This window comes from Salmo trutta, chromosome 30, assembly GCF_901001165.1.
Source record: "Salmo trutta chromosome 30, fSalTru1.1, whole genome shotgun sequence".
NCBI classification, from domain to species: Eukaryota; Metazoa; Chordata; class Actinopteri; order Salmoniformes; family Salmonidae; genus Salmo; species Salmo trutta.
Window position 1 is genome coordinate 40,791,271 of NC_042986.1, and position 144,179 is coordinate 40,935,449.

Below are 144,179 nucleotides of genomic sequence, written 5' to 3' on the forward strand. Positions count from 1 at the left end.
CAAATTTTATTGGTCACATACACATGGTTAGCAGCAGTTATTGTGAGTGTAGTGAAATGCTTCTAGATCTGACAGTGCAGCACTATCTAACAGGTAATATCTAACAGTTCCACAAAAAAACCTAATACTAACAAATTCCACAACAAAACCTAATACACACAATCTAGTAAAGGAATGGGATGAGAATATATAAGTATAAAATATATGGATGAGCAGTGACAGAGCGGCTAAGATACAATAGATAGTATAGAATAGATAGTGAAGGATACAGTATACAGTATATACATATGAGATGAGTAATGCGAGATATGTAAACATTATTAAAGTGACATTATTAAAGTGACTAGTGTTCCATTTATTAAAGTGGCCAATGATATCAAGTCTGTAGGTAGGCAGCCACCTCTCTGTGATAGTGATGGCTATTTAACAATCTGATGGCCTTGAGATAGAAGCTGTTTTTCAGTCTCTCGGTCCCAGCTTTGATGCACCTGTACTGACCTCGCCTTCTGGATGTTAGCGGGGTGAACAGGCAGTGGCTCGGGTGGTTGTTGTCCTTGATGATCTGTTTGGCCTTCCTGTGTCATCGGGTGGTGTAGGTGTCCTGGAGGGCAGGTAGTTTGTCCCCGGTGATGCGTTGTGCAGACCTTACCACCCTCTGGAGAGCCTTAAGGTTATGGGCGGAGCAGTTGCCGTACCAGGCAGTGATACAGCCCGACAGGATGCTCTCAATTGTGCATCTGTAAAAGTTAGTGAGGGTTTTCGGTGACAAGCCACATTTTTCCAGCCTCCTGAGGTTGAAGAGGCGCTGCTGCGCCTTCTTCACCACGCTGTCTGTGTGGGTGGACCGTTTCAGTTTGTCCGTGATGTGTACGCCGAGGAACTTTAAAACTCTCCACCCTCTCCACTACTGTCCCGTCAATGTAGATAGGGGGCTGCTCCCTCTGCTGTTTCCTGAAGTCCACGATCATCTCCTTTGTTTTGTTGACATTGAGTGTGAGGTTATTTTCCTGACACCATACTCCGAGGGCCCTCACCTCCTCTCTGTAGGCCGTCTCCTCGCTGTTGGTAATCAAGCCTACCACTGTAGTGTCGTCTGCAAACTTGATGATTGAGGTAAGGAATGAGGCCATTATAGCTTATACCTGCTTGTCAGGTAAAGAATGATGTCATTGTGGCTTATACCAGGTTGTCAACAATGTCAATCAATGCAAATGTTGTCCCCTTGATGTGGTTGCTTGTGAGACCCAAGATCCAAACCGGGTAATCATCGGCAAGGTTCAATTTGAAGTTATAGGCTGGATGAGGCACATATAACTGACCTCTGATATGGTTCTTCTCTGCATGTGCATACTAGTAAGACAATGTTTTACCTTGTACTGGAGTGTAGGCTGATAGTTTAGTTCACTGAATCCAGTCCTCGCTGGCTGGGGTGAATCCAGTCCTCGCTGGCTGGGGGTGAATCCAGTCCTCGCTGGCTGGGGTGAATCCAGTCCTCGCTGGCTGGGGTGAATCCAGTCCTCGCTGGCTGGGGTGAATCCAGTCCTCGCTGGCTGGGGTGAATCCAGTCCTCGCTGGCTGGGGTGAATCCAGTCCTCGCTGGCTGGGGGTGAATCCAGTCCTCGCTGGCTGGGGTGAATCCAGTCCTCGCTGGCTGGGGTGAATCCAGTCCTCGCTGGCTGGGGTGAATCCAGTCCTCGCTGGCTGGGGTGAATCCAGTCCTCCCTGGCTGGGGTGAATCCAGTCCTCGCTGGCTGGGGGTGAATCCAGTCCTCGCTGGCTGGGGTGAATCCAGTCCTCGCTGACTGGGGTGAATCCAGTCCTCGCTGACTGGGGTGAATCCAGTCCTCGCTGGCTGGGGTGAATCCAGTCCTCGCTGGCTGGGGGTGAATCCAGTCCTCGCTGGCTGGGGTGAATCCAGTCCTCGCTGGCTGGGGTGAATCCAGTCCTCGCTGGCTGGGGGTGAATCCAGTCCTCGCTGGCTGGGGTTAATCCAGTCCTCGCTGGCTGGGGTGAATCCAGTCCTCGCTGGCTGGGGTGAATCCAATCCTCGCTGGCTGGGGGTGAATCCAGTCCTCGCTGGCTGGGGTGAATCCAGTCCTCGCTGGCTGGGGTGAATCCAGTCCTCGCTGGCTGGGGTGAATCCAGTCCTCGCTGGCTGGGGGTGAATCCAGTCCTCGCTGGCTGGGGTGAATCCAGTCCTCGCTGGCTGGGGTGAATCCAGTCCTCGCTGGCTGGGGGGAAACCAGGCCTCGCTGGCTGGGGGTGAATCCAGTCCTCGCTGGCTGGGGTGAATCCAGTCCTCGCTGGCTGGGGTGAATCCAGTCCTCGCTGGCTGGGGTGAATCCAGTCCTCGCTGGCTGGGGTGAATCCAGTCCTCGCTGGCTGGGGTGAATCCAGGCCTCCCTGGCTGGGGTGAATCCAGTCCTCCCTGGCTGGGGTGAATCCAGTCCTCGCTGGCTGGGGGTGAATCCAGTCCTCGCTGGCTGGGGGTGAATCCAGTCCTCGCTGGCTGGGGTGAATCCAGTCCTCGCTGACTGGGGTGAATCCAGTCCTCGCTGACTGGGGTGAATCCAGTCCTCGCTGACTGGGGTGAATCCAGTCCTCGCTGACTGGGGTGAATCCAGTCCTCGCTGGCTGGGGGTGAATCCAATCCTCGCTGGCTGGGGTGAATCCAGTCCTCGCTGGCTGGGGGTGAATCCAGTCCTCGCTGGCTGGGGTTAATCCAGTCCTCGCTGGCTGGGGTGAATCCAGTCCTCGCTGGCTGGGGTGAATCCTCGCTGGCTCGTGTGAATCCAGTCCTCGCTGGCTGGGGTGAATCCAGTCCTCGCTGACTGGGGTGAATCCAGTCCTCGCTGGCTGGGGGTGAATCCAGTTCTCGCTGGCTGGGGGTGAATCCAGTCCTCGCTGGCTGGGGTGAATCCAGTCCTCGCTGGCTGGGGTGAATCCAGTTAACGTGTGCTTTTTTCACTTCATTCCTGACTTCTCTGATGAAATCCAGAGTCATCTACAGTGCCTTGCATAAGTATTCAGACCCCACATTCAGACCCCACACCTCACATGTTATTGTGTTACAAAGTGGGATTAAAATGGATTTAATTGTCTTTTTTTGTCAACAATCTACACAAAATACTCTAATGTCAAAATGGAAGACAAATTATATCTTTTTTAAAGATAAATACAAAATGCATAACTAAAATATAGTGGTTATATTTTATATTTTTGGTCAAGTTAATAATTATGCTGTGGATTATACAGTGAGTGTACAAAACATTAGGAACATGTGCTCTTTCCATGACATAGACTGACCAGGTGAATTCAGGTGAAAGCTATAATCCCTTATTGATGTAATTTGTTAAATCCACTTCAATCAGTGTAGATGAAGGGGAAGAGACAGGTTAGAAAATGATTTTTAAGCCTTGAGACAATTGAGACATGGATTGTGTATGTGTGCCGTTCAGAGGATGAATGGGCAAGACAAAAGATTGAACGGGGTGTGGTAGTAGGTGTCAGGCGCACCGGTTTGAGTGTGTCAAGAACTGCAACGCTGCTGGGTTTTTCCACACTCATCAGTTTCCTGTGTACCAAGAATAGTCCACCACCCAAAGGACATCCAGCCAACTTGACACAACTGTGAAAAGCATTGGAGTCAACATGGGCCATTATCCCTATAGAACGCTTTCGACACCTTGTAGAGAGTCCATTCCCCTGATGAAATCCATCCACTGTTTCCATGGCAACCTGTCACCAATGACATTTTGGAGGAAGCGGGGTAGGAGGAGCAAGAGGACGAGAGGAGAAAACGATTCTGATATGCTCTCTCCTTCTCCTCATCTCATCCCTCTCTCATCCCACCATCCCCCTCTACAGAGGATCTATTGAGTCAGTCACTCTCATGCTCAATAGACATATACCACTGAGGTATATATATATATATATACCTCATATATATATATATATATATATATATATATATATATGACAATACATTGGGATTTATTTCAACATCCTTCTTTTTTAGGAGAGAGGACATTTTGCTCATATCAAATTACATAGCCATCTTCTAAAATCCTGTGGCTGCCTTTTATAATCAATAGGCTATGTTGATCTAATTTGCCAATTAAATTAGGCAATTGTCAATAAAACTTACATGTGATGATGTCTGTCTCATCATGTCTTGACTGGATGCAGATGTGCCCTCATAAAATCTGAGCTGCCTGTAATGACGATAGAATTCCACTGGGGGAGCTCATACCAAAGAAAAAAGTTCCTCTGACCGACCCCCCGCCTCCCCAAAAAATAATGATGTATTGTATTCCCTCAAATAGAGGCTTTTGGATTGCTGCAACAATCATAGTCAAAGGGTGAGCATTAACATCTACTGAGCATCTACTACTGAGACCAGAGTAATGTGTAGGCCGATATTATTTTAGTGTCGGAGAGGCACATCCTTTTCCATCCATCCCCCCCAAAAATATAGATAGTCTTTTTAACCTGTTGTGACGTAGGTGAGCGCAGCTGGCAGATGCGTACACGCTCGCCATATGCGACAACATTGGCAAAAATCAAGGAGACTTGACATATGTAGGTAGATATGTTTTATGAATCAATTACGCAGTAGCTTTGAGTGGTATTACGAGCTAGAGAGCCAGTAGTTTTGAAAGAATTAGGGAGACTAGTCACCAGTTAATGTTTTACTACGTTAACATTTGTAATAGGAAAGCCATTTGTTGTTGTTGTTGGTGTAGCTACTTTCTTCCTAAGCTAGCCTATAGGTCGCAGGGATCGACTTTTACGTTACAAAACGCAGTTTCTACTAGTTCGGCAGCATCCGTAGTTCTTTCAACGCTAAACCACACTTGTTTGGTGGCGTGAGTTTGTCAGCGTCTCCGTTTCTTTCCCATGTGGGATAGATAGCAGCAATAGTGGTCGACTGGTGGAGTGCCAACGCCTTTTTCTGGCTGTTTCTGGCTCTGTTTCTGGCTCTGGCTCTGTTTCTGCCTCTGTCTCTGCCTCTGTTTCTGCCTCTGGCTCTGTCTCTGCCTCTGTTTCTGCCTCTGGCTCTGGCTCTGTTTCTGTCTCTGGCTCTGTTTCTGCCTCTGTCTCTGGCTCTGTTTCTGGCTCTGGCTCTGTTTCTGCCTCTGTCTCTGCCTCTGGCTCTGTTTCTGGCTCTGTTTCTGCCTCTGTCTCTGTTTCTGCCTCTGTCTCTGGCTCTGTTTCTGGCTCTGGCTCTGTTTCTGCCTCTGTCTCTGCCTCTGGCTCTGGCTCTGTTTCTGGCTCTGTTTCTGCCTCTGTTTCTGCCTCTGTCTCTGCCTCTGGCTCTGGCTCTGTCTCTGGCTCTGTTTCTGGCTCTGGCTCTGTTTCTGCCTCTGTCTCTGCCTCTGGCTCTGGCTCTGGCTCTGTTTCTGCCTCTGTTTCTGCCTCTGTTTCTGCCTCTGTCTCTGGCTGTTTCTGCCTCTGGCTCTGTTTCTGCCTCTGTTTCTGCCTCTGTTTCTGCCTCTGTTTCTGGCTCTGACTGGGCGAAACTAATCGCCAAATCACCCGAACGTTTTCTATTTCCCACCAACTATTTCTGAGCGGTAGCTGCCATTCAAACCAGATCTTGAAGAAGCAGCAAGTAGCAAACTAAAGAGATTGAAAATGGGTTGTACAATCAGCCAAGAGGATAAAGCAGCGATGGAAAGGAGTAAAATGATTGATAGGAACCTACGAGAAGACCGAGACAAAGCGTCCAGGGAAGTGAAACTACTACTACTAGGTAAGTCATTTTACAGTAGAAAGCTATTTCCCCACTAACCAAACAAAAAGCACCAACATCTAGAGGAAGAAAATGCTTTTGTTTGCTGTTTCGTAACAGTGGTACAATTTGTAGTTAGACATCGCTTCAAATTGAATCACATTTTATTTGTCACATGCGCCGATTAAAACAGGTGTAGAACTGACCGTAAAATGCTTACTTGATGCCCTTAACCAACAATGCAGTTTTAAGAAAATAATTACTAAATAAAGTTCTAAAAAGTAACGCAATATAATAACGAGGCCATACAAGGGTACCGGTACAGAGTCAAAGTGCGGGGGTACAGGTTAGTCGAAGTAATTGAGGTAATATGTACATGTAGGTAGGGTAAAGTGACAAAACAATGTGTGGGGGGGATTCACTGCAAATAGTCCAGGTAGCTATTTGATTAGCTGTTCAGCAGTCTTATGGTTGGGTGTGAAAGCTGTTAAGCCTTTTGGACCTAGACATGGTGCTCCGGTACCGCTTGCTGTGTGGTAGCAGAGAGAACAGTCTATGACTAGGGTGGCTGGAGTCTGACAATTCTTTGGGTCTTCCTCTGACACAGCCTGGTATAGAGGTCCTGGATGGCAGGAAGCTTGGCCCCAGGGATGTACATGGCCCTATGCACTACCCTCTGTAGCCGAGCAGTTGCCATACCAGGCGGTGATGCAACCGGGCAAGATGCTCTCGATGGTGCAGCTGTAGAACTTTTTGAGGATCTAGGGATCCATGCCAAATCTTTTCAGTTTCCTGAGGGGGAATAGGCATTGTCGTGCCCTCTTCACAACTGTCTTGGTGTGTTTGGACCATGATAGTTTGTTAGTAATGTGGACACCAATGAACTTAAAGCTCTCGACCCGCTCCACTACAGCCCCACCGATGTGAATGGGAGTGTATTTGGCCCCCCTTTTCCTGTAGTCCACTATCAGCTCCTTTGTCTTGCTCACGTTGAGGGAGAGGTTGTTGTCCTGGCATCACTTGTAGCTACATATGGTTAATTTGCCCTTCCATTGCTTGCTTTAGTGTGATCGGATCTCAATTGATTACTTTATGCAACATTGTGTATGTATGTAGGTGACATCTAAATGTAGTTTAGGGTCTTTCTCCACTTGTTGAATTAACTCTTAAGCTCCAGACACTCTCTCTCTCTCAATTCAAATTGCTTTATTAACCAAACAATGTACATTTTGCCAGAGTATACTTTGGAATTACAGTGCATTCGGAAAGTAATCAGACCCCTGAGTGTGTGCGGTATAGTTATTTTTATCCTTCATTATTGTTGTTACTGATTGTCCCGTTTTAACAATATTATTGTAATTATGTTAATATTGTAAATTAATCACTTACAGTGCATTCAGAAAGTATTCAGACCCCTTGACTTTTTAGACATTTTGTTATGTTACAGCCTTATTCTAAAATGGATGAATTGGTTTTTCCTCATCAATCTACACACAATACCCCATAATGACATCACAATACCCCATAATGACATCACAATACCCCATAATGACATCACAATACCCCATAATGACAAAGCAAAAACAGGTTTTTTGAACTTTTTGCAAATGTATAAAAAAAATTATCACAAGTTATCACAAATCACATTTACATAAGTATTCAGACGCTTTCCTCAGTACTTTGTTGAAGCACCTTTTGGCTTCTTGGGTATGACGCTATAAGCTTGGCACCTGTATTTGGGGAGTTTCTCCCATTCTTCTCTGCATATCCTCTCAAGCTCTGTCAGGTTGGATGGGGAGCGTCGCTGCACAGCTATTTTCAGGTCTCCAGAGATGTTCGATTGGGGTCAAATCCGTGCCACTCAAGGACATTGAGACTTGTCCCAAAGCCACTCCTGCGTTGTTTTGGCTGTGTGCTTAGGGTTGTTTTCCCGTTTCCCTTCACCCCAGTCTGAGGTCCTGAGCGCTCGGGAGCAGGTTTTCATCAAGGATCTCTCTGTACTTTGCTCCGTTCATCTTTGCCTCAATCCTGACTAGTCTCCCAGGCCCTGCCGCTGAAAAACATTCCCACAGCATGATGCTGCCACCACCATGCTTCACTGTAGGGATGGCGCCAGGTTTCCTCCAGATGTGACACTTGGCATTCAGGCCAAATAGTTCAATCTTGGTTTCATCAGACCAGAGAGCCTTGTTCCTCATGTTCTGAGAGTCCTTTAGGTGCCTTTTGGTAAACTCCAAGCAGGCTGTCATGTGCCTTTTACTGAGGAGTGGATTTCGTCTGGCCACTCTACCATAAAGGCAAGATTGGTGGAGTGCTACAGAAATGGTTGTCCTTCTGGAAGGTTCTCCCACAAGATGTGTAAGCCTATTTAACACCAATCTGCATAGTGCTGTTTCTCTCTCTCTCACTCACACACACACACACACACACACACACACACACACACACACACACACACACACACACACATACATGGAACATAGTGTGTCCATATCCTGGCTGTAGTTGTACTCTATGGCTCCATTGGCAACCACATGCTTTATGGGGGAGGGGTTAAGGTAACACGTTTCAGATGTTTTAAAGAGGATAGTAAAACTTGTCAGGCGTTATCGGTTTACCTGATCCAGAGCAGAACGTAAAGTAACTGTTCCCTCCCATCTTTTCCTCTCTAACAATCCATCCCTGACTAAAGCTTGTTCTTGCTTTACAACCGCTGTCTGTTCTAGTCGCGTCAGAGTTGTCCTGACTCCCATCCATGATGTCGTCAGTCAGAACACGTAGAAATGGAGTCTAGAACACTTTAGATGATATGCTTTATCTTTACGCTGTTTGGATCATTCAGATGTAGGTTCCTTAGCTGAAAAACAAGTGTTTATTATTATATGGATTCCTAGTCCAACCTCTAAATAGTCTAGTAACCAGTCGAACCTCTAAATAGTGACTACTGTACCATTGTTCCTGCAGTGCCTCACTGTCTAAGCTAGACTAATTAGTGTGGTGCTACAGTACAAATGCTGATTCAACCATCCATGCATGTTTTATTGAACTTAATGACTCTGTGGTGATTTGTGCTCCTTTTAGGAGACACGTGTGTGTGTGTGTGTGTGTGTGTGTGTGTGTGTGTGTGTGTGTGTGTGTGTGTGTGTGTACACACACACACATACAGACCTATAGACCTACATGCATACACACACAGGAGTGCTCACTCGCACCACACTCGCATGTTTTGTTAATATGCAGTGTTCACACCCTGTAGGCCTATTGTAAATTAGTTATACTGTAGCAGTCGGCTCACTCATAGTTTCAAGTTTTATTAGTCGTATGTACAGGATACACATGGTATACACCATCCAGTGAAATGCTTACTTGCAGATTCCTTCTGGACAATGAAACAACAATAAGAAACAGTACTGGGCCGTCTTCACCACCCGCTGCAGGGCCTTGCAGTCGTGGACGGAGCAATTCCGTACTTGGTTGTGAAGCAAAGTGGGAAGCAGTATTGTTCTTCTTTAGGTCAAATGCAGACAACAGATTGTTCTATCAGAACAGCGTGTTCACTAGGGGTGGGCCGATCTTGTCATCCTCGTAATCGTATCCGTTTTATCACACTTCAAATTACATTTTATTTGTCACATACGCCGAATATAAAAGGTGTAGAAATTACAGTGAAATGCTTACTTACAAACCTTAATCAACAATGCTTTAAGAAGTTAACTTCTTATGGCTCAAATCCCGTTAACAGGATCGATTTGACAACATCCGGTGAAATGGCAGAGCGCCAAATATATATTTTTTAAATAAAAAATATTTAACTTTCATACATTCACAAGTGCAATACATCAAATTAAAGCTGAACTTCTTGTTAATCTAGCCACCGTGTCAGATTTCAAAAAGGCTTTACGGCAAGGCTCTACGGCGAAGCAAACCATGCGATAATCTGAGGACAGCGCCCAGCATACCAACACATAAAAATCAGATTTCAACCCGCCAGGCGTGACACAAAAGTCAGAAATAACGATTTAATTCATCCCTTACCTTTTGAAGAACTTCTTTTGTTGGCACTCCAATATGTCCCATAAACATCACAAGTGGTCGTTTTGTTCAATTAATTCCGTCGTTATATCGCCAAAATGTCAATTTATTTGGCTCGTTTGATTAAAAAAAACGGTTCCAACTCACGCAACATGACTACAAAATATCTTATAAGTTACCTGTAATCTTGATCCAAACATTTCAAACAACTTTCCTAATACAACTTTAGGTATTTTTTTTATAATTTGTGAGATGGAGAGAACTACATACATATTTCTGCTGTATTGGTTAGTATTGGATTACGCTATTGACTGCAAGTACCAGAATGCCTTGCGACAGGAAGTAGAAAAAAGGAGAACATGCCAGTTATGTACAAGTGATTATCCTGACTTTCACTAGCAACTTTCTATTATTGTTTGTAGAATCTAAAGTTGTTTAAATGTAACGTGAACTAGTATTATTACTAAAATAAGCTTTTCATTTCACAACCTGACGTCCCGAGTCATTACTTTGAAGATGGTTATTCTATATTTTTGGTGCCGAAACCCGGGAGAAGTATGAGCTGCTACGAAGATCATAGGGATGAAGCGACTGAAACGGTTGAGGAGGAACGTCGGCATGAAGCAGAAAGAATGAGACCAAAGCGGGGAACCATTCGAGGTTCCACAACACGGATTTTGAATCAGATTGATGTGGAGATAACCCGGTCAAATCCGGATACCGATCACTTGAGTACATTGTTGGAATTGCTATCCGCTAAGGAGGGAGGACAGCTTGTTTGAACTTGATCATGGAATTGAACAGTTATGCACGGAGGATTACAAAGAGCGTGTTATCATGCTGAAGAGCCGTGCACAACGAGCGATAAAGATAAAACAGGACCTCAATCCACTACCAGCACGGGTGAGTGACGCTAACTCAAACAGATCACAGAGAGAATCAGTAAGGCTACCAAAGTTGATTGAAAAATTCTATGGAGATGTCAGTATGTGGCAGGAGTTTTGGAGCCAGTATGAGACTGCTTTTCACATCAATGATTCACTGTGTAATAAAGAGACGTTTATCTATCTGAAAACACATCTCACTGGATCAGCTGCAAAGGTAGTAGCAATACTGATGTTAACAGACAGTAACTATGATGATGCAATCGCTCTGCTCAAGAGCAGATTTGGAAGGTAAGATCTTGTGATTAGTTCTCACATGTCAAAGCTGCTGAATCTCACTCCTGTGAAGAAATCCTCTGACCTAAATGATGAATGTGAAATTCAGATTAGGAGCTTGGAATCACTGGGTGTAGTGTCAGAAACCTATGGAAGCCTACTATGCCCAATCTTACTGCATATGATTCCAGAGGACATAGCTCTTGACTATAGTCGTCAGAGGGGAGTAGATGATGAATGGAAAGTGTCTGAGATCGTCAGTTTCCTACAGAAGGGAGGTTCAGAGCAGGGAGAGAGCGCTACAAATGACAAGATCATGCAACCAACAGAAAGGCAGCAAACCATGGAATAAGTCACGCTCCTCCAATGAAATGAAAACCAAAAGACCCAACATGCCATCTGCTACGGCACTGCACACAGCCAGCCAGAAGGAACAAAACTGTCTATTCTGTGACCGTGTAGACCACAAATCAGAGAACTGCCCTGACCACGATATTGCTACACGCAAAGAGAAACTAAAGAAAATGGGAAGATGCTTTTTATGTTCAGGACAGAAACAGACAGCAAAATTCTGTAAAGTCAAAGATGTGTCATGTGGAAGCAGACATCACATTGCTGTGTGTACTGGTAAGAGGAGTGAGGTGCAACCCCTCTACTGTTTCTGCAGATGATTGTTTCCTCAGTTATTCCCCATTCAGTGAAGATGAAACCAGACGGACGAAACACTGTGTTTCTAGCAACGTCCCAACACAACACAGTGAAAGTCATCTTGGAGAATGTCTGGGACAAACAGCAGAGAATAGCGTGAGAGGCAATTGAAACCCCACAAGTGGTGCACAGCTGTGATGAAGGTTCCTGGTGAACAGATTCAACATGAGCTCAATAGAAAAGGGACTGCAGCTCGCAGACTTTCCAGGAGACGACAATGATCCTGAACTCTCTGTCCTGATAGGAGCAGACTACTACTGGCAGATAGTATCAGGCCGAGTGGAGCGACTGACGGAGACGCTGGTTGCTTCAGAGAGCACTTTTGGATGGTCGGTGCAGGGACCAGTGTCCATATCGTGTCGCCGAGGCAACATGCATGTTCATCCCACTTGATGAAGACACACTAGTCTCCAAACAACTGCATGCATTTTGGGAGCTTGAGTCTCTGGGTATTATAAGTGAGAAAACACAGAACCCAGAGGAAAACGAGGCTCTACAGAGGTTCGAGAAAACAACCACCTTCAAAGATGGACGATACCATGTGGAGTTGCCATGGAAACGAGAAATTCCAGAACTCCGAGACGGCTATAGAATCGCCAAGAAACGGTTTGAAGGTCTGAAGAAAAGACTGAAGAAGGATGTGACGTTGTACAGCAGATACAATGAAGTTGTAGAAGACTACTTAGAACAGGATATGGCAGAGGACGTGCCCAAGGACAACGCATCAAGCGCAGACAATGTAAAATACTACTTACCGTACTCTGAGAAGATAAGGTGACGACAAAACTGAGAGTGGTGTTTTAATTCCTCGTCCCATGAAGATGGCTGTCCATCCCTCAATGACTGTCTTCTCACAGGACCGAACCTGAATCCGGATCTGCTCAGCGTTCTGATAATGGTCAGACTACATGAGATCGCATTCATGGCAGACATCAAGAAGGCTTTCTTGCAGATATCCCTAGCAGAGAGACAGAGACGCCGTGAGATTCCTATGGCTCACAGGCCTACCAAGGGGTGAAAATGCAGAGGAGCTGCTCATGCTGAGGATGAAAAGAGTGGTATTTGGAGCTTCCTCAAGTCCATTCATGCTGGCAGCTACAATCAGGAAGCACCTGAAACAATATGAAACAGAACAACTAGAAGTTGTAGAGATATTGAGAAAGTCACTCTTATGTAGATGACTTCATTGCAAGTTCACGCAATGTTGAAGAGGCTTACTTTGTGACAACTGCAAAGCGAATGCTGTCGATTTGCAGGCATGGACCTCTGCAAGTAGATGATCAACTCTCCTGAACTGAAAACAAAATGGGAGGAAAGTACGACAACTGATCACCCATTGACGCTAGAAACACATGGAGTAGTGCTGAAGGTTTTCGGTTTAGTATGGAGACCGGGAACAGATGACTTTGTGTTCGACCTCAAGCTGCTACTGAGTATTCTAAAGGAAAACACAAAGAGAAGTGTTCTGCAGTCGTCTGCACGTATCTTCGACCCTCTCGGCTTCCTGACCACCTTCACCATCAGGATCAAGTGCATGTTCCAGGAATTGTGGGAGAGGGGACGAAGAATTACCACCTGATCTGACACGAGAATGGCAAGAGGTGTTAACCTCTCTAGGGCAGGCGGGACGAATTCGTCCCACCTACGTAACAGCCAGTTGAATCCTGTGGCGCGATTTTCAAATACCTTTGAAATGCTATTACTTCAATTTCTCAAACATATGACTATTTTACAGCTATTTAAAGACAAGACTCTCGTTAATCTAACCACACTGTCCGATTTCAAAAAGGCTTTACAACGAAAGCAAAACATTAGATTATGTCAGAAGAGTACCCAGCCAGAAATAATCAGACACCCATTTTTCAAGTTGGCATATAATGTCACAAAAACCCAGAAGACAGCTAAATGCAGCACTAACCTTTGATGATCTTCATCAGATGACACACCTAGGACATTATGTTATACAATACATGCATGTTTTGTTCAATCAAGTTCATATTTATATCAAAAACCAGCTTTTTACATTAGCATGTGATGTTCAGAACTAGCATACCCCCCCGCAAACTTCCGGGGAATTTACTAACAATTTACTAAATTACTCATGATAAACGTTCACAAAAAGCATAACAATTATTTTAAGAATTATAGATACATTACTCCTCTATGCACTCGATATGTCCGATTTTAAAATAGCTTTTCGGTGAAAGCACATTTTGCAATATTCTAAGTAGATAGCCCGGCACCACAGGGCTAGCTATTTAGACACCCACCAAGTTTAGCCTTCACCAAAGTCAGATTTACTATTAGAAAAGTTTGATTACCTTTCCTGTTCTTCGTCAGAATGCACTCCCAGGACTTCTACTTCAATAACAAATGTAGGTTTGGTCCAAAATAATCCATAGTTATATTCCAACAGCGACGTTTTGTTCTTGCGTTCTAGACACTATCCCAATGGTAAATAAGGGTCACGCGCACGGCGCATTTCGTGACAAAAGATTTCTAAATATTTCATTACCGTACTTCGAAGCATGTCAACCGCTGTTTAAAATCAATTTTTATGCCATTTGTCTCGGAAAAAAGCGCTAATATTCCGACCGGGAATCTGCAATTAGGTAAACAGCCGAAATAAAATATATCACTGGGTCGACTCGGGCACGCGCCTAATTCCTTGGTCCTCTGATCGGCCACTTGGCAAAGGCGATTATGTGTTTCAGCCAGAGGCTGCCTCGATATCGTTCAGGTTTTTCCCGGGCTCTGAGAGCCTATTGGAGCCGTAGGAAGTGTCACGTTACAGCTAAGATCCTGACTCTTCAATAAACAGAAGCAAGAACAACAACACCTTGTCAGACAGGCCACTTCCTGCATGAAATCTTCAGGTTTTTGCCTGCCATATGAATTCTGTTATACTCACAGACACCATTCAAACAGTTTTAGAAACTTTAGGGTGTTTTCTATCCAAAGCCAATAATTATATGCATATTCTAGTTACTGGGCAGGAGTAGTATCCAGATTAAATCGGGTACGTTTTTTATCCGGCCGTGTAAATACTACCCCCAACAGGTTAACATCTCTGGGCTAGAGATGTTAACCTGTAGTCAACAGCCAGTGGAATCCCGTGGCGCGATATTCAAATACCTTAGAAATGCTATTACTTCAATTTCTCAAACATATGACTATTTTACACCATTTTAAAGACAAGACTCTCGTTAATCTAACCACACTGTCCGATTTCAAAAAGGCTTTACAACGAAAGCAAAACATTAGATTATGTCAGCAGAGTACCCAGCCAGAAATAATCAGACACCCATTTTTCAAGCTAGCATATAATGTCACAAAAACCAAAACCACAGCTAAATGCAGCACTAACTTTTGATCTTCATCAGATGACACTCCTAGGACATTATGTTATACAATACATGCATGTTTTGTTCAATCAAGTTCATATTTATATCAAAAACCAGCTTTTTACATTAGCATGTGACGTTCAGAACTAGCATTCCCACCGAACACTTCCGGTGAATTTACTAAATTACTCACGATAAACATTCACAAAAAACATAATTATTTTAAGAATTATAGATACAGAACCCCTTTATGCAATCGCGGTGTCCGATTTTTAAAATAGCTTTTCGGTGAAAGCACATTTTGCAATATTCTGAGTAGATAGCCCGGCCATCACAGGCTAGCTATTTTGACACCCACCAAGTTTGGTACTCACCAAACTCAGATTTACTATAAGAAAAATTGGATTACCTTTGCTGTTCTTCGTCAGAATGCACTCCCAGGACTTCTACTCCAATAACAAATATTGGTTTGGTTCCAAATAATCCATAGTTATATCCAAATAGTGGTGTTTTGTTCATGCGTTCAAGACACTATCCGAAGGGTAACGAAGGGTGCCCGGCGCGTATCGTGACAAAAAAATTCAAAATATTCCATTACCGTACTTCGAAGCATGTCAAACGCTCTTTAAAATCAATTTTTATGCCATTTTTCTCGTAACATAGCGATAATATTCCGACCGGGAGTCGTTGTTTTCGTTCAAAGACTGAGAAAGTAAAATGGACTCTTCACGTGCATGCGCGCGGCCGTCTCATTGTTCTCAGATCGACCACTTACCAAATGCGCTACTGTTTTTCAGACAGTTACTGCAGAGTCATCATTCAACGTTCTGGCGCCTTCTGAGAGCCTATGGGAGCCTTAGAAAATGTGACGTTACAGCAGAGATCCTTTGTTTTGGATAGAGATGACAAAGAAGGCCAAGAAATGGTCAGAGAGGGCGCTTCCTGTTTGGAATCTCAGGTTTTGGCCTGCCATTCAAACAGTTTTAGAAACTTTAGGGTGTTTTCTATCCAAATCAAACAATTATATGCATATTCTAGTTACTGGGCAGGAGTAGTAACCAGATTAAATCGGGTACGTTTTTTATCCGGCCGTGCAAATACTGCCCCCTATCCCCAACAGGTTAAGAACTACCCCAGTTACACCAGCTCACCATACCAAGGTGGTACAGCGTAGACATGCGGCCACAGAACTACACATGTTCTGTGACGCAAATGAAAGGCGATGCAGTAGCTTACTTGCAAAGTGAATCACAAGACAGGGAAACGACAACAAGTCTAGTTGCATCCAAGTCCAGGGTAGCCCCACTCAAGAAAATGACGCTGCCACGCCTGGAGCTCATGGGAGCTGTGATTGGAGCGAGACTAGCAAACAACCTGATGACCACACTGAAAATGGAACAAAAACAGATCAAAATGTGGACAGACTCGATGATCGTGTTGCATTGGATTTGCAGCTCAGCTCAGAAATGGAAACAATTTGTCGCGAACAGAGTGACAGAGATCCAGTCCTTGACCAATCCAGAGTCATGGTCACATATTGAAGGGAAAACGAATCCAGCCGACCTCCCTTCAAGAGGACAAACTGTTCGAAACTTAACATAGAGCTAGCTATGGTGGAATGGACCCAGCATTCTGACATCACCCAATCAGTCCGAGGAGATGGATGATAACATGGTTCCAGAAGAGGTGAATACAGAACTCAAGTCCAGTTGCCAGGTTACTGTACAGCTCACAGCAAACACAGACGTCACTGAACCCGTGTTGGAGCTTGAAAGGTACAGCAAACTGAAAAGAGTGTTCAGAGTGACCGCCTGGATGATGAGATCCATAGGCAATGCTCGTACAAACATAAAGATGCAAGGTGAACCAACTGCTGACGAACTGAAACACAAAAGTACTGGATCAAGGTAACACAAGAGTTTCAGTCAGGATATCAAACTACTGAAGGCAGGAAAAGGCCTAAACAATAACTGTAAAATCAGAGAACTGAAACCGTTCCTGGACGAACACAGTCTCAGTGTAGGAGGAAGACTGCAGAAGTCCAACTTCACAGTCAGAGAGCAGCACCCATGGGTTCTGCCCAACATGCACAGATACTCAAATGATACAGTACCATCATGAGAAGCTGATGCATTCTGGAGCAAGAGACACTCTAGTACAAATCAGAGAGCGATACTGGATCTTGCGTGCTAGGCAGCTAGTCAAGAGCACAGTGACAAGATGTATAGTGAGCAAGAGATTCAAGGCAAGGGCCGGACAGCAGGTCACTGCGCCTTTACCAAATGACAGAATAACTGAATCTCCACCATTCAAAGTCACAGGTGTGGATTTTGCAGGACCGCTCTACATGAAAGAAAATGGTTCTGTGAAGAAGTCATATGTTGCACTGTTCACAACCAGAGCAGTGCATTTGGAACTGGTCTCAGATCAGTCAAGAGACATCCCTGTTAGCTCTGAAAATATTCATCTCAAGGAGAGGATTATGCAAGGTAATCTACTCAGACAATGCAAAAATGTTCAAGAGAGCTGATCAGGACTTGAAAGAGCTGTGGAAGGCAATCGAAGAGCCCCAGCTCTTGGTGCTCTTCTCAGAAAGGGGCATCACCTGGAGGTTCATCACCGAGCGAGCAGCCTGGTGGGGCGGATTCTGGCAAAGACTCGTCAGGTCAGTGAAAACATGCCTGAGAAAGGTTCTTGGGAGAGCTTCACTCAACTTTGAAGAGATGTGCACAGTCCTGACAGAGATTGAAGCTATCCTAAATTCTAGGCCTCTTCATGCACGATGAGGTGGATGAACTACAACCCCTGACCCCAGCACACTTCCTGGTGGGTAAAAGATGAACATCTTTGCCACCCAATCCATTTCCGGCTGACACTCAGCACCCAACGCTAAACAAGGAGGAAATGACACACAGATGGAAGTACAGGCAGAAACTTGTGACCAGATTTTGGAACAGCCGGCGAAGAGACTACTTGCTGGATCTAAAGTCAACACACCGCTGTGACACGCCACAGCCCAACCCACTGAAAGCGGGTGACGTTGCACTCATCGGCGAAGATAACACACCCAGACAAACCTGGAAGCTAGGAAAGATTGAGGAACTGTTTCCAGGTCGAGATGGCCTAGTTAGGTCATGTTCAGTTCATACTGTTTCAGGGACTTTGTTGAGAAGACCTAATTCAGTTCAGCGATTTAGATGAACACAGTTGTTCATCGGGGGGGGGATGTTGTAACTTTTAATGGGTTACAGAGTTAATGTTTACAGTTAATTCATTGAGCTGTATCTAAAGATATTTACTTTAGTTATTTACGTATGTAATTGTAGTAGAATTTGTGTGATGGAGATTGAGTGAACTACATGCATATTTCTGCTGTGTTGGTTAGTATTGTATTTACGGTATTGACTGCAAGTACCAGAATGCCTTGCGACAGGAAGTAGAAAAAAGAATGTGCCAGTTATGTACAAGTGATTATCCTGACTTTCATTAGCAACTTTCTTTTATTGTTTGTAGATTCTAAAGTTGTTTAAATGTAACGTGAACTAGTATTATTACTAAAAGAAGCTTTCATTTCACAACCTGACGTCCCAAGTCATTACTTTGAAGATAGTTATTCTATAGTTATGTTCCTTCATTACTGCTCCATCACTCAGATCACATCGTTATGTTCCTTCATTACTGCTGTCAATCCAGTGGTGGGAAAAGTACTACATTCTCATACTTGAGTAAAAGTAAAGATACCTTAATAGAAAATGACTATTAAAAGTCACCTAGTAAATACTATTTAAGTATCAAAAGTATAAATCATTTCAAATTCCTTATATTAAGCAAACCAGACTGTACAATTTTTTTTTATTAACGGATAGCCAGAGGCACACTACAACACTCAGACATAATTTACAAACGCATTTGTGTTTAGTGAGTCCACCAGGTCAGAGGCAGTAGGGATGACCAGGGATTTTCTCTTGATAAGTGTGTGAATTGGACCATTTTCCTGTCAAAATGTAAAGTAAAAGTACTACCAAAGTACTTTTGGGTGTCAGGAAAAATGTATGGTGTAAAAAGTACATTATTTTCTTTAGGAAGGTAGTGAAGTGAAAGTTGCCAAAAATATAAATAGTAAAGTACAGATATGTTAAAGAACTACTTAAGTAGTTTTTTGGGGTATTTTTACTTAAGTACTTTACAACACTGCTCAGATCACATTGTTATGTTCCTTCATTACTACTCTCACTCAAATCACATCGAGGGCCCCTCAGGGGTACGTGCTTAGTCCCCTCCTGTACTCCCTGTTCACCCACGACTGCGTGGCCAAGCACAACTCCAACACCATCATTAAGTCTTTTGACGACACGACAATGGTAGGCCTGATTACCGACAACGATGAGACAGCCAATAGAGAGGAGGTCAGAGACCTGACAGTGTGGTGCCAGGACAACAACCTCTCCCACAACGTCAGCAAGACAAAGGAGCTGATTGTGGACTATAGGAAAAGGAAGGCCGAATTCACATCGACGGGGCTGTAGTGGAGCGGGTCGAGAGTTTCAAGTTCCTTGGTGTCCACATCACCACCAAACTATCGTGGTCCAAACACACCAAGACAGTCGTGAAGAGGACTCGACAAAGCCTATTCCCCATCAGGAGACTGAAAAAATGTTTTGCACGGGTCCCCAGATCCTCAAAGTTTTACAGCTGCACCATCAAGAGCCCTTAACTGTTGACTGTTAGCTAGCTAGCTATGTTAACCAGGTGCTTTCTTGCCTAGTCTTAGCTAGACTACCAATGTTTTACAAACAAAAACACTAGCTAGCTCAATTAGCTGTCTAAATATCACATAGGCTAGACCCTAAACTTATTGACTTAGCTAGCTACCTCTGCTCTAACAGTTTGCTAAGATAGCTAGCGAGCTAACATGAACGTTAGCTTACGTTAACGGAGAAACTTTGACAACAACCACGAACAGTCCAGAAATGAAGCTAGATAAAATGTCACAAACGAATTAGCTACTGCAACGAAATACACTACTACAAATACAATAGCTACAATGACCTGTTTTTGAACTTTTTGGTACCTTCTCCGGCTGGCCTCCACTGTTAACCAACTGACTGACTCTCTCACACCGACCGTTGGAAAGTCAAGCGTAGAGGCAGGCTCGAGCTGCGGAGGCCACCGCTGCTGGATCGTGTGTTTTTGAATCTTAAATTAAACTTTGTCTATTTTTCGGTTCAGTAACAATTTGGCGTGCAACCTTGGGTTATGACAAAGAAACACTATGGCAAAATGACACAGTTGGTGGTATAATTCGTAGCTTCCCCGGTTTAGATACGCTATTTGATTTTCTTATGTGTTCTCAGAATGCGCAGGCATAGCTACTGTCAAAAGTTGCATGCAGGACAGCTAATCTTCATGTCCATATGTGTCATTTCATAGTGTTGATGTCTTCACTATTATTCTACAATGTAGAAAATAGTACAAATAAAGAAAAACCCTATAATGAGTAGGTGTGTCTAAACTATTGACTGGTACTGTATATGAGCCCAAGTCCCCCCCCCAAAAAACATGAATTAAAATAACGATTGTGCCGTTATACAATAAATAGCCTACTGCATATTACACATGGCAGGAAAAACATGAAACAAAACTGATTTTATAAGATGTCTTTTGGTACATAATTGGTCTAGCCTATAACAAATTGTTAACTTAAACAAATTGTAGTGATTGCGTTTGAGTGTAGACTGTATTATTATGCACACTAGATGGACTGGTTACCTTATGCTCCAAACTTTCTATTTATGATTCTGGGAGAGAACAATAGGCCTACGTGGGTTCTTCCTTTAAAAGTTGCGTCATACTGCAGCATAGCTTGCGGGCTGCCGCAAAATTCTCTGTCATGTTATTTAAGTGTCAGCCATTGTTGCCGTTAATGTTAGTTAGTGCTAGTCTGCCCAGCAGAGGGCATCTTTGAGAAGCTAAGTTATTGACATGACATGGAGCTGTAGGCCTGAGTTAAAGGGAGCCTTGAATAGAACAGACTATTATGGGATGGATGTTTAGAAATGTAGCTTAATTCATTTGATGAATATTATGGTTTTTCTATTCCAAGAAAAAACTAACATGCATTTCTTACTGTAGCTGTTTTAGCATAACTTAAAAAGGCCTACTTCAATATGCAGTACATCCATCAATCATTCATTCATTTGTGCATGTCATCACACAGCATACAAGTCATCCATGTCATTAAATACAGTCAAGCATTTTAGTTATAAAACGAAATAACAAAGGGAGGATTGAATAATTGAACAATCAATAAAGCGCAACATGGCGGCTAAAGCGATTTTTATTTCATGAATGCATTTCACCGTTTTTAATATTGGCTGTACAAAGAGACTTTTTAACCTTTTTTTGTTAGAACAGACTATGGGATTTATTTTTCAGAAATGTAGCTTTAATTCATTTGATTAATATTATGTTTTTTCTATTCCAAGAAACTTACATGCATTTTTTTTTTACTGTATCTGTTTTAGCATAACTTACTTATTGGCATAAAGGCCTACTTCAATATAGTATATCTACAAATATTTGTTTCATCTCTACATGTAGTTCTCCTGATTTTTAAACCCAATCCAACCTGTTTGGCATCAACTGAAAACATTAATCCGCGACTCTGCCAAACCTACAAGCAAAGATGAACTGGTGAAGGCCATGAAGACGTTTTGACTTGAGTACCTGACGATATGACAATGCAACAAATACATAGATCATCTCAGCAAGGTTTTACCTGTGGTCGTGGAGCTACTAAAATGTAGCTGAAATGTACAGTTGTTGAAATAAACATCAGCATTTTGAGAATTTTTATCATTATTTTATTAATGAAAGCATAAAGATGTTGTAGATCAAATACTGATATGCTTTATTTGACATTTTGCGGTTGGTTTTGAGTTAGAAATGTAAAACTTTACAGTACTTAATGCAAGTTGGGGGGTTTCACACCTAAAGTGAGCTATTAGACTGTCCTTTTTTAAATGACGAGCCGAATTATTCTGCTAATAGCCCATCATGGAAACGTTGTTTGCAGAGTTCACAACCTGCTACACTTGTGGGGAAAAACAAGTGTTTGAAAGCATGTTTTCAAAATGCCTCCAGCTGTCCATCACTACTGTAAATAAAAAAAAAAACACAGCATCTACAAGTGGTACAAATATGTTATCGAATTTGATAAAAAATATATCCCTGCAAATTAAAAATGGTCTGATCTCCACGAAAGCCAACCGAACTGAGAAATAGGTTTTTATTTTTTATACTAACAAGTGGTTGCCTTGGTGAATAATCCAATAATAATTGGTATGACACGACTCTCGGAACTCATCGAGGTGCCTTCTAAATTTAATACTGGCAGATCAATAAAATGTCCTTATATCTAATTAAATGTAAAGGATTGGAGGATTCTAAATTAACATCTAAGGGGCTTTATACGATTATAATTCAGGGTTAATAATAAATTCATATATTTGTAGGGGTTGATGCATTTTTCATTATGGCAAATCTGGTCTGTGATATTGAGTTAGAAATGTAAAACCTTTTAGAGAGAGAGAAATATATATATTGGTTCTTAATTCATGGCATGGTTTCTTTATAGCCAAATGTTGAATTAGACATACAGACAAAACAAATTAATGCATGGAGGAAAAGAGGAATAATAGCCTACTGCCTGTAGTCCTAAAAACAATTAGGCTAAAATAAATGGATATTATTTTTGTTGTAACCGATTGGCTCTCAGAACTCATTGGCTATCACTCTTTCACTCTGTGGTAAATAAAGCCAGTTTGGTATTTAGAATAATTTATTTCTGTTTTTAGAGGGAGAGAAACCAAAAGGCCACCGTGCCTATTTTTGAAAATCATCAGTCCACATGTGAACTATAATTCCCCCATTTTGGATTTACCCAAGTTCTCTCTCAACTCCAGGACCACCACCGTTTTTTGGCTGATGCAGGACTAGTGCCAGAGAAGAGAGATTCTCCGACTGAAAACGCCTCCATTAATTTACGAAAAGATGGTCAATTTGTGCCACAGTTTAGACTACCGATAGAACGCTGATCTAACTTGTGATAGTGTGGTGCAATGACAGAATGGCGCAATCTGCCACCATCTACCACAAACGGTCGCGACATAAACACTAAACTTTTAAGGGAAAAACCACTGTAGGCGATGCTGTTGGTTCAGTGATTTGTTCAGGGCAGTTTAGAGTTATCCTACAATTATAGGGAATTTGTATACTTTCTCAATTAATAGGCTGACGCATTACCTTTAGGTACAAAATATCTCACCACTGGGCGTTTCCATCTCCCCGTACTCCTTCATTCCTTTCTCAAGCACACAGAGGGGCTGTCAACCGTTTAATGAAATATGTTTAGTTGTGAAAACATTCCCGAAAAGATTTCACTTGGTTTCCCAAAATAAGCACTGGGTAGCTGCAGGAACAGGGTTGGAGAGCCAATAGCATACAGAGATTGGGTGGAATATTAGAGATTGGGTGGACGCCCCTGAGCACCGTGGGTGGACGCCCCTGAGCACCGTGGGTGGACGCCCCTGAGCACCGTGGGTGGACGCCCTAATCAGGTTACGCCCCCAATGCATATGGGTCTGGTAAATGTCTCATATGTTTGGTAAATTAAAAATGCTGCCGGTCAATGTCCGACACCACATTTTCATAACGGAAATCCTGAAATATACCAAATGCTCTTGTAATTTCTTTGTCCCTGTCAGAATAAGCTGCCAAGGGCTGCTTGAGTGCAGAGGGGAGACGACCCCACCACTCGCCATCGAAACAGAACTAGTTCCCGTCTGCGCCTCACAAAATAACAGTTTGAAATGCGCCAATTAAGATTCAAATTAGAATTTTGATTATGACGTGCGATAGGACAGGCTCTAGTCATTTAACGGAATAGCCTGAAATGTTTTTTCAGCTCAGATTTAATCAATAGGCATAGTGTTTACATTTTTTTTTTAAAGTAAATATTTTAAAATATGTTTTTTTAATGTATTCGTTCAGCTTCACAGTGTGGACCGAACCGAGGTCCCCAATCCGAACAGTTCGGTATGAGTACATGTACTGTTAAACCCCTACTGACCTCCATTGATTTAGTCACTCTAATTCTGGCCATCCTACAAGTGTAAAAACTCCAATAACTTTTGAATGAATTATGATAGAGACATGATGTTTGGACCATTGGTTTTCTTAGAGGATTATCTGCACAATTATTTTATCCACTGGTCAAAATATGAGTTTTTAATTGGACACCCTACAAGCTACAGTATAGTGAATTAATGTGCTATTTCTCATTACTGTTAACTGTCTTACATTCATTAGTTCATGGTATACAGAAATTGTCCCATTCTCCCCATTAGTATCTGACTGTCTCCTTGTTAAGGGATGCACCATTAGTATCTGACTGTCTCCTTGTTAAGGGATGCACCATTGGTATCTGACTGTCTCCTTGTTAAGGGATGCACCATTGGTATCTGACTGTCTCCTTGTTAAGGGATGCAGCATTGGTATCTGACTGTCTCCTTGTTAAGGGATGCAGCATTGGTATCTGACTGTCTCCTTGTTAAGGGATGCACCATTGGTATCTGACTGTCTCCTTGTTAAGGGATGCACCATTAGTATCTGACTGTCTCCTTGTTAAGGGATGCACCATTGGTATCTGACTGTCTCCTTGTTAAGGGATGCACCATTAGTATCTGACTGTCTCCTTGTTAAGGGAAGCACCATTGGTATCTGACGCTATCCAAGTATTCCCTTAGTGCCTGGCAGCTCTCTACTGCAGTGTCACATCCCAGCCTGCATCATCCTACAGTACTGTCAATGAGGATTCTTCTACATGATACTAGTGCCCATGTCCCTTTCTATAGCCCACACACACTGTGCTATAAATATGGGCCAATGAGAGACTGATTTTCAGAGGCAGAATCTAGCTACCTTCTCTTCCTCACACGTCGAACACAAAGCTCGGGCCAGCTGGCACCTACTAGTTCCTCTGCTGAATGCAAAAGGATGCGAGGGAGGGTTATGAAAATGTAATGGACCATGACGTTTTCTTAATAGTAGACCTACAGTCATACAAACAGCTACACTAAGAGTGGCATCAGGTCCACTGAGAGACTGTGTACCATCTTGGTATAATATTATTGGTCATTTATTTCAGTCTAAAGCCCACAAGCTTCCCCACCATCTTATTGGGTAGCCAGTGATGTTGATGACAGCGGCCTAACTACGCATTTTAGAAGACTGTAATTGGCCAGCCAAATAACCGTGGTCACCGTAATGACCATTCGAATAGATGCACGTTTTCTCCGCTCCTGACTGCATGTCCTGCCATAGAATTAATAAAACGGGCGTCCCCATTCAAGTCAATGATGGCATAATGGGTGGACAGGTGGCCATTGTGATTGTACCCATAGGAGCAAAGCAGGAAGTAAAATATATGCTGATTTGTTGATTCAACTGACGTTACAAAAAATACATTCCATTGCATGAGCTACATTTAATCTTTTGACATGTGAGTCGCCCCAGCGTGAGTTGTTTTATGTTCGTGATGTCAGAATGCACTCACTGTTCCAAAATGTGATTGTTACGCAACAGCACAGTTAAGGCTCGCTGCCTGTTAATTATCTATAGGCTATGTTTCAACTAGCCAATTCCAAATCATTTTCTAACAAGTTGTATTTTCTAACAACAGTTTGAATTGAGGTATGAGGTGCCTCATTAATTCACATAGAAGTGGCCCATTTCGGTGTTGCGGATAATTTTATGTTTGAGGTTTTACTGAGCCGGACAAACTAACCTCTTCAAGGAGAGCCCTTCCCCATTTTTTTCCCGCACATCAATCAATCAATCAATCAATCAGATTTATTTATAAAGCCCTTCTTACATCAGCTGATATCTCAAAGTGCTGTACAGAAACCCAGCCTAAAACCCCAAACAACAAGCAATGCAGGTGTAGAAGCACGGTGGCTAGGAAAAACTCCCTAGAAAGGCCAAAACCTAGGAAGAAACCTAGAGAGGAACCAGGCTATGAGGGGTGGCCAGTCCTCTTCTGGCTGTGCCGGGTGGAGATTAAACATCTTGACCATGTTCTGTTATAAACGTTCATAGATGACCAGCAGGGTCAAATAATAATAATCACAGTGTTTGTAGAGGGTGCAACAGGTCAGCACCTCAGGAGTAAATGTCTGTTGGCTTTTCATAGCCAATCATTGAGAGTATCTCTACCACTCCTGCTGTCTCTAGAGAGTTGAAAACAGCAGGTCTGGGACAGGTAGCAGTGTCCTGTGAACAGGTCAGGGTTCCATAGCCACAGGCAGAACAGTTGAAACTGGAGCAGCAGCAACGCCACGTGGACTGGGGACAGCAAGGCGTCATCAGGCCAGGTAGTCCTGAGGCATGGTCCTAGGGGAGGGAGAGAGAGAGACTTAAATTCACACAGGAGAAATACTCCAGATATAACAGACTGACCCTAGCCCCCCCGACACATAAACTACTGAAGGCTGAGACGATACCCCCGGACAGGGCCGAACAGGCAGGATATAACCCCACCCACTTTGCCAAAGCACAGCCCCCACACCACTATCATCAACCACCAACTTACTATCCTGAGACAAGACTGAGAATAGCCCACGAAGATCTCCCCCACGACACAAACCCAAAGGGGGGTGCAAACCCGGACAGGAAGATCACGTCAGTGACTCAACCCACTCAAGTGACGCACCCCTCCTAGGGACGGCATGGAAGAGCACCAGTAAGCCAGTGAGTCAGCCCCTGTAATAGGATTTGAGGCAGAGAATCCCAGTCGATCGAGGGGAGCGACAGCAAGGGTAGAGACAGCAAGGGTGGTTCGTTGCTCCAGTGCCTTTCCGTTCACCTTCACACTCCTGGGCCAGACTACACTCAATCATAGGGTCTACTGAAGAGATGAGTCTTCAGTAAAGACTTAAAGGTTGAGACCGAGTCTGCATCTCTCACATGGATAGGCAGACCGTTCCATAAAAATGGAGCTCTATAGGAGAAAGCCCTGCCTCCAGCTGTTTGCTTAGAAATTTTAGGGACAGTAAGGAGGCCTGCGTCTTGTGACCGTAGCGTACGTGTAGGTATGTACGGCAAGACCAAATCAGAAAGATAGGTAGGAGAAAGCCCATGTAATGCTTTGTAGGTTAGCAGTAAAACCTTGGAATCAGTCCTAGCCTTAACAGGAAGCCAGTTTAGAGAGGCTAGCACTGGAGTAATATAATACATTTTTTTGGTTCTAGTCAAGATTCTAGCAGCCGTGTTTAGCACTAACTGAAGTTTATTTAGTGCTTTATCCGGGTAGCCGGAAAGTAGAGCATTGCAGTAGTCTAACCTAGAAGTAACAAAAGCATGGATTGATTGTTCTGCATTATTTTTGGAGAGAAAGTTTCTGATTTTTGCAATGTTACGTAGATGGAAAAAAGCTGTCCTTGAAACAGTCTTGATATGTTTGTCAAGTGAGAGATCAGGGTCCAGAGTAACACCGAGGTCCTTCACAGTTTTATTTGAGACGACTATAACCATTAAGATTAATTGTCAGATACAACAGAAGATCTCTTTGTTTCTTGGGACCTAGAACTAGCATCTCTGTTTTGTCCGAGTTTAAAAGTAGAACATTTGCCGCCATCCACTTCCTTATGTCTGCAACACAGGCTTCCATGGAGGGCAATTTTGGGGCTTTGCCATGTTTCATCGAAATGTACAGCTGTGTGTCGTCCGCATAGCAGTGAAAGTTGACATTTATGTTTCCGAATGACATCACCAAGAGGTAGGTAAAATATATAGTGAAAACAATAGTGGTCCTAAAACGGAGCCTTGAAGAACACCGAAATGTACAGTTCATTTGTCAGAGGACAAACCATTTACAGAGACAAACTGATATCTTTACGACAGATAAGATCTAAACCAGGCCAGAACTTGTCCGTGTAGACCAATTTGGGTTTCTATTCTCTCCAAAAGAATGTGGTGATCAATGGTATCAAAAACAGCACTAAGGTCTAGGAGCAGGAGGACAGATGCAGAGCCTCGGTCTGACGCCAATGAAAGGTAATTTACCACCTTCACAAGTGTAGTCTCAGTGCTATGATGGGGTCTAAACCCAGACTGAAGCATTTCATATACATTGTTTGTCTTCAGGAAGGCAGTGAGTTGCTGCGCAACAGCTTTTTCAATAATGTTTGATAGGAATGGGAGATTCGATATAGGCCAATAGTTTTTTAATATTTTCTGGGTCAAGGTTTGGCTTTTTCAAGAGAGGCTTTATTACTGCCACTTTTAGTGAGTTAGGTACACATCTGGTGGATAGTCATATGTTTAACATAGGAGGGCGAAGCACAGGAAGCAGCTCTTTTAGTAGTTTAGTTGGAATAGGGTCCAGTATGCAGCTTGAAGGTTTAGAGGCCATGATTATTTTCATCAATGTGTCAAGAGATATAGCATTAAAAAACTTGAGTGTCTCCCTTGATCCTAGATCCTGGCAGAGTTGTGCAGACTCAGGACAACGGCGCTTTGGAGGAATGCGCAGATTTAAAGAGGAGTCCGTAGTTTGCTTTCTAATGATCATGATCTTTTCATCAAAGAAGTTCATTCATTTTTCACTGCTGAAGTGGAAGCCATCCTCTCTTGGGGAATGCTGCTTTTTACTTAGCTTTGCTACAGTATCAAAAATATTTTTGGGGGATTGTATTTTGGATCCTGTATATGGATTACACTTGAGGCCCATGTGATTTCCACAGAGTTGGGTATGGCTGCCTTTTCCTGTTACGCTCCTTGCCTATGGAATAGCCTGCAGACTAAACTTAAACTTGAGACTCTTGTCCCCCTTGGTCATTTTAAATATTTATTGGAGCATTTTTATTTTTGTATTGCTTGTAACTGTTTCGGGTAATGCAAGTTGTTGTGCTGTTAGGGGAATAACCTATGTGCATGTGAAATTTGTTGCTGTATTTTTTTTGTGTCATCTGTGAATGTTTTGTTTCTTGTTTCGTTTTTTTAATCATTGTACCTCAACTGTATGTGTAAACATGTATACGCAGGGCCCAGCTGTAAAAAAAGACCTTGGTCTCAGTCTGTGTTCCTTGTTGTAATAAAGGTAGAATAATATATGATGAATACAGGGACTGCAATTAGAAGACATAATGTTAATGTTACTACTTAGCTTCGGCTGGTGGAAGTCCTGATGAACCACGTCCAGATAAAGCTTCCAGGATTAAAAAGTTGAATGAAAAAAGTATAAACCGCTAATTAAAAAGTAAAAACCGTAAAGTTGGCAGGTAGCAAAGTAAAGGTTAGCAACAAATCGCACAGCAGCACGTAAACAAGTCTACAAGTTGTGACCGGAAATGAAGTAGCCACACCGTAGACAAACTGTAAACAAAAAAAAGAGTATGCAGACATTTGCGTAGTCTTGTTCAAACTGGCACATTTTTTTGGCTGGCGCTCGCATTGCCGTTTTCTTTACAAATACTAACTTTGGACGTGTGCGTTCCTACCAAAATAAGGGCCTTATTTTCTGTATATCCTGTCGTCATTTCTACTCTAGCATGAAGTGGATGGGTGGATGGAGCATAATGTATTTACAGTTTTATTCACATGTTTTCAAGTTCTGGGGACAAATAATGCATTCCGATTATTGCATAGATTGTAGTGGACACCTATGATGTGTGTAAAATACTTTTTTGAAGGTTGTAGTGATTTATAATGAGCTAATGCTAAGCTATTTGCCAGCTATGTGTGGCGCCATGTTTGTTGACATTATACAATGCATTCTGGGTGTCACGTAAATGTCTGTCAGACCAAAGATGCTATGAGGCAAAGGAATGGTTCACTCATCTTTCGGGTAAACTTCCGGAAGTGAATGAAGGGAAGTGAATGACGGTAGACGACACCCCCTTCAACATGCATACTGCAAACAGACCAAACTCATATTGTCTCCTCTTATCTTTGGTTGACGCGAAAAACAAACATGGCGACGCACACAAAACTACCCCTAGTCGGATTACTTTCGATTTTAAACTGTTTTACTTAATTATTTCGATCAATGTTGAGCTCACCCGTGATGTATTATAAATAGTAATTGCTATTAGCTAATTCACATTGTGATTTCTGTCAGCTGAGAGTTATCTTAATATGACTGCTTGTGTTATGTCAATCTTTCCTCAGTTAATGCTAGGACTAACGTAGCTTATATTTTCCGGTTTGGATGATTGTGTTATGCTGTTGCTACCTCTGTGAATGTCTGATCATTCCATCCAAAAATAAACTGGTCACATTCAGAACATAACTTTGTAAGTGTAGCGTGGTTCGTTCTGCGTTGTGTACTTTTAATCAGGACACTGCCACAACTGGAATTATGATGGTTGAATCATGTTTATTGGTCCTGCACACGAAGAGACAACACACAATAGGTTAGCCCTCGGTGCAGTCACAGCTCTCGGGCACCTTGCTAGCTGAAGGTCCGGCAAAAGAGCGGGAACTGCATACATACATTCAGTGCCCATCAGCACACTATACAATACAGTTAAAATTATATACAACATATTCGGAACAAAATAAAAGACATACCTGCACACGAAGAGACAACACACAATAGGTTAGCCCTCGGTGCAGTCACAGCTCTCGGGCACCTGCGTGACCACATAGCAACTCACTCAAACACGGTCCCAAATACTCCCGAGTTACAATAGGTACCCTAATTAGCGAGCTGGTGAAAGTTAACATAAATCTTTATAATTGTTCACATTGTAACAAACCCTATAATTGCGTAACAGCACTTTATGTAACTTTACCACAGTTTTATATTGCCAAATTACGGCGCCAAGGACAACATACCTTGCTAGCTGAAGGTCCGGCAAAAGAGAACGATAACAGGGTCCGCAAGTACGGATAACCCGCGATGGACCAAACCAAAATATACAAACTTTTACAATTAGGTGTATTTACAATATAGATATCAAAAAATGTTTGTACACTGAAAAATAACATTAACTATGCTGCTGTAATTAAATAAAGAAAACACATTGAATTATTATTATTGTTATTAACTTATTAACATCCCCTCTTGCCCTGGCCTACTTGAACTGTCCTTGCGTGCAACTTGGTGCATAATCTAGGGGAACAACATCACTCTACTACATTCACCCCCACTGTTTTACACTAGATTATAGGCACAAAACACATTACCTCGAAGGTAACAAAGCAAAGAAAAAAAAAAGAAAAAAATTCACACCCACAGAGCGATGGAGTAACCCAGTGTAGTCCCTTAAGTCTAGACCCACAAATGGTCGATCAGCTGGAAAGCTATCCCGCGAAGGATTAGGAAAAATAAGAGGTAGCTAATCCCTTATTCAACCGTATACACAAAAAAATGCCAAATACATTTTATGCTGATGAACTACACACAAAGTTACATGAATTGTCAAAAATATTAGACCAACCCACCAATCACTCTAAGACCCAGTTAGGTTACCATATACACACAAAAAAATGAAAAGGTAGACAATATCCTACCGTCACTGAGAAACCAAGAACGGTTTCATTTCCTGTGTAAACATAGTTTGGATTAACCTATTCACTGGCTTAATAAATCTACCTAGTCTAGTCCGAACACCCTCACCCAAAAACCTAGCAGGAATGTCACGGACAGCACTAACCGTGCTCAGAGGTCTAACCTCAGGTTGGGGAATACTACAACTCGGCCTATCCGGAGCCAGCACACTTTCAGTTACAGACTCAACACTAGTAGCGTCAGACGACTGATCAGAATCCTGGTAGATTGCCACAGACCACACTGACAAAGCATCTTCAACCAAGTTAACATCTGTCACAGCGCCATCCCCACTGAATGGAGTTTCGCCATCAGAACTCTTGTAGGCTTTGGGAATCTCTCTCTGGTCCACTTCTACTGAGCACACCTCACTCAAGGGGACGTCATATGGCCGTTCCACTTCACTTCCATCAACTGGGACTACACCATCTTCTTGGAATATCCTCCCAGAAGACTCAGGAAGGCTTGCTACCCAGTGGACAGTCCTTGCGTCACTCCCATCCATTTTGCTGGACGCTGCAGACATCTCAGAGAACACGTCACCACTCGATAGATATCCGTGACTCTCAGGTTCCTCCCATGAAGGCAAAGGCAGAAAGTTGACTGGCATAATCAGGTTCCTATGCACCGTCTTGATGCGCCCAGTGGTAGGGTGCTGTATACGATATGTGTTCAGTGAGCTGTTCTTCGCAACAACTATGTACACCGCACTGTCCCAGCGATCAGCCAGTTTCTTCTTGCCCCTCTCTCCCTTGTTAGCAAGTAGAACTCTGTCTCCCTTCTCAACCGAATGACCCTTCGACCGTCTGTTGTAGACCTCGGCTTGTCTCTTTTGTTGCTTACTTGCATGCTGCTGAGCCAATGTCATGGCTTCTCTCAGATCCTCACCCAAAGATTGGACATACTTATCCACATCGACCGTGTCCCCATCCAACAGCACACTTTCAAACATAACATCTACTGGCAACCTAGGGGTGCGTCCAAACATCAAGAAGAAGGGTGGAAACCCAGTAGTCTCGTGAACAGTGCAGTTATAGGAGAATGTCAATGTGTTCAACATCTGAGGCCATTTAGCCTTGGACCTTGCTGGCAGAGCTCTAATCATCCCACCCAGCGTGCGATTTAGACGTTCTGCTTGACCGTTCCCCATGGGATGAGAAGGTGTGGTGTGGGACTTTCCAACACCAGATAACTGAAGTAATTCTGCAATAAGTGAACTTTCAAAGTTAGCACCCCTGTCCGAATGGATACAATCAGCGAACCCATAAACGCAAAAGAAGTTTTTCCAGAGAACACGAGCCACAGTCTTAGCAGACTGGTTTGGACACGGATACGCACATGCCAGCTTAGTAAAGTAATCAGTCACTACTAACACATCAATAGACTTGTTGTTTGAATCTTCTGCAGTCCAGAAATCAATACACACAAGTTCCAAAGGTGCCGTTGCCACAATGGAGACAAGTGGAGCTCTTGCTTCAGGCTCAGGTGCTTTACTCAACACGCATCTCTTACAGTGGGCCACGTATTCCTTGACATCCTTTTCCATAGAGTTCCAGTAAAACCGCTGTCTCGTAAGCCACAATGTGCGCTGCTGACCCTGATGACCAGCATCATCATGAACTCCCTTCAACACAAGGCCCCTCAAAGACACAGGTACAACATACTGGAATATTTTCTTCTTACTCACTGGGTGTTTTGAGACACGATACAGAATCCCTAACCGCGTGGTGAGTTTTCCCCACTGTCTTAGAGTATAAACTGTTTCATTAGCTTCAAGGACTCGCTCTCTCCTAGATGGGCGCCGGCCTCTATCTACAAAGAACATGACTCTGCTGATGACAGGATCCAGTGACTGGTTATCATACAGCTCCTTGTGTGTAAAGACAGGTAAAGGGCTCTGACCCATGGACATCAACTTCTCAAGGTGCTGCGCATGTGAAATGGCCCTCACCGTGGCACCATCATCCCATCGGCGGTGAGCATGGAGGACAGCAGACACCTCTTCACAGGAAACCAACCCACTGACATCGTCTCCAGCTCTACTTAACTCACTCCCAGGAGCCATAGACGTTCCACAGCCAGCCTCGGGCTGTTCACAGGAGAGGCGGAACATGTCTTGAACATCATCCACTCGAAGACCTCTGGCTTCCTCCAGCAGGACATCATATGGAATTCTTGTCAGTCGGTGCAGAACTGTGGAGCGGACAAATGGCTCTCTGCTCAAAGCATCAGCAACGACATTCTTGGGACCTGGTATGTACTGGATATCAAAGTCAAAGGGTGCCAGCTTTGCAACCCATCTCTGCTCGCATGCATCAAGTCTCGGCTTTGTAAGAATATATTTGAGTGGATTGTTGTCGGTCCACACAGTAAACTTATGCCCTCGCAGCCAATGGCTGAATTTATCATGAATGGCCCATTTCATGGCTAGAAATTCCAGCCGGTGAGCAGGATACTTGGATTGTGCATGATTAAGAGATTTACTAGCAAAAGCTATTGGCCTGGCTATTGCCGTTCCATCTTGCACTTGGGATAGTACAGCTCCCAAACCACTAGTAGATGCATCCACAGAAAGTAAAAATGGATGAGAAAAATCTGGATGAGCCAGCAGTGCCTGGTCAACTAGTGCTGATTTCAAAGCTTCAAAAGCGAGTTGACATTCGGCAGTCCAGTCTGCAGCAGTGAGCCTGCGGGAGGGACCAGGCCTCCTCCCACCCTTGCCTCTCCTAGGCTTCTTCTGACCTGTAGTTAGCTGAAACAATGGCCTAGCAACCATGGAACAATTCTCAATGTAGTGCTGATAGTATACTACCATACCAAGAAAAGAACGGATTTTGCTAGGAGACGGAGTGACACCATCAGCTTCCATCATCTCGCTCTCAGTCACGTTCAAAATAGTTTGAACTTTAGCAGGGTCAGTGGCTACACCCTCCTGAGAAATGATGTGACCCAAAAACTTAACAGACCTCCTCAAAAACTTGCACTTAGACGGAGACAGTTTAAGATTGTGCTCCTGCAACCGCTGAAAAACCATCTCAAGTCTCTGCAGACTCTCTTCCTCAGTCTTAGCAAAAACCATCAGATCATCCAAATAACAAAGGAGACTTAGAAAGTTTTGGTCACCAAAAATGGTCAGCATCATTCTCATAAATGTAGCCGGGCTGTTGCAGAGGCCCTGAGGCAACCGATTGTACTCGTGCAGGCCTAAAGGAGAGGAAAAGGCCGTGTATTTCCTGTCCTCTTCATGCAGTGGCACGTTATAATACCCTGACGTCAAGTCCATTGTGCTGAAGAAGGCATTACCTCCCAGCGCGGCCAGTACATCAGCCTGATGAGGCAGGGGATGAGCGTCCTTTACAGTGCGGGCATTTAACCACCTAAAGTCAGTGCATAGGCGCAAGTCCCCATTCTTTTTCCATACCAGCACCAATGGTGAGGCATACTCACTGCTTGATTTTCGGACAATTTCCTTTTCCTCCATATCATCCAGTGTTTCCCTGAGTTTTTGGTAATGAGCTGGAGAAAGCCTACGATAAGGTAATCGAAATGGGCGGTCATCAGTCAGCCGTATGCGATGGCAGAACCCCTTTGCCTCACCACAATCTAGGCTATGTCTAGAGAACACTGTGTCATACTTCCCAATTAAATTGACAAGTTTATCCTTCCAGAACTGTGAAACTGGACACTCCTCAACAGACAGGCCTTGAAGTCCAAGATTGCTCAGTGTACTGTTACCATGAACTACACTGCCACCAACTGAACTCTTAGCTGTCAGACTGCCGTGTGAGCTGTCACATTGAACTTTAGCCACGTTCTGGTAAGCTGCTTGCTGCTTGACATCATCAAAATCCTCTAATGCAATGCAAGGATACACATCCGCCACTTTAGCATTTCGTCTCAGGGTAACTGGTGATGTTGTTGGATTCACTATCTTCACAGGTAGCCATCCATCCCCCCATAGAGGCGTAACTACTCTCCCCACTAGTATGTGTCGATTCACACAACGAGACGTGCTGGGCTCGACAACAACAGTACTGCCCACAGAGAGTTTTGTCTTTGGGGGTAGGCGGCCCCACACTAGATGCTCACTCATGGGTTGGAGCGTTACTGCTCTCTTCAACTTAATGGTGCCTACTTTATCTGGGATAGAGTCTCCTCTCCATCTCTCCAGATTTGACAGGAGACGCAGGAAGTGGCTGTCATCGCACTGGCTAGAGGAACCTGGTGTACCCACCACCCGCCAGTAGCTGTCATTTGATTTGAACTGTCTAATCAAAGACTTCAACACATTAGTGCCCACAATGAGTTCATCAACCTGCCCATCTACAATAAGCACTGGGACTACATAGCTGAAACCATAAAGCTGAATTTTTAAATCACACATGCCCACTGGGCTAGTTTGCTTCCCACCACAACCCACCAGGATAATATCTGAAGGAGCTAGAAAGTTCCCCTCTACCACTCCTGCCTCCCTCAACCGAGGTACAATATCTGCGGTCAGAGTAGTAGCCATGGAGCCACTATCTAACATCCCCTTCAGCTCAACTTTATCCTGTACTAGCACGGAGGTGTAAAACAAACTGTCATTCTGCCTAATTCTCATTGTGTTCTGAAAAATTACTGTGTTGTTCTTGGGTACTGACTCACAAAAGTAAGAATAAACAGATTGGATATCATCATCAGTGGAGGAAAAATAAGACTGCCCCACATTGCCCTCCTCAGAATGGAGGCATTCTAGTTTTCCTGAGACCTGCCAGTCTGTCCACATCCAGGGTTCTGTCGCTGCCCAGCCTCACTACAGTCAAAGCTCATGTGGCCCGGAGAGAAGCACTTGAAGCACAGCTGGTGCATCTGACAGTGAGCTTTGGTCCAGTGATTAGTGCTTCCACAGACGGCGCACTCACGCTGACGTTTGTGGAACTGTTTACGGGGCCCTCTGTTCACAGACTGAGTATTGCTGACCAGAGCCTTCTCTAACAAAGTCAAAACCTTCTCTAATGTCTCACCCTCAGATATAGATGGTGCCTGGTCTGGTTCACGGCCACCTTGAGAAAAGGATGACACCTTAGGTCTGTTCACAGGACCCACTCCCCCCTGTGGGGAGTCAAAGACGGCAGCCACCTGCTGTGAAAGTTGTGTTCTACATGCTTTACGTTCCCTTAACAGTTCATCCAACTGATCCTGTACCTCACTGGCTGTCCAGTCACGAATGGGTTTGCTCTTGAACACTTGGGCCAACTCTCTATCAGGACAGTTGCGTACAAACATGACTGCCAACTCTGAGCACTCATTGGGTAGGGTCCTGCCCTCACTCACAAGGTACTGTTTGGCTGCCTCTGCAGCTTTGTTAAGCCTAATCCAGAAATCTATTGGACCCTCATTAGCATATGGTTTGATTGAATAGAAATCAGCTAATGGCATACCTGAGCAGACAGTATCCCCAAAGTGTTGCTTGAGAACACTGAACACCGCCTTAACATCTGTGACAACAGGGTTGTTACGCATCCAGACTTTGGTCATATCCCGTGCCCTCCCCATGAGCCTAGACATCACCTCCCCAACATTCTCAGACCCAGTGTAACCCCTCTTCTCTAAGTAGACTCCCATTAACTCCTCCCACTCCAGGACAGAGTACTTATCTGAGCCATCACCCCTAAAGAAAGGTGGAGGACTAACATCGGACTTCACAACCAGATTCAGCTTGGACGCATCAATAAAGGTTGACCCACACTGCTCAGGCAGGGGAACCTGCTGGGGTTGGTGAGGGGGACAGGCAGGAGAAAGACTTGAAACCCCAGACTGCAGTAAACTTGCTCTGATAGGTGAATCTATCTCTGAACCAATCTGCTTAATAATGTCACTAAGCTGACTCGGAGGCGTCCCATTATCACTGAGGACTGTGGATGATGGTACATCAAAAGACAGAGGTGGGATACCCTGGTCAGGTGGAACAAACAGCCTACCCCTCCCAGCGCTTGCAAACTCAAGACTAGCAAACGCTCTACTCCCAGGAGCTGATTGTACACTTGGTGTAAATGCAAGGACACCCCTCCCTCTACCCACACTAAAATCCCCAGCATAACTCAATCTATGGACTTGAGAATCTACCATGGCTCAACAGGGCACTAAAATACAAGGTCATTTACTGCAATCAAATACAAAAAAAAAATGCAATATACAAATTCATCAAAAACATACAAATAAGCACGAATACCTGTATCTAATGAATATGCTACATTCACATTCACTGTTTACAGTATATCTTAGCTTACAGCAAACCATCAACAAATGCGCATGCGCAGGTCGTGCGCCTCAGCCACATGCACAGCTCCTGGGGGTCGGCTCGAGCTGACCAGTCGGCAGGTCACGGCACCAGTTTGTAGCGTGGTTCGTTCTGCGTTGTGTACTTTTAATCAGGACACTGCCACAACTGGAATTATGATGGTTGAATCATGTTTATTGGTCCTGCACACGAAGAGACAACACACAATAGGTTAGCCCTCGGTGCAGTCACAGCTCTCGGGCACCTTGCTAGCTGAAGGTCCGGCAAAAGAGCGGGAACTGCATACATACATTCAGTGCCCATCAGCACACTATACAATACAGTTAAAATTATATACAACATATTCGGAACAAAATAAAAGACATACCTGCACACGAAGAGACAACAGACAATAGGTTAGCCCTCGGTGCAGTCACAGCTCTCGGGCACCTGCGTGACCACATAGCAACTCACTCAAACACGGTCCCAAATACTCCCGAGTTACAATAGGTACCCTAATTAGCGAGCTGGTGAAAGTTAACATAAATCTTTATAATTGTTCACATTGTAACAAACCCTATAATTGCGTAACAGCACTTTATGTAACTTTACCACAGTTTTATATTGCCAAATTACGGCGCCAAGGACAACATACCTTGCTAGCTGAAGGTCCGGCAAAAGAGAACGATAACAGGGTCCGCAAGTACGGATAACCCGCGATGGACCAAACCAAAATATACAAACTTTTACAATTAGGTGTATTTACAATATAGATATCAAAAAATGTTTGTACACTGAAAAATAACATTAACTATGCTGCTGTAATTAAATAAAGAAAACACATTGAATTATTATTATTATTGTTATTAACTTATTAACATCCCCTCTTGCCCTGGCCTACTTGAACTGTCCTTGCATGCAACTTGGTGCATAATCTAGGGGAACAACATCACTCTACTACATAAGGACTGTGTTTGTGCAATAATGTTTCTTTGAAAAAAGTGTGCCTAGCTCAAATGTTGACTGTTGCGTCAATCGAAATTGGATATTCTAAATAAGTGATCTAATCACATCGGTTTGAGCGTATTCTGCAGGGACCACTGTAGAGTCACATCCGTTTGTTGGTACGTGTGAAAAGGTTAATATCATTTGAAGGAACATTCTACATCACAATGGAAATGATTGCATCACAATACCCTGATTATGACCGCTTGTCTGTCGAAACGTTGGATACTAAATTATTGCATCTGAGCTCCTAGAGCAGGGGTGTCAAACTCATTTTAGCTCAGGGGCCACATGGAGGAAAATCTATTCCCAAGTGAGCCGGACCGGTAAAATCATGGTGTATATATAACTTAAAAACATCAACTTCAGATTGTTTTCTTTGTTTTAATACGATCAACATAAAACATAAAGCTGGAGCCTGAGGACAGTGTGTCCACAATAGTACAAGCACAACATCACTATTAATCATAAAACACCTCAAGTTTATTTGAAAATTCTAAAGAAAAAGAACACACAAACACACAATACCTCAGTGATTCACAGAAGTATATCACAGATCACAGAACTATATCAGGGTGTCTCATGCAGCACTTTAAGTGGGGTTGCATAGTTTATTTGACTCCTGATACCTGGCATCTTTTAGCTTTCATCAGCGCATCAATATCAGGCGTCACATCCTGAGTGGCAGCCAGCTTCAGGATGTGATTCAAGTGCTTGTGGGTGAGCCTTGAGCGCAGCTTTGTTTTATTTATGCTCATTACAGAGAGAACTTGCTCACAAAGATATGTGGTTCCAAACATGCACAACAGTTTTGCAGCGAGGGCTGTCAAGTTGGGGTAACCTGGCAAGAGATTCTGATCAAATGTGTCCAAGCCAGCTGCGGCAAATTTGCCCTTCATATCCGAGTCACACTGCAAGTCTATTATTTCAAGTTGGATGCTGACGGGCAGATCAGAGGGATTCACGGTGAATGGCGAGCAAAAAACTCTGCCACATGTTGGGTCGCGCACACATTTTTCAGACAGGGGAAGTGAGCTGCATCACCACCGGCGAGTTGCGTCTCCCACAATGACAGCTTCAACTTGAAAGAACGTATGCTGTCATAATACTGCGTGACGACTTGGTGTTTTTAATAACACAGGATAAACAAAAGTTCCCAACCATAGGGAATAAAATACAAAATAGACGACCAGGTAAAGCCGACGAACAACACTTCGTCAATGAACACAAATTAATCCCGCACAAACAACAGACGGGCCAGCTGAACTAAATACCCCCTCTAATAGCTAATTGGCCACAGGTGCCCAAAACCAAAAAAAGGGAAAACCAAAAAGGGATCGGTAGTAGCTAATAGGCCGGTGACGACGACCGCCGAGCGCCACCCGAGCAGGAGGGGGCGCCACCGTCGGTGGGAATCGTGACAGTTGCGCCCTTGCAGCTGTTTGTTCAAGTTATTCAGGTGCTCTGTAACATCCACCATAAATGCAAGGTCCTGCATCCATTCTGCAGAATGAAATTCTAACACTGGTTTGCCCTTTTCTTCCATGAACTGTTCAATTTCTTCTCGTAAATCAAAGAAACGCCTAAGCACAGCACCTCGGCTTAACCATCTTACCTCAGTGTGGTATGTCAGGCCATAGATGTGGTCTTTCTCTCTGAGAAGGCTGTCAAACTGACGGTGATTCAGGCTTCTGGATCGGATGAAATTAACAGTTTGGATGACCACCTTCATGACGTTATCCATCTTTAATGACTTGCAACACAAAGCCTCCTGGTGCAAAATACAGTGAAAAGTCCAAAAATCACGTCCTCCATTTGCAGATTGCACTTTCTCTCTGAACTTTGTCACAATGCCTGCTTTTTTCCCCGATCATTGAGGGCGCACCATCTGTAGCCAGGCTGACAGCGCGGGACCAGTCCACTCCGACCCTGTCCAGCGCGCCGACAAGTGCGGTGAAAATATCAGCTGCTGTCGTTGTATCTGTCATCGGCACCAACTCCACGAACTCCTCGGTGACGGTCAATGTGTCATCAACTCCACGGATGAAAATGGCCAGTTGTGCAACATCTGTAATGTCCGTGCTTTCATCAATTGCAACTGAAAACCCAATAAATGACTTTACTTTTTGCTTCAACTGGCTGTCCAAATCCACTGAAAGATCGGAAATCCTGTCTGCAACTGTGTTTCTTGTCAGGCTGATATTTGCAAAAGCCTGGCGCTTTTCAGGGCACACAATCTCCGCTGCCTTCATCATGCATGTTTTTACAAATTCACCCTCACTAAATGGTTTTGAAGTCACTGCGATTTCATTAGCAATGAGGTAGCTAGCTTTCACTGCAGCGTCACTGATGTCTCGGCTGTGAGTAAACACAGACTGCTGTTTCTTCAGACCCGCCAACTGTTCATTCACCTTCTCTCTTCTCCGCTGTCCTTGAAAGTTGTCATATTTGTCGGCATGAAGACTCACATAGTGGCGACGAAGGTTATACTCTTTCAGCACTGCAACATGCTGTGAACACACCAAACATACAGCTTTCCCATTCAATTCCGTGAATAAATAGGAGGATGACCATTTTTCTTGGAACACTCTGCACTCTGCGTCCACTTTTCTTTTTGACAGAGCCATATTGGGGCAATGAGGGTGCCAAAGCACATAATATTAAAAGTAGAAGCCGTAATAAATATCGCGGGCAAAACAAAGTAGCTCATCCGGACTGGCTGCACTTGCTTGACCTACTTGCTCTGCTCCGGTAAAACCGTTTGCTTGCTTAACACAATTGCTATTGCGCCATCCAGTGGACGCAATTGGAACAGCAGTTTCTTTTATTGAAAAATTGCAGCTCATTTTTATACTTTACAAAATCATCTCGCGGGCCGGATTAAACCCCTTTGCGGGCCTGATCCGGCCCGCGGGCCGGACGTTTGACACCCCTGTCCTAGAGTGTGTGGCTCTCCTTTTTAATGTTTCAAGTGTTCTACTCCACTAGCCAGTACCTTGCCTAAATTGGTGTGCTTTTCTTTCGCCTGTAGATGCATCACAATACCAGGCAGCCATTGTGAGTGTACCCATGAGTTTTTACCAGTCAAAATGCCAGAGTCAGAGGTTCTAAGCCTAACCTTTCATCTGTATTTCATCTCTCTTCAGAAGACTTAAAATAGACAGAGAGAGAGAGAGCGAGACAGATCTCAACCCAGAGTCAGAGCGTTCAGTCAGCCCGCTGACACCCCTATCAGATCACAGTCTACTTGAACAGAGCAATACTCAATCACAAGGCATCAAAGGAACTGAATAGTATTAAATGCTATAGAAGGAAGGACAGTAGTCTGGAACCCTGCCAAAAAAACAAATTCACATCCCTTTTAGACAACTTCCTGGAAAAAATGTTTCACTGTAATAATGGTGTAACCTTGGAAGTAGAAAATCGAAACAGTATATTTGACCTCCTGTTTCCCTATCAAATCTAAACATTTAAGTAGACAACCTTAAAAAATGAACAACAGTGACAAAATGTTTGATGAATGCAAAAACCTAAAAGAAATTGAGAAACCTATCCAACCAAAAACAGAGACCCAGAAAACCTGTGCCTTAAACGATAGAGTAGATACACTACGGAAAAAGAAGGAACAGCACGTCAGAAATCAGCTCAATGTAATTGAAGAATTCATAGAATCTAACCACTTCTGGGAAAATTTGAACACACTAAACAAACAACATGAGTTATCTATCCAAAATGGAGATGCATGGATAAACTAATCTTTTTGGCTCTATAACAAAGAACAAACAGCAAAAACATATACATGATCAAATACAAATCTTAGAGACTACCAGCACCCACTGGATTCTCCAATTACGTTGAATGAACTACATAACAAAATACAAACCCTCCAAATCAAAAAGGCCTGTGGGGTTGATGTTATCCTAAATGAAATAAAATATGCAGACCACAGATTCCAATTGGCTATACTTAAACTCTTTTAACATCCTCAGCTCTGGCATCTTCCCCAATATTTGGAACCAAGGACTGATCACCCCAAGCCACAAAAGTGGAGACAAATTTGATCCCATTATCTACCGTGGGATATGCATCAACATCAACCTTAGGAAAATCCTTTGCATTATCATTAACAGCAGACTCGTACATGTCCTCAGTGAAAACAACGTACTGAGCAAATGTCAAATTGGCTTTTTACCAAATTACCGTACGACAGACCACGTATTCACCCTGCACACCCTAATTGACAAACAAACAAAGGCAAAGTCTTCTCATGCATTGTTGATTTCAAAAAGCTTTTCTCATTTTGGCACTTTACAAATTGATGAAAAGTGGTGTTGGGTGAAAAACATACGACCATTATAAAATCCATCTACACAAACAACAAGTGTGCGGTTAAAACTGGCAAAACGCACACATTTCTTTCCACAGGGCCGGGAGGTGAGACAGAGATGCAGCTTAAGCCCCACCCTCTTCAACATACAGTACCAAGCAAAAGGTTGGACACACCTACTCATTCAAGGGGTTTTCTTTATTTTATTTTTACAGTTTTCTACATTGTAGAATAATAGTGAAGACATCAAAACTAGGAAATAGCACATATGGAGTCATGTGGTAACCAAAAAAAGTGTTAAACGAATCAAAATATATATTCTATATTTGAGATTCTTCAAAGTAGCCACCCTTTGCCTTGATGACAGCTTTACACACTCTTGGCATTCTCACAGCCAGCTTCATGGGGTAGCTGCCTTGTTTTAAAAAAATGTATTTCACCTTTATTTAACCAGGTAGGCTAGTTGAGAACAAGTTCTCAATTGCAACTGCGACCTGGCCAAGATAAAGCACAGCAATTTGACAACATACAACAACACAGAGTTACGCATGGAATAAACAAAACATACAGTAGAACAAAAGAAAACAAAAAGTCCAAATACAGTGAGTGCAAATGAGGTAAGTTAAGGCAATAAATAGGCCATGGTGGCGAAGTAATTACAATATAGCAATTAAATACTGGAATGGTAGATGTGCAGAAGATGAATGTGCAAGTAGAGATTCTGGGGTGCAAAGGAGCAAGATAAATAAATAAATACAGTATGGGGATGAGGTAGGTAGATAGATGGGCTGTTTACAGATGGGCTATGTACAGGTGCAGTGATCTGTGAGCTGCTCTGACAGCTGGTGCTTAAAGCTAGTGAGGGAGATATGAGTCTCCAGCTTCAGTGATTTTTGCCGTTCGTTCCAGTCATTGGCAGCAGAGAACTGGAAGGAAAGACGACCAAAGGAGGAATTTGCTTTTGGGGGTGACCAGTGAGACATACCTGCTGGAGCGCGTGCTATGAGTGGATGCTGCTATGGTGACCAGTGAGCTGAGATAAGGCGGGGCTTTACCTAGCAGAGACTTGTAGATAACCTGTAGCCAGTGGGTTTGGTGACGAGTATGAAGCGAGGTTATCAATTGAATAGCATGCATTTAGTTGCGTTTAAGAGCAGTTGGAGGCCACGGAAGGAGTGTTGTATGGCATTGAAGCTCGTCTGGAGGTTAATTAACAGTGTCCAAAGAGGGGCCAGAAGTATACAGAATGGTGTCGTCTGCGTAGAGGTGGATCATAGAATCACCTGCAGCGAGAGCAACATCATTGATGTATACATATTTCTTTAAGCAAATAAACAAAGAGAAATGACAGTCCATCATTACTTCAAGAGACATGGTCAGTCAATCCGGAAAATTTCAGTCGCAAAAACCATCAAGCGCTATGATGAAGCTGGCTCTCATGAGGACCACCACAGGAAAGGATGACCCAGTTAACTGCTGCAGAGGATAAGTTCATTTAGAGTTACCAGCCTCAGAAATTGCAGCCCAAATAAATGCTTCGCAGAGTTCAAGTAACAGATACATCTCAAAATCAACTGTTCAGAGGAGACTGCATGAATCAGGACTTCATGGTCAAATTGCTGCAAAGAAACTACTACTAAAGGACACCAATAAAATGGAGACTTGCTTGGGCCAAGACACTCAAGCAATTGACATTAGAGCGGTAGAAATCTGTCCTTAGATGTGATGAATCCAAATATGAGGTTTTTGATCCAACCGCCGTGTCTTTGTGAGACGCAGAGTAGGTGAATGGATGATCTCCACTTGTGTGGTTCCCACCGTGAAGCATGGAGGAGGAGGTGTGATAGTGTGGCGGTGCTTTTCTGGTGACACTCAGTGATTTATTTAGAATTCAAGGCACACTTAACCAACATGACTACCACAGCAGTCTGCAGTGATAGGCCATCCCATGTGGTTTGCGCTTAGTGGGACTATCATTTGTTTTTCAACCGGAATATGACCCAAAATACACCTCCAAGCTGTGTAAGGGCTATTTGACCAAGAAGGAGAGTGATGGAGTGCTGCATCAGATGACCTGGCCTCCACAATCACCCAACCTCAACCCAATTGAGGTGGTTTGGGATGAGTTGAACTGCAGAGTGAAGGAAAAGCAGCCAACAAGTGCTCAGCATATGTGGGAACTTCTTCAAGACTGTTGGAAAACCATTCCCCATGAAGCTGGCTGAGAGAATGCCAAGCGTGTGCGACGCTGTCATCAAGGCAAAGGGTGGCTACTTCGAAGAATCTTAAATATAAAATAGATTTTGAATTAACATTTTTAAAATTTGTGATGTCTTCACTAACATTCTACAATATAGAATCCACACTTTTGACTGGTACTGTATATATAAACCAATTGGCGAGGGCACTAGAACAGTCTGCAGCACCTGGCCTCACTCTACTAGAATCTGAAATCAAATGTCTACTGTTTTCTGACGATCTGGTGCTTCTGTACCCAACCAAGGAGGGCCTACAGCAGCACCTAGCTATTCTGCACAGATTCTGTCAGACCTGAGCTCTGACAGTAAATCTCAGTAAGACAAAAATAATGCCGTTCCAAAAAGGTCCAGTTGCCAGGACCACAAATACAAATTCCATCTAGACACAGTTGCCCCAGAGCACACAAAAAAACTATATTGTGGTTCTTCCTTTATAAGTTGTCATTCTATGTCATGTTATTTAAGTGTCTGCGATTGTTGCCGTTAATGTTAGTTAGTGCTAGTCTGCCCAGCAGAGGGCATCTTTGAGAAGCTAAGTTATTGACATGACATGGCGCTGTAGGCCTGAGTTAAAGGGAGCCTTGAATAGAACAGACTATATGGGATGGACGTTTAGAAATGTAGCTTAATTCGTTTGATGAATATTATGGTGTTTCTATTCCAAGAAAAACGAAAATGCATTTCTTACTGTAGCCGATGTAGGCCTAAGTGTTTCCGTTAGGAAAATACGATGCTGTACAACGTGACCGGTCGTCAGTAGACCTAGGCTACTAAGTGACTGCGAGCGAAGAGCAAAATAATCCTAACATTCCACATAAAAATCTGATTGATTTATAAAGACCAGTCCCCAAGCTCTGTCATTCAGTGATATTTATTCCCATAGTAATTTCTGGATCCAGACAGATATGGTTAGGAAACAATGCATTTGGGGGTCATTGCTAAAGAGATGGGAGAAGTGACACGCCTCGCAAACAGCCATTAATACATTGAAGTTCCCTAAACTCGGCAAGAGTCTATTGTCCTGCTGATAGCCCATTAAGGGTGGATGGCTTCTTGTTTATTCTTAAAAGAACTCCAGCTCAGAGAAGAGAAAGGAGTCTTGAATAATTAAACACTGACAGTGGACTTGGTAAGACATTTTATATAGAGTTTTTTTTTTTTGTCTGACAAAGACCTTTTGCATGGCCCAGGCATGGATCAAAGCTGGCGAGATACTCAATGATGTCATCTTCACAGACGAGTCAACCGTGGCCCTTGCTACAGAAAAAAAGGCGCCAGCAGAGTAAGTAGACCTACACCACTTTAAACGACACATTACGCAACGCTAGTGAGACTCACCACTTTAAACGGCACATTACTCAACGCTAGTGAGACTCACCACTTTAAATGGCACATTACTCAACGCTAGTGAGACTCACCACTTTAAATGGCACATTACTCAACGCTAGTGAGACTCACCACTTTAAACGGCACATTACTCAACGCTAGTGAGACTCACCACTTTAAACGGCACATTACTCAACGCTAGTGAGACTCACCACTTTTAACCTCTATGGGACCCTCTTCCCGTTCTCATCCCGGTAACGGGATTGATTGACAAGATAGCAAAAATCTAATAATTTCAATTTCTCTAACAATCAACTATTTTACACCATTTTTGAAAGATAAACATCTCCTTAATCCAACCACGTTGTCCGATTTCAAAAAGGCTTTACGGCGAAAGCATAAAGTTAGATTATGTTAGGACAGTACATAGACAAAAAATTACACACAGCCATTTTCAATGCAAGGACAGGTGTCACCAAAAGCAGAAAAACAGCTAAAATTATGCACTAACCTTTGACAATCTTCATCAGATGACACTCCTAGGACATTATGTTAGACAATACATGCATTTTTTGTTCTATCAAGTTCATATTTATATCCAAAAACAGCATTTTACATTGGCGCGTGACGTTCAGAAAATGTATTTCCCCCAAAACTTCCGGTGAATCAGTACTACAATTTACAAAAATACTCGTCATAAACGTTGATAAAAAATTTAACTGTTATTCAAGAATTATAGATTAACATCTCCTGAATGCAACCGCATTGACAGATTTCAAAATAACTTTACTGGGAAAGCACACTTTGCAATAATCTGAGTACTGTGCTCAGAAAAATACACTACGCAATACAGATAGCCGCCATTTTGGAGTCATCTAAATGCATAAACAGCATTATAAATATTCACTTACCTTTTAATAATCTTCATCAGAAGGCACTTCCAGGAATCCCAGGTCCACAAGAAATGTTGTTTTATTCGATAAAGTTCATAATTTATGTCCAAATAACTCCATGTTATTTGCGCATTCAGTAAGCCACTCAAAATGTAGGACGAAAAGGAAAATGTCACGACGAAAAGTAAAAAAAATAAAAATATCTATTTACGTTCGTTGAAACATGTCAAACGTTGTATAGCATCAATCTTTAGGACCTTTAGAACGTGAAGATTCAGTAATATTCCAACCGGACTCATGCATTGTCTTGAAAAACGTTTTGGAACAGAGCTTCCTCTCTCGTGAATGTGCGCCAATGAACTGACATCCTTCCCTGGGTTACCAACTTCCCAGCCTTCTCATTCGGTCTCTGTTCATCATAGATGCCTCAAACAACTTTCTAAAGACTGTTGACATCTAGTGGAAGCCTTAGGAAGTGCAAAATGAATCCTTAGTCACTGTGTGTTCGATTGGCAATGACTTGAAAAATCTACAGGCACCAGATTTTTGATTCCCTGGTTGTATTTGTCTCAGGTTTTTGCCTGCCATATGAGTTCTGTTATACTCAGACACCATTCAAACAGTTTTAGAAACTTCAGAGTGGTTTCTATCCAAATCTACTAATAATATGCATATTCTAGTTTCTGGGCCAGAGTAGTAACCTGTTCAAATTGGGTACATTTTTTTATCCGGCCGTGAAAATACTGCCCCCTAGCCCAGACAGGTTAACAGCACATTACTCAACACTAGTGAGACTCACCACTTTTAACAAGACATTACTCATTGCCTTGCCTACGGTAGGCCTACAGTATATCTACAAATATTTGTTTCATCTCTACATGTAGTTCTCCTGATTTTTAAACCCAATCCAACCTGTTTGGCATCAACTGAAAACATTAATCTGTGACTCTGCCAAACCTACAAGCAAAAATGAACTGGTGAAGGCCATGAAGACGTTTTGGCTTGAGTACCTGACGATATGACAATGCAACAAATACATAGATCATCTCAGCAAGGTTTTACCTGTGGTCGTGGAGCTACTAAAATGTAGCTGAAATGTACAGTTGTTGAAATAAACATCTGCATTTTGAGTATTTTTATCATTATTTTATTAATGAAAGCATAAAGATGATGATCAAATGCTGTACATTATATGCTTTCTGACATTTTGCAGTTGCGTGAGGTATATTTTACATTTGTTATCTTGTTATTAGTCCCACCCTCAGCTCCATTCAACCCCTCCCATCTATTTCTTAACACCATCCATATAGGATTTCTATTTGCCATATATTTTTCAACTGTGCTTTCTATTCTCATAGTTTCTACAGATTGTAAATTAAAGATGACATTTTTGCTAAAAGTATTATTATATTATTGATCAAATCACCCAGTATTGTCATCTGCAGAGTTAGCTCCAGGTAAATATTGTAATTCTTCAGCCATTCCTGGACCTGTAACCAAAAACGAGTTACATATGGACAATACCAAAATAAATGATCTAATGACTCTGCCGCCTCACAGCAAAATCTGCAGAGCTGGGAAGGTTGTATCCCCCATATATAACATTCTATTGGTTGCTAGAATTTTGTATAATTTTAAATAAAACAATTCTAAGTTTTGAATCATAATATAATTCATATAATTCACTAGGTGTAGGCAAAACTATAAGCAAATAGGTAAACTGTGATATGACTAAAGAGTTAATCAAGGTAATTTTTCCACAAATAGACAAGGTTCCTTTCCATGGTAGCAAAATCTTATCTATTTTTGCTAACTTTCTATTAAAATGTATTGGAATGAGATCATTTCATTATTTTGGGATATGTATACCGAGTATGTCCACATCCCCGTCAGACCATTTTTATTGGTAAACTACACGGTAATGTAAAAGTTGTATTTTTTAGTGATCCAATATGTAATATAGTACACATCATAATTTGGTTTTAATCCAGACAGGTCAGAAAAAGTATCTAGATCCTCTGAGGCTGTGGAGGAATTCTAATTGTGGTTTTAAAAAGATAACAACGTACAATGAAACCTTTGTTTTTAAGCCCTGGATTTCTTATCCCTTAAAATTGTTTTTGGATCTGATTTTTAACAGCTAACATTTTGGTGGCAATAATAAATAGATATGCCGATAGTGGACAACCTTGTTTTACTCCTCTTAACAGTTTAAAACTTTCAGAGATGTAGCCATTTTTTACTATTTTACACCTAGGGTTACTATACATAGTAACATTTTTATAAGAGATTCTCCTAAATTGAAATATTCCAGGCATTTATATATAAACTCTAGTCGTATTTTATCAAAGGCCTTTTCAAAGTCGGCAATGAATACCAGGCCTAGTTTCCCAGATATTTCATAGTGTTCTATTGTTTCCAGTACTTATATTATCTCCAGAATATTGTCCATGTAAAAACAAAAATCTAATTAGGATGAATAATATCAGACAATACCTTTAATTCTATGTGCTAAGCATTTTGCTAGAATTTTTACGTCACAGCACTGTAGTGTAAGAGGATTTTTATTAAATGACTTTTTTTTATTTTATTTATATTTACAACTTGGATCCTGTTTCAGTAATAATGAAATCAGACCTTCTTGTTGAGTGTCCAATAATCTACCATTTATATAGGTGTGGTTAAAACATGCTAATAACAGTCCTCTGAGTATATTGAAAAGGTTTGGTATACTTCCACTGTTATGGATTCCAGCCCTGGAGTTTTCCCAGCCTTAAAGGCTTTAATTGCATCAAGCAGTTCCTCCTCTGTAATTTGGCCTTCACATGAGTCTTTCTGTGCAGATGTTGATTTTACATTATTAATAGGGAAAAAATCCATACAATTATCTTCGGTTAGTGGAGATGGAGGAGACTGAAATGAAAACTTATGCTTAAAGTACTTCCTCTTTCAAAATATTGTTTGGTGAATCATGGGTGACTCCATTTCGAACAAGTTTCAGTAAATCATTTTTGGTAGCATTCCATTTCCTTTGTTAATATGGACTATTTTGACCTAAATTGCTTTTGTTTTAGAGATTGGTACTGAATTGCATGGCCTCTAAAGACACATTTAAAAGTGTCCTATACAATAAGGGGATCTGCTGTACCCATGTTATGTCAGAAAAAGTCTTATCAATTCTTCTGTCCTAGTTAACTTGTTTTTATCATCCAATAGATTTTGATTAAATCTCCAATATCCTCACCCATGTGGAAATTCTGTAAGAGTAATATATATTCCGACTGCGTATATGCTCCGACAGCATTCTGTCCCCTATCAACACTTTTTTTCAAACTTTTGGTGCCAGAGAGAATGACATAAGAAAGTAATCAAGACGACTAGCTTGATTGAGCCTCTGCCATGTATATCTCACTAGGTCAGGGTATTTAAGTCTTCATATATCCACTAATTCCAATATATCCATGACATTCATCATTTCCTTAAGTGCCTGAGGGTGATAGTTTGTAGTGTGATTTCCTTTACGGTCCATAGAGGTATTTAAGACCGCATTGAAATCTCCCACCATAATAATAGAGTTTAGTGTTGCTTATAGAGTTGATCAATTATTATATATTTTTTTCAAAGAAGTGTGGATAATCATTATTTGGACCGTATAGGTCAATGAGCCATATCTGTTCATGGTCCAATAACATATTAAAAATCATCCATCTACATTGAGGATCTGTTTGGACAGATGGGTGGCGTTAGAATTTTGGCTGTCAGACGTATTAAAATCAACCAATATCAGCCTTCAAATGCTTTATTATCCAAATGTTTAAAGTGCATGTGGGCGACAGAGAGAAACAAAAGGGTGCAGTTTGAGGCAATGTGGCAGAGAGTGATGCTTGCGCTGGAGATGGGGGTGTGAACAGGTGGGTCTGGGCAGGTGTGATGTAGTTGTCTTTTGGATGTGTATGTTTTGTAGTGTCTCTAAAAATTATAAAATGAGTACAAAGAAAAATCAAGCTTGCAAAACACATCTGATTATTCATTATGAATAGGATTTGTTTGATTTTATTTTTGTTTACATTCTTAATTATAACGACAATGTCACAAATAATTGCGCGCGCACACACACAACACGAGTAGATTAACTTGGTCAAAACAGTCCAAACATTTCTTTATTAAGGACTATCAGAAAGTATGTTGGTACTTATTTATTTTGATCCAAAGCCATGAATGAGTGAGTCACTCAGCTGTATGCTGACAAATCCTCGCTGGTCTCTCATTCAGTTTCTTCTTCACGTCAGCAAAGGACTCCGTGTTTCAGAAACTCACTTTATATAGAGGGTCTATCAGTCTTTCACACTGTGGTAAATAAAGCCAGTTTGGTATTTAGAATGATTTATTTCTGTTTTTAGAGGGAGAGAAACCAAAAAGGCCACCGTGCCTATTTTCCGAAAATCGTAAGTACACATGTCAAGTGTAATTCCCTCATTTCTATTGACCTACGTTCTCTCTCAACACCAGGAACACCACCAGCATTTGTTGTGTGTGTGCCTGATGCAGGACTCTAGTGCCAGAGACTGAAAACACCTCCATTAAGTTCTGAATAGAGAGTCAATTTGTGCCACAGTTTAGACTACTGATAGATCAGCGTTCTGACTCCCACTTGTCGTAGTGCGCTGCAATGACAGAATGACGCAATCTGCCACCATCTACCATAAAAGGTTGCGGCAGAAACTCAAAACTTTTAAGGAAGAACCACTGTACATACCTCGGCCTAAACGTCAGCGCCACAGGTAACTTCTAACAAGCTGTGAACGATCTGAGAGACAAGGCAAAAAGAGCATTCTATGCCATCAAATGGAACATCAAATTCGACATACCACTGTGATGGAGTGCCTTAGACCACTGCGCCACTCGGGAGGCCCCTTGGCTAAAAATACTTGAATCAGTTATAGAACCCATTGCCCTTTATGGTTGTGAGGTCTGGGTTCCGCTCACTAACCAAGAATTCACAAAATGGGACAAACACCAAATTGAGAGACTGCATGCAGAATTCTGCAACAATATCCTCTGTGTACAACGTAGAACACCAAATAATGCACGCAGAGCAGAATTAGGCCGATACCCTCTAATGATCAAAATCCAGAAAAGAGCTGTTAAATTCTACAAGTGATTCCCAAACCTTCAATAACAAAGCCATCAACTACAGAGAGATAAACCTGGAGAAGAGTGGTCCTGGGGCTCTGTTCACAAACACAAGCAGACCCCACAGAGCCCCAGGACAGCAACACAATTACACCCAACCAATTCATGAGGAAAACAAAGTTATTACTTGACACATTGGAAATAATTAGCAAAAAAAGTCAGAAAACTAGAATGCTATTTGGCCCTAAACAGAGAGAACACAGTGGCAGAATACCTGACCACTGTGACTGACCCAAACTTAAGGAAAGCTTTGACTATGTACAGACTCAGTGAGCATAGCCTTGCTATTGAGAAAGGCCACTGTAGGCAAACTTGGCTCTCAAGAGAAGACAGGCTATGTGCACCCTGCCCACAAAATGTGGAAACTGAGCTGCACTTCCTAACCTCCTGCCAAATGTATGACCATAATAGAGACACATATTTCGCTCAGATTACACAGATCCACAAAAAATGTGAAAACAAAACCAATTTTGATAAACTCCCATATCTATTGGATGAAATACCACAGTGTGCCATCACAGCAGCAAGATTTGTGACCTGTTGCCACAAGAAAAGGTCAACCAGTGAAGAACAAACACCATTGAAAAATACAACCCATATTTATGTTAATTTATTTTCCCTTTTGTACCTTAACTATTTGCACATCGTTACAACACTGTATATAGACATATGACATTTGAAATGTCTTTATTCTTTTGAAACTTTTGTGAGTGTAATGTTTACTGTAAATTTGTTTATTTCACTTGCTTTGGCAATGTAAACATATGTTTCCCATTTCCAATAAAGCTCCTTAAATTGAAATTGAATTGAGAGAAAATGTTTAGACTACAGTTCAAAATGTACCTTATTTTGTTTCATTATTAGTTCTCGTGTAATTGATGAGAGACTTTTTTTTTTTTTCCCAGGTGCTGGGGAGTCTGGGAAAAGTACAATAGTGAAGCAGATGAAGTAAGTTAATGTGTCACACACACACACACATATAACAAGGACATCACGATGTGAACACTTTGCATTCCAAACTGCATTATGTCAAACTCACAAACCCCATGATGGTTGCAGCACAGAACTAGAATGAGTTGGTGATGAGCGGTTTGACTGTTCTATTCATTCCATTTCTATGGGTAGAATGTTGCAGCCCAAAATGGCATTCAAACTCACGTACAACACGACGGTAGCGCGTTGCAGTCCAAACTGAATTCGAACAAACGGCAAAAGGTTACTATTACTATTTCTGGTTTTGACATTTTTAATAAGTTGTATAACTGATTTATTTTAACTTAAACAGTTAACCCGATTTAGTTAAACCGTTAACTGGCCTTCAGAAAATATGCTGTCGACGTACACTACTGTCTTTTGTGAGGGTTTAATGGTGCAGGGATAATTTCCATTGCCAGCTGAGTTCATCTCTTTCTCTCTCTCTCTCTGTGTGTGTGTGTGTGTGTGTGTGTGTGTGTGTGTGTGTGTGTGTGTGTGTGTGTGTGTGTGTGTGTGTGTGTGTGTGTGTGTGCGTGTGTGGCGTAGAGAGATGCTAACCTCATTTAACGTGGCGCTCAGGCAGAGAGACCATGGAAGAAGCACACATTACATAACACAATGGCCACAGCAGCTAGCCTGGCACGGCCTGAATAGACTACCAACCCTGTATTCCCACATTAATCATGCCTATTTACTCACACAATAGTCCCATTAACAGTTGGTTGGCTTTGGGAAATGTCTTGTCTTGAATGGTCACATGTACAGAAAAGTTCAAAACTTCAGTTAGATTTCCCTTAGACCAGAGTGACAATGTTCCACAGTCCAGATTACGTAGAATACTAATCCTATAATACCTAATCCATTGATTCATACCAGGTGTTATTAAATTGTATTTTTACTTTATTAATGATATTCAAGTGTGGATATTGGAACAGACCGAGTGACTTTATCTGAAATCTAAACTAGTATGATGTTTTGAATGTTTTCCCGTTCAGAATCATCCATGAGGCCGGCTACTCTGAGGAGGAGTGTAAACAGTACAGAGTGGTGGTGTACAGCAACACAATCCAGTCTATCATCGCCGTCATCAGAGCCATGGGACACCTAAAGATAGACTTTGGGGACGCCGCACGAGCGGTAGGCACACAACACAACGTAACTTTGTAACTTTATGTTCTAGCAAAACAACTTTTTCTTAATGAGTGGTTTGTATTATGTCTTTGATGCCCTACTTTTTTGAACTATGGGTCGGGACCCAAAGTGGGTCTCTGTGGCATGTGAGAGGTGGGTCACCAGTTATGAGCTACGTCTATAATCACATGCTATTTCATCTTAATTTGGGTCCTTTTGGAGGGTGATTTGAGTCACCAGAGGACGGTCAATTTCTCATTTGGGTCTCAAGCTGAAAAAAGGTTTAAGAACCCATGCCCTTCTGTATTTGATGAGCTGAGTCTTTACAGTTCTCATCGTCTACTGAACAGGTCTCACATTTTCACCAAGGGTCTGATTTAGAGTTGAGGAAAGTGGACGAAACTCAAGACTTTCACTTTAATAATTTACACGGTTTAATGGGAGGCTTTTTCAAAAATGTGATGTAAGTGCATGGATCTCAAGACAGAATATTGTCCCAAGTGCAGTGGTGTAAAGTATTTTAGTAAAAATACTTTAAAGTACTACTCAAGTAGTTTTTTGGGGTAATGTACTTTACTATTTATATTTTGGACAAAATATAATATATCTAATTTACATAAGTATTTACACCCCTGAGTCAATATATGTTAGAATCACTTTTTAGCACATTTTTTTTTACTTGTTAAATAAGTTCAGGAGTAAAAATGTGCTTATGCTTTCCATAACCAAAGGGTTGAAAACGTACTGACTCAAGACATTTTAAACTTTTCATTGATTTAGTAAACATTTCTAAAAACATAATTCCACTTTGACATTATGATGTATTGTGTGTAAACCAGTGACACAAAATATCTATTTAATCCATTTTTAATTCAGGCTGAAATAAAACAAAAAAAGTCAAGGGCTGTGAATACTTTCTGTAGGCACTGTACCTGTAGGCACTGTACCTGTGGGCACGGTACCTGTGGGCACGGTACCTGTGGGCACGGTACCTGTGGGCACGGTACCTGTGGGCACGGTACCTGTGGGCACGGTACCTGTGGGCACGGTACCTGTGGGCACGGTACCTGTGGGCACGGTACCTGTAGGGCAATGTACCTGTAGGGCAATGTACCTGTAGGCAATGTACCTGTAGGCAATGTACCTGTAGGCACGGTACCTGTGGGCACGGTACCTGTGGGCACGGTACCTGTGGGCACGGTACCTGTGGGCACGGTACCTGTAGGCACGGTACCTGTAGGGCAATGTACCTGTAGGCAATGTACCTGTAGGCACTGTACCTGTAGGCACGGTACCTGTAGGCACGGTACCTGTAGGCACGGTACCTGTAGGCACGGTACCTGTAGGAATGTACCTGTAGGAATGTACCTGTAGGCACGGTACCTGTAGGCACGGTACCTGTAGGCACGGTACCTGTAGGAATGTACCTGTAGGAATGTACCTGTAGGCACTGTACCTGTAGGCACGGTACCTGTAGGCACGGTACCTGTAGGAATGTACCTGTAGGAATGTACCTGTAGGCACGGTACCTGTAGGCACGGTACCTGTAGGAATGTATACGCTTAAAACTGAGCCTTTATTGAAAGCGGAGTTGGAAGGTTTTGCAGCCTCCAGGGTTTTCTTGAGGAGGGGGGCGTTCGTCTTTCAGAAACATTATGGCAGTGTTTCCCAAAGCTCTTCCAACTGTTCTATTTATTCTAGACTAGCACACCTGATTCAATTTATCAAGGGCTTGGGGATTTATTCTAGACTAGCACACCTGATTCAATTTATCAAGGGCTTGGGGATTTATTCTAGACTAGCACACCTGATTCAATTTATCAAGGGCTTGGGGATTTATTCTAGACTAGCACACCTGATTCAATTTATCAAGGGCTTGGGGATTTATTCTAGACTAGCACACCTGATTCAATTTATCAAGGGCTTGGGGATTTATTCTAGACTAGCACACCTGATTCAATTTATCAAGGGCTTGGGGATTTATTCTAGACTAGCACACCTGATTCAATTTATCAAGGGCTTGGGGATTTATTCTAGACTAGCACACCTGATTCAATTTATCAAGGGCTTGGGGATTTATTCTAGACTAGCACACCTGATTCAATTTATCAAGGGCTTGGGGATTTATTCTAGACTAGCACACCTGATTCAATTTATCAAGGGCTTGGGGATTTATTCTAGACTAGCACACCTGATTCAATTTATCAAGGGCTTGGGGATTTATTCTAGACTAGCACACCTGATTCAATTTATCAAGGGCTTGGGGATTTATTCTAGACTAGCACACCTGATTCAATTTATCAAGGGCTTGGGGATTTATTCTAGACTAGCACACCTGATTCAATTTATCAAGGGCTTGGGGATTTATTCTAGACTAGCACACCTGATTCAATTTATCAAGGGCTTGGGGATTTATTCTAGACTAGCACACCTGATTCAATTTATCAAGGGCTTGGGGATTTATTCTAGACTAGCACACCTGATTCAATTTATCAAGGGCTTGGGGATTTATTCTAGACTAGCACACCTGATTCAATTTATCAAGGGCTTGGGGATTTATTCTAGACTAGCACACCTGATTCAATTTATCAAGGGCTTGGGGATTTATTCTAGACTAGCACACCTGATTCAATTTATCAAGGGCTTGGGGATTTATTCTAGACTAGCACACCTGATTCAATTTATCAAGGGCTTGGGGATTTATTCTAGACTAGCACACCTGATTCAATTTATCAAGGGCTTGGGGATTTATTCTAGACTAGCACACCTGATTCAATTTATCAAGGGCTTGGGGATTTATTCTAGACTAGCACACCTGATTCAATTTATCAAGGGCTTGGGGATTTTACACTGAACCGAAATATAGAAACACAACATGCAACAATTAACAAAGATTTTACCGAGTTACAGTTCATATAAGGAAATCAGTCAATTTAAATAAATTCATTAGGCTCTAATCTATGGATTTCACATGACTGGGAATACAGATATTCATCTGTTGGTCACAGATAACTTAAATAAGTAGGGGCGTGGAACCAGTCAGTATCTGGTGTGACCACCATTTGCCTCACGCAGCGCGACACATCTCCTTCACATAGAGTTGATCAGGCTGTTGATTGTGGCCTGTGGAATGTTGTCCCACTCCTCTTCGGCTGTGTGAAGTTAATGGATATTGGTGGGAACTGGAACACACTGTCGTACACATCGATCCAGAGCATCCCAAACATGCTCAATGGGTGACATGTCTGGTGAATATGCAGGCCATGGAACTGGGACATTTTCAGCTTCCAGGAATTGTGTACAGATCCTTGTGACATGGAGCCGTGCATTATCATGCTGAAACATGAGGTGATGGCGGTGGATGAATGACACGACAATGGGCCTCAGGATCTCGTCACGGTGTCTCTGCATTCAAATTGCCATCGATAAAATGCAATTGTGTTCGTTGTCCGTAGCTTATGCCTGCCCATACCATAACCCCACCGCCACCATGGGGCACTCTGTGGAGGTCCTGGGCTGGCTTACACGTGGTCTGTGGTTGTGAGGCCGGTTGGACGTACTGCCAAATTCTCTAAAACGACAATAGAGGCGGCTTATGGTAGAGAAATGAACATTAAATGATCCGACAACAGCTCTGGTGGATATTCCTGCAGTCAGCATGCCAATTGCATGCTCCGTCAAAACTTGAGACATCTGTGGCATTGTGTTGTGTGACAAAACTGCCCATTTTAGAGTGGCCTTTATTGTCCCCAGCACAAGCTGCACCTGTGTAATGATCATGCTGTTTAATCAGGTTCTTGATATGCCGCACCTGTCAGGTGGATGGATTATCTTGGCAAAGGAGAAATCCTCACTAACACGGATGTAAACAAATTTGTGCACAACATTAGAGAGAAATGTTTTTTGTGCATATGGAAGATTTCTGGGATATTTTATTTCAACTCATGAAACATGGGACCAACACTTTACATGCTGCGTTTCCATTTTTCTTCTGTTTAGTTAACCAGTTGAATCAGGTGAGCTTGTTCTGGAATATATGGTGTATCTGGAAGTATGGGTCCCAGATGTGATTTGGGAAACACTGGTCAATCAACGAATCGATGAATCACTGGTCTATTTTACCAGGACGATGCTCGTCAGCTGTTTGTATTGGCTGGTACAACGGAGGAGGGAGTGATCTCATCAGAACTAACCGGTGTGATACGGAAACTGTGGACGGACAGCGGGGTCCAGACCTGCTTCCTGCGCTCCAGAGAGTACCAGCTCAACGACTCAGCATCCTAGTAAGACACGCACGCACACACAGACCGACAGACGGACACAGTACACACACACAGACCGACAGACGGACACAGTACACACACACAGACCGACGGACACAGTACACACACACACACACAGACCGACAGACACAGTACACACACACAGACCGACAGACACAGTACACACACACAGACCGACAGACACAGTACACACACACAGACCGACAGACGGACACAGTACACACACACAGACCGACAGACGGACACAGTACACACACACAGACCGACAGACGGACACAGTACACACACAGAGACCGACAGACGGACACAGTACACACACACAGACTGACAGACACAGTACACACACACAGACTGACAGACGGACACAGTACACACACACAGACCGACAGACACAGTACACACACACACAGACTGACAGACGGACACAGTACACACACACAGACTGACAGACACAGTACACACACACAGACTGACAGACGGACACAGTACACACACACAGACCGACAGACACAGTACACCTCCACTTGTTATGCTTATAGACTGGTTTTATTTACACATAATACAAATACGTGCCACAAAGATACACCCTGTCCGTTTACAGTGCTGGAAATGATTTGCAGCTTCCCAAACCTGTAAGCTGCCGACAGATTCACTTCTAGAAGAACGACTGTGTCAGGATTTCTTAATTCACTGACATCCTCTTGTCATACATGACTGAAACTTAACCCTCTTTCCTCTGAATTTCATCGTTTTATTTCACCTCTTGAGAGGTTACTTTTCAGAAGGACCAAGAATAATTTTTGTAACATTTTGTGCTATACAAACGCTTACAGTAGAGAGGGACAAAACTGGTCTTGCGATCCCTCTGTCTTGTACAAAGTCGTTTAGAATACAGCTTGTTCAGAATGTAGACGTCGCTCGCTCGCTGATACAGCTGATGGTGTTCCTCAACGCAGTGTGAGATAAACACCGTCTTCACAGACGTTACCTAGCTGGTTGTCAAAGCTGTTACCATTTCAGTTAGGAAGTATTGGAGTTGCTCTACGGTGTAAATTCATGTGTTACTGTCGGTTGTAGTATATTGTTTGTCCATTTCAGTTATAATTTGAATTAGTTATTTGTTGATTTAGAGCCTTCATCATCAGAGGAATGTAATTTACTGTAGCCTAGTTATTTGTTGATTTAGAGCCTTCATCAGAGTAATGTAATGTACTGTAGCCTAGTTATTTGTTGATTTAGAGCCTTCATCATCAGAGTAATGTAATGTACTGTAGCCTAGTTATTTGTTGATTTAGAGCCTTCATCACCAGAGTAATGTAATTTACTGTAGCCTAGTTATTTGTTGATTTAGAGCCTTCACCACCAGAGTAATGTAATGTACTGTAGCCTAGTTATTTGTTGATTTAGAGCCTTCACCACCAGAGTAATGTAATTTACTGTAGCCTAGTTATTTGTTGATTTAGAGCCTTCATCACCAGAGTAATGTAATTTACTGTAGCCTAGTTATTTGTTGATTTAGAGCCTTCACCACCAGAGTAATGTAATGTACTGTAGCCTAGTTATTTGTTGATTTAGAGCCTTCACCACCAGAGTAATGTAATTTACTGTAGCCTAGTTATTTGTTGATTTAGAGCCTTCATCACCAGAGTAATGTAATTTACTGTAGCCTAGTTATTTGTTGATTTAGAGCCTTCACCACCAGAGTAATGTAATGTACTGTAGCCTAGTTATTTGTTGATTTAGAGCCTTCACCACCAGAGTAATGTAATGTACTGTAGCCTAGTTATTTGTTGATTTAGAGCCTTCACCACCAGAGTAATGTAATTTACTGTAGCCTAGTTATTTGTTGATTTAGAGCCTTCATCACCAGAGTAATGTAATTTACTGTAGCCTAGTTATTTGTTGATTTAGAGCCTTCACCACCAGAGTAATGTAATTTACTGTAGCCTAGTTATTTGTTGATTTAGAGCCTTCATCACCAGAGTAATGTAATTTACTGTAGCCTAGTTATTTGTTGATTTAGAGCCTTCACCACCAGAGTAATGTAATTTACTGTAGCCTAGTTATTTGTTGATTTAGAGCCCTCACCACCAGAGTAATGTAATGTACTGTAGCCTAGTTATTTGTTGATTTAGAGCCTTCATCACCAGAGTAATGTAATGTACTGTAGCCTAGTTATTTGTTGATTTAGAGCCTTCACCACCAGAGTAATGTACTGTATCCTAGTTATTTGTTGATTTAGAGCCTTCCTCACCAGAGTAATGTAATGTACTGTAGCCTAGTTATTTGTTGATTTAGAGCCTTCACCACCAGAGTAATGTAATTTACTGTAGCCTACAAGCTGTACAGTAGATTGTGTAAGTACAGTATGTGATATTTGTACACCAGAATCTAAAAGAGGGAACTAACTTTATTTATACATGTACTGAATATTTAGACTAGGGTTTCCCAACTGGCGGCCTGCTGGCCCTCTAGTGATTTCCCCCCCCCCCCACCGGGTTCCACTCCTATCAGCTAAAAACAAGAAGAAGCGGGTCCAGTGGGCCACGCCATCACCAACCCTGGACAAATGAGGAGTGGAAAAACATCTCCTGGTCTGATAAATCCCGGATCCTGTGGCATCCTGTTTGATGACAGTCAGGATTTGGTGTAAGCAGCATGAGTCCATGGACCCATCCTGCCTGGTGTCAACGGTACAGGCTGGTGGTGGTGTAATGGTGTAGGGAATGTTTTCCTAGCACACGTTATGTCCATTGATACCAGTTGAGCAACGTTTCTACGCCCTGAAGAATTTGGGGGTTCGACCTGGTAGTAGATGGGTGTACCTAGTAAACTGTGTGTATGTGATTGTATAAAAGCAAAGGTTTGACATTATTATGTTATATTCATATTATATGTGTTTGGGCTTCTTGCAGTCAATTTGCAGTCCTACAAATGATTTTGTAATTATGTTCCAAACCCCTGACCATCAGCTCAAGAAAGAAATCGTCCTGCGGCTGAATCTAGTTGATGATCCCTGATTTAACTAATGTCACAATAAGAGGAAGTTAAGGTAGAACAATAGTGTATCATTTTACCATTATGATAAATGCAAATTTAGTGTTCCTGTCACACATCCTGCCTGGGGGGGGTAGGTTGGTGTGAAGGACACGTCGACTTTGTATTGGCAACACAGGACATGTAGTGGTAGTTGTAGGTCAGAGCTCTCTGTCTGTCAATGCAAGACCTGGGTTCAAATAGTATTTCAAAAACAATTTCTAATACTTTCTGTGCTTGAGTGAACTCGCCTGGACTTAATGGACCAAATGAATAGTCCCAAAAGTGCAAACTCCACCCACCTGGAACTATATAGGCAAGCTAGAGCAAACGCTGAAAGTATTTAAACATTTAGTCTGGTTGTATCTAGGTGCTCTTCATCTGTCTGTCCACGTTGCAGAGCTGCTTGGTTGGAGAGACTACCGGAGTGAGTCAGTCTAGCTCTAGCCTGTACTCTCTGTTTTCACTCACACCTCTAGCAGGCAATGTTTATTATCATTTATCAACATATTTAGACTAAATTCACATGGATCACACGGGATTCCACAGGCCTCGGCTGTTTCCGTCTGTCTTTCTGTACTCCAGTCCAGCCTTCTCTCTTTGTCTGTCTGTCTGTCTGTCTGTCTGTCTGTCTGTCTGTCTGTCTGTCTGTCTGTCTGTCTGTCTGTCTGTCTGTCTGTCTGTCTGTCTGTCTGTCTGTCTGTCTGTCTGTCTGTCTGTCTGTCTGTCTGTCTGATATGTCCTCCAGTCACGTTCATAACAGGTGTAGACTAACAGTGAAACGCTGACGGGCCCTTCCCAACAATGTAGAGAAACAACAGGTGTAGACTAACAGTGAAATGCTGACGGGCCCTTCCCAACAATGTAGAGAGAAACAACAGGTGTAGACTAACAGTGAAACGCTGACGGGCCCTTCCCAACAATGTAGAGAGAAACAACAGGTGTAGACTAACAGTGAAACGCCGACGGGCCCTTCCCAACAATGTAGAGAGAAACAACAGGTGTAGACTAACAGTGAAACGCCGACGGGCCCTTCCCAACAATGTAGAGAGAAACAACAGGTGTAGACTAACAGTGAAACGCCGACGGGCCCTTCCCAACAATGTAGAGAGAAACAACAGGTGTAGACTAACAGTGAAACGCCGACGGGCCCTTCCCAACAATGTAGAGAGAAACAACAGGTGTAGACTAACAGTGAAACGCTGACGGGCCCTTCCCAACAATGTAGAGAGAAACAACAGGTGTAGACTAACAGTGAAACGCTGACGGGCCCTTCCCAACAATGTAGAGAGAAACAACAGGTGTAGACTAACAGTGAAACGCTGACGGGCCCTTCCCAACAATGTAGAGAGAAACAACAGGTGTAGACTAACAGTGAAACGCTGACGGGCCCTTCCCAACAATGTAGAGAGAAACAACAGGTGTAGACTAACAGTGAAACGCTGACGGGCCCTTCCCAACAATGTAGAGAGAAACAACAGGTGTAGACTAACAGTGAAACGCTGACGGGCCCTTCCCAACAATGTAGAGAGAAAGAAAATGGAGAAATAATAGAAAAGTAAAATGTGTAGTAATTAAAACCACAGTAACAGTTCTACTAAGGGAACATATGGAAGTATCATTTAGCTATTTGATTTGGAATTTTATGGTATACAAAAAAAAAAAAAAAAAAATATTTGATGAAACGTTGAATTTGGCCTTAATGCTATTCCCCCGTAGAAACACATTGAATAACAGATTCATACATGGAAAAACACATTGAATAACAGATTCATACATGGAAAAACACATTGAATAACAGATTCATACATGGAAAAACAGATGGTCAAAAAATACATCAAAAAGGAAGTTTGTTTTAAAGTGTCTGTCCTATATCTGAGATATTATTTAGATTTATTTTTATCCATATTTAACACGTTTTTTAGGGCACTAAACTACTTCTGTATTACTTCCATAATTCTCTCCTGACCCGTCTCGCTCTCTCGCCTTACCCGTCTCTCTTTTTCACTCTCTCCTGACCTCTGTCTGTCTCTTTCTTTCTCTCTTCTGACCTGTCTCTCTCTCTCTCTTCTGACCTGTCTCTCTCTCTCTCCTGCCCTGTCTCTCTCTCTCTCCTGCCCTGTCTCTCTCTCTCTCTCTCCTGCCCTGTCTCTCTCCTGCCCTGTCTCTCTCTCCTGCCCTGTCTCTCTCTCCTGACCTGTCTCTCGTTGTCTCTCCTCCCTCAGTTATCTGAATGACCTGGACCGTATTGCCCAACAGAGTTATGTCCCCACCCAGCAAGATGTGCTGAGGACCAGAGTCAAGACTACCGGCATTGTGGAGACACACTTTACCTTCAAAGAGCTCTACTTCAAGTCAGTATACCTGCTGCTATCCTCACACACACACACACACACACACACCTTCAAGGAGCGCTGCTTCAAGTCTTTATACCCACCGATAGCTACACACACCATTTTGATTGAGACAGATCTTAGTTATTTGAGAATACTCAGCTCAGTGCCAAGCCAGAGCCTAATGAGACAAACTGTTTCATAGGTGATGGGGACAGGTGATTTGTTATAGCGTCAACATGATTCATTAATTAGATGGATTCAATAATCGTACTTAATTCATTAATTTGTTTAGACAAATACAATCCATCAGTTCTTAATTAATACAATCAGCCGATGTCACAAAGTGCTTTGGAGTAACCCGGCGTTGACCCCCCCCCCCACACACAGAGAAAGCAAAGCTAAATAACTAATGGCCAGTTAAATAATGGTGTTGACACTCAGTCTTTTCATAGATGTATGTGTTCAGCAAAGATTTAGTTCCTAGAAATGCTGATTGGCTGGGTTGATGCAGGGGTATTATCCATATGGTGTCTGTCTGTGTCTGTCTGTCAGGGGTACCATCCATATGGTGTCTGTCTGTCTGGGGTACCATCCATATGGTGTCTGTCTGTCTGTCTGTCTGGGGTACCATCCATATGGTGTCTGTCTGTCTGTCTGTCTGTCTGGGGTACCATCCATATGGTGTCTGTCTGTCTGTCTGTCTGTCTGTCTGTCTGTCTGTCTGTCTGGGGTACCATCCATATGGTGTCTGTCTGTCTGTCTGTCTGTCTGTCTGTCTGTCTGTCTGGGGTACCATCCATATGGTGTCTGTCTGTCTGTCTGTCTGTCTGGGGTACCATCCATATGGTGTCTGTCTGTCTGTCTGTCTGTCTGGGGTACCATCCATATGGTCTCTGTCTGTCTGTCTGTCTGTCTGGGGTACCATCCATATGGTCTCTGTCTGTCTGTCTGTCTGTCTGGGGTACCATCCATATGGTCTCTGTCTGTCTGGGGTACCATCCATATGGTGTCTGTCTGTCTGTCTGTCCAGAGAATATGTCCTCCAGCCACCTTTTCCTAGCCACCGTGCAAAAATTCCCAAGACAGGCAGGAACCTAGGAGAGTTCAAAACAGAGAGTTCAAAACAGCAGGTCCTGGACAAGGTAGCACGTCCGGTGAGAAGCCTAATCCTTGTCTATGACCATAGTAGTGAGGGTGGGACTCAGGTACAGACAGGAGCCTTGTCTATGACCATAGTAGTGAGGGTGGGACTCAGGTACAGACAGGAGCCTTGTCTATGACCATAGTAGTGAGGGTGGGACTCAGGTACAGACAGGAGCCTTGTCTATGACCATAGTAGTGAGGGTGGGACTCAGGTACAGACAGGAGCCTTGTCTATGACCATAGTAGTGAGGGTGGGACTCAGGTACAGACAGGAGCCTTGTCTATGACCAGTAGTGATGTCATCTCCATGATGTCAGGGAGCTAAAGTGTGTGTGTGTGTGTGTGTGTGTGTAATCAGTTGTCAAATCTCTTCTGTCAATAAGAAGCCGTAGCGCCCTCCCCCTGCTGCGTCACCTCACCCTGCTGCGTCACCTCACCCTGCTGCGTCACCTCACCCTGCTGCGTCACCTCCCCCTGCTGCGTCACCTCCCCCTGCTGCGTCACCTCCCCCTGCTGCGTCACCTCCCCCTGCTGCGTCACCTCCCCCTGCTGCGTCACCTCACCCTGCTGCGTCACCTCACCCTGCTGCGTCACCTCACCCTGCTGCGTCACCTCACCCTGCTGCGTCACCTCACCCTGCTGCGTCACCTCCCCCTTACCCTGCTGCGTCACCTCCCCTTTACCCTGCTGCGTCACCTCCCCTTTACCCTGCTGCGTCACCTCACCCTGCTGCGTCACCTCACCCTGCTGCGTCACCTCACCCTGCTGCGTCACCTCCCCCTGCTGCGTCACCTCCCCTTACCCTGCTGCGTCACCTCCCCTTTACCCTGCTGCGTCACCTCCCCCTGCTGCGTCACCTCACCCTGCTGCGTCACCTCACCCTGCTGCGTCACCTCCCCCTGCTGCGTCACCTCCCCTTACCCTGCTGCGTCACCTCCCCTTTACCCTGCTGCGTCACCTCCCCCTGCTGCGTCACCTCCCCCTGCTGCGTCACCTCCCCCTGCTGCGTCACCTCTCCTGCTGCGTCACCTCCCCCTGCTGCGTCACCTCCCCCTGCTGCGTCACCTCCCCCTGCTGCGTCACCTCCCCCGGCTGCGTCACCTCCCCCTGCTGCGTCACCTCCCCCTGCTGCGTCACCTCCCCCTGCTGCGTCACCTCCCCCTGCTGCGTCACCTCCCCCTGCTGCGTCTCCTCCCCCTGCTGCGTCTCCTCCCCCTGCTGCGTCTCCTCCCCCTGCTGCGTCTCCTCCCCCTGCTGCGTCTCCTCCCCCTGCTGCGTCACCTCCCCCTGCTGCGTCACCTCCCCCTGCTGCGTCACCTCACCCTGCTGCGTCACCTCACCCTGCTGCGTCACCTCACCCTGCTGCGTCACCTCCCCCTGCTGCGTCACCTCCCCCTGCTGCGTCACCTCACCCTGCTGCGTCACCTCACCCTGCTGCGTCACCTCACCCTGCTGCGTCACCTCACCCTGCTGCGTCACCTCACCCTGCTGCGTCACCTCACCCTGCTGCTGCGTCACCTCCCCCTGCTGCTGCGTCACCTCCCCCTGCTGCTGCGTCACCTCCCCCTGCTGCTGCGTCACCTCCCCCTGCTGCTGCGTCACCTCCCCCTGCTGCTGCGTCACCTCCCCCTGCTGCTGCGTCACCTCACCCTGCTGCTGCGTCACCTCACCCTGCTGCTGCGTCACCTCACCCTGCTGCTGCGTCACCTCCCCCTGCTGCTGCGTCACCTCCCCCTGCTGCTGCGTCACCTCCCCCTGCTGCTGCGTCACCTCCCCCTGCTGCTGCGTCACCTCACCCTGCTGCGTCACCTCCCCCTGCTGCTGCGTCACCTCACCCTTTATCCTGTGTCCCTTTGTTTCACCTCAGGATGTTTGACGTGGGCGGCCAGCGGTCTGAGAGGAAGAAGTGGATCCACTGCTTTGAGGGCGTGACATCTATTATCTTCTGTGTGGCGCTCAGTGACTATGACCTGGTGCTGGCAGAGGACGAAGAGATGGTGAGGAGGGGTAGCAGGGAGGGGTGGAGAGAGGGTGAGGGGTCTTCAGTTAAGTCTGGGGGAGAGGTGTTGAGGGAGAGGAGTTGAGGGAGAGGAGTTGAGGGAGAGGAGTTGAGGGAGAGGAGTTGAGGGAGAGGAGTTGAGGGAGAGGAGTTGAGGGAGAGGAGTTGAGGGAGAGGAGCGAGCCACTCTCAGCCCTCTCACCACTGTGAGCACAGAGGAGGGAGAGATGCATTCGGAAAGCAAATGACCATTGCTCAAAATACAACCAATGTTGTTCTAGTTACAGATAGGAGAGTCAAAGCTTTCTGTGAGTACAGAGCCTTCAGTAAGTATTCATACCGTTGACTTATTCCACATTTTGTTGTTACAGCCTGAATTCAAAATGGATTAAAAAATAAAGAATTCACCCATCTGCTGAAGTGTAAACATGTTTTAAAAAATGTTTGCAAATCAGTCAATTTACATAAATAAATTAGGCCCTAATCTATCGCAGGGGCGCAGCCATGGGTGGGCATTGGCCCACGCACTTGGAAGCCAGGCCCAGCCAATCAGAATTAGTTTTTCCCCACAAAAGGGCTTTATAACAGACTGGGTTTTGAGGCCAGTTGGACATACTGACAAATTCTCTAAAACAACGTTGGAGGCGGCTTATGGTAGAGAAATAAACATTCGATTCTATGGCAACAGTTCTGATGGACATTCCTGCAGTCATCATGCCAATTACACGCTCTCGCAAAACTTGAGACATCTATAGCGTTGTGTGACAAAACTGCAAATTTTAGAGTGGCCTTTTATTGTCCCAAGCACAAGGTGCACCTGTGTAATGATCATGCTGCTTAATCAGTTTCTTGATATGCCACACCTGGCAGATGGATAGATTCCCTTGGCAAAGGAGAAATGCTCAGTAACAGGGATGTAAACAAATTAGAGAGAAATAAGCTTTTTGAAACTTGGGACCAATGTTGCATTTATATTTTTATTTAGTATAAATGAGATTTCTGTATTTCATTTTAAAAACATTAGCCAAAATGTCTAAACATGTTTTCAATTTGTCATTATCGGGTATTGTGTGTAAATGATATTTCTAATCCATTTTGAATTCAGGCTGTAACACAACAAAATGTGGAATAAGTCAAGTGGTATGAATACTTTCTGAAGGTACTGTAGCAACAATATTATATTTATTGTTAGAAAGTGTTTTGAGTTCCCACTTCCTCAGATGGTGAATATTATAGACAATTCAAGTCAATATGCGCAAAGATGTTGTCAAATTCTCTGAAAAGCCCAAAATAAATCTGATCATACTGGATCCTATTTTGACAGGTTACATATCAACTATGCGTTCCCTGGATATGTTAGACTTTACATTTTTGTTGTTGTTGTATTTATTGTTATCAAGCTAAATAGTTTATCACGACCTGACTTTATATCCATATCACCCAGCTCTAGCCCCCCCCCCAAAAAAAAAACGATTTATTGCAGATTTATCGTTTTCGCACAAACAAATGTCAGTTTATTGCCAAATGGATTTTTGTCCATATCGCCCAGCTCTACTGTTATCCTGTTCTGATTCCACACTGTGTTTCCGGGTCTCCTCTATAGAACCGTATGCATGAGAGTATGAAGCTGTTTGACTCCATCTGCAACAACAAGTGGTTCACAGACACCTCCATCATCCTCTTCCTCAACAAGAAGGATCTGTTCGAGGAGAAGATTGCCAGGAGTCCACTCACCATCTGTTACCCCGAGTACGCAGGTGGGTGATAAGCTACAAGTACAGTTGAAGTCGGAAGTTTACATACACTTATGTTGGAGTCATTACAGCTTTAGTAGTTTCTGATATGCTAATTGACATCATTTGAGTCAATTGGAGGTGTACCTGTGGATGTATTTCAAGGCCTACCTTCAAACTCAGTGCCTCTTTGCTTGACATCATGGGAAAATCAAAAGAAATCAGCCAAATACCTCAGAAAAAACTTGTAGACCTCCACAAGCCTGGTTCATCCTTGGGAGTAATTTCCAAACGCCTGAAGATACCACGTTCACCTGTACAAACAATAGTACGCAAGTATAAACACCATGGGACCACGCAGCCGTCACACCTCTCAGGATGGTGATACGTTCCGTCTCCTAGAGATTAACGTACTTTGGTGCGAAAAGTGCAAATCAATCCCAGAACAACAGCGAAGGACCTTGTGAAGATGCTGGAGGAAACGGGTACAGAAGTATCTATATACACATAACCTGAAAGGCCGCTCAGCAAGGAAGAAGCCACTGCTCCAAAACCGCCATAAAAAGCCAGACTACGGTTTGCAACTGCACATCGGGACAAAGATCGTACTTTTTGGAGAAATGTCCTCTGGTCTGATGAAACAAAAATATAACTGTTTGGCCATAATGACCATCGTTATGTTTAGAGGAAAAAGGGGGAGGCTTGCAAGCCAACGAATACCATCCCAACCGTGAAGCACGGGGGTGGCAGCATCATGTTGTGGGGGTGCTTTGCTGCAGGAGGGACTGGTGCACTTCACAAAATAGATGGCATCATGAGGCGGGAAATTATGTAGATATATTGAAGCAACATCTCAAGACATCAGTCAGGAAGTTAAAGCTTGGTCGCAAATGGGTCTTCCAAATGGACAATGACCCAAAGCATACTTCCAAAGTTGTGGCAAAATGGCTTAAGGACAAAAAAGTCAAGGTATTGGAGTGGCCATCACAAAGCCCTGACCTCAATCCCATAGAACATTTGTGGGCAGAACTGAAAAGGCATGTGAGCAAGGAGGCCTACAAACCTGACTCAGTTACACCAGCTCTGTCAGGAGGAATGGGCCAAAATTCACCCAACTTATTGTGGGAAGCTTGTGGAAGGCTACCCAAAACATTTGACCAAAGTTAAACAATTTAAAGGCAATGCTACCAAACACTAATTGAGTGTATGTAAACTTCTGACCCACTGGGAATGTGATGAAAGAAATAAAAGCTGAAATAAATCGTTCTCTCTACTATTATTCTGACATTTTACATTCTTAAAATAAAGTGGTGATCCTATCTGACCTAAGACAGGGATTTCTTTTTTGAATTAAATGTCAGGAATTGTGAAACTGAGTTTAAATATATTTGGCTAAGGTGTATGTAAACTTCCAACTTCAACTGTAACACACACACACACACACGCCTGTGCGCATGTGAAGAATACACACAACACATACATGATGTGAAATACTTGTAAGTGTTTGAGTTGTTCCTGATTCAACTAGTTTGTGTATTTTTATTTATTTTTTTAAAGCACAAAGGCATTATTGAAAAAGCTGTTCAAACCTGTTGTGTTTCCTATTCTGGGACCATTCCATTGGTTCCATGGTTACCTGGACAACTAAATCAAGCATCGTTAAATGGTTGGCTTTTTTCGGAACTTCTCAGAAGTTTTGCTTTGGCTTGCCTTTCTACTACCGATATCCGTTGGCATTGGCTCTGCGACAGTCTTAAAATAAATGTTTTGATCTGCTATATATAATACAAGGAGTCATAGGCCGCGCGTGGGTTTCAAGCTCGAGGCGGCGCGTGGCTTTCAAGCTCGAGGCGGCGCGTGGCTTTCAAGCTCGAGGAAGCTGTATTTTTCGCGGCCTATGAAAAGGGGAGACGTAGGCTATGATGTCCATCGAGCCTGAAGACAAAATTGTTGTCCTAAGAAAAAAAATGTTCCAGTCACCAGGGATATGGCCAATGCTCTCTGCTATAGTGCCAATAAGAGAGATTCAATAAAATATTACATCTCAAGGTTCTGCCTGAGTTAGAATACCACATGATAACCTGTAGACCATACTATTTACCAAGAGACTATTCATCTATACTGAACAAAAAATATAAACGCAACAATTTCAACAATTGTTTTTTTCAACGACTGAGTTTTAAGGAAATCAGTCAATTTAAATAAATTAATTAGGCCGTAATCGATGGATTTCACATGACTAGGCAGGGGCACAGCAATGGGTGGGCCAGGGAGGACAAAGGCGTACCACTTGGGAGCCAGGCACAGCCAATCAGAATTCGTTTTGTGGAGGTCCTGGGCTGGCCTGTTTACACATGGTCTGCGGTTGTGAGGCTGGTTGGACATACTGCCAAATTCTCTAAAACAAAGTTGAGGGAGGCTTATGGAAGAGGAATGAACATTCAATTCTCTGGCAACAGCTCTGGTGAAGTTTCCTGCAGTCAGCATGCCAATTGCACACTCCCTCAAAACTTTAGACATCTGTGGCATTGTGTTGTGTGACAAAAATTCACATTTTAGAGTAGCCTTTTATTGTCCCCAGCACAAGGTGCACTTGTGTAATGATCATGCCATTTAATCAGCTTCTTGATATGCCATACCTGTCAGGTGGATGGATTATCTTGGCAAAGGAGAAATGCTCACTAACAGGGATGTAAACACATTTGTGCACAAAATACGCTTTTTGTTCGTATGGAAAATGTCTGGGGTCTTTTATTTCAGCTCATGAAACATGGGACCAACACTTTACATGTTGCGTTTTATATTTTTGTTCAGTATATATTTTTCGTAGCTGTCTATTTACCACCGCAAACCAATGCTGGCACTAAAACCGTACTCAACGACCTGTGTAGGGCCATAAGCAAACAGGAAAATGCTCACCCAGAGGCTGCTCTCCTAGTGGCCGGTGATTTTAATGCAGGACAAATTTAATCTGTTTTACCTCATTTCTACCAGTCACCTGGGCAACTAGAGGAGACAACTTTAGATCACCTTTACTCCACACACAGAGATGTAAACAAAGCTCTCCCTCGCCCAAATCTGACCATAACTATCCTGATTCCTGCTTACAAGCAAAACCTAAAACAGGAAGTACCAGTGACGCGCTCAGTACGGAAGTGGTCCGATGAACCAGATGCTAAGCTACAGGACTGTTTCGCTAGCACAGATTGGAATATGTTTCGGGATTCGTCTGATGGCATTGAGGAATTTACCACATCCAGCTTCATTAATAAGTACATCGACGACGTCGTCCCCACAATGACCGTACGTACATATTCCAACCAGAAGCCATGGATTACAGGCAACATCCGCACTGAGCTAAAGGCTAGAGCTGCCGCTTTCAAGGAGCGGGACACTAATCCGGACGATTATAAGAAATTCCGCTACGCCCTCCGACGAACTGTCAAACAGGCAAAGCGTCAATACATGACCAAGATCAAATCCTACTAAACAGACACTGACGTCGGACGTGGCAGGGCTTGCAAACCATCATGGATTACAAAGGGAAACCCAGCTGCGAGCTGTCCAGTGACGTGAGCCTACCAATCGAGGTAACCAGACAGACAGACAGAGAGCCAGATACAGAGTTTAATATTGGGGTCAATTTCACGCCGTATGTATTGAATTCCAAATAAAATAAATTGTGAACTTGAAAAATAAAGTTGAGAATGTAAACATTATATTTTCGAGGACGGGTGAAATAATGGATGTTGAAATCAAAAACCAAACAATTGAAAAAAAAATGTATAGAATTGTAAACAAAAATAAGACATCAATAGCAAAACCCCAAAACTTGTAAGCAAATCATTTTAAAGCGAGAGCAAAACTCTGACAAATGATGAAAAAAATATAATTGAAAACGAATGCATAAATCGTTTTCGGTTAAACTTTCACAGCAACCAAACCAATTATATACATTTTGCCTACGGTCTTTCCTGCATGTTCTACCTTTTGGTTACGCTACTCGTATCTTTGCTTTCACTGCCAGTCTTTTCGATTTGCGAGTTGTGGCATTATTTTTCCGTGAAGGGCGGGGTTTACGTGGAGGCGTAGAGTTTGTCTTAACCCAATCAATGAACATGATAGACAGGCTTCTTTATTTTATTGCCTACTTAAGTAGACGGTCTGACGTCACCTCGTTTGAGGGTATTAGCTAACGTACTTCAAAATTGTCAGTCACGGGTCAATAATGTACGGATATTGGAAGCATGTCTATCTTATACATTTAATGACAAACCATCTAACTACTTAGGTAAACATGTGAATTACCTGCGCAGGTGTATGGCGAACTAGTTACCAACACCTGCGCCGATCGTTTTGCAACAGGTAATTCATATGTTTACCTAAGTAGTTAGTTGGAGATTAATATGAGGAAGCTGCAGCCTACATTCAGTGTACTACAGTACCCATAATGCACTATTATTATTACTACAGGAGCCAGTACATATGAGGAGGCAGCAGCCTACATTCAGTGTCAGTTTGAGGATCTGAACAGGAGGAAGGACACTAAAGAGATCTACACCCACTTCACCTGTGCCACCGACACCAAGAACGTTCAGTTCGTGTTCGACGCCGTCACAGATGTCATCATCAAGATCAACCTCAAGGAGTGTGGACTCTACTGAGGGGGGACCAGGGATCTTCAGGTCAGTACCAAATCAACCCTTACCCCCTAGCACCTACCTCCTCCTGTAGATCAACCTCAAGGAGTGTGGACTCTACTGAGGGGGAGCAGGAATCTTCAGGTCAGTGACCTTTGACTTGTGGAATTCCACCCTCATGTATTTTTTTGCTTTATTGAGACAGCAGGAAAATAGATACAGTGGGGCAAAAAAGTATTTAGTCAGCCACCAATTGTGCAAGTTCTCCCACTTAAAAAGATGAGAGAGGCCTGTAATTTTCATCATAGGTACACGTCAACTATGACAGACAAAATGAGAAAAAAAAATCCAGAAAATCACATTGTAGGATTTTTAATGAATTTATTTGCAAATTATGGTGGAAAATAAGTATTTGGTCACCTACAAACAAGCAAGATTTCTGGCTCTCACAGACCTGTAACTTCTTCTTTAAGAGGCTCCTCTGTCCTCCACTCGTTACCTGTATTAATGGCACCTGTTTGAACTTATCAGTATAAAAGACACCTGTCCACAACCTCAAACAGTCACACTCCAAACTCCACTATGGCCAAGACCAAAGAGCTGTCAAAGGACACCAGAAACAAAATTGTAGACCTGCACCAGCCTGGGAAGACTGAATCTGCAATAGGTAAGCAGCTTGGTTTGAAGAAATCAACTGTGGGAGCAATTATTAGGAAATGGAAGACATACAAGACCACTGATAATCTCCTTCGATCTGGGGCTCCACGCAAGATCTCACCCCGTGGGGTCAAAATGATCACAAGAACAGTGAGCAAAAATCCCAGAACCACACGGGGGGACCTAGTGAATGACCTGCAGAGAGCTGGGACCAAAGTAACAAAGCCTACCATCAGTAACACACTACGCCGCCAGGGACTCAAATCCTGCAGTGCCAGACGTGTCCCCCTGCTTAAGCCAGTACATGTCCAGGCCCGTCTGAAGTTTGCTAGAGAGCATTTGGATGATCCAGAAGAGGATTGGGAGAATGTCAGATGAAACCAAAATAGAACTTTTTGGTAAAAACTCAACTCGTCGTGTTTGGAGGACAAAGAATGCTGAGGTGCATCCAAAGAACACCATACCTACTGTGAAGCATGGGGGTGGAAACATCATGCTTTGGGGCTGTCCTGGTCCCCTTCTACAAAGGGACCAGGACAACTGATCCGTGTAAAGGAAAGAATGAATGGGGCCATGTATCGTGAGATTTTGAGTGAAAACCTCCTTCCATCAGCAAGGGCATTGAAGATGAAACGTGGCTGGGTCTTTCAGCATGACAATGATCCCAAACACACCGCCAGGGCAACGAAGGAGTGGCTTCGTAAGATGCATTTCAAGGTCCTGGAGTGGCCTAGCCAGTCTGCAGATCTCAACCCCATAGAAAATCTTTGGAGGGAGTTGAAAGTCCGTGTTGCCCAGCGACAGCCCCAAAACATCACTCCTCTAGAGGAGATCTGCATGGAGGAATGGGCCAAAATACCAGCAACAGTGTGTGAAAACCTTGTGAAGACTTACAGAAAATGTTTGACCTGTGTCATTGCCAACAAAGGGTATATAACAAAGTATTGAGAAACTTTTGTTATTGAGCAAATACTTATTTTCCACCATAATTTGCAAATAAATTCATTAAAAATCCTACAATGTGATTTTCTGGATTTTTTTTTCTCATTTTGTCTGTCATAGTTGACGTGTACCTATGATGAAAATTACAGGCCTCTCTCATCTTTTTAAGTGGGAGAACTTGCACAATTGGTGGCTGATTAAATACTTTTTTGCCCCACTGTATAGGAAAGGCTAGCGGGGGGATTGAACCCACAGAAAGGCTAGCGGGGGGATTGAACCCACAGAAATGCTAGCGGGGTGATTGAACCCACAGAAAGGCTAGCGGGGTGATTGAACCCACAGAAAGGCTAGCGGGGTGATTGAACCCACAGAAAGGCTAGCGGGGTGATTGAACCCACAGAAAGGCTAGCGGGGGGATTGAACCCACAGAAAGGCTAGCGGGGTGATTGAACCCACAGAAATGCTAGCGGGGTGATTGAACCCACAGAAAGGCTAGCGGGGTGATTGAACCCACAGAAAGGCTAGCGGGGTGATTGAACCCACAGAAAGGCTAGCGGGGGGGATGGAACCCACAGAAAGGCTAGCGGGGGGATTGAACCCACAACCATGAGGGCTCTAACATGTCCTTGCTGTGAGACCTGTTAGGGTTTGGCCTCTAAGGAGGTGACAGGGAGCTTCAGGTTAGTGACCTTTTTGAACTTTGTACATACTGAATCACTGTAGATGTACACCTGTTATTGGTTAAAGCTGCAGAAGCTTTTTTTTTCTTTTTGGGGCATTTGGGTAATATCTGAAAGGACTGGATAGTCCGCAGAATGCCAAGATGACTGTATGTTACAGATTATTTGTCCTCTTGATTGTTCGATTCAGTGGCAGCATGTCTAGGTGTCGTAATGCAAATTCATGAGGGGGCGTGCTTCATTGTGATGTTAGCACAACTTGGATTCATGAGGGGACGTGCTTCATTGTGATGTTAGCACAACTTGGATTCATGAGGGGACGTGCTTCATTGTGATGTTAGCACAACTTGGATTCATGAGGGGACGTGCTTCATTGTGATGTTAGCACAACTTGGATTCATGAGGGGGTGTGCTTCATTGTGATGTTAGCACAACTTGGATTCATGAGGGGACGTGCTTCATTGTGATGTTAGCACAACTTGGATTCATGAGGGGACGTGCTTCATTGGGATGTTAGCACAACTTGGATTCATGAGGGGACGTGCTTCATTGTGATGTTAGCACAACTTGGATTCATAAGGGGACGTGCTTCATTGTGATGTTAGCACAACTTGGATTCATGAGGGGACGTGCTTCATTGTGATGTTAGCACAACTTGGATTCATGAGGGGACGTGCTTCATTGTGATGTTAGCACAACTTGGATTCATGAGGGGACGTGCTTCATTGTGATGTTAGCACAACTTGGATTCATGAGGGGACGTGCTTCATTGTGATGTTAGCACAACTTGGATTCATGAGGGGACGTGCTTCATTGTGATGTTAGCACAACTTGGATTCATGAGGGGACGTGCTTCATTGGGATGTTAGCACAACTTGGATTCATGAGGGGACGTGCTTCATTGGGATGTTAGCACAGATTGGATGCAGTCATAGATATAGTTTTTTTATAATGGTTCATTTTTATCCTCTCTCTTTCTCTTCTGTAGGTGTCTGGTGGACCGTGAGCCTCATGGAAGGGGGATGAAGATATGAGATGACATGGGACATTTGCATTAGATGATCGTGGAAGTAGAAGAAGATTATGGAAAGTAGAACCAGCGATTGAGACTGTTGGTTGCCATGCTGAATACAGCGGATGATGAATACTGCATTTTGGGATTGTTTCCGTTTTTACCACTTGTTTTTATTTTTCTCCATGTTCAACCCTCTGATACACTGAGCTCAGGACAGAACTGAACTGTGGGGGAAACCTTAAGCAGTGAAATGAAATATAGTCACTGTGACTTCTATGGGAACTGCCAAGTCAAACTACAGAATACTTCTGTTTTTACTTCCAGATAATTTACATTGAACAAAAATATATAAACGCAACATGTAAAGTGTTGGTCCCATGTTTCATGAGCTGAAATAAAAGAACCCAGACATTTTCCATATGCACAAAAAGCTTATTTCTCTCAAATTTTGTGCAGAATTTTGTTTACATCCCTGTTAGTGAGCATTTCTCCTTTACCAAGATAATCCATCCACCTGACAGGTGCGGCATATCAAGATACTGATTAAACAGTGTGATCATTACACAGGTGCACATTGTGCTGGGGACAATAAAAGACAAGTCTAAAATGTGCAGTTTTGTCACACAACACAATGCCACAGATGACCCAAGTTTTAGGGGACTGTGCAATTGGCATGCTGACTGCAGGAATGTCCACCAAAGCTATTGCCAGAGAATTTAATGTTAATTTCTCGTCTCCAACGTCGCTTTAGAGAATTTGCCAATACGTCCAACCGGCCTCACAACCGCAGACCACGTGTGAACCACGTCAGCCCTGGACCTCCACATCGGGCTTCTTCCCCATCAGGATTGTCTGAGACGAGCCAGTCGGACAGCTGATGAAACTGGGGGTTTGTACAACCTTCTCAGGGAAGCTCATCTACTGAGTCTTGACCTGACTGCAGTTCGGCGTCGTAAACAACTTCAATGGGCAAATGCTTACCTTCGATGGCCACTGGCCCACTGGAGAAGTGTGCTCTTCACAGATGAATCCTGGTTTCAACTGTACCGAGCAGATTGCAAAGCCAGCCGGACAGTATGGCGTCTTGTGGGCGAGCGGTTTTCTGATGTCAACGTTGTGAACAGAGCGCCCCATGGTGGCGGTGGGGTTATGGTATGGGCAGGCATTAATTACAGACAACGAACACAATTGCATTTTATCAAGGGCAATTTGAATACACAGAGATACCGTGATGAGATCCTGAGGCCCAGTGTCGTGTCATTCATCCACCGCCATCACCTCATGTTATCATGCCATGATAATGCACAGGCCCCATGTCACAAGGATCTGTACACAATTCCTGGAAGCTGAAAATGTCCCAGTTCTTCTATGGCCTGCATACTCACCAGACATGTATCGACGTGTACAACAGCATGTTCCAGTTCCCGCCAATATCCAGCAACTTCACACAGCCATTGAAGAGGAGAGGGACAAGATTCCACAGGCCACAATCAACAGCCTGATCAACTCTATGTGAAGGAGATGTGTCGCGCTGCATGAGGCTAATGGTGGTCACACCAGATACTGACTGGTTTTCTGATCCACGCCCCTACCTTTTTTTAAATGTATCTGTGATCAACAGATGCATATCTGCATTCCCAGTCATGTGAAATCCATAGATTAGGGCCTAATTAATTTATTTCAATTGACTGATTTCCTTATATGAACTGTAACTCAGTAAAATCTTTGAAATTGTTGCATGTTGCGTTTATATTTTTGTTCAGTGTAGATGGAGTGGAGTGATGTTTTTATGGCATTTTGGTTGATTTAACCAACAAATCACACAGATAGTAGAAATGATCCTTGGTTGTGTCCCAAATGGCACCCAATCCCCTATATAGTGCATTACCTTTGACCAGAGTAGTAGTGCACTATATAGGGGAATAGGGTGTCTTTGGAACACATCCCTTCTCTCCATTCCAGTGCTCCCATCTATAGATTGACACAATACTGGTATACAATGAGTGTACAAAACATTAAGAACAACTTCCTAGTATTGAGTTGCAACCCTTTTGCCCTCAGAACAGCCTCAATTCATTGGGGAATGGTGTCGAAACCATTCTACAGGGATGTTGGCCCATGTTGACTCCAATGCTTTCCATAGTTGTGTCAAATTGGCTGGATGTCCTTTGGGTGGTGGACCATTCTTGATACACACGGGAAACTGTTGAGATGGAAAAACCTCAGCAGCGTTGCAGTTCTTGACACAAACCTGGCACCTACTTATATCTGAGATATAAGAAAGATCAGGAAACATTTACAGTACCAGCCCAAAGTTTGGACACACCTTCTCATTTAAGGAGTTTTCTTTATTTTTACTATTTTCTACATTGTAGAATAATAGTGAAGACATCAAAACAATGAACTAACACATATGGAATCATGTAGTAACTAAAAAAAAAGTGTTAAACAAATTTAAATAGATTTTAGATTTTAGATTCTTCAAGGTAGCCACCCTTTGCCTTGATGACAGCTTTGCACATTCTTGGCATTCTCTCAACCAGCTTCACCTGGAATGCTTTTCCAACAGTCTTGAAGGAGTTTCCACATATGCTGAGCACTTGTTGGCTGCTTTCCCTTCACTCTGCGGTCCAACTCATCCCAAACAATCTCAATTGGGTTGAGGTTGGGCGATTGTTGAGGCCAGGTCATCTGATGCAGCACTCCACCACTCTCCTTCTTGGTCAAATAGCCCTTACACAACCTAGAGGTGTGATGGGTCATTGTCCTGTTGAAAAACAAATTATAGTCCCACTAAGCGCAAACCAGATGGGATGGTGTGTCGCTGCAGAATGCTGTCGTAGCCATGCTGGTTAAGTGTGCCTTGAGTTCTAAATAAATCACTGATAGTGTCACCAGCAAAGCACCATCACACTTCCTCCTCCATGCTTCACTGTGGGAACCACACATGCGGAGATCTTTCGTTCATCTACTCTGCATCTCACAAAAACACGGCGGTTGGAACCAAATGTCTCAAATTTGGACTCATCAGACCAACGGACAGATTTCCACCAGTCTCCTTTTTTGCAGCAATTCGACCATGAAGTCCTGATTCATGCAGTCTCCTCTGAACAGTTGATGTTGAGATGTATCTGTTACTTGAACTCTGAAGCATTTATTTGGGCTGCAATGTGAGGCTGGTAACTCTAATGAATTTATCCTCTGCAGCAGAGGTAACTCTGGGTCTTCCTTTCCTGTGGCGGTCCTCATGAGAGCCAGTTTCATCATAGCGCTTGATGGTTTTTTGCGTCTGCACTTGAAGAAACTTAAAGTTCTTGACATTTTCCGTATTGATTGACCGGGAAAATGTCTTAAAGTAATGATGGACTGTCGTTTCTCTTTGCTTATTTGAGCTGTTCTTGCCATAATATGGACTTGGTCTTTCACCAAGTAGGGCTATTTTCTGTGTACCACCCCTACCTTGTCACAACACAACTGATTGGCTCAAACGCATTAAGAAGGAAAGAAATTCCACAAATTAACTTTTAACAAGGCACACCTGTTAATTGAAATGCATTCCAGGTGACTACCTCGTGAAGCTGGTTGAGAGAATGCCAAGAGTGTGCAAAGCTGTCATCAAGGCAAAGGGTGGCTAATTTGTAGAATCTCAAATATATTTTGATGTAACACTTTTTTTGGTTACTACATGATTCCATATGTGTTATTTCATTAGTTTTGATGTCTTCGCTATTATTCTACAATGTTTTATGGTCTGACAAACACCTCTCTAGCTCTGTCACCTTTCACCACAGATGAGGAAGTGTTACATCGGCGGTGGATTAAGATGCATCCAAAGCAAAAAAAAATATATCTCTAGCTTAAACTGACAGGTTTTTTAATTATATTTGTATTTTATTATGCTAATTAATTTTCCACTGGGGTGTGGACATCGACCTTAGGTGGTTAAATCTTTTCTCTTGCCCATTCACTCTCTGAATGGTACACATACACAATCCATGTCTCAATTATCTCAAGGCTTAGACATCCTCCCCTTCATCTACAATGATAACTTTCACCTGGTCAGTCTGGTGGAAAGAGCAGACTGTTCATAATGTTTTGTCTACTCCAGTATGCACGAGACCAAACCGCCAAGCTGGACATCTCCCGTGTCAAAATGTAACTTTTTTTAATTTATTTTTTTATATATAATCTACACTTTGTTGCATTCGTTCACTGAGTTAAATAGCTCATTTAATTTCCTGTAAAACCAAAGTCTTTATGACGTGTTGTTTGTATGGAGTTATTCAAACTGTCTTTTTCATTTGGGATTTCTTTACAAAATCAGATTCCATCTAGAAGTAGTGTCAACGCTCTAAAGATGGATCGGGAATTAATGTGACAGATTTGACGTGCACCTGACTCTTTACGTTTTAAATCAGCCATCTTTTATCACGTTTTACCTAGGCTACATTGTTATTTAAAGTCCTGTCTAAACTTTAACATGAGAGATTTTACCTTATTTGTTATTTCATTTTCCAAAACTTAAATTACAAATGGACCACTTTGTATTGAACAGTATTTTTATATGTTATAGGACTCTTGTTCACAACGGCACATTATTGTATAATATTGATCATTGATTATTGTCAAGTGAGATTAATACTTGTATCACACCACTTTATAATACAATACTTATTGATTCATCTGAATCAAAGACAATTTTGGAATTCACATCTTGATATTTTATAGCCTTTATAATTAATTAAGTGATGTATTTTATCCAAAGTGTGTTAAGAATGAACTGACCAATGAACTAGATTGAGTGTGTAACAACATTTCTTTTTACAGAGGGGAAAGCTGTGGTCAGAACCCAACTCACTACATGCCTTCTTCACTTGCAGAAATGTAGTTTTTCTTATCCCGTCTTGTTCTACGGGAGGCAGAAACAAATGTGATTTAGTTCAGTTTAGGCGACCAAATGTGATACTAAGCAAGTCATTCCAGGAAAGGTTAGGTTATGTGTTGGGTTACGTTTACATAAGAAACATGATTGGTTCGGAACCAAGGAGAACTCCACTGAGCATTTATTTTGTCCAGAAAACAGTTTGTCAAATAGCCACTAACTATCTGGGTTAGAGACCGTCATGGCTTCCGCTTCGGTCAGAACTATACCTTACATTCCAGGGTCATATTCATCAGGTACCAAACGGAATAAAATACACTGAAACAGGAAGGAAGGGACTACCTGAAGTTGTCCAATAAGAAACACTATTTTTTGTTTGTTTTTTTCCTCCCTGTTGCCAAATGTTGTTTTGCTATGTTTTGAAACGGTGTGCACTAATGAATACAACCCTGTAGATGGATCAGATGAGGTGGTCACATTTATACTTCTGGTTCAGGTTGACTTTGTTCAGATGTGTTACTATTAACTCTATTAAATGATGGCACTTCAACTCTCTGCTCTATTTTTCTATCCTTGGTTGCATCCTAGATGGCACCCTATTCCCTTGTATTACTTTTGACCAGGGCCCATAGGGAATATGATGCCCATTTGACCAGGGCCCATAGGGAATATGATGCCCATTTGACCAGGGCCCATAGGGAATATGATGCCCTTTTGACCAGGGCCCATAGGGAATATGATGCCCATTTGACCAGGGCCCATAGGGAATATGATGCCCATTTGACCAGGGCCCATAGGGAATATGATGCCCTTTTGACCAGGGCCCATAGGGAATATGATGCCCTTTTGACCAGGGCCCATAGAGAATATGATGCCCATTTGACCAGGGCCCATAGGAAATATGATGCCCTTTTGACCAGGGCCCATAGGGAATATGATGCCCATTTGACCAGGGCCCATAGGAAATATGATGCCCTTTTGACCAGGGCCCATAGAGAATATGATGCCATTTGGGACACATCCCTTGTCTTCATAAACAACACAAGGGCTCCCGAGTGGTGCAGCGGTCTAAGGCACTACATCTCAGTGCTAGAGGCGTCACTACAGACACCCTGGTTTGATTCCAGGCTGTATCACAACCGGTCGTGATTGGGTGTCCCATAGGGCGGTGCACAATTGGCCCAGCGTCGTCCGGGTTAGTAGAGGGTTTGGCCCAGGGTAGGCCGTCATTGTAAATAAGAATTTGTTCTCAACTGACTTGTCTTGACTAGTTAAATAAAATAAATAAAACCACCAGCTGATGGTAAAGTGTGATTTGATTCCCATGTTCACAAGTCGTTCAGGTTCTCTATGTAATAGTATTAAGTACAACTCAACTGTAGTCATCACAGTGTGAGTCTGATTGTATCTATCCAAGGCGTTTGGTCCGTCCACTCTGCTCTCATATCACAGGTCAAGCAGAAGAGGAATAGTACCACTGTTGAGGTCAATTCAGAAAGTAAACAAAATTCCTCATTTTCCTCATTGAAGAGAATTGGATTTAGAATTGAAATATCAATGTACTTCATGAATTGACTGGAATTTAAATGGAATTGACTCCCAAGTCTAAATGATAGTGCTGTCTGGTACGGTCGGTGTCTGGTACGGTCGGTGTCTGGTACGGTCGGTGTCTGGTACGGTTGGTGTAATCGGTGTCTGTGTAATCGGTGTCTGGTACGGTCGGTGTCTGGTACGGTCGGTGTAATCGGTGTCTGGTACGGTCGGGGTAATCGGTGTCTGGTACGGTCGGGGTAATCGGTGTCTGGTACGGTCGGGGTAATCGGTGTCTGGTACGGTCGGTGTAATCGGTGTCTGGTACGGTCGGGGTAATCGGTGTCTGGTACGGTCGGTGTCTGGTACGGTCGGTGTAAACGGTGTCTGGTACGGTTGGTGTAATCGGTGTCTGGTACGGTCGGTGTCTGGTACGGTCGGTGTAATCGGTGTCTGGTACGGTCGGTGTCTGGTACGGTCGGTGTCTGGTACGGTCGGTGTAATCGGTGTCTGGTACGGTCGGTGTCTGGTACGGTCGGTGTAATCGGTGTCTGGTACGGTCGGTGTCTGGTACGGTCGGTGTAATCGGTGTCTGGTACGGTCGGTGTCTGGTACGGTCGGTGTAATCGGTGTCTGGTACGGTCGGTGTCTGGTACGGTCGGTGAAATCGGTGTCTGGTACGGTCGGTGTCTGGTACGGTCGGTGTAAACTTCAGTTATCAAAAACAAGAGTACAGAGAAGTCTATCCAACTTTATTTTATGTCTCTACACTTCAAAAATAAGAACAAACGTAATATTCAAAACGTTCTCTTTCTCACAGTACTTAAGATATATTGGTCTGGTCAAAATAGAGTTTGTTCGATTCTTATTTAGTCTAAGCTTGTGTCTCACAATACACAGTTTATGCTATTAAAATAGATTCAATTAGAAATGGATGACAATTTTCAAATATCTGCTGTTATCTTAACTTTTTACAAGTTAAAGAGAAACAGCAGGAGACTACTAAAGGTAAAACAAAAACACTAGCTTCAGGGGGTTTTAAAGGGACATTACACAATATAAGTGCCGTCCAAATGCTTCACGCAAAGGAGCATGTATTTGTTTTTTTACAACATGTTTAAATGTTGATACTCTGTTTTCTGCCCAATGGACTTGATGATGATGATGTTGTAGTAGAGGGATGCGTCCGAGGAACCCAGGGCTCGGTGGTGGTGGTGACGATGACAGCAGATAAACAGTTGTCTACCAACTGTCCACCTCCTCCAGCACAGTGCCCAAATAAAACCAATGAGTTGGGTGATGGAAGTTCTGGAGAGATGAAGAAAAAGGAAGTCCATTTAATATGTCACTTTTTTAACATTCATACATGATATTTTTTAGACATTTTTTGGGGGGGGTGAATGCTACTTTTGTCATAGATCAATCATGTCTGCAGATTCAGTTTTGTTTTGGTCCCCTAAACTGGAACAAAAGGACACGCTCCAATACTGAAATGCCTCACAGCTGCTCTAATATAGGAGGGACAGGGATGGTGTCGAGATGGAGGGACAGGGATGGTGTCGAGATGGAGGGACAGGGATAGGGTGGAGATGGAGGGACGGGGATGGTGTCGAGATGGAGGGACGGGGATGGTGTCGATGGAGGGACGGGCATGGTGTCGAGATGGAGGGACAGGGATAGGGTGGAGATGGAGGGACGGATGGTGTCGAGATGGAGGCACAGGGATGGCGTCGAGATGGAGGCACAGGGATGGTGTCGAGATGGAGGGACAGGGATGGTGTCGAGATGGAGGGACAGGGATGGTGTCGAGATGGAGGGACAGGGATGGTGTCGAGATGGGGGGGAGGGATGGGGATAGGGTGGAGATGGGGGGGGGGGGGCGGGGATAGGGTGGAGATGGGGGGGGGATAGGGTGGAGATGGGGGGGGGGATAGGGTGGAGATGGGGGGGATAGGGTGGAGATGGGGGGATAGGGTGGAGATGGGGGGGAAGGGATAGGGTGGAGATGGGGGGGAAGGGATAGGGTGGAGATGGGGAGGGAGGGACAGGGATAGGGTGGAGATGGGGGGGATAGGGTGGAGAGGGGGGGATAGGGTGAAGATGGGGGGATAGGGTGGAGATGGGGAGGGAGGGACAGGGATAGGGTGGAGATGGGGAGGGAGGGACAGGGATAGGGTGGAGATGGGGAGGGAGGGAGGGACAGGGATAGGGTGGAGATGGGGAGGGAGGGAGGGACAGGGATAGGGTGGAGATGGGGAGGGAGGGAGGGACAGGGATAGGGTGGAGATGGGGAGGGAGGGACAGGGATAGGGTGGAGATGGGGAGGGAGAGACAGGGATAGGGTGGAGATGGGGAGGGAGGGACAGGGATAGGGTGGAGATGGGGGGAGGGACAGGGATAGGGTGGAGATGGGGAGGGAGGGACAGGGATAGGGTGGAGATGGGGGGGACAGGGATAGGGTGGAGATGGGGGGGGGAGGGACAGGGATAGGGTGGAGATGGGGGGGGGAGGGACAGGGATAGGGTGGAGATGGGGGGGGGGAGGGACAGGGATAGGGTGGAGATGGGGGGGGAGGGACAGGGATAGGGTGGAGATGGGGGGGAGGGACAGGGATAGGGTGGAGATGGGGGGGGGGAGGGACAGGGATAGGGTGGAGATGGGGGGGAGGGACAGGGATAGGGTGGAGATGGGGGGGGGAGGGACAGGGATAGGGTGGAGATGGGGAGGGACAGGGATAGGGTGGAGATGGGGAGGGACAGGGATAGGGTGGAGATGGGGAGGGAGGGACAGGGATAGGGTGGAGATGGGGGGATAGGGTGGAGATGGGGGGGCAGGGATAGGGTGGAGATGGGGAGGGAGGGACAGGGATATGTTGGAGATGGGGAGGGAGGGACAAGGATAGGGTGGAGATGGGGGGGAGGGGGGCAGGGATAGGGTGGAGATGGGGAGGGAGGGACAGGGATAGGGTGGAGATGGGGGGGAGGGGGGCAGGGATAGGGTGGAGATGGGGAGGGAGGGACAGGGATAGGGTGGAGATGGGGAGGGAGGGACAGGGATAGGGTGGAGATGGGGGGGGGGGGGACAGGGATAGGGTGGAGATGGGGGGGGGGGGACAGGGATAGGGTGGAGATGGGGAGGGAGGGACAGGGATAGGGTGGAGATGGGGAGGGAGGGACAGGGATAGGGTGGAGATGGGGGAGGGACAGGGATAGGGTCTGTCCACAGCCAGGCCTTATTACAGCATTTCAGCAGATGGTCTGTTCACAGCCGGGCCTTATTACAGTGTGTCAGCAGATGGTCTGTCTACAGCCGGGCCTTATTACAGTGTGTCAGCAGATGGTCTGTCCAAAGCCAGGCCTTATTACAGTGTGTCTGCAGATGGTCTGTCCACAGCCAGGCCTTATTACAGTGTGTCAGCAGATGGTCTGTCCACAGCCAGGCCTTATTACAGTGTGTCTGCAGATGGTCTGTCCACAGCCGGGCCTTATTACAGTGTGTCAGCAGATGGTCTGTCCAAAGCCAGGCCTTATTACAGTGTGTCAGCAGATGGTCTGTCCACAGCCGGGCCTTATTACAGTGTGTCAGCAGATGGTCTGTCCACAGCCGGGCCTTATTACAGTGTGTCAGCAGATGGTCTGTCCACAGCCAGGCCTTATTACAGCATTTCAGCAGATGGTCTGTTCACAGCCGGGCCTTATTACAGTGTGTCAGCAGATGGTCTGTCTACAGCCGGGCCTTATTACAGTGTGTCAGCAGATGGTCTGTCCAAAGCCAGGCCTTATTACAGTGTGTCTGCAGATGGTCTGTCCACAGCCAGGCCTTATTACAGTGTGTCAGCAGATGGTCTGTCCACAGCCAGGCCTTATTACAGTGTGTCTGCAGATGGTCTGTCCACAGCCAGGCCTTATTACAGTGTGTCAGCAGATGGTCTGTCCACAGCCAGGCCTTATTACAGTGTGTCAGCAGATGGTCTGTCCACAGCCGGGCCTTATTACAGTGTGTCAGCAGATGGTCTGTCCACAGCCGGGCCTTATTACAGCGTGTCTGCAGATGGTCTGTCCACAGCTGGGCCTTATTACAGTGAGGCCACAGGACTAATGTCGGTCCTACATGATTTCCTGTTCAGCACTGAGGTGTGTGCGTGCATCAGGCAGTAATACAGGCCTGTCATACTGTACCTTCAGTCAGGAGCTGCTCAGAACAGCCCGGCGTCTTTTAGGTTGATTTTGATGACGTCTGTGATGGTGTTGAAGGCCTGGTTCACGTCCTGTGTGTCTACAGCGCAGGTGATGTGGGTGTAGATGGGTTTCTCCGCCTGCCTCAAGTTCAGAGACTCAAACTGCATCTTCACGTGGTCGCTGGCGTCTTCGTAGGTGTTAGGCCCTATAGGGAGATAAGAAGAGAGCTGTAAAAACTGATCAGAGACTAGTTGCTGGTGTCTTCGTATGTGTTTGACAGAGGGAATAAGAGGGAGTTTCTTAATGTGTTTTAATTGAGTGAGAAAGATTTCAATGTATTCATTTTTTTTATATATATATTTTTTTTATTTAACCTTTTATTTAACTAGGCAAGTCAGTTAAGAACAAATTCTTATTTACAATGACAGCCAAACCCGGACGACGCTGGGCCAATTGTGCGCAGCCCTATGGGACTCCCGATCACGGCCGGATATAATTCAGCCTGTATTCATTCATCACACACGGTGAATAAACTCAAACTGAAAGGTCAAAAGGTCATGGAAATCTTTTTATTTTTTTGCCATGTAGGACTCACCATCGTAGTCGGGGAAGCAGACATTGAGGTGGACATTCTTGATCTTCTCTTGGAAGATGTCCTTCTTGTTGAGGAAGAGCACGTGGATGGTGTCCTCGAAGAACCTGTGGTTGCAGATACTGTTGAATAGATGGAGAGACTCGTGCATGCGGTTCTGAAAAGAGTAGAGGACAGAAGAGGAATGAAGGATGTCGTCGTCGTCGCCGCCGTCGTCATCGGGCTACGAAACAGTCAAGCTCAACCTCCACTAGCTAGCTGCGGTCACACTAGCTGGTGAGGTTTGCAATATGGTTGAACCATATCAGCGTCTCTCATCTGTACCCTCCTTTTAGTTTAGCTTTGAAGTGTGTGTGTGTGTGTGTGTGTGTGTGTGTGTGTGTGTAATCACTCACCATTTCCTCGTCCTCCAGCAGCACCAGATCATACGCGCTGAGGGAACTACAGAACAGGATGCAATGGACGCCCTGGAAACAGTGGATCCACTTCTTCCTCTCTTCTCTTCTGCCACTCATATCAAACATCCTGTCCGTCAGAGAGGCACAACAATCCATCAATTATAAAGCCCTTTTTACAGGAGAGGAGCGGTCAGTAACTCCAGTACAGTATCATGAGCTCCTCCAGTGTGTGCTTTTTACACATAGTTGGTGTATATGGTGAGAGCGTGGCACTTGTAATACAAAGGTTGATGGTTCAACTCCAGCAGGAATCACATACAAATACTGAAAATACATGCACATTGTACTGTACGTTGCCACGGTAAAGACACTACTACGTTGCCACGGTAAAGACACTACTACGTTGCCACGGTAAAGACACTACTACGTTGCCATGGTAAAGACACTACTACGTTGCTACAGTAAATATGGAAAAGGAGGACTGAGCACGCCCCCATTCTCATCGACGGGGCTGTAGTGGAGCAGGTTGAGAGCTTCAAGTTCCTTGGCGTCCACATCACCAACAAACTAACATGGTCCAAGGACACCAAGACAGTCGTGAAGATGGCACGTCAAAGCCTATTCCCCCTCAGGAGACTGATTCGGCATGGGTCCTCAGATCCTCAAGAGGTTCTACAGCTGCGCCATCGAGAGCATCCTGACTGGTTGCATCACTGCCTGGTATGGCAACTTCTCGGCTTCCGAGGTACTACAGAGGGTGTTGCGTACGGGTACTATAAAGTACTACAGAGGGTGTTGCGTACGGCCCAGTACATCACTGGGGCCAAGCTTCCTGCCATCCAGGACCTCTATACCAAGCGGTGTCAGAGGAAGGCAATAAAAATTGTCAGACTCCAGCCACCCTAGTCATAGACTGTTCTCTCTGCTACCGCACGGCAAGCGGTACCGGAGCACCAAGTCTAGGTCCACAAGGCTTCTTAACAGCTTCTACCCCCAAGCCATAAGACTCCTGAACAGCTAGTCAAAGGGCTATCCAGACCCCTCTTTTATGCTGCTGTTTATTATCTATGCATAGTCACTTTAACTCTAGCTACATGTACATATTACCTCGACTAACTGGTGCCCCCGTACATTGACTCTGTACCGGTACCCCCTGCATATAGCCTGGTTATTGTTATTTTACTGCTGCTGTTTAATTATTTGTTACTTTTATTTTACTTTTTTTTTACTTCACACTTATCTTTCTTAACTTCTTAAAGCATTGTTGGTTAAGGGCTTGTAAGTAAGCATTTCACTGTAAGGTCTACACCTGTTGTATTCAGCGCATGTAACAAATAACATTTGATTTGATTTAACACTGCTACGTTGCTACAGTAAAGACATTACTTCAGCAGCCATGTCCCAACAGTCCTGTGACCAGGCAGCTAGTGAAGCAGAGGCGATTTGGAATCACGCTCTCGTTAAGACGTAGCCCTGCCTTAAGTTGGGCTGTGTTTACAGAGACAGCCCAATTCTGATATTTTGCCCAGTTATTGGCAAACGAGATGATCTGATTTGGTCAAAAGACCAAGTAGTGAAAAATAATATCAGAATCGGGCTGTCTGTGTAAACACAGCCTTAGACTTGTAAGCCCAAATGCTGCTTTCAGATCACAAGGATTTTCTCTTGGTCTAATGCAAGGCTCTCCAACCATGTTCCTGGAGAGCTACCGTCCTGTAGGTTTTCGCTCCAACCCTAATTTAGCGCACCTGATTCTAATCATTAACTGGTTGATAAACTGAATCAGGTTAGTTACAACTGGGGTTGGAGCGAAAACCTACAGGACAGTAGTTCTCCAGGAACAGGGTTGGAGAGTAAACCTACAGGAGGGTTGCTGTCCAGGAACAGGGTTGGAGAGTAAACCTCCAGGAGGGTAGCTGTCCAGGAACAGGGTTGGAGAGTAAACCTACAGGAGGGTAGCTGTCCAGGAACAGGGTTGGAGTACCCTGGTCTAATGGTTAAGGTGTTGGGTAAGAAGTCGCTGGTTCAATCGCACCAGTTACACTACTTCGCCTTTATTTGACGTCTTCGCAGGTGAACTATAATGTACTGTGACAAAGCAGCCAGGTAGTTAGCTACTGTAGCATCACCTGAAATTGACATCTTTGCAGGTGAACTATAATGTACTGTGACAAAGCAGCCAGGTAGTTAGCTACTGTAGCATCACCTGAAATTGACATCTTTGCAGGTGAACTATAATGTAATGTGACAAAGCAGCCAGGTAGTTAGCTACTGTAGCATCACCTGAAATTGACATCTTTGCAAGTGAACTATAATGTACTGTGACAAAGCAGCCAGGTAGTTAGCTACTGTAGCATCACCTGAAATTGACATCTTTGCAGATAAACCTCTCCTCATTGACCCCGCCGGTCTTGATCCTGCACCGAAGGATGTCCTGGTCATTTGGGGTGAAGTCAGCCTGGGTGATGCGCTCCAGGTCACTGAGGAAGCTGTGTGAGAGGCAGTCAATCAATGAATCAATCAAGATCAGATCACTGAGTTAGCTGTGGGAGAGAGGCAGAGTCAATCAATGAACTAATCGATAAAAGGTATTTATAAAGCCCTTTTTAGATCAGCAGTTATCACAGAGTGCTTTACAGTAACTAGAACCCAAAGACAACAGCACTGTCTAGCATCCACAGAGGCCATAGACCAGGGATCCTCAGCTGGCGGCCCGCAAGCCAAACTTTGGCCCGTGATTGATTTTATTTGGCCCCTCAATTTTTCTGAACAACAAAAAAACACTGAACAAAAATATGAATGCAACATGCAACAATTTCAAAGATTTTTACTGAGTTACAGTTCATATAAATTAGGCCCTAATCTATGGATTTCACATGACTGGGAATATAGATATGCATCTGTTGATCACAGATACCTTATTTTAAAAAACGTAGGGGCGTGGATCAGAAAACCAGTCAGTATCTGGTGTGACCACCGCCTTATGCAGCGCAATATCTCCTTCACATAGAGTTGTTCAGGCTGTTGATTGTGGCCTGTGGAATGTTGTCCCTCTCCTCTTTAATGGCTGTGTGAAGTTGCTGGATATTGGCAGGAACTGGAACACGCTGTCGTACACGTCAATCCAGAGCATCCCAAACATGCTCAATCGGTGACATGTCTGGTGAGTATGCAGGCCATGGAAGAACTGGGACATTTTCAGCTTTCATGAATAGTGTACAGATCCTTGAGACGGGGCCATGCATTATCATGCTGAAAAGGGGATGGCAGATGATGAATGGCACAACAATGGGCCTCAGGATCTCATCACGATATCTCATTGTCATCCATAAAATGCAATTGTGTTCGTTGTCCGTAGCTTATGCCTGCATGCCATACCATAACCCCACCTCCACCATGGGGCACTCTGTTCACAATGTTGACGTCAGGAAACCGCTGGCCGACACAACGCTACACTGGGATTCATCCTTGAAGAGCACATTTCTCCAGTGTGCCAGTGGCCATCGAAGGTGAGCATTTGCCCACTTAAGTCGGTTACAACACGGAACTGCAGTCAGGTCAAGATCCTGGTGAGGACAACGAGCACGCAAATGAGCTTCCCTGAGAGGGTTTCTGAAAATTTCTACAGAGATTCTTCCATTGTGCAAACCCACAGTTTCATCAGATGTCCGGGTGGCTGGTCTCAGATGATCCCGCATGTGAAGAAGCCGGATGTGGAGGTCCTGGGCTGGCGTGGTTACACGTGGTCTACGGTTGTGAGGCCGGTTGGGTGTACTGCCAAATTCTCTAAAACGGCAATGGAGGCGGCTTATGGTAGAGAAATTAACATTCAATGCTCTGATGGACATTCCTGTAGACAGCATGCCAATTTCACGCTCCCTCAACGTGAGACAGCTGTGGCATTGTGTTGTGTGACAAAACTGCACATTTTAGAGTGGCCTTTTATTTTCCCCAATACAAGGTGCACCTGTGTAATGATCATGCTGTTTAATCAGCTTCTTGATATGCCACACCTGTCAAGTGGCTGGATTATCTTGGCAAATGAGAAATGTAAACAAATGTGAGCACTAAATTTGATAGAATTTTTTTTTTTTGTGCGTATGGACAATTTCTGGGATCTTTTATTTCAGCTCATGAAACATGAAACCAACACTTTACATGTTGCATTTATATTTTTGTTCAGTATAAAAGACTGTAAAAACACCAGCAAAGTGATTTTAATTTTGGAAATCTGTTCCAAAGTATTCCCATGCATAACAGATAGATATGTGATCGTATACAAATGTCAGAAAGATTTGAAATGATTGTCTTTCAGTCAAATATTATATCTGCTTGGGCTTGTTGCTGTCAATTTGCAGTCTACGAATGATTTGTAATTATGTTCCTGACCATCCGATCAAGGAAAAAAACGTCCCGCGCCTGAATCTGGTTATTGAGCCATGCCATAGACTCACTAGTGAGCGGAGTCGAGGAGATGGTAGCCCTCAGCTGCTGACTCGAAACACTCCTGGATGCCAGGGTCCAGCCATAGCTTCTTGATGCACTCAGCCAGCTCAGGAGACATGGTTCCCTCTTCAGTAGAGTTGGATAGGTTCTCCAGCTTCGTGCCTTCATCCTGGACACAGAGAACAACACCCATACATGCATCAGTATAGTATAACATGTCTATACAGTATAGAATAGTATAAAGTGTCTACAGCATAGTATAACATGTCTATATAGTATAACATGTCTACATAGTATAGTATAAAGTGTCTACAGTATAGTATAATATGTCTATACAGTATAGTATAACATGTCTATATAGTATAACATGTCTATATATTATAGTATAACATGTCTATACAGTATAGTATAGTGTCTACAGTATAGTATAACATGTCTATATAGTATAACATGTCTATACAGTATAGTATAGTGTCTACAGTATAGTATAACATGTCTATATAGTATAACATGTCTATACAGTATAGTATAGTATAAAGTGTCTACAGTATAGTATAACATGTCTATACAGTATAGTAGTGTCTACAGTATAGTATAACATGTCTATTCAGTAGTGTATAAAATGTCTACGGTATAACATGCCTATACAGTATAGTATAACATGACTATATAGCATAGTATAACATGACTATATAGTATAGTATAACAGTATAGTATAACATATGGTATAGTATAACATGACTATATGGTATAGTATAACATGTCTACAGTATAGTATAACATGTCTAGACAGTATAGTATAACATGACTATATAGTATAGTATAACATGACTATAAAGTATAATATATTATAACGTGTATACAGTATAGTATAACGTGTGTATACAGTATAGTATAACGTGTGTATACAGTATAGTATAACGTGTGTATACAGTATAGTGTAACATGACTATATAGTATAACATGACTGTATAGTATAGTATAAAATGTCTACAGTATAGTATAACATGCTTATTTAATTTTTTGATTTAACCTTTATATAAGTAGTCAAGTCAGGTAAGAATAAATTCTTATTTACAATGACGGCCTGCTCTGGGCAAACTCTAACCCAGACAACGCTGTAGTAATTGTGCGCTGCCCTATGGGACTCCCAATCACAGCCGGCTGTGATACAGCCTGGAATCGAACCAGGGTCTGTAGTGACGCCTCTTGCACTGAGAAAAAGTGCCTTAGACCGCTGCGCCACACGGGATCCCCAACATGTCCATAGTATAACATGTCTATATAGTATGACAGTATAGTATAACATGTCTATATAGTATATTATGACAGTATAGTATAACATGTCTATACAGTATAGTATACCATGTATATACAATATAGTATAGCATGTCTGTATAGTATAATATAACATGTCTATATAGTATAGTATAACATGTCTATATAGTATAATATAACATGTCTATATAGTATAGTATAACATGTTTATACAGTACAGTATGACATGTCTATATAGTATAGTATGTTTATTCAGTATAGTATGTTTATACAGTACAGTATAACGTGTTTATTCAGTATAGTATAACGCGTTTATACACTATAGTATAATATAACATGTCTATACAGTATAATATATTATAACGTGTATACAGTATAGTATAACGTGTGTATACAGCATATGAGAACATGTGAATACAGTATAGTGTAACATGACTATACTGTATAGTATAACGTTTCTGTACAGTATAGTATAACATGTCTATACGCTATAGTATAGTATACTGTATCTATACAGCATAGTATAACGTGTGTGTGTATAGTATAATGTTTCTATAAAGTATAGTATAACATGTCTATACAGTATAGTGTAACATGTCTATATAGTATAACATGTCTATACAGTATAGTATAACATGTCTATACATTATAGTATAACATGTCTATACAGTATAGTATAACATGTCTATACAGTATAGTATAACATGTCTATACAGTATAGTATAACATGTCTATACAGTATAGTGTAACATGTCTGCACAGCATAGTATAGTGTATAGTATAACATGTTTATACAGTTTAGTATATGTCTAACATGTCTATATAGTATAATAGTATAGTATAACAGTGTAGTATAATATAACATGTCTTTACAGTATAATAGTATAGTATAACAGTATAGTATAACATGCCTGTATAGTATAACATGTCTATATAGTATAGTATAACATATAGCATAACATGTTCATACAGTATAGTATAACAGTATAGTATAACATATAGTATAACATGTCTATATAGTATAGTATAGTATAACCGTATAGTATAACATATGGTATAGTATAACATGTCTATATAGTATAATAGTATAACATGTCTATATAGTATATTATAGTATAACAGGATAGTATAACATATGGTATAGTATAACATGTCTATATAGTATAGTATAGTATAACAGTATAGTATAACATGTCTATATAGTATAACAGTATAGTATAACATGTCTATATAGTATAACATGACTATATAGTATAGTATAACATGTCTATATAGTATAATAGTATAACATGTCTATATAGTATAAAAGTATAACATGTTCATACAGTATAGTATAACATATGGTATAACATGACTATATAGTATAGTATAACATGTCTATATAGTATAATAGTATAACATGTCTATATAGTATAGTATAACATGACTATATAGTATAACATGTCTATATAGTATAATAGTATAACATGTTCATACAGTATAGTATAACATGTATAACATGTCAATATACTACAGTATATTGTTATATATTATAGCATGGTTTTGCACACATCACACACTTATACACACGCAAACACCCAGCCTGCAGTACCCAGCCTGCAGTACCCACCTCCACGGCCGGTGATCCGTACTTGATCCCCAGGATGCTCATGCCTCTGACGATGGACAGAGCTGACTGCAGGATGTTACAAAAGATCGCCCCTCTGGATGTCACCTTCTCCTCCTCATTAAAACCACCCAGGTGGAGGATTCTTAGAAGAAGAAGAAGTATTGGGTTTGTATATAGTAATTCCACTTAAACATTATTTTTTTAACGTAGTCCTTGTGCATAGAGTTGTATGGTTTGTTTAACTTTGTGACATCTGTCTCAGTATCACTCTGATGGAATTTCCCTGTGGCTCAATTATCCAAACTGCCACCTAGTGGTGTTTCTGTGGCAATGCAGCTCACTTCTCTGCTGCCCCACATTAACAGTGAGAGAGAACCCAAAAGCGTACTTCATTTCTAATTTAACTTACTTCATTTGTTTTACAATGGTGCTTTTCCCAGACTCCTCAGCACCTGAAAAAGAAAACAAAAATACACAATTTATTACAACAGTTAAATAAATGTCAACAACATCATTTTAAATTACAAGGGATTCATCAGTGACTGGCTCAAAAAAAAACGAGCTGACAAGGTGAAAAACCTGCCGATGTGCCCTTGAGCAAAGCACTTAACCCTAATTTGCTCCAAGGGTGTTGTACTATTATGACTGACCCTGTAAAACAACACATTCTACTACACTATCTGGTGTACGTGACAATAAAATATCTTAATACTCCTGGACCTGGTGGCCAGCGAAACATAGGGTTATTCCCAAATGGCACCCTCTTCCCTATATAGTGCCCTAATTTTGACCAGAGCCCTATGGGACAGGTTGAAAATAGAGCGGTTTGACAGAACAGGCTGTGTGGAGATCACTGACATCTCCTTACTGGGACTCAGAACACACCAGGACAATGGTCTGGATGTCACTTAAAAACCTTCATTTTAAAACCTTCATTTTAAACGCTATTGTTTGACCAGTGCGTAATAGGATACCATTTAAGAGGCAGCCTGAATCTCTCAGAGACTTCAGGATAAAAATACCTTGATGTCACCTAAAATCTTTAATTTTAAACCTTTATTTTAAAACCTTTAAAACTAAAATACTATGGGTGCAGACCTCAACATGTAACCAGACCAGTGCAGTACAGCTCAGCTCGTTTTCTGAGCTCAGATGGACCCTTATTCCCTACATAGTGCACTACTTTTGACCAGAGTCCTATGGAACCCTCTTCCCTACATAGTGCACTACTTTTGACCAGAGTTCTATGGAACCCTCTTCCCTACATAGTGCACTACTTTTGACCAGAGTCCTATGGATCCCTCTTCCCTACATAGTGCACTACTTTTGACCAGAGTCCTATGGATCCCTCTTCCCTACATAGTGCACTACTGCTTAAATAGGGTTCCGTTTGCGACGCGGCCTGGTTCTCTCAGGCAGATCAGGACAATTATTATTATTATAATTATTTTGTCGTGACGTCGGGTCCAACTGCCGCTGCCGAAGCAACCGTGGATGCCTCAGCCGGCTCGTCAGCCTGGAAACGTTTCGTTTGGCCACTGTGGATCAAGAGATATCACTCCCTGCGTAATAAAACAACAATTAACCTGAGAAAAGAGACCTTAACTTGTGTTAGCTTCCCATCCCCAATCTAATGTCTAGGCTTTACTGCAGAGGGCTAACAAAAAAGTATTGGGACAAATTCACTTATGTGTAGTAAAAAGTGTAGTATTTGCTCCCATATTCCTAGCATGCAATGACTACATCAAGCTTGTGACTACATCAAGCTTGGGATGCATTTGCTCATTATTTTGGTTGTGTTTAAGATTAAGAGAAAGTTAGACGCACAAATATCATACCCCAGCAAAAAATGCTAACCTCCCCTTATTGAAATGGTGAGAGGTTAGCATGTCTTTCTCATTCATTATTCACGATTAATTCAGGATTATCCGTAATCATGGCAGCATCCACATTAATGTAAAAGTGTTTAGAAACATATTCTATTCTTATTTACAATAAAAGTGACTCCAAAATGGCACAATACATGATTTACGATTAATTTCTGTTGGGCACAAAATAATCTGAAACACAACCAAAACCAAGAACGAATGCATCCAACAACTTTGTAGAGTCACAAGCTTGATATAGTCATTACTGTGCTAACAATATGGGACCAAATACTTAACTTTTTACCACTTTAATACTCAAGTGCTTTCACTGCCATACTGTGTTCGATCTTGTCTAGCCATCTTATCTCGAGACAACCACAATGGAAATAAGTCCCAGACTTTGTTTGTTATCCTCGATGATTTTATTCATGTGCATGTATGGCTTTTAAGTTTTATGTGTGCTTGTTTTTTAAAATGGTCGAATCAATAAACTAAACTAAGTGAATTTTTCCCAATAGTTTTGCTCCCCTAAAATGGGGGGGACTATGTACATAAAGTACTGTAATTTCTAAATGGTTCACCTGATATGGATGAAAATACACTCAAATTAAAGCTGACAGTCTGCACTTTAATGTCATTGTTTGATTTCAAGTATAGAATATAAAGCCAAAATAAGAAAAATGCTTCACTGTTCCAATGATTAAGGAGGGCACTGTATATACTGACTGTTTCTGGATCTGATCTTTGACCTTGATTGGGACATTATGTGGCTACATGCAGAGAGGCTAAGGGAATTACCCTTTTCACACTACTGAAACTCAGCCCAGTCAAACCCTGCTGATCTGAGAACCCATCTGAACCCCTACATCATAGGTGTTGGAAGAGGAACTAGGTGAAAAAAATACTATAAGTCAGAGCCAGCACAGTACAGTTTGGATTGGGTTGGAATGATGTGAAAGCAGTGGAGTAAAGTACTTAAATAAAAACACTTTAGAGTACTACTTAAGATGTTTTTTGGGGTCTCTGTACTTTACTATTTATATTTTTGAAAACTTTTACTTTTACTCCACTACATTCCTAAAGAAAATAATGTACTTTTTACTCCATACATTTTTCCTGACACACAAAAGTAGTCTTTGAAATGATTTATACTTTTACTTTTGATACTTAAGTGTATTTAGCAATTACATTTACTTTTGATACTTAAAATATATATATATATATATATATATATAGATATATATTTTTTTTTAAACCAAATACTTTTAGACTTTTACTGAAGTAGTATTTTACTGTGTGACTTTTACTTGAGTCATTTTCCATTCAGGTATCTTTACTTTTACTCAAGTACGACAATTGGGTACATTTTCCACCACTGTGTGAAAGTACAGTTTGGATTGGGTCAGCATGATCGTGTGAAAGGTTAAATGCTGTCTGACGAGAGGATGGGTACACCAATCTGGACTGGATTCTGAGACTGGACTAAGCCAGTTAGAGTAATATGCTTGGCCTCTCATCAGCAATGGAACATGATTAACTTGGACCTAAAGTAGTGATTCTTTCAGCACCTCACTGTGTCCTGACTATCCCCCGGACTACAACTCTTCTGGGAGGGAGCAATGTACCTTAGGGAGAAATGTACTTCAATGTACCTTAAAGCTCTTAGTCTGTACTTGAACAATGTTCCTTATTTTCTAGGTTCAGTCACATATATCTTAAAACATTCTAAGAGAAAGAACACTATGCCTTGATCGGTGTTTGTTTGCTCTTTAACTGTCAATGTTCAGACAAAGTGTTGCTCTTAACCAGTGCTGTCCAACCCTCTTCCTGGAGATCTATCGTCCTGTAGGTTTTCAGCCCAATCCTCTTCCTGGAGAGCTACCGTCCTGTAGGTTTTCAGTCCAACCCTCTTCCTGGAGAGCTACTGTCCTGTAGGTTTTCAGTCCAACCCTCTTCCTGGAGAGCTACTGTCCTGTAGGTTTTCAGTCCAACCCTCTTCCTGGAGAGCTACCGTCCGGTAGGTTTTCACTCCAACCCTAATTTAACACACCTGATTCTACTAATTAGCTGCTCAACAAGACCTTAACTAGCTGAATCAGATACGCTAAATTAGGGAAACCTACAGGACAGTAGATCTCCAGGAAGAGGGTTGGACTGAAAACCTACAGGACAGTAGATCTCCAGGAAGAGGGTTGGACTGAAAACCTACAGGACAGTAGATCTCCAGGAAGAGGGTTGGGCTGAAAACATACAGGACGGTAGATCTCCAGGAAGAGGGTTGGGCAGCCCTGCTTTTAACTGTCAGTCTTCAGACAAAGTGAATAATCAATTCACAGACAAAAACAGGACTTAATTGTCTGTGTTTGATTGAAATGGGGACCATAGAGAAAGTATCATATCATTTGATGGAGTATATTCAACAGCAGAAACATTAAATGTGCAAATTACAGATGCTTTTCAAACAGGTGACATCTGGTAATCTCAATTTAATTTGAAATAGTTTTAGTGCTATCCGGAGGCCAAATGTGTTGTTAAATGTTGCCCCCCCCCCCCCCCTTTAAACCTCTGACATCACATCATATGCCACAACAAATATCCTGTTTATTATTCCATGGTATGTAGTTGAACAGGGAAAAAATATAATGGAGGATCCTAACATCTTAGCCGTTAGACCGAAAGGACATCCTTCTGGCTTAGAAGTCTCAGACAGGAACTAACTCTTCACAATAACATAATGATTTTCAAATCACCTCCGATACATTCATACCAATGGGTTCAGTTCACTTACCCAGCATCAATACTTTAACTGCCTTGGACTCTGCCAGCTGCTTCTTCAGCTCCTTGGAGTCTGTCCCCTCCTCTCCCTCCATCTCCAGATCCTCAGGCTCGTCCATCGACATTTTGGTGTTTAGTTGTCCGGAGTGCCTAGTTACACAGAAACAGCCTTTTTCAGTCACTAAACGAGGTGTGATCGTCCAGATAAAGGAACAATCAGTTAGATCGTTAGGTAGTTACACAGAAACAGCCTTTTTCAGTCACTAAACGAGGTGTGATCGTCCAGATGAAGGAACAATCAGTTAGATCGTTAGGTCGTTGTTGGCTAGGTAGGCTACCGTTCAAAAGTTGAGTCAGAGTGTCGCTCCTCTGCGGGTTCAGGTGCTAAATGTCACTCGGGTAGTCTCTGTGGTTTAAAGCTCATGTCATAGAACATGGAACCAGAAGCCAAATCCTATTAACACAGCTAATCAGGCCTGGACTGAAGAGACCAAAACACGACCGATTTGGCTCCTCTACGGTTGGTTAGGGATTTGAGATGGAGAGATGCACTGACTGTTCCGGTTTTCTGTAACTTTGACACCAGATAATGATCTTTCAGAGGTTTAGTACTGTATATTATTTATTAAAGAGCATTGGTACCTCCCTTAGAGGACTTTAAAATGAAATATATATATAGATATATAGCCATTGATTGTTGAAGAGTATAACTCAATGCCTTATGAGCTTGTTGTTATACTCCAATGTTTGTAAAACACAGTACATGTAAACAAACACTGTATAGCCTGAAAACATGTTTCATACTATAAAGTTGATATCATGGATGGTCAGTCCTTGTATCATATCTCTGTCTAGCAGAGAGTGGTTACATTTCTCCAGCCCCGTCCCTCAGCTGTTTAACCGCTTTGTTATTGTTTAAACTGCAGGTTACCCTTTTAAGAGCTCTTGTATATGATTAAATAGTGCATGTTCCTATTACTATGATGCTTCCAGTACTGCACATAGTCTATATAAACCATGCTGGAAAGGACAATGTGAAAGAAACATTTCCGAGCTAGAACAGTACGGTTCAGGTCGGTACGATTGTGTGAGAAGCGTGTGTGCAGGCTTTTGATCCAGCACTGCTTTAGTCTACCTCATCACAACCTTAGATCAGGTTAAACCTACCTCATCACCACCTTAGACTAGGGTTAACCTACCTCATCAGGAAACTTAGACCAGGGTTAACCTACCTCATCAGGAAACTTAGACCAGGGTTAACCTACCTCATCAGGAAACTTAGACCAGGGTTAACCTACCTCATCACGACCTTAGACCAGGGTTAACCTACCTCATCAGGGCCTTAGACCAGGATTAACCTACCTCATCACGACCTTAGACCAGGATTAACCTACCTCATCACGACCTTAGACCAGGGTTAACCTACCTCATCACGAGTGTGATTCTGACTCACCTCTGCTATACCTTAGACCAGGGTTAACCTACCTCATCACCACCTTAGACTAGGGTTAACCTACCTCATCAGGACCTTAGACCAGGGTTAACCTACCTCATCAGGACCTTAGACCAGGGTTAACCTACCTCATCACGAGAGTGTGATTCTGACTTACCTCCGCTATACCTTAGACCAGGGTTAACCTACCTCATCACAACCTTAGACCAGGGTTAACCTACCTCATCACGACCTTAGACCAGGGTTAAACTACCTCATCAGGACCTTAGACCAGGGTTAACCTACCTCATCAGGACCTTAGACCAGGGTTAACCTACCTCCTCACGAGAGTGTGATTCTGACTTACCTCCGCTATACCTTAGACCAGGGTTAACCTACCTCATCACAACCTTAGACCAGGGTTAACCTACCTCATCACGACCTTAGACCAGGGTTAAACTACCTCATCAGGACCTTAGACCAGGGTTAACCTACCTCATCAGGACCTTAGACCAGGGTTAACCTACCTCCTCACGAGAGTGTGATTCTGACTCACCTCCGCTACACCTTAGACCAGGGTTCAGCTCCCGCCCGCGACAAAGGCAACTACAGGAGTGGAGTTGGTGAACCCTGGTAGAACCTTGGTAGGACCCTGGCAGAACCCTGACGCAGTTCAAGAACCCTAGCAACCTCTCCGGGAGAACACTTTTATCCCTAAAAAGCAGAAGGGAACCCCGATCCAAGGCTACATTTTGCATTTCTCCATTTTGGACTCAAGTGCTTTCCTGAGATAGTCAGCATCAGATGGACGTCACTGAATCTCCCCTAACAGAAACGCTATGTGACAGCTAGCTACTTTACTCCAGAGCCAAATCCCCAAAGGCTTCCATCGTCAGCTAATCATGGCCTCATCATCTAGCCAATCCAATGAACGTCTCTAAGGCGTGGATGGCTGGACTAGGCCAACCACACACACAGGCGCACGAGTGGACATTCACACACGCAAGCGCACACGGACATACACACACACACACACACACACACGCTTGCATGCATACGCACAGATGCGCACACACACACACATATACGCACAAGCACAGACACACACCACCCCCACCATCATCACTGCTGATCTGTTGAGGAGATTACCCCCACAGAGCCCCTGATCCACCCAGGGAGGGACAGGCTTAAACCGGGCAGATGGCCCCTTGCCATCTGTGTGGGTGGACTCTGGGCAAATAGGGGAGCAACTGGGTCACCCTGCTCAGCCATGGAACGGCCCCAAAGCTTTGCATGTCATGAGTTTAATACCAAGCGGGTGGCCCTGTCCCAGACTCCCCAGAGTCAATCCCCAAGCTTATTGTACTCTTTTGGGTCCCATTGATTGCCATGTGTGACTAACTGGTCTCTGAACCCGGGTCATCTGTGCACCACAACACTGTGAGGTTCCCCGATGAGTTAGAGTCTAGGCGTTACTTACGACGACAGCATGGTTGACCACATCACCATGATTACACATGCTCAATTATTATTCTCTCTTGTTTTAGGGGGTAGATCAGCTTTAATATTTCAGATATCAAATCAAATCAAATTTATTTATATAGCCCTTCGTACATCAGCTGAAATCTCAAAGTGCTGTACAGAAACCCAGCCTAAAACCCCAAACAGCAAGCAATGCATGTGAAAGAAGCACGGTGGCTGGGAAAAACTCCCTAGGAAAAACTCCTGAGAAAGGCCAAAAACCTAGGAAGAAACCTAGAGAGGAACCAGGCTATGAGGGGTGGCCAGTCCTCTTCTGGCTGTGCCGGGTGGATATTATAACAGAACATGGTCAAGATGTTAAAATGTTCGTAAATGACCAGCATGGTCAAATAATAATAATCATAGTAATTGTCGAGGGTGCAACAAGCACGTCCGGTGAACAGGTCAGTGTTCCGTAGCCGCAGGCAGAACAGTTGAAACTGGAGCAGCAGCATGGCCAGGTGGACTGGGGACAGCAAGGAGTCATCATGCCAGGTAGTCCTGAGGCATGGTCCTAGGGCTCAGGTCCTCCGAGAGAAAGAAAGAAAGAGAGAAAGAGAGAATTAGAGAGAGCATATTTACATTCACACAGGACACCGGATAAGACAAGAGAATACTCCAGATGTAACAGACTGACCCTAGCCCCCCGACACATAAACTACTGCAGCATAAATACTGGAGGCTGAGACAGGAGGGATCAGAAGACACTGTGGCCCCATCCGATGATACCCCCGGACAGGGCCAAACAGGCAGGATATAACCCCACCCACTTTGCCAAAGCACACCCCCCACACCACTAGAGGGATATCTACAACCACCAACTTACCGTCCGAAGACAAGGCCGAGTATAGCCCACAAAGATCTCCGCCACGGCACAACCCAAGGGGGGGGCGCCAACCCAGACAGGAAGACCACGTCAGTGGCTCAACCTACTCAAGTGACGCACCCCTCCCATGGACGGCATGGAAGAACACCAGTAAGTCAGTGACTCAGCCCCTGTAAAAGGGTTAGAGGCAGAGAATCCCAGTGGGAAGAGGGGAACCGACAAGGCAGAGACAGCAAGGGCGGTTCGTTGCTCCAGCCTTTCCGTTCACCTTCACACTCCTGGGCCAGACTATACTTAATCATAGGACCTACTGAAGAGATAAGTCTTCAGTAAAGACTTAAAGGTTGAGACTGAGTCTGCGTCTCTCACATGGGTAGGCAGACCATTCCATAAAAATGGAGCTCTATAGGAGAAAGCCCTACCTCCAGCCGTTTGCTTAGAAATTCTATAGATAGATTGTAGCTTCTAGTAATGTAATTGTCTGCATCATTTCGAATCCCCCCTGTATGTGTTTTATAAATGTACAGTACCAGTCGAAAGTTTGGACACACCTACCCAGTCAAGGGTTTTTCTTTATTTTTTACTATGTTCTACATTGTAGAATAACAGTGAAGACATCAACACTATGAAATAACACATATGGAATCGTGTAGTAAGCAACAACAAAAAAAGTGTTAAACAAATCAAAATATATTTGATATTTTTCAAAGTAGCCACCCTTTGCCTTGATGACAGCTTTGCACACTCTTGGCATTCTCTCAACCAGCTTCACGAGGTAGTCACCTGGAATGCATTTCAATTAACAGGTGTGCCTAGTTAAAAGTTCATTTGTGGAATTTCTTTCCTTCTTGATGTGTTTGAGCTAATCAGTTGTGTTGTGACAAGGTAGGGTTGGTATACAGAAGATAGCCCTATTTGGTAAAATACCAAGTCCATATTATGGCAAGAACAGCTCAAATAAGCAAAGAGAAATGACAGTCCATCATTACTTTAAGACATGAAGGTCAGTCAATCCGGAAAATGTCAAGAACTTTTAAAGTTTCTTCAAGTGCAGTTGCAAAAAACATCAAGCACTATGATGAAACTGTCTCTCATGAGGACCGCCACAGGAAAGGAAGACCCAGAGTTACCTCTGCTGCAGAGGATAAGTTCATTAGAGTTAACGGCACCTCACATTGCAGCCCAAATAAATGCTTCACAGAGTTCAAGTAACAGACACATCTCAACATCAACTGTTCATAGAACACTGCGTGAATCAGGCCTTCATGGTTGAATTGCTGCAAAGAAACCACTACTAAAAGACACCAATAAGAAGAAGAGACTTGCTTGGGCCAAGAAACATGAGCAATGAACATTAGACTGGTGGAAATCTGTCCTTTGATCTGATGAGTCCAAATTTGAGATTTTTGGTTCCAACCGCCGTGTCTTTGTGAGACGCAGAGTAGGTGAACGGATGATCTCTGCATGTATGGTTCCCACCGTGAAGCATGGAGGAGGATGTGTGGGGGTGCTTTGCTGGTAACACTGTCTGTGATTTATTTAGAATTCAAGGCACACTTAACCAGTAAGGCTACCACAGCATTCTGCAGCAATACGTCATCCCTTCTGGTTTGCGCTTAATGGGACTATCATTTGTTTTTCGACAGGACAATGACCCAAAACACACCTCCAGGCTGTGTAAGGGCTATTTGACCAAGGAGAGTGATGGAGTGCTGCATCAGATGACCTGACCTCCACAATCACCAGCCCTCAACCCAATTGAGATGGTTTGGGATACGTTGGACATGCAAAGTGAAGGAAAAGCAGCCAACAAGTGCTCAGCATATGTGGGAACTCCTTCAAGACTGTTGGAAAAGTATTTCTCATGAAGCTGGTTGAAAGAATGCCAAGAGCGTGCAAAGCTGTGATCAATGCAAAGGCTGGCTATTTTAAAGAATCTAAAATATATTTTGATTTGTTCAACACTTTTTTTTGGTTACTACATGATTACATGTGTTATTTCATAGTTTGATGTCTTCACTATTCGACAATGTAGAAAATAGTAAAAATAAAGAAAAACCCTTGAATGAGTAGGTGTCCAAACTTTTGACTGGTACTGTATATTATTCTTTTCATATACAGTGGCAAGAAAAAGTATGTGAACCCTTTTGGAATGTTTTATAGGTCAAGGCAGCTCTAACCAACATCTCCAATCTCGTCTCATTGATTGGAATCCAGGTTAGCTGACTCCTGACTCCAATTAGCTTTTGGAGAAGTCATTAGCCTAGGGTTTTACATACTTTTTCCAACCTACACTGTGAATGTTTAAATTATGTAAATGTATAATTCTTTGTGTGTTATTAGTTTAAGCAGACTGTGTTTGTCTATTGTTGTGACCTAGATGAAGATCAGATACCAATTTATGCATAAATCCAGGTATTTCCAAAGGGTTCAAATACTTTTTCATGCTAACTGTATTTTCCTTATTTTATTATTTTCCCCTAACCCTATCACCCCTCCCCTAATTGGAGTAAACTAATGGACAACAACACTTAGGCTTCTACTTCCAGTTTATACATAATACTTACATTTCACAGACAGTATATTTTACAATAGTTATCTTTTGTTTGTTATTATTCCCATCCTTCAGCTACCCTCAACCCCTCCCATCTATCTCTGAAGACCATCCATATTAGATTTATATTTGCCATGTATTTTTCCACTGTGCTGTGATTGTAAATTAAAGATACGCATTTTTGCTAAGAGTATTATTATGTTATTGATCGAATAACTATGAATTTTCAGCCAGCAGTGCTATTTGCAGACTTAATTATTCAGCCATTCCTGGACCTGTGACCAAAAACAAGCTACATATGGACAGTACCAAAATAAATGATCTAATGTCTCTTCGCAGCAAAATCTGCATTCTTAGATCATGTAGTGTTTGTGTTCATTGATTTGCCATGAAACTTGAACACAAACAGAATTCCTATACCATGGATATAAGATGGTGTTCTATACCTATCCCACTGTATTCTGCTGGCTCTACCTGAAGCCTGCATGGGCAACAGAGGAAAAACCTGCCAACTGCCCAAAAGCTTTGCATGTCAACAATTTAACTTCAATACCACGCGTGTAGATCTGTCTCAGACTGAGATAAAGGAAGGAGAGTCCCTCACACGGAATATTGCTGTGCCACAGGGTTTCAATCACCCAAATACATGTAAATAGACTCCCAGCAGGGCCAATCCTATTGCCCTCTGCACGTTCTTGAGTACCGTTAGTTCACGCAACTATTTGCAGAGCCAGTGTGACTGACTGGTATTTGAACCCAACCTCGTCTGCTTAGTCACTGGCTGCTACCTCAAACCAATTTGTTAATTTGTTAACTAATTATAGGTTGCTATTGTAAGACACGTGTATGTCAGGGGTTTTATTGCCTATATTTGAAGCATAGGGCTTTTAAGGTGGGCCATAGACCAGTTCAGGTAAATACGCATGATAAAAGAAATTTGGTTCTAATAATGGCTGCCTCTAGGGAAAAAAATGTCCCAGCGTATTAGAAATTCCCGGGCCCATTTCTGTTCTCAGTCCCTCCCTGGTAGAGCTGTCTGTCTCTTTCTCTCTCGTCTCTCTCGTCTCTCTCCTCTCCCTCTCTCCACACCTCTATACCTACCAATCCAAATAGGGCCATAGTGTCAATTCAAAGGGATCAGGGATACATTATCTTCGTTCACTTTGAATTGACACTATGAAACTGTGATGAGGGATAGTATGGTGGTTTGAGATTCAACAGATGGTATTTAGTAACCAGAGGAGGGTTCTGTAGATAAGTCTCATCCTTTATTTATACCTGTAGTCAATGAGCTTAGCCACAGAGTTGGATAGAGGGAGCACATGGCCCAAAGCCTGTTTTAGCATGGGCAGCATCACTGAGGGCTTTCACCAAAGATGGTTTAGTATTGAAGATGCCTAAAAAGCTGTAGGCGATGTCATGGTGACTTTAGTTAGCTAAGCTCATGCGCAGAAACATAATTGGGTCTAAAACGTTTTTTTGTCACGCCGAACTGCGCATGTGCATTCCGTCAAATCAAAAGGCACTTCTTCTACGTTATAAAGTTGTGAGAATGAAAACATGTCAGTTATTCACTTTCACGAGGTTGGAGTAATAACATGTTCAACTACTTAAGACATTGGTTCGAATCTAGCTTGTGCTTTTAGAAATCGAGACAATTAACAACTTAGGAAGAACTGTTCACTTCCTCCCATTGACTTGCCAAACTCCGGTCTGTCTCTTTTGGTATTAGCCTGCTAGCATGTAGGGCCAGTTACAGGGTTTATCTAGTCTGTCTCTATGGTAGCCTACTAGCCAATTCAAATGTTATTGGTCGCATACACGTTTAGCAGATGTTATTACGGGTGTAGCGAAATGCTTCCTTACATTAAAATGATAGAATCCCTCAATGGCATGTAGGGCCAGTTACAGGGTTTATCTAGTCTGTCTCTATGGTATTAGCCTGCTAGCATGTAGGGCCAGTTACAGGGTTTATCTAGTCTGTCTCTATGGTATTAGCCTGCTAGCATGTAGGGCCAGTTACAGGGTTTATCTAGTCTCTCTATGGTATTAGCCTGCTAGCATGTAGGGCCAGTTACAGTGTTTATCTAGTCTGTCTCTATGGTATTAGCCTGCTAGCATGTAGGGCCAGTTACAGGGTTTATCTAGTCTGTCTCTATGGTATTAGCCTGCTAGCATGTAGGGCCAGTTAGAGGGTTTATCTAGTCTGTCTCTATGGTATTAGCCTGCTAGCATGTAGGGCCAGTTACAGGGTTTATCTAGTCTGTCTCTATGGTATTAGCCTGCTAGCATGTAGGGCCAGTTACAGGGTTTATCTAGTCTGTCTCTATGGTATTAGCCTGCTAGCATGTAGGGCCAGTTACAGGGTTTATCTAGTCTCTCTATGGTATTAGCCTGCTAGCATGTAGGGCCAGTTACAGTGTTTATCTAGTCTGTCTCTATGGTATTAGCCTGCTAGCATGTAGGGCCAGTTACAGGGTTTATCTAGTCTGTCTCTATGGTATTAGCCTGCTAGCATGTAGGGCCAGTTAGAGGGTTTATCTAGTCTGTCTCTATGGTATTAGCCTGCTAGCATGTAGGGCCAGTTACAGGGTTTATCTAGTCTGTCTCTATGGTATTAGCCTGCTAGCATGTAGGGCCAGTTACAGGGTTTATCTAGTCTGTCTCTATGGTATTAGCCTGCTAGCATGTAGGGCCAGTTACAGGGTTTATCTAGTCTCTCTATGGTATTAGCCTGCTAGCATGTAGGGCCAGTTACAGGGTTTATCTAGTCTGTCTCTATGGTATTAGCCTGCTGGCATGTAGGGCCAGTTACAGGGTTTATCTAGTCTGTCTCTATGGTATTAGCCTGCTGGCATGTAGGGCCAGTTACAGGGTTTATCTAGTCTGTCTCTATGGTATTAGCCTGCTAGCATGTAGGGCCAGTAACAGGGTTTATCTAGTCTGTCTCTATGGTATTAGCCTGCTAGCATGTAGGGCCAGTAACAGGGTTTATCTAGTCTGTCTCTATGGTATTAGCCTGCTAGCATGTAGGGCCAGTTACAGGGTTTATCTAGTCTGTCTCTATGGTATTAGCCTGCTGGCATGTAGGGCCAGTTACAGGGTTTATCTAGTCTGTCTCTATGGTATTAGCCTGCTGGCATGTAGGGCCAGTTACAGGGTTTATCTAGTCTGTCTCTATGGTATTAGCCTGCTAGCATGTAGGGCCAGTAACAGGGTTTATCTAGTCTGTCTCTATGGTATTAGCCTGCTAGCATGTAGGGCCAGTAACAGGGTTTATCTAGTCTGTCTCTATGGTATTAGCCTGCTAGCATGTAGGGCCAGTTACAGGGTTTATCTAGTCTGTCTCTATGGTATTAGCCTACTGGCATGTAGGGCCAGTTACAGGGTTTATCTAGTCTGTCTCTATGGTATTAGCCTGCTAGCATGTAGGGCCAGTTACAGGGTTTATCTAGTCTGTCTCTATGGTATTAGCCTGCTAGCATGTAGGGCCAGTTACAGGGTTTATCTAGTCTGTCTCTATGGTATTAGCCTGCTAGCATGTAGGGCCAGTTACAGGGTTTATCTAGTCTGCCTCTATCGTATTAGCCTGCTAGCATGTAGGGCCAGTTACAGGGTTTATCTAGTCTCTCTATGGTATTAGCCTGCTAGCATGTAGGGCCAGTTACAGGGTTTATCTAGTCTGTCTCTATGGTATTAGCCTGCTGGCATGTAGGGCCAGTTACAGGGTTTATCTAGTCTGTCTCTATGGTATTAGCCTGCTAGCATGTAGGGCCAGTTACAGGGTTTATCTAGTCTGTCTCTATGGTATTAGCCTGCTAGCATGTAGGGCCAGTTACAGGGTTTATCTAGTCTGTCTCTATGGTATTAGCCTGCTAGCATGTAGGGCCAGTTACAGGGTTTATCTAGTCTGTCTCTATGGTATTAGCCTGCTAGCATGTAGGGCCAGTTACAGGGTTTATCTAGTCTGTCTCTATGGTATTAGCCTGCTAGCATGTAGGGCCAGTTACAGGGTTTATCTAGTCTGTCTCTATGGTATTAGCCTGCTAGCATGTAGGGCCAGTTACAGGGTTTATCTAGTCTCTCTATGGTATTGGCCTGCTAGCATGTAGGGCCAGTTACAGGGTTTATCTAGTCTGTCTCTATGGTATTAGCCTGCTAGCATGTAGGGCCAGTTACAGGGTTTACCTAGTCTCTCTATGGTATTAGCCTGCTAGCATGTAGGGCCAGTTACAGGGTTTATCTAGTCTGTCTCTATGGTATTAGCCTGCTAGCATGTAGGGCCAGTTACAGTGTTTATCTAGTCTGTCTCTATGGTATTAGCCTGCTAGCATGTAGGGCCAGTTACAGGGTTTATCTAGTCTCTCTCTATGGTATTAGCCTGCTAGCATGTAGGGCCAGTTACAGGGTTTATCTAGTCTGTCTCTATGGTATTAGCCTGCTGGCATGTAGGGCCAGTTACAGGGTTTATCTAGTCTGTCTCTATGGTATTAGCCTGCTAGCATGTAGGGCCAGTTACAGGGTTTATCTAGTCTGTCTCTATGGTATTAGCCTGCTAGCATGTAGGGCCAGTTACAGGGTTTATCTAGTCTGTCTCTATGGTATTAGCCTGCTAGCATGTAGGGCCAGTTACAGGGTTTATCTAGCCTGTCTCTATGGTATTAGCCTGCTAGCATGTAGGGCTAGTTACAGGGTTATCTAGTCTCTCTATGGTATTAGCCTGCTAGCATGTAGGGCCAGTTACAGGGTTTATCTAGCCTGTCTCTATGGTATTAGCCTGCTAGCATGTAGGGCCAGTTACAGGGTTTATCTAGTCTGTCTCTATGGTATTAGCCTGCTAGCATGTAGGGTCAGTTACAGGGTTTATCTAGTCTCTCTATGGTATTAGCCTGCTAGCATGTAGGGCCAGTTACAGGGTTTATCTAGTCTGTCTCTATGGTATTAGCCTGCTAGCATGTAGGGCCAGTTACAGGGTTTATCTAGTCTGTCTCTATGGTATTAGCCTGCTAGCATGTAGGGCCAGTTACAGGGTTTATCTAGTCTGTCTCTATGGTATTAGCCTGCTAGCATGTAGGGCCAGTTACAGGGTTTATCTAGTCTGTCTCTATGGTATTAGCCTGCTAGCATGTAGGGCCAGTTACAGGGTTTATCTAGTCTGTCTCTATCGTATTAGCCTGCTAGCATGTAGGGCCAGTTACAGGGTTTATCTAGTCTGTCTCTATGGTATTAGCCTGCTGGCATGGTATTAGCCTGCTAGCATGTAGGGCCAGTTACAGGGTTTATCTAGTCTGTCTCTATGGTATTAGCCTGCTAGCATGTAGGGTCAGTTACAGGGTTTATCTAGTCTCTCTATGGTATTAGCCTGCTAGCATGTAGGGCCAGTTACAGGGTTTATCTAGTCTGTCTCTATGGTATTAGCCTGCTAGCATGTAGGGCCAGTTACAGGGTTTATCTAGTCTGTCTCTATGGTATTAGCCTGCTAGCATGTAGGGCCAGTTACAGGGTTTATCTAGTCTGTCTCTATGGTATTAGCCTGCTAGCATGTAGGGCCAGTTACAGGGTTTATCTAGTCTGTCTCTATGGTATTAGCCTGCTAGCATGTAGGGCCAGTTACAGGGTTTATCTAGTCTGTCTCTATGGTATTAGCCTGCTAGCATGTAGGGCCAGTTACAGGGTTTATCTAGTCTGTCTCTATCGTATTAGCCTGCTAGCATGTAGGGCCAGTTACAGGGTTTATCTAGTCTGTCTCTATGGTATTAGCCTGCTGGCATGGTATTAGCCTGCTAGCATGTAGGGCCAGTTACAGGGTTTATCTAGTCTCTCTATGGTATTAGCCTGCTAGCATGTAGGGCCAGTAACAGGGTTTATCTAGTCTGTCTCTATGGTATTAGCCTGCTAGCATGTAGGGCCAGTTACAGGGTTTATCTAGTCTGTCTCTATGGTATTAGCCTACTGGCATGTAGGGCCAGTTACAGGGTTTATCTAGTCTGTCTCTATGGTATTAGCCTGCTAGCATGTAGGGCCAGTTACAGGGTTTATCTAGTCTGTCTCTATGGTATTAGCCTGCTAGCATGTAGGGCCAGTTACAGGGTTTATCTAGTCTGTCTCTATGGTATTAGCCTGCTAGCATGTAGGGCCAGTTACAGGGTTTATCTAGTCTCTCTCTATGGTATTAGCCTGCTAGCATGTAGGGCCAGTTACAGGGTTTATCTAGTCTGTCTCTATGGTATTAGCCTGCTGGCATGTAGGGCCAGTTACAGGGTTTATCTAGTCTGTCTCTATGGTATTAGCCTGCTAGCATGTAGGGCCAGTTACAGGGTTTATCTAGTCTGTCTCTATGGTATTAGCCTGCTAGCATGTAGGGCCAGTTACAGGGTTTATCTAGTCTGTCTCTATGGTATTAGCCTGCTAGCATGTAGGGCCAGTTACAGGGTTTATCTAGCCTGTCTCTATGGTATTAGCCTGCTAGCATGTAGGGCTAGTTATAGGGTTATCTAGTCTCTCTATGGTATTAGCCTGCTAGCATGTAGGGCCAGTTACAGGGTTTATCTAGCCTGTCTCTATGGTATTAGCCTGCTAGCATGTAGGGCCAGTTACAGGGTTTATCTAGTCTGTCTCTATGGTATTAGCCTGCTAGCATGTAGGGTCAGTTACAGGGTTTATCTAGTCTCTCTATGGTATTAGCCTGCTAGCATGTAGGGCCAGTTACAGGGTTTATCTAGTCTGTCTCTATGGTATTAGCCTGCTAGCATGTAGGGCCAGTTACAGGGTTTATCTAGTCTGTCTCTATGGTATTAGCCTGCTAGCATGTAGGGCCAGTTACAGGGTTTATCTAGTCTGTCTCTATGGTATTAGCCTGCTAGCATGTAGGGCCAGTTACAGGGTTTATCTAGTCTGTCTCTATGGTATTAGCCTGCTAGCATGTAGGGCCAGTTACAGGGTTTATCTAGCCTGTCTCTATGGTATTAGCCTGCTAGCATGTAGGGCTAGTTACAGGGTTATCTAGTCTCTCTATGGTATTAGCCTGCTAGCATGTAGGGCCAGTTACAGGGTTTATCTAGCCTGTCTCTATGGTATTAGCCTGCTAGCATGTAGGGCCAGTTACAGGGTTTATCTAGTCTGTCTCTATGGTATTAGCCTGCTAGCATGTAGGGTCAGTTACAGGGTTTATCTAGTCTCTCTATGGTATTAGCCTGCTAGCATGTAGGGCCAGTTACAGGGTTTATCTAGTCTGTCTCTATGGTATTAGCCTGCTAGCATGTAGGGCCAGTTACAGGGTTTATCTAGTCTGTCTCTATGGTATTAGCCTGCTAGCATGTAGGGCCAGTTACAGGGTTTATCTAGTCTGTCTCTCTATGGTATTAGCCTGCTAGCATGTAGGGCCAGTTACAGGGTTTATCTAGTCTGTCTCTATGGTATTAGCCTGCTAGCATGTAGGGCCAGTTACAGGGTTTATCTAGTCTGTCTCTATGGTATTAGCCTGCTAGCATGTAGGGCCAGTTACAGGGTTTATCTAGTCTGTCTCTATCGTATTAGCCTGCTAGCATGTAGGGCCAGTTACAGGGTTTATCTAGTCTGTCTCTATGGTATTAGCCTGCTGGCATGGTATTAGCCTGCTAGCATGTAGGGTCAGTTACAGGGTTTATCTAGTCTGTCTCTATGGTATTAGCCTGCTAGCATGTAGGGTCAGTTACAGGGTTTATCTAGTCTCTCTATGGTATTAGCCTGCTAGCATGTAGGGCCAGTTACAGGGTTTATCTAGTCTGTCTCTATGGTATTAGCCTGCTAGCATGTAGGGCCAGTTACAGGGTTTATCTAGTCTGTCTCTATGGTATTAGCCTGCTAGCATGTAGGGCCAGTTACAGGGTTTATCTAGTCTGTCTCTATGGTATTAGCCTGCTAGCATGTAGGGCCAGTTACAGGGTTTATCTAGTCTGTCTCTATGGTATTAGCCTGCTAGCATGTAGGGCCAGTTACAGGGTTTATCTAGTCTGTCTCTATGGTATTAGCCTGCTAGCATGTAGGGCCAGTTACAGGGTTTATCTAGTCTGTCTCTATCGTATTAGCCTGCTAGCATGTAGGGCCAGTTACAGGGTTTATCTAGTCTGTCTCTATGGTATTAGCCTGCTGGCATGGTATTAGCCTGCTAGCATGTAGGGCCAGTTACAGGGTTTATCTAGTCTCTCTATGGTATTAGCCTGCTAGCATGTAGGGCCAGTAACAGGGTTTATCTAGTCTGTCTCTATGGTATTAGCCTGCTAGCATGTAGGGCCAGTTACAGGGTTTATCTAGTCTGTCTCTATGGTATTAGCCTACTGGCATGTAGGGCCAGTTACAGGGTTTATCTAGTCTGTCTCTATGGTATTAGCCTGCTAGCATGTAGGGCCAGTTACAGGGTTTATCTAGTCTGTCTCTATGGTATTAGCCTGCTAGCATGTAGGGCCAGTTACAGGGTTTATCTAGTCTGTCTCTATGGTATTAGCCTGCTAGCATGTAGGGCCAGTTACAGGGTTTATTTAGTCTGCCTCTATCGTATTAGCCTGCTAGCATGTAGGGCCAGTTACAGGGTTTATCTAGTCTCTCTATGGTATTAGCCTGCTAGCATGTAGGGCCAGTTACAGGGTTTATCTAGTCTGTCTCTATGGTATTAGCCTGCTGGCATGTAGGGCCAGTTACAGGGTTTATCTAGTCTGTCTCTATGGTATTAGCCTGCTAGCATGTAGGGCCAGTTACAGGGTTTATCTAGTCTGTCTCTATGGTATTAGCCTGCTAGCATGTAGGGCCAGTTACAGGGTTTATCTAGTCTGTCTCTATGGTATTAGCCTGCTAGCATGTAGGGCCAGTTACAGGGTTTATCTAGTCTGTCTCTATGGTATTAGCCTGCTGGCATGTAGGGCCAGTTACAGGGTTTATCTAGTCTGTCTCTATGGTATTAGCCTGCTAGCATGTAGGGCCAGTTACAGGGTTTATCTAGTCTGTCTCTATGGTATTAGCCTGCTAGCATGTAGGGCCAGTTACAGGGTTTATCTAGTCTCTCTATGGTATTGGCCTGCTAGCATGTAGGGCCAGTTACAGGGTTTATCTAGTCTGTCTCTATGGTATTAGCCTGCTAGCATGTAGGGCCAGTTACAGGGTTTACCTAGTCTCTCTATGGTATTAGCCTGCTAGCATGTAGGGCCAGTTACAGGGTTTATCTAGTCTGTCTCTATGGTATTAGCCTGCTAGCATGTAGGGCCAGTTACAGGGTTTATCTAGTCTGTCTCTATGGTATTAGCCTGCTAGCATGTAGGGCCAGTTACAGGGTTTATCTAGTCTCTCTCTATGGTATTAGCCTGCTAGCATGTAGGGCCAGTTACAGGGTTTATCTAGTCTGTCTCTATGGTATTAGCCTGCTGGCATGTAGGGCCAGTTACAGGGTTTATCTAGTCTGTCTCTATGGTATTAGCCTGCTAGCATGTAGGGCCAGTTACAGGGTTTATCTAGTCTGTCTCTATGGTATTAGCCTGCTAGCATGTAGGGCCAGTTACAGGGTTTATCTAGTCTGTCTCTATGGTATTAGCCTGCTAGCATGTAGGGCCAGTTACAGGGTTTATCTAGCCTGTCTCTATGGTATTAGCCTGCTAGCATGTAGGGCTAGTTACAGGGTTATCTAGTCTCTCTATGGTATTAGCCTGCTAGCATGTAGGGCCAGTTACAGGGTTTATCTAGCCTGTCTCTATGGTATTAGCCTGCTAGCATGTAGGGCCAGTTACAGGGTTTATCTAGTCTGTCTCTATGGTATTAGCCTGCTAGCATGTAGGGTCAGTTACAGGGTTTATCTAGTCTCTCTATGGTATTAGCCTGCTAGCATGTAGGGCCAGTTACAGGGTTTATCTAGTCTGTCTCTATGGTATTAGCCTGCTAGCATGTAGGGCCAGTTACAGGGTTTATCTAGTCTGTCTCTATGGTATTAGCCTGCTAACATGTAGGGCCAGTTACAGGGTTTATCTAGTCTGTCTCTATGGTATTAGCCTGCTAGCATGTAGGGCCAGTTACAGGGTTTATCTAGTCTGTCTCTATGGTATTAGCCTGCTAGCATGTAGGGCCAGTTAGATGGTTTAATCCAGGCCCTAGCCAATACAACTATACCATAGATAAGTGGTTTAGCCTATAAGAGAGTTTATATAGGGATACTCACTGTGATGACGTAGACTAAACTCACAGTAATCCCTATAATACTAAAGCAACTACGCACACAACCTTACAAATTGTTTTGAATACTATACTTATCGTTAAGTTTGTACTTCCTCTTGGGTTGGTTTTAAGAAGCAGACAGTGAAACAAATTCTATTTTTGAGGACAACCGGAAGACAGTCTTAGAGACGCATTCATTTGAGGACTCGATAAATGGAAATCAAATTCATATGAAATGTTCCTTGAATAATGCACATTAAAAACTATCCAATCACCATAGTGATTTGACACAACTGTTGATACGTTTAAAAAGTTGAATTTTGTTTACTTAAAACAAAAATGGGAATACACTATTTACATAATATTCAGAACCAATTTCAGTGTTGTTTTAAAATAGAATTGACTCCAATCTAGGCTGCCACCAACACCACTTTATGGACACATTGTAAGTGAACAGTATACAAAATGTAGCTACAGGAAATGGAGGAAAGGTAAGTGATACAAATAGTTTACCACACAGGGCCATGTATTATTTATTATCTACTGCACAGTATTAGTCTCTCCTGCCATTTTGTTGTTGTTTAACTTTATTTTAGTAGGCAAGTCAGTTAAGAACCAATTCTTACTTACAATGACGGCCTACACCGGCCAAACTCTAACCAGGACGACGCTTGGTCAATTGTGCACCGCCCTATGGGACTCCCGATCACGGCTGGTTGTAATACAGCCCGGGATTGAACCAGGGTCTGTAGTGATGCCTCTAGCACTGTGAAGCAGTGCCTTAGACCGCTGCGCCACTTGGGAGCCCAAATTATTTAAATGGTACAATGGGAACATTGAACAGATTGGCAGAGATGAACGGGCTTATCTAAGGACAAGGCTGACTTTATTTTCCATCAGCTTTAGAAAAGGATTTTCCATCTTGACGCCAATGCCAGGTGACGTCCTTCAGTGGAAGTGTGTTAACTCTCTAATATTGGCTTTTATATTTTTTGACCAATTGTGACCTTAGCATTGATGTTTTAATCTGCACTGGTCTCTTTTTCTAAGAGCAGTGAAGTACACACAGTATATAGAGCAGTTTACCACCAGACCAGCTTATAGAAACTAGGGCCTGGACTTGTGCATTTATAAACAGGTTGACATTTGCCATGAATCTTGCCCTGGAGGCAGAACTGAGCGATGTCCGCTAGATGGGCCAGCTTAACGACTGATGATTGTTTGAAAGAAATTGATAAGATTGTGAGAGCTGTACTTTGAGATTTCAGTGCAGCCATTGATATTGACCATAACCTGCTTTTCAACGTCAGCCATATCCTGGATTCAGAGCTATCTAATAGAACACATAGGTTTTTCTTTAATGGAAGCTTCTATAAATCGTCAGCAACCAAATCTAGTGAAATTGCTGCAACCCTAACCAAAGAGTTGCAGTCTGTTTTAGAATTTGTGGCCAGTAATATCATTTTCATACACAGAAAAAAAATCCCACTAATTTACCATACCTGCATTTGTATACCAGCTTTTCCATATCTGAAAGGGGTAAAAAAAAACAAAAAAAACATGGAAAAATAAATAACACTTAAAGACCTGTATTTTCACAGACTCCGTAACCAAAATACAGGTATCGGATCTGTGTGATTGGTTCTTTGCTTCTCTGCAGGTAAATTCATTAACACTTCTTTTGTTTACGCAAGGACAGCGGAGTCAATCACCACCTTCCGGAGACACCCGAAACCCCACCTCTTTAAGGAATACCTGGGATAGGATAAAGTAATCCTTCTAACCCCCCCCCCCTAAAAGATTTAGATGCACTATTGTAAAGTGGTTCTTCCACTGGATATCATAAGGTGAATGCACCAATTTGTAAGTCGCTCTGGATAAGAGCGTCTGCTAAATGACTTAAATGTAAATGTTTAACACCTCCCTAATTTGAACTGCAAACAGCATCCATGGTTTAACAACACCCCCAACTCTCTACCCCTCCCAATTTTCCAGTTACCCACTGATATGTATAGAAGGGACATACCTGCTAGAAAGTGGTAAATAAGGGGCTGTTTTGAAAGGGGGTCATATAAACGTTGCCTTATATTTTTTACAGGTAACATACCACATCTTCTGTCTGAAATGGGTATAATAGTCAAATTATATACAGCACTGACGCACACATTTACCCCACCAGACATGCCACCAGGGGTCTTTTCACAGCCCCCAGGTCCTGAACAAAATCAAGGAAAGTTACAGTATTATACAGAGCCATGATTGCATGGAACTCCCTTCCATCTAATATAGTGCAAGTGAAGAGAGAACCTTGCTTTAAAACAAATAAAGCAACACCTCACGGAACAACGCCTCTGTCCCATGTGACTTACTTTTTGTGTGTATGTACTGACATGTACAGTACAAGTCAAAAGTTTGGACACACCTACTCATTCAAGATTTTTTCTTTATTTTTACTATTTTCTATATCGTAGAATAATAGTGAAGACATCAAAACTATGAAATAACACATATGGAATCATGTAGTAACCAAAAAAAGTGTTAAACAAAATTCTTCAAAGTAGCCATCCTTTGCCTTGATGACAGCTTTGCACACTCTTGGCATTCTCTCAACCAGCTTCACATGAAATGCTTTTCCAACCGTTTTGTAGGAGTTCCCACACATGCTGAGCACTTGTTGGCTGCTTTTCCTTCACTCTGCGGTCCAACTCATCCCAAACCATCTCAATTGGGTTGAAGTCGGGTGATTGTGGAGGCCAGGCTATCTGATGCAGCACTCCATCACTCTCCTTCTTGATCAAATAGCCCTTACACCGTCTGAAGGTGTGTTGGGTCATTGTCCTGTTGAATAACAAATGATAGTCCCACTAAACGCAAACCAGATGGGATAGTGTATTGCTGCAGAATGCTGTGGTAGCCATGCTGGTTAAGTGTGCCTTGAATTCTAAATAAATCACAGACAGTGTCACCAGCAAAGCACCCCCGCACCATCACACCTCCTCCTCCATGCTTCATGATGGGAACCACACATGTGGAGATCATCCGTTCACCTACTCTGCGTCTCAAAATAACACAGCAGTTGGAATTCATGCAGTCTCCTCTGAACAGTTTATGTTGAGATGTGTCTGTTACTTGAACTCTGTGAAGCATTTATTTGGGCTGCAATGTGAGGTGCAGTCAACTCTAATGAACTTATCCTTTACAGCAGAGGTAACTCAGGGTCTTCCTTTCCTGTGGCGGTCTGTCACGACAGTGACGGATGGTGGCGCCCCTCCTCGGCCGGGCGGAGCTCGGCGGTCGTCGTCGCCGGCCTACTAGCTACCATCGATCCCTTTTTGTTTCACTTTCGTTTGGTTAGGTCTAGGTAGGCACGCACCTGTTTTGGGTTAGTCATTAGTAAGGGGGGGTTATTTAGGTTAGCGTAGGATGTATGTGGTTGTACGTGAGTGTGTTGCTTGTCCGGGTTTTTTTTTGTGCGAAAAGAACGTGTACTGAGTTTTCCTTCTGCCAGTGGTTTATTTTCTTTGTGTACACCATCGCAGAATATTTAAGGGCTGCGCCCCTATAATTTGACGACCACATCCAGTTGCTTCAAATAAAGAAGTGTGGTCACGAACTCTCTGTCTCCTGCGCCTGACTCTACCTCTCCTGTTGTTCTTCGAGCCAGCCGTTGACAGAAATCACGTACCTCAACTTAATGGAGTCAGCAGGAGCTTCAGCGCCAGCCATGTCCATGGAGGAAACCGTAGACCAACACTCCACCCTGCTCCACCGGCTGGGGAACGCCATGGATCAGGTGTTGGCGCGCCTGGAGAGCTGGGACCGACACGCTCTCGGCCCCCCCGAACGCGGCAGGCCAACAGCCTGCGCCCCCCCAGCACCCACAGCCCCCAGTACCAGTGGGGTGAAACTCGCTCCCCCCAGGGAGTACGATGGAACGGCCGCTGGGTGTAAGGGCTTCTTACTCCAGTTGGAGTTATACCTGGCGACCGTTCGTCCTCCTCCCTCGGGGGAGGAGAGCGTCAGCGTCCTCGTCTCCTGTCTCACGGGTAAGGCCCTGGAATGGGCAAACGCCGTGTGGGACAGTCCGGACTCAGCCAGGGACAACTACCCAGAGTTCACCCGCCGCTTTCGGGCAGTATTCGATCATCCCCCGGAGGGGAGAGCGGCGGGTGAGCGGCTGTTTCACCTGAGGCAGGAGACGAGGAGCGCGCAGGATTTCGCTCTCGAGTTCCAGACCCTGGCCGCGGGAGCAGGGTGGAATGAGAGGGCCCTTATAGATCACTACCGTTGTAGTTTGAGGGAGGACGTCCGCCGGGAATTAGCCTGTCGGGACATGACCCACACACTGGACCAACTGGTGGATCTGTCCATCCGACTGGATAATCTGCTGGCCGCCCGCGGACGTCCGACCCGGGCCCTGCTCATTCCACCCTCCAGCCCTCCTGCTCCCACGCCTATGGAGATAGGGGGGGCAGCAGCCAGGAAGACTGGAAGGGGAGGTCGCTCCTGCACCTCATGTGGTCGCAAAGAGCACACTGTGGACCGGTGCTGGGGAGACTCCCCTAGGAGTCCAGACGGCAGGCAGAGCGCTCCTTTGACACCTCAGGTGAGTCAGCACCAGCCTCACCCAGAGCCCCCTGTCCGTCACATGTATGTGTCAGTGTCTTTTCCTTGTTTCTCCCCTCACTCCCGGTTTAAGGCGCTAGTCGATTCAGGCGCAGCAGGGAGTTTTAAGGACCGTGGGGTCGCGGCTAAGTTAGGGATTCCCCTGGTCCAGTTGGACCAACCCTTCCCCGTGCACGCCCTAGACAGTCGACCACTAGGGTCAGGGCTGGTCAGGGAGGTCACTGTGCCTCTGGTCATGGTAATGCGGGGGGGTCATGAGGAGCGGATTAGTCTTTTCCTCATTGATTCCCCAGCATTTCCAGTGGTTCTAGGGATTCCCTGGCTAGCCACTCACAACCCTAAGATTTTGTGGGGACAGAGGGCTCTTAAGGGGTGGTCAAATGAGTGCTCGGGCAGGTGCATAGGAGTTTCCATCGGTGCGACTACGGTGGAGAGTCCAGACCAAGTCTCCACCGTGCGCATTCCCTCAGAGTATGCCGATTTGGCTATCGCCTTCAGTAAAACGAAGGCGACCCAATTACCACCTCATCGACGAGGAGACTGTGCGATAAACCTCCAGGTGGGCGCTGCCCTTCCTCGTAGTCACGTTTATCCCCTGTCTCAGGAGGAAACAGCGGCTATGGAGACATACATCACTGAGTCCTTGAGGCAGGGATACATTCGGCCATCTCACTCACCCGTCTCCTCGAGCTTCTTTTTCGTGAAGAAGAAGGAGGGAGGTCTGCGCCCGTGCATTGACTATAGAGGTCTAAATGCCATCACAGTGGGTTTCAGTTACCCACTACCTCTCATCGCCTCGGCGATGGAGTCATTTCACGGGGCGCGCTTCTTCACGAAATTGGATCTCAGGAGCGCATATAATCTGGTGCGTATCCGAGGAGGGGTCGAGTGGAAAACTGCATTTAGTACCACATCTGGCCATTATGAGTACCTCGTCATGCCGTATGGGTTAAAGAATGCTCCCGCAGTCTTTCAATCCTTTGTGGGCGAGATTCTCCGGGACCTGCTCGGTCAGGGTGTAGTGGTGTACATCGATGACATTCTGGTCTACTCCGCTACACGCGCCGAGCATGTGTCTCTGGTGCGTAAAGTGCTTGGGCGACTGGTGGAGCATGACCTATACGTCAAGGCTGAGAAATGTGAGTTTTCCAAACCAGCCGTCTCTTTCTTGGGGTATCGCATTTCCTCATCAGGGGTAGTGATGGAATGTGACCGCGTCTCAGCCGTGCGTAATTGGCCGACTCCCACCACGGTGAAGGAGGTGCAGCGGTTTTTGGGATTTGCCAATTACTACCGGAGGTTTATCCGGGGCTTTGGGCAGGTGGCGGCTCCCATTACCTCACTGTTGAAGGGGGGCCCGGTGCGGTTGCAGTGGTCCGCGGAGGCGGACAGGGCCTTTAGTCGTCTGAAGGTTTTGTTCACCGACGCTCCGGTGCTGGCGCACCCAGACCCCTCTTTGCCCTTCATAGTGGAGGTGGACGCGTCCGAGGCTGGGGTAGGAGCCGTGCTGTCCCAGCGCTCGGGCGCCCCCCCCAAGCTCCGCCCCTGCGCCTTCTTCTCTAGGAAGTTGAGTCCGGCGGAGCGTAACTATGATGTGGGGGACAGGGAGCTGTTGGCTGTGGTCAGAGCCCTGAAGGTGTGGAGACATTGGCTTGAGGGGCGCGTCACCCTTTTCTCATCTGGACTGACCACCGCAATCTGGAGTACATCCGGGCGGCGAGGAGACTGAACCCGCGTCAAGCCAGGTGGGCGATGTTCTTTACGATATTTCGGTTTAACATCTCGTATATCCCAGGTTCCCGGAACACTAAGGCCGACGCACTGTCTCGTCTCCATGACGCCGAGGAACGGTCCACCGATCCCACGCCCATACTTCCAGCCTCCTGCCTGGTGGCACCGGTGGTCTGGGAGGTGGACGCGGACATTGAGCGGGCGTTACGGACGGAGCCTACTCCTCCGCAGTGTCCAGTGGGTCGTAAGTACGTTCCGCTCGGTGTTCGCGATCGGCTGATTCGGTGGGCTCACACGCTTCCCTCCTCGGGTCACCCAGGGGTTGAGCGGACAGTGCGTGGTCTTAGTGGGAGATACTGGTGGCCCACCTTGGTGAGGGACGTGAGGCACTATGTCTCCTCCTGTTCGGTGTGCGCTCAGAGTAAGGCTCCCAGGCACCTGCCTAGAGGGAAGTTACAACCCCTCCCGGTTCCACAACGACCATGGTCCCACCTGGCGGTGGATTTCTTGACCAATCTCCCGCCGTCTCAGGGCAACACTACGATCCTGGTCGTTGTGGACCGGTTTTCTAAGTCCTGCCGTCTGCTTCCGTTACCCGGTCTTCCTACGGCCCTGCAGAGCGCGGAAGCCTTATTCACCCACGTCTTCCGGCACTACGGGGTGCCCGAGGATATCGTCTCAGATCGAGGCCCCAAGTTCACGTCCCGAGTGTGGCGGGCGTTTATGGAGCAACTGGGGGTTTCGGTCAGTCTGACCTCGGGGTTTCACCCCGAAAGTAATGGGCAGGTGGAAAGGGTAAACCAGGAGGTGGGCAGGTTCCTGCGGTCCTACTGCCAGGACCGGCCAGGGGAGTGGGCAAGGTTCGTGCCATGGGCCGAAATGGCTCCGAACTCTTTGCGCCACTCCTCCACCAACATGTCACCATTCCAATGTGTGTTGGGTTATCAGCCGGTTCTGGGGCCATGGCATCAGAGCCAGACGGAGGCCCCTGCGGTGTAGGAATGGGTGCAGCGCTCAAGGGAGACCTGGAACGCTGTGCAGGAATCCCTGGAACGAGCCAGGGAGCGACAAAAAGCGAGCGCTGACCGGCACCGCAGCGAGGCCCCCGTGTTCACCCCAGGGGAGAGAGTCTGGCTCTTGACCCGGAACCTGCCCCTCCGCCTGCCCTGCCGGAAGCTGGGTCCGCGGTTTGTGGGGCCATTTAAAGTCCTGAGGAGAATAAACGAGGTGTGTTACAGATTACAACTTCCTTCTTATTATCGTATTAACCCCTCGTTTCATGTGTCTCTCCTCAGGCCGGTGGTAGCTGGTCCGCTGCAGGAAAATGAGGTACGGGAGGTCCCTCCACCCCCCCTGGACATCGGGGGGCCCCCGGCGTACACAGTCCGGTCCATCTTGGACTCCAGACGCCGGGCGAGGGGCCTGCAGTACCTCGTGGACTGGGAGGGGTACGGCCCGGAGGAGAGGTGCTGGGTACCGGTGGAGGACATACTGGACCCAGCGCTCATCCGGGAGTTCCACAGCCTCCATCCGGATCGCCCTGCGCCTCGCCCTCCGGGGCGTCCTCGAGGCCGGCGTCGGCGCGCTGTGGGAGCCGCGCGTCAGGGGGGGAGTACTGTCACGACAGTGACGGATGGTGGCGCCCCTCCTCGGCCGGGCGGAGCTCGGCGGTCGTCGTCGCCGGCCTACTAGCTACCATCGATCCCTTTTTGTTTCACTTTCGTTTGGTTAGGTCTAGGTAGGCACGCACCTGTTTTGGGTTAGTCATTAGTAAGGGGGGGTTATTTAGGTTAGCGTAGGATGTATGTGGTTGTACGTGAGTGTGTTGCTTGTCCGGGTTTTTTTTTGTGCGAAAAGAACGTGTACTGAGTTTTCCTTCTGCCAGTGGTTTATTTTCTTTGTGTACACCATCGCAGAATATTTAAGGGCTGCGCCCCTATAATTTGACGACCACATCCAGTTGCTTCAAATAAAGAAGTGTGGTCACGAACTCTCTGTCTCCTGCGCCTGACTCTACCTCTCCTGTTGTTCTTCGAGCCAGCCCGTTGACACGGTCCTCATGAGAGCCAGTTTCATCATAGCGTTTGATGGTTTTTGCGACTGCACTTGAAGAAACTTTAAAAGTTCTTGAATTTTTCCAGATGGGCTGTTTCTCTTTGCTTATTTGAGCTGTTCTTGCCATAATATGGACTTGGTCTTTCACCAAATCTTCTGTATACCACCCCTACCTTGTCACAACACAACTGATTAGCTCAAACACATTAAGAAGAAAAGAAATAACACAAATTAACTTTAACAAGGCACACCTGTTAATTGAAATGCATTCCAGGTGACAACCTCATGAAGCTGGTTGAGAGAATGCCAAGAGTGTGCAAAGCTGTCATCAAGGCAAAGGGTGGCTACTTTGAAGATTCTCAAATATAGAATATATATTTCGATTTGTTTAACACTTTTTTTGGCTACTACATGATTCCATATGTCTTATTTCCTAGTTTTGATGTCTTCACTATTATTCTACAATGTAGAAAATAGTAAAAATAAAGAAAAATCCTGGAATGATTGGTTGTGTCCAAACTTTTCACTGCTGCTGTTTGTGGTACTGATAGATGCACACACACACTACATGTTAATTTTTTTTAAAGTATATAAAATGTAAGTATTTTATCTGTAATGTATTTTTCGTTATGTTTCAGACCCCAGTAAGACTAGCTGTCCCCATTGGCGTTGGCTAATTGGGATCCTAATAAAACGACATTCTAAAAATAAAATAAAAGCTGCGATGTCAAAATTGGGTATATTGTTTAAAAAATATATGTTTTTCGGTCTTAATTTACGATTTGTTGACCTTGTGGCTGTGCCAACTAGTGACAACTCTGTAGCGCTGCCTCCAGATTCATGACAGTAAATGCCAACCTGCTATTTATAGACATTTTTGACCACTGAGACCTAGTCATCTCCACAAGAGGGAGCTAACACAAGCTTCTTTTAAAAAAAAATTATTTCACCGTTATTTAACCAGGTAGGCCAGTTGAAAACAAGTCCTCATTTACAACTGCGACCTGGCCAACACAGTTGACAGCTCAGTCCTTGACTGAGTGACGTAGGAGGCGTTCCCATAACACTTGACATTACACTTGCCCAATATCCCATAATGCTTAGCAATACATCACACTATTAAGTGTATGTTTTTGTACCTATACACACATTTTCTTTTTGAGGTATCAATCACATTAACAGATGGTGCTTTGCGGGGCAAGGTTTACCCTCCTTGACGGCGGAGACATTTTTCTTCCAGTCAACCTATTTTTATAAAAGGTCATCTAGAAGGTCATCTAGAAGGTCATCTAGAAGGTCATCTAGAAGGTCAAATAGGACCCTATTGCTTTTGAGCTCTGGTCCTCTGGTCAAAGATAATGCACTACGTGTGTGTGTGTGTGTGTGGGTGCGTGGTGCCATCTGTCAATTATTTTTACTTTTGTTGGAGATTTCCACCAGCATAATACCACAGCCAGAGACTCCACTATCCGCTGTTTAAATTGCAGGGTTTATCTTAGTAAGAACACCTCGGCGCTGTTGAGTGGAACAAACTACCACAGCAACTCTAAGCCATACAAAACCATAAGCTCATTTAAAAACAATGTCAAAAGCTGGCTAATGATTAAACAGTAGAACCATTGTTCATGTCTATATCTCTGTAATGTGTCTGTATCTCTGTAATGTGTCGGTATCTATGTAATGTGTCTGTATCTATGTAATGTGTCTGTATCTATGTAATGTGTATCTCTGTAATGTGTCTGTATCTCTGTAATATGTCTGTATCTATGTAATGTGTCTGTATCTATGTAATGTGTCTGTATCTCTGCTTCTGATGCTAAGCAGGGTTGGTCCTGGTCAGTCCCTGGATGGGGGACCAGATGCTGCTGGAAGTGGTATTGGAGGGCCAGTAGGAGGCACTCTTTCCTCTGGTCTAAAAAATATCCCAATGCCCCAGGGCAGTGATTGGGGACACTGCCCTGTGTAGGGTGCCGTCTTTCGGATGGGATGTTAAACGGGTGTCCTGACTCTCTGAGGTCATTAAAGATCCCATTGCACTTATCGTAAGAGTAGGGGTGTTAACCCCCGGTGTCCTGGCTAAATTCCCAATCTGGCACTCATACCATCACGGCTGTCTAATCCTCCCCAGCTTACAATTGGCTCATTCATCCCCCTCCTCTCCCCTGTAACTATTCCCCAGGTCGTTGCTGTAAATGAGAATCTGTTCTCAGTCAACTTACCTGGTAAAATAACGGTAAAATAAAAAAATGAAAAAAATAAATAAAATGTGTCTGCGTAACTGTAACTATGTAATGTGTCTGTATCTATGTAACTGTATCTGTAACTGTAACTGTATCTATGTATCTATGTAACTGTATCTGTAACTGTAACTGTATCTATGTAACTGTATCTATGTAACTGTAACTGTATCTATGTAACTGTAACTATGTAACTGTAACTGTATCTATGTATCTATGTAACTGTATCTATGTATCTATATCTATGTATCTATGTAACTGTATCTATGTAACTGTATCTATGTAACTGTATCTATGTAACTGTATCTGTAACTGTATCTATGTAACTGTATCTGTAACTGTATCTATGTAACTGTATCTATGTAACTGTAACTGTATCTATGTAACTGTATCTGTAACTGTAACTGTATCTATGTAACTGTAACTGTATCTATGTAACTGTGTCTGTATCTATGTAACTGTATCTGTATCTATGTATCTATGTAACTGTATCTGTAACTGTAACTGTATCTATGTAACTGTATCTATGTAACTGTGTCTATGTAACTAACTATGTAACTGTGTCTGTATCTATGTAACTGTATCTATGTAACTGTGTCTGTATCTATGTATCTATGTAACTGTATCTATGTAACTGTGTCTGTATCTATGTAACTGTATCTATGTAACTGTATCTATGTAACTGTGTCTGTATCTATGTAACTGTATCTATGTAACTGTAACTGTATCTATGTAACTGTGTCTGTATCTATGTAACTGTGTCTGTATCTATGTATCTATGTAACTGTATCTATGTAACTGTGTCTGTGTATCTATGTATCTATGTAACTGTATCTATGTAACTGTGTCTGTATCTATGTAACTGTGTCTGTGTTACTGTATCTATGTAACTGTATCTATGTATCTATGTAACTGTATCTATGTAACTGTATCTTTGTAACTGTATCTATGTAACTGTATCTGTAACTGTAACTGTATCTATGTAACTGTAACTGTATCTATGTAACTGTAACTGTATCTATGTAACTGTATCTATGTAACTGTGTCTGTATCTATGTAACTGTGTCTGTGTTACTGTATCTATGTAACTGTATCTATGTAACTGTATCTATGTAACTGTATCTATGTATCTATGTAACTGTATCTATGTAACTGTATCTGTATCTATGTAACTATCTATGTAACTGTATCTATGTAACTGTAACTGTATCTATGTAACTGTAACTGTATCTATGTAACTGTAACTGTATCTATGTAACTGTATCTATGTAACTGTATCTATGTAACTGTATCTATGTAACGGTGTCTGCATCTATGTAGCTGTATCTATGTAAATGTGTCTGTATCTATGTAAATGTGTCTGTGTAACTGTATGTATCTATGTTACTGTAACTGTATCTATGTAACTGCACTGTAACTAACTGTATCTATGTAACTGTATCTATGTAACTAACTGTATCTATGTAACTGTGTATGTAACTGTATCTGTATTTATGTAACTAACTGTATCTATGTAACTGTATCTATGTATCTGTGTCTATCTATGTAACTGTGTCTGTGTTACTGTATCTATGTATCTGTGTCTGTATCTATGTAACTGTATCTATGTAACTGTATTATGTAACTGTAACTGTATCTATGTAACTGTAACTGTAACTGTATCTATGTAACTGTATCTATGTAACTGTATCTATGTAATGTATCTGTACATGTAATGTATATGTATCTATGTAATGTGTCTATCTCTGTAATGTGTCTGTATCTCTAATGTGTCTGTATCTATGTAACTATGTCTGTATCTATGTAATGTGTCTGTATCTCTGTAATGTGTCTGTATCTATGTGTCTGTATCTCTGTAATGCCTGTAACTGCATCTGTGTAACTGTGTCTGTATCTATGTAACTGTGTCTGTATCTATGTAACTGTGTCTGTATCTATGTAATGTGTATGTTTCTATGTAACTGTGTCTGTGTATGTATCTATGTAACTGTGTCTGTGTATGTATCTATGTAATGTGTCTGTATCTATGTAATGTGTCTGTATCTATGTAACTGTGTCTGTGTATGTATCTATGTATCTATGTAACTCTGTCTGTGTCTATGTAGCTGTGTCTGTATCTATGTAACTGTGTCTGTGTAACTGTGTCGGTATCTATGTAATGTGTCTGTATCTATGTGTCTGTATCTATGTGTCTGTATCTATGTGTTTGTATCTGTGTGTCTATCTATGTGTCTGTATCTATGTAATGTGTCTGTATCCAGGGACCACAATAGAAATACAGTGCCTTTGGAATATAGTCAGACCCCTTCACTTTTTCTACAGCTGTAACTGATTACCATCAGTTACAGCTGTAACTGATTACCATCAGTTACAGCTTTATTCTAAAATGGATTGAAATGTTTTTTCCTTCATAAATCTACACACGATACCCCATAATGACAAAGCAAAAACAGGTTTTAGAAATTTTGGCAAAAAAATTATGAAAAAAATGGAATTATCATATTTACATAAGTATTCAGACCATTTACTCAGTACTTTGCTGAAGTACCTTTGGAAGCGATTACAACCTCGAGTCTTTGTGGGTATGACGCTACGAGCTTGGCACACCTGTATTTGGGGGGTTTCTCCCATTCTTCTCTGCAGATCTTCTCAAGCTCTGTCAGTTTGGATCGGGAGCATCGCTGCACAGCTATTTTCAGTTCTCTCCAGAGATGTTCGATTGGGTTCAAGTCCGGGCTCTGGCTGGCCACTCAAGGACATTCAGAGACTTGTCCCGAAGTCCCAAAGCCGAAGCGTTGTCTTGGCTGTGTGCTTAGGGTCGTTGTCCTGTTTGGAAGATGAACCGTCACCCCAGTCTGAGGTCCTGAGCGCTCTGGAGCAGGTTTTCATCAAGGATCTGTCTGTACTTTGCTCCGTTCATCTTTCCCTCGATCTTGACTAGTCTCCCAGTCCCTGCCGCTGAAAAACATTCCCACAGCATGATGCTGCCACCACCATGCTTCACCGTAGGGATGGTGCCAGGTTTCCTCCAGACGTGGCGCTTGGCATTCAGGCCAAAGAGTTTCATCTTGGTTTCATCAGACCAGAGAATCTTGTTTCTCATGGTCTGAGAGTCTTTAGGTGCCATTTCGCAAACTCCAAGTGGGCTGCCATGATCATTTTACTGAGGAGTGGCTTCCGTCTGGCCACTCTACCATGAGGCCTGATTGATGGAGTGCTGCATAGATGGTTGTCCTTCTAGAAGGTTCTCCCATCTCCACAGAGGAACTCTGGAGCTCTGTCAGAGTGACCATCAGGTTCTTGGTCACCTCTCTGATCAAGGCCCTTCTCCCCCGATTGCTAAATTTGGCCGGGTGGCCAGCTCTAGGAAGAGTCTTGGTGGTTCCAAACTTCTTCCATTTAAGAATGATGGAGGCCACTGTGTTCTTGGGGCCCTCAATGCGGCAGAATTTTTTTGTACCCTTCCCCAGATCTGTGGCTCGACACAATCCTGTCTCGGAGCTCTACGGACAATTCCTTTGACCTCGTGGCCTGGTTTTTGCTCTGATGTAATCGATGTGAAAGGGCTAGTTAGTTAGCGGTGGTGCGCGCTAATAGCGGTTACATTTTTTTTTTAAAGTCAACTGGTCTGAATACTTTCCGAATGCACTGTAAATGTTAACAAACACAGTATAGCCTTAAGACTAATTTAGTTTAGGTTCAGGTATGTTGCATTGAAAGTGTCTAATATTGCCTTGATTCGATCACAATTCCCACAGTAAAGGGAAACGTTGATAGTGTTAACTAAAGGGAGAAAACTCTAGAAAGTTGAGTGAAGTTCAATCTCGTGCTGGTCTGAGATGGCCCAGTGCACCTGCAGTTTAGCGGGAACATTGGATGTACCCCTCCTCTCTATGAACAAGGGAGTGGCTACAAAGGTGACTCACATTAGGCTTCTTCCACATACTGTATCAATGATCATATAAATGTATAGTAGCTGCTGTATAGTTCAGAATTGTATGAATGAAAGCGTATATACTGTATACAGTGCCTTCAGAAAGTATTCACACCCTTTTGACTTTTTCCACATTTTGTTGAGTTACAGTCTGAATTGAAAATGGATTAAATGAAGATTCTGTGTTACTGGCCTACACACACAATACCCCATAATGTCAAAGTGGAATTATGTTTTTAGATAATATATAAAAATAAAAATAAATGTATGCATTAAAAATTAAAAGCTGAAATGTCTTGAGTCAATAAGTATTGAAACCCTGTGTTATGGCCTACATAAGTTCAGGAGTAAAAATGTGCTTAACAAGTCACATAATAAGTTTTCTTATGACAATGCAATAATGATTTTTGAATGACTACCTCATCTCTGTACACCACACATACAATTATCTGTAAGGTCCCACAATCGAGCAGTACATTTCAAACACTTATGCAACCACAAGGACCAGGGATATTTTGCCAATGCCCCGCAAAGAAGGGCACCTATTGGGAGATGGGTAAAACATGTATAAAAGCGAACATTGAATATCCCTTTGAGCATGGTGAAGTTATGAATTACACTTTGGAAGGTGTATCAATAGACTCAGTCACTACAAAGATACAGGAGTCCTTCCTAACCCAGTTGCCCGGAGAGGAAGGAAACCGCTCAGGGAATTCATCATGAGGCCAATGGTGACTTAAAAACAGTTACAGAGTTTAATGGCTGTGATAAGGGAAAATTGAGGATGGATCAACAACATTGTAGTTAATCTACAATACTAACCTAAATGACAGAGTGAAAAGAAGGAAGCCTGTACAGAATACACATTTTCCAAAGCATCCTGTTTGCAACAAGGCACTTGAGAAAAAATGTTTCAAAGAAATTGCTTACCAAAACGGCATTGAATGTTCCGGAGTGGCGTAATTACAGTTTTGACTTGAAAATCGTCTTGAAAATGTATGGTAAGACTTAAATGGCTGATCAACAGGCAACTTGACAGAGCTTGAAGAATAACATTTTTTTTTTTAAAGTCAAAATATTGTACAATCCAGGTGTGAAGGGCTCTTAGAGACTTACCCAGAACGACTCACAGCTCTAATCGCTGCCAAAGGATTTTCTAACATGTATTGACTCAGCGGGGTGAATACTTATGTAAATTAGCTATTTCTGTATTTCATTTTCAATAAATTTGTTAACATTTCTAAAAACATGTTTTCACTTTGTCATTATGGGGTATTGTATGTAGATGGGTGAGAGAAAAAAAATGATGTATACATTTTTAATTCAGGCTATAACACAACAAAATGTGGAATAAGTCAAGAGGTATGAATACTTTCTGAAGGCACTGTAAATGGCTACAGACATTAAACTAAATACATTGATATTGAAAATGTAATTTTTTTAATGAATGATAGGATCTAGTACCATTATTGCCAAAACAGGTCACAGACAACACACGTTGTGATTCAATTCACAACATGGCTTACATGTCCATGTAATAATGACTTTGCAATACTGTCTGTGGTCAATTTGTCTTAGAGAACAAGCTACATTAATGTCACCATAACAGTGATGACATGCCATGGATCGTCACCTGAATCTTTGCGATCAAACGTGTGAGCCACATGTACGTGTGATCCACACCTGTTGTATTCGGCGCACGTGACAAATAAACTTTGTTTTGATTTATTAGGTCATGGGAGACTCGTTAATAATGTGTGTTTCTCACTAGTAGGAGATATTTCCTCATTCAATACGACATATTTCCTCTCCTGGCACCTTACACAGGCCTATGCAACAGCTTTAAATTGTCTCAATACAACAGCTTTCAAATACAGAGTAGAGTATTGGTTTGGACCATAGAGAATGATAGAGGACTCTAGGGTCCAAAAGCCCATTTTAGCTTGAGCAGCACCATCGAGGACCTTTTAACATTTTGAAGTAGTCAACTGGGTGGGACTTCCTATGGGTTAAGGAAGGATCACATAATTCCATCCAGGTCATCAGGAGGGATCAGCCAGTGAATTATACTCGTGAGCAAACATTCCATAGCTGCAGGTGACAGTAAATCACCAACCTTGACTTTATGCCTGTTCAAACAACACCCTCCAGGGGGCAGTATGCACCCTTTGAGTTTCTTACCAATTCATAGAAGTAGTAAAAGAAGAAAATTGACTACTTCAAAATAGTGATGGCCTCAATGGCGCTGCCCATGCGCTCACAAACGCCATAATGGGACAGATACAAAGAAGAGTCCTCTATTATGCTCTATTGAGTCCTCTAGCGTGCTCTACGGAGTCCTCTAGCGTGCTCTATGGTCCTCTAGCATGCTCTATGGAGTCCTCTAGTGTTCTCTATGGAGTCCTCTACTGTGCCCTCTAGCATGCTCTATGGAGTCCTCTAGCATGCTCTATGGAGTCCTCTAGCATGCTCTATGGAGTCCTCTAGTGTTCTCTATGGAGTCCTCTACTGTGCCCTCTAGCATGCTCTATGGGGTCCTCTAGCGTGCTCTATGGTCCTCTAGCATGCTCTATGGAGTCCTCTAGCATGCTCTATGGAGTCCTCTAGCATGCTCTATGGAGTCCTCTAGCATGCTCTATGGAGTCCTCTAGCATGCTCTATGGAGTCCTCTAGTGTTCTCTATGGAGTCCTCTACTGTGCCCTCTAGCATGCTCTATGGGGTCCTCTAGCGTGCTCTATGGTCCTCTAGCATGCTCTATGGAGTCCTCTAGCATGCTCTATGGAGTCCTCTAGCATGCTCTATGGAGTCCTCTAGCATGCTCTATGGAGTCCTCTAGCATGCTCTATGGAGTCCTCTAGTGTTCTCTATGGAGTCCTCTACTGTGCCCTCTAGCATGCTCTATGGAGTCCTCTAGCATGCTCTATGGTTTGGACTTCCTTTTTTCTTATTTTCGTTTTTCTCAGAATGGAGACAATGGGCCGTCATTGGTCACCACCTTTCAAAGTGCATTGCATTATGGGTATACAAAGTGTACAGCTTGCGCCTACAAGTCAATGAGGTCATATGAAGTTTTGACTGCAGTTAGAGAGGAAGAGGCGAAGCGAGAGGGTTTACTCAACCAATCATTAAGCTGTTTTATTTTTGACCCACGCGAACCTGACCAAAGACATGACAGAAACAGGGACCAACTTTGCAGGGATTCATGTCTACATTGAATCAGATATATACAAATGTATGTAATGTTTGGGCTTTCTCTCACTAACTGATTGTACAATGTAAACACATATGATTTCTGTCTGTGAGTGTGTGATATGGGGATTGAAGACATGTTTATTGTGACATTATAAATAAACAAATGTATAAACCATGGCAACACTGCCATGTTGATCTGTAGCTTGTCTGAGGCAACCCACGTGACTCGCAGCGCAGGGAGAGCTGTGACCACAAGAGTCTGGAAAGGAGGCCGTTTGTTAATGTAATATAATCGCTCATTGTGCGACGGGTTTAATTGGTTCTCTCAAAAAAATTACAAATTCTAAAAAATCCATGAGGGTTGAGACCTCTCATTGTTTGAATTAAAAAATCCAACCGTTGTAATGGAAGAGGGCAGCGCACAGGGGGCTGTGGGTGTTTGAATGATAAAGACACAGAGCCAACCAGTAAATTAACAGCCCCTTACATCATTGGAGCATTGTGTCGACAACATCAAAGAGTCATTCCAGACTCAGAACTCAGGAGGAAGTTAGGTGTTAGCCAGGCTAGTTGGTCCGAGCCTTGCTGCTGAAAAACTACATTAGTGTTCAACCTTCGATCTATGCAATTGAACAACAGCATAAATAGGCCTACAAATATTTACATTTTTGCATTTGAAAATCAGAATCCCTGCTGCACTTTGTTTTGAACAGATTACCAGATTAGCATCAATTAGAAAGAGCTACCAGGGATTTGAACAGATTACCAGATTACCATCAATTAGAAAGAGCTACCAGTGATTTGAACAGATTACCAGATTAGCATCAGTTAGAAAGAGCTACCAGTGTTTTGAACAGATTACCAGATTACCATCAATTAGAAAGAGCTACCAGTGTTTTGAACAGATTACCAGATTACCATCAGTTAGAAAGAGCTACCAGTGTTTTGAACAGATTACCAGATTACCATCAATTAGAAAGAGCTACCAGTGTTTTGAACAGATTACCAGATTAGCATCAATTAGAAAGAGCTACCAGGGATTTGAACAGATTACCAGATTACCATCAGTTCGAAAGTGCTACCAGTGACGTTGACTGATAGATGAAGGGGAAAACACAACAAGCACAGAAACAACAAGTGAAAACGAGTCAGCTATCCCACTGGGCAAAAACTGGTTGAATCAACATTGTTTCCATGTCATTTCAACCAATGAATCAATGTGGAAAACTGATTGGATTTGCAAAAAGTCATCAACGTAAGGGAAATTCTTATTTTTTCCACTCAACGTTTAATCCTTAAGAGTATTGACGCACCAGTCTAATGAACATAATTAAAAAATGGCCATCAAAATCTGTGAGTTTAAACTAGAGATATCTGCAGTTGAAAGTGGCAGAGCCACAGCGGTGTTGGTCAGACCATGAGAAGAAAAAATAATCGGTCTTCTGATGTGCCTATTTCTGTCTGTAGCGTCTGAACGGTTTGGGCTATAAACTAATATGGGGAGACTCTCACGAGTTTTGCTCTACGACCCCCACAAATCTCAAGGGACTCTTCTGAAGGTAACCCATACAAACGAACGGAAGCATGGAGGTAGTTCTCCGTTTTGGTAACCCATACAAACGAACGGAAGCATGGAGGTAGTTCTCCGTTTTGGTAACCCATACAAACGAACGGAAGCATGGAGGTAGTTCTCCGTTTTGGTAACCCATACAAACGAACGGAAGCATGGAGGTAGTTCTCCGTTTTGGTAACCCATACAAACGAATGGAAGCATGGAGGTAGTTCTCCGTTTTGGTAACCCATACAAACGAATGGAAGCATGGAGGTAGTTCTCCGTTTTGGTAACCCATACAAACGAACGGAAGCATGGAGGTAGTTCTCCATTTTGGTAACCTATACAAACGAATGGAAGCATGGAGGTAGTTCTCCATTTTGGTAACCTATACAAACGAATGGAAGCATGGAGGTAGTTCTCCATTTTGGTAACCCATACAAACAAATGGAAGCATGGAGGTAGTTCTCCATTTTGGTAACCCATACAAACGAACGGAAGCATGGAGGTAGTTCTCCATTTTGGTAACCCATACAAACAAATGGAAGCATGGAGGTAGTTCTCCATTTTGGTAACCTATACAAACGAATGGAAGCATGAAGGTAGTTTTGTGTCAACAAAAATAAGGGGGTAAATGTGTCCAAACAAACCAAAATATTTCCTGAGCTTTCTTATATCTCCGATATACGACAGACGCCTCAAAACCTTATTCCTTATTATTATTATTATTATTATTGAGTGTCTTTTTTGCCGTTTTCTGAATGTCTTATTTAATGCATGTCTATGGGCTATAGTAGTCCAAATTCAATATTTTATCCAAAAATAAATAAATATATATATATATATATATATATATATATATATATATTTTTTTTTTTATATATATATATATATACCGAAAGGGGTCCTAAAATTGTAAATCAAAAAGCTAAATTATCCATGGTATGACCATCTTAAAACAATTCCATATGTTAACTTAGTAGAACCCCCCCCCCCACCTTGTAACTCAAAACTAACCAAATGTAACTCAAAACTAACCAAATATATCTCAAAACGAACCAAATGTAACTCAAAACTAACCAAATGTAACTCAAACCTAGACTTTGCCAAGTGGGATCTTACTGGGGAATAGCTAGTGTAGGCTACGTCACAAAGCAGGGTGAGGTAGCTACTTAACTTTCCTAAATATTTGGCATATTCTTTAAGTAATACCTCATACTATTATGTTGATGTTTTTTGCATTGTGTCTTTTATGTATCAATCACATACCTACACACACACACACACACACACACACACACACACACTTCTAATTTCCTAGACAGACAGTCTATCTACATAGGAAATTGGGTGCCATTTGGGGCCACTTTCTAAGTCTGCCTGAAGGTTCATCAAAATCAAATCAAATCACATTTTATTGGTCACGTACACGTGGTTAGCAGATGTTAATGCGAGTGTAACGAAATGCTTGTGTTTCTAGTTCCGACAGTGCAGTAATATCTAGCAAGTAATCTAACAATTTCCCAACAACTACCTAATACACACAAATTTAAAAGGGTTAAATAAGAATATGTACATATAAATATATGGATGAGCGATGGCCGAACGGCATAGGCAAGATGCAGTAGATGGTATAGAATACAGTATATACATATGATATGAGTAACGTAGGATATGTAAACATTATTAAAGTGGCATTGTTTAAAGTGACTAGTGATCCATTTATTAAAGTGGCCAGTGATTTGGGTCTCAATGTAGGCAGCAGCCTCTCTGAGTTAGTGATGGCTGTTTAACAGTCTGATGGCCTTGAAATAGAAGCTGTTTTTCAGTCTCTCGGTCCCCGCTTCGATGCACCTGTACTGACCTCGCCTTCTGGATTATAGCGGGGGGAACAGGCAGTGGCTCGGGTGGTTGTTGATCTTTTTGGCCATCCTGTGACACTGTGTGCTGTAGGTGTCTAAGTAAATCATCTTGGCTGACCTCCCTTTCCCAGAATTCCATGGGAGTCGTCCCATTATGCATTAGGCTAGGGCCTAGGCTGTTATTTTTCCGCAGGGTGTTCAGAATGCCTTTGTTATGTAAAAGCCCTGAGAATCAGCCCTGAGCCCAAACCGCAGTGGGAGAGGAGGGGTATCTCCGATGTTCCCTCTAAACTGCAGGTGCACTGGGCCATCTCAGACCAGCACGAGATTGAACTTCATTCAACTTTCTAGAGTTTTCTCCCTTTAGTTAACACTATCAACGTTTCCCTTTACTGTGGGAATTGTGATCGAATCAACGCAATATTAGACACTTTCAATGTAACATACCTGAAACTAAACTATGCAAGACTTAGTATATAAACTAACTATGCAAGACTTAGTATATAAACTAACTATGCAAGATATTTTGCTGTAGGCAGAACACATCGGAGTAGGATTCTATTGCATTGATAGGCACGACTCAGGCCCGTACTCTACACAGACCTGTGTGCCATAACCATTACTAGCCCAGTTATAGATAATTTGTAGTCAGCAATGGGGGAGGGATTGCTTCCTACAAGAGCATAAAATGTGTACATTTCGAGACATCGGTGAAAAACGAGTCAGGTAAAGAGCTTTATTTTCTTAAAGGGGCAGTGTTGTATTTTGAGACAGGCTTGAATAAGCTAAGTAGCCAATAGGCAGAGGGTAGTATAATTTGCCTTATTCTCTGTAATAATGGTGTGGAAATTATGATGTATTTTATTTTGTAAAGTGGTTTCTTAAAACAACACAAGGACAAGTGGATCAACAGGTTAATATCAAGTCCTGCATGTTTTTTCAAAAGTCTCATGGAATGCAGGCCTACATTGAACACCACACATTGGCTGCTACTGTAGGCTGAACGATATAACAGCTATTTCCATGTTAAAATGTTATGGGATGCATTTTCTCCATTAATTTTGATGGTAGGCCACTCTAGTAGGCCTACATTATGATCAAATAGCCACAGTAGCCTACTTGACCACTGTCTGAAACTGTAACTTAAAGCGGGTACAGCCTCAGTGTTCACAGTAAACGCATTCCGGAAGTTGCACAGAAATTTAACAATGTTCAAGTTTGTGCTCAGCAGACCTGAAATTTGCTTAGTGACAAAAAACAATAGAGGGAACATTGGTTACTTCCCAAATGTATTTCCTATATAGTGCACTACTTTTGACCAGGGCCAATAGGGAGTCCCATAGGGCTCTGGCCAGAAGCAGTGCACTACATAGGAAAAAGGGTGCCCACTGAGGTACTGTACTAAGCTGTCATCTGTCCTGGCTAGCCACTGAGGGACTGTACTATGTTGTCATCTGTCCTGGCTGGCCACTGAGGGACTGTACTATGTTGTCATCTGTCCTGGCTAGCCACTGAGGGACTATACTATGTTGTCATCTGTCCTGACTGGCCACTGAGGGACTATACTATGATGTCATCTGTCCTGGCTGGCCACTGAGGTACTTTACTAAGCTGTCATCTGTCCTGGCTAGCCACTGAGGTACTTTACTAAGCTGTCAACTGTCCTGGCTAGCCACTGAGGTACTGTACTAAGCTGTCAACATTACCGCAAAAATGAAAGAGGAAAGTGGAAGGGGGAAAAGTAAGGCATTAAAGAAAGTAATTGGATAAAGTGTGAAACTGTGATAAATAAAGAAGTATACCAGTTTCATTTAAGGACCAAAAAATTGACAGCCGTACCATATAGATTGCAAAATAGTTGGGAAGAGATTTTTGACCTACCGATTCCATGGCATTATGAACTGAAGCGCAAAATGACACCGGATTCAAAACTTAGAATTTTTCTATTTAAATTATTATACAAAATTATTGCAACTAATAGAATGTTATTTATATGGGGGATACAACCTTCCCAGCTCTGCAGATTTTGCTGTGAGGAGGCAGAGTCATTAGATAATTTATTTTGGTAGTGTCCATATGTAGCTTGTTTTTGGTTACAGGTCCAGGAATGGCTAAAGAATTACAACATTTACCTGGAGCTAACTCTGCAGATGACAATACTGGGTGATCTGAAAAGTCATAGTCAATCGATCAATAATATAATAATTATTTTAGCAAAAATCTTTATTTTCAATTTACAATCTGTAGAAACAATGAGAAAAGAAGGGTTCAGTACTTTTGTGAAACATCACAGCACAGTTGAAAAATATATGTCAAATAGAAATCCTAAAATGGATGGTGTTAAGAGATAGATGGGAGGAGTTGAATGAAGCTGAAGGGTGGGACTAATAATAACAAGATAATAACAAGACAACTAATGTAAAACATACTGTGTTTTACTGAAATCAAACCGGACGGCCATCAGAAATAGATGGGAGAGGTTGAGGGTAGAGGAGGGACATCAGTAATAGATGGTTGAGGGTAGAGGAAGGACATCAGTAATAGATGGTTGAGGGTAGAGGAGGGACATCAGTAATAGATGGTTGAGGGTAGAGGAGGGACATCAGTAATAGATGGTTGAGGGTAGAGGAGGGACATCAGTAATAGATGGTTGAGGGTAGAGGAGGGACATCAGTAATAGATGGTTGAGGGTAGAGGAGGGACATCAGTAATAGATGGTTGAGGGTAGAGGAGGGACATCAGTAATAGATGGAGAGGTTGAGGGTAGAGGAGGACATCAGTAATAGATGGTTGAGGGTAGAGGAGGGACATCAGTAATAGATGGTTGAGGGTAGAGGAGGGACATCAGTAATAGATGGTTGAGGGTAGAGGAGGGACATCAGTAATAGATGGTTGAGGGTAGAGGAGGGACATCAGTAATAGATGGAGAGGTTGAGGGTAGAGGAGGACATCAGTAATAGATGGTTGAGGGTAGAGGAGGGACATCAGTAATAGATGGTTGAGGGTAGAGGGAGGACATCAGTAATAGATGGTTGAGGGTAGAGGAAGGACATCAGTAATAGATGGTTGAGGGTAGAGGAGGGACATCAGTAATAGATGGTTGAGGGTAGAGGAGGGACATCAGTAATAGATGGTTGAGGGTAGAGGAGGGACATCAGTAATAGATGGTTGAGGGTAGAGGAGGGACATCAGTAATAGATGGGAGAGGTTGAGGGTAGAGGAGGACATCAGTAATAGATGGTTGAGGGTAGAGGAGGGACATCAGTAATAGATGGTTGAGGGTAGAGGGAGGACATCAGTAATAGATGGTTGAGGGTAGAGGGAGGACATCAGTAATAGATGGTTGAGGGTAGAGGAGGGACATCAGTAATAGATGGTTGAGGGTAGAGGAGGGACATCAGTAATAGATGGTTGAGGGTAGAGGAGGACATCAGTAATAGATGGTTGAGGGTAGAGGAGGGACATCAGTAATAGATGGTTGAGGGTAGAGGAGGGACATCAGTAATAGATGGTTGAGGGTAGAGGAGGGACATCAGTAATAGATGGGAGAGGTTGAGGGTAGAGGAGGGACATCAGTAATAGATGGTTGAGGGTAGAGGGAGGGACATCAGTAATAGATGGTTGAGGGTAGAGGAGGGACATCAGTAATAGATGGTTGAGGGTAGAGGAGGGACATCAGTAATAGATGGTTGAGGGTAGAGGAGGGACATCAGTAATAGATGGTTGAGGGTAGAGGAGGGACATCAGTAATAGATGGAGAGGTTGAGGGTAGAGGAGGGACATCAGTAATAGATGGTTGAGGGTAGAGGAGGGACATCAGTAATAGATGGTTGAGGGTAGAGGAGGACATCAGTAATAGATGGTTGAGGGTAGAGGAGGGACATCAGTAATAGATGGTTGAGGGTAGAGGAGGGACATCAGTAATAGATGGTTGAGGGTAGAGGAGGGACATCAGTAATAGATGGTTGAGGGTAGAGGAGGACATCAGTAATAGATGGTTGAGGGTAGAGGAGGGACATCAGTAATAGATGGTTGAGGGTAGAGGAGGGACATCAGTAATAGATGGTTGAGGGTAGAGGAGGACATCAGTAATAGATGGGAGAGGTTGAGGCTAGAGGAAGGACAGGAGTAAAAACAAACAAAATACAACTATTGTAAAATAGATTGTCTCCTTAAAATGTATATAGTATGTAGAAGCTGTAAGTACAGGCCTAAGTGTTGTTGTTCACTAGTTTACTCCAATTATGGGAGGGGTGGTGTCACGTGTGCTCTCTCTCCGGCCTCTAGGTCACCAGGCTGCTCGTTAGGGCGCACACCTGTCACCATCGTTAGGCGCATAATGACATTCACCTGGACTCCATCACCTCCTTGATTACCTGCCCTTTATATGTCATTTCCTTTGGTTTCTTCCCCAGTCGTTATTGTTTCTGTATCTGTGTCATCTTGGTACACTGTTCGTGGTTCTTGTTGTATTTGTTTGTTTGTTTGTTTGTTTATTAAATGTATTCACTCCCTGAACTTGCTTCACGACTCTCAGCGTACATCAATATATATATATATATATATATATATACAGTATCTCACAAAAGTGAGTACACCCCTCACATTTTTGTAAATATTTGAGTATATCTTTTCATGTGACAACACTGAAGAAATGACACTTTGCTACAATGTAAAGTAGTGAGTGTACAGCTTGTATAACAGTGTAAATTTGCTGTCCCCTCAAAATAACACAACACACAGCCATTAATGTCTAAACCGCTGGCAACAAAAGTGAGTACACCCCTAAGTGAAAATGTCCAAATTGGGCCCAATTAGCCATTTTCCCTCCCCTGTGTCATGTGACTCGTTAGTGTTACAGGGTCTCAGGTGTGAATGGGGAGCAGGTGTGTTAAATGTGGTGTCATGGCTCTCATACTCCCTCATATTGACTGGTCACTGGAAGTTCAACATGGCACCTCATGGCAAAGAACTCTCTGAGGATCTGAAAAAAAGAATTGTTGCTCTACATAAAGATGGCCTGGGCTATAAGAAGATTGCCAAGACCCTGAAACTGAGCTGCAGCACGGTGGCCAAGACCATACAGCGGTTTAACAGGACAGGTTCCACTCAGAACAGGCCTCGTCACGGTCGACCAAAGAAGTTGAGTGCACGTGCTCAGCGTCATATCCAGAGGTTGTCTTTGGGAAATAGACGTATGAGTGCTGCCAGCATTGCTGCAGAGGTCGAAGGGGTGGGGGGTCAGCCTGTCAGTGCTCAGACCATACGCCGCACACTGCATCAAATTGGTCTTCGTCCCAGAAGGAAGCCTCTTCTAAAGATGATGCACAAGAAAGCCCGCAAACAGTTTGCTGAAGACAAGCAGACTAAGGACATGGATTACTGGAACCATGTCCTGTGGTGTGATGAGACCAAGATAAACTTATTTGGTTCAGATGGTGTCAAGCGTGTGTGGCGGCAACCAGGTGAGGAGTACAAAGACAAGTGTGTCTTGCCTACAGTC

At 43.5% G+C, this 144,179-nt stretch overlaps 2 protein-coding genes across 3 annotated transcripts; one reads left to right on the forward strand and one right to left on the reverse strand.

Moving 5' to 3' along the window:
- Window positions 1-5,459: 5,459 nt before the first annotated feature.
- LOC115168690 (guanine nucleotide-binding protein G(k) subunit alpha) lies at window positions 5,460-77,769 on the forward strand. Its single transcript, XM_029724184.1, has 9 exons — window positions 5,460-5,755; window positions 53,760-53,802; window positions 54,825-54,966; window positions 59,086-59,243; window positions 64,505-64,633; window positions 67,626-67,755; window positions 69,361-69,514; window positions 73,964-74,175; window positions 77,398-77,769. Exons 1-8 carry the CDS (start codon window positions 5,638-5,640, stop codon window positions 74,152-74,154), a joined length of 1,065 nt encoding a protein of 354 aa, XP_029580044.1. The 5' UTR covers window positions 5,460-5,637; the 3' UTR covers window positions 74,155-74,175; window positions 77,398-77,769.
- A 6,798-nt stretch (window positions 77,770-84,567) lies between these two features.
- On the reverse strand, window positions 84,568-103,075 carry LOC115168691 (guanine nucleotide-binding protein G(t) subunit alpha-2). Of its 2 annotated transcripts, none has more exons than XM_029724186.1 (10): window positions 102,969-103,075; window positions 100,994-101,130; window positions 96,747-96,789; window positions 96,338-96,479; window positions 93,459-93,619; window positions 91,365-91,493; window positions 89,002-89,131; window positions 88,610-88,763; window positions 88,015-88,219; window positions 84,568-85,144 (listed from the first exon to the last, which is right to left on the reverse strand). In XM_029724186.1, the coding sequence occupies exons 2-9, from the start codon at window positions 101,103-101,105 to the stop codon at window positions 88,032-88,034; spliced, it is 1,059 nt and encodes a 352-aa protein (XP_029580046.1). In that variant the 5' UTR covers window positions 101,106-101,130; window positions 102,969-103,075; the 3' UTR covers window positions 84,568-85,144; window positions 88,015-88,031. The 2 variants fall into 2 exon arrangements, with proteins under 2 accessions (XP_029580046.1, XP_029580045.1); XM_029724185.1 differs by lacking the exon at window positions 102,969-103,075 and adding an exon at window positions 101,319-101,507.
- Window positions 103,076-144,179: the final 41,104 nt, after the last annotated feature.

Bases quoted from the DNA above. Each gene is read 5' to 3' on its own strand.
- LOC115168691 (XM_029724186.1), bottom strand. From the start codon at position 101,105: ATGTCGATGGACGAGCCTGAGGATCTGGAGATGGAGGGAGAGGAGGGG. The intron at 96,480-96,746 runs GTAAGTTAAATT...TCTTCTTCTAAG, and splicing joins ACCATTGTAAAACAAATGAA to AATCCTCCACCTGGGTGGTT. The intron at 89,132-91,364 runs GTGATGCTACAG...TCTGACGGACAG, and splicing joins TGCAAAGATGTCAATTTCAG to GATGTTTGATATGAGTGGCA.
- LOC115168690 (XM_029724184.1), top strand. From the start codon at position 5,638: ATGGGTTGTACAATCAGCCAAGAGGATAAAGCAGCGATGGAAAGGAGT. The intron at 53,803-54,824 runs GTAAGTTAATGT...TTTCCCGTTCAG, and splicing joins ACAATAGTGAAGCAGATGAA to AATCATCCATGAGGCCGGCT. The intron at 64,634-67,625 runs GTCAGTATACCT...GTTTCACCTCAG, and splicing joins TTCAAAGAGCTCTACTTCAA to GATGTTTGACGTGGGCGGCC.